This window comes from Nymphaea colorata, chromosome 3, assembly GCF_008831285.2.
Source record: "Nymphaea colorata isolate Beijing-Zhang1983 chromosome 3, ASM883128v2, whole genome shotgun sequence".
Classification (NCBI taxonomy): domain Eukaryota; kingdom Viridiplantae; phylum Streptophyta; class Magnoliopsida; order Nymphaeales; family Nymphaeaceae; genus Nymphaea; species Nymphaea colorata.
This window is the reverse complement of record NC_045140.1, coordinates 550,760-671,979: the sequence shown is the minus strand read 5'-3', so window position 1 is coordinate 671,979 and position 121,220 is coordinate 550,760. Positions and strand designations below refer to the sequence as shown.

Below are 121,220 nucleotides of genomic sequence, written 5' to 3'. Positions count from 1 at the left end.
TTCATACATCTTTTCTATCCTAGCCTTCCAGAACAAAGCCATCTCGTTGTCAAGCTTTTTGTAAGGTATATTCAGTAAATACTCATCAATGCCACCAGCCTTGTCAATGCAGCGAAGCGCATGTGTTGTGACCTTGACACGAATATGACGGTCATGGATGTAACTGAAAAGCCGTTTCTCTTGCACATTTGGTTTCCAGGTTCGCCTTGTCCTGTAATGAAGCAAAGCAGAGAAGCAATATTCACCATTACAAGAACCTAAATACTACCTACACATGATAATAACATTTTTCAATTTTGAAATAATGACCATGACTAGATTATGTTTGTCTTCAATTAATAAAAACAAGATATTTTAGGGCCACAACTAATGTGAAGGTTAACTTTATATGGACATTTCTACCAATATACTGATGAGGGATAAAAAAATGAATAAAATGTTTTCTTTTTAGGATCTACACAAAACACAGAACATTGTGGCTCACATGACATGATTTCAAACTATGTCACATAGGTGCCGGATGGGGGTGCTTGAGCATCACATTCTAAAAAATTTAGGTACAAAAGAGACAGAAATCGAGATTGCGACCTGTCGTAGACTTCTATCCACAAGCACAAAACTCTTACAACATAAGGGGAAAAAGAAACGAAACTAAAAGTGGGTATTACTTATTTCCACCATCTTCGCTGACTTGGTTACCGAATTGGATGTGGCGGCCAGCGTAGAGGCCCCTCTTGGCTCTACCCATCACGCATTTCTTGTCCGGTAGGCACTTCTTGAGCGACTCCTCGACGCCCGGCGCCAAATTATCCCGACCCACCTTCCTGATGAGCTTGTTGAACAACTCCCTCGATCTAAACGCCATCTCTCTCTTCCTCTCTTTCCCTCTTCCCACTCTCTTTTCCTTTGAAGAAGTTGGAAGTGAACGAAGACCAAAACCTATGAATGCCTCAGCCTGCTTCCAGGCACTCACCCTCAGCTCTGCGCGCAGAAGGTCCCTACGGCTCGGGTGGTGTAACCTTCGTCACAGGCGTAGTGCTGCAAACCGAGAGCAGAGAAGGCACGGTGGCGGCGGCGGAGGGCGTCAGTAGATCGGGAAGCCACAGCCAGACGAACAAGAAGAAGGGGGAGGAGCTCTCGCGCAAGGAGAGAGAAAACGCGGGCGAGAAATGAAGAAAGATCGGTGGTCCATATTATTAGCAAATTTCTCGGATTAGCTGTTATAATTTTTTAAAATCTATGCCGCAACGTTTTTGCTAAAAACTTTTTCAGAAAGAAGCTTGCGAAAGTTATTTTCAATAAAAACCGGAGATTTCATACCAAATTGCGAATAGTACCTCCTCAATTTCTCAAATTGTCAAAAAGGGGGTTTTCTTATACTTGTTTGCAATTTCGATTGAAAAACGTAATGTTTTGCATTATAGTTCAGTGGTACCCTTAGTTTTTTTTTTTAATTTCAAAATAATGGGTTCTGAAATCTCTTGTTTCTATATGATGATAATAATATTATTATTTAAGATTTTTGGACGTGATATACTTTGGTATTGTATTGATGCATGTCTATTCGACTTTGCTTTGTTGCCATTAAATTAAGTTAGAAAACGGTTTATTTCTTTTGTCTGGGAAACCAGCCTGAGGGTGGTTTCTGTGAGAGGTGATAGACTATGTCTAGTGATGATAAACCCTCACATTCGAATTTCGTAGGTGAAACGTAGACGGTGAATGCATTGTTATATGCGAGTACGAGCTTGTGTTTTAGCCTAGTGTTTGATTTCGTCCCAGGAGGTAGTGATGCGCGTGAGCTCACTGTCATCGCACACTCCTCTGTCTACACTGGAGGGTCCACAGGGTATTGGGCGGCACAAGGGCCTGGGAATGTGTTCTGTTTTTGTTGAAGAGCGAGGCGTCTCCTGGTCCCTCAACCCGAGTGCCTAGAGGGGCCGATCTACCACTTTGGGTAACACCAGTGGTTGGACCCTGCTATTGCAGCGGCGATATGGGATATCTCAGGAGGCTTCACTGTAGGTTACCCTCGATTGGTTGGATCGCCCGGTAAAGATATGTTTTGTTATGCATGTGAGTTGTGTCCATGGGGTTTTCTGTTGTTGCTCGGCACACTGACCATATCTACGAATATTTGGAGGTTGTGTACACCTTGTTTTTTATAATAAGACGTAACTCTAATATGTGTTCAGATTTGATGACTTACGGTTGTTGACCATAAAGTCTCATACATATTTGTTTGACGAGAGTAAATATTACTTTGTTGAGTCATGTTCCATTCATGGCTGGATTTTTTCATACTCAGAGGAATTCTGACCATTCCTTCTATCTCTACAGGTAGTTCTTGAGAATTTGTGGCTGCTAGATTGACATCCTCAGGCTTGTGATGGACGGGCATTGGCATTCTGGACACTGCGTCGGTTTTGAGCTTAGTGGTTATTTTAGTTGCTTGGGTCCAAGTATTTTATTGTTGAAATAAAAGAACCACAGCAAGATCAATCAAAATTAATGATAAAGGGAAAAGAAAATCTTTCCACAAAAATCAGATTTAGCTTCCCATGTTTATCATTGCCAAGATTATAGTGTTAACGATAAGGTTGAAAGGCAACCGTTCTAGAGAAATTCAAGAAAAGAATCCCGACAAGATCAATCAAAATTAATGATAAAGGGAAACAAAATCGAGATTGCGACCTGTCGTAGACTTCTATCCATAAGCACAAAACTCTTACAACATAAGGGGAAAATGAAACGAAACTAGAAGTGGGTATGACTTATTTCCACCATCTTCGCTGACTTGGTTGCCGAATTGGATGTGGAGGCCAGCGTAGAGGCCCCTCTTGGCTCTACCCATCATGCATTTCTCGTCCGGTAGGCACTTCTTGAGTGACTCCTCGACGCTCAATGCCAGAATATCCTGACCCACCTTCCTGATGAGCTTCTTGAACAACTCTCTCGATCTAAACGCCATCTCTCTCTTTCTCTCTTTCCCTCTTCCCACTCTCTTTTCCTTCGAAGAAGTTGGAAGTGAACGAAGACCAAAACCTGTGAATGCCTCCGCTTGCTTCTAGGCATTGACCCTCAGCTCTGCGCGCAGAAGGTCCCTACGACTGTCAGCGGGGAACCGTTTTGTTTTGGCCAGTGCTTCCCGGTTGGTGTCCGCGTTTGTAGGAAGTAGGAACTGTAGTCCGCACCCAGAAGGTTCGCCTGAGAAGTGTGAGGTGGAGCAATTCAATGGATATGGTTCCTAGTCCGACTAGAACTAGAACGAGGGTATACCCCAGATCCTATATGGGTCTGACCAGGGACGGAGGCCGGACAGTTGTCCACACAAGGGAAAAAAAGTATTTATTTCAATACTAGAATTTCATTGCAGTTTTTCTCATTAATATAAGTACTACTTAAAAATTTTAAATTTTATAACTAGTGCCTTTAAATCAAAATTTTCTAGCTCGACTTGAATTTGACTATTTTATTGGGTTTAACTGAAAACTCTTCATCCATCTAAATATAATGCCCACCATTTGAAATTGGACAGAGTTCTTTTGTAGTTGGAATTCTATTTCAAACTTTTATGTTTTCGACAGAGTTCTTTCACGGTCCAACTCCCTATGACTCAGGGCTAGCCAAGATTTGTTGGACTTTTTTTGAATGTTTTCATGTTTTTAATATTTTAAAAAAATGAATTCATGTTTTCTAGCACTACCTTGTGCAATATAATGTCAGCCTGAGCCTTACTGGTTACATGGTTACCTTACGCACTTCACAACATCGATCAAATTTCTGTCTTTTATTCCGCATCTTTTACCATCATCGTCTCTTCACAACAAGGTTAACATTCACACTAGTGTGCTAAAAATAGCCATCACACAAAACTCTGGCCATTTCAACTTCACCATTACAACCAATTCTTGCTTTGTCATTTACCTGATATTAAGGGCTCACTGGCCTTTCCCATCAATGGTGGCAAGCCTACGAATTCTCCTCCCAGTAGTTTTCAGATATGTTTGCTTTTCTGCTCCTCCACCTGTACTATGCTTTGAAACTGTGATCAGCTAACAAAACTATTGGAGTAAAACTCCAAAACTTAACTTCATGTTTTGTACATTACTATATGTCATGTTATGTATCTAATTAATTATCAGTCTAAGTCATATTGACTTCATGGACAGTTTATGCTTTACAACATTGATCAACCTTCAATCTTTTTTTCCCTTCTTCAGAAATCATTGTCTCTTCACAACAAAACCAACATTCACATTAGTGTACCAAAAATTGTCGTCACAGGGTGCTCTGGCCGTTTCAACCGCACCATTACAATCAACTCTTGCTTTGTCATTTACCTGACTTCAAGGGCGGGCCTTTCCCAATCAATGTTGGCAACCCCATTATCCTCAGCCCACCAATTCTCCTTCCAATAGTTTTCGGATATATTAACTTTTCTGCTCCCCCACCTGAGCTCTGCTTGGAAAATGCAATCAGCTAACTATATCTGAAACATGTTCATATCCATATCTAGAACTATAAGAATTGCAGTTCTTCGACATTGCAAGAAGAAGAGCCAGTTACTAAAATTGTAAGTCATCAAAGTCATGCATATACTAGACTTGACAATCGCAATAGAAGCAAAAACAAAAACCTGAAGTCCTGAAGTGCAACCAGAAGACAGTATCAGATATTAACTGAATGTGTTATTTGCACTTTCTTGAAATAAAACATATTAACTGTAACTCGACCATCACCCACATAACCAACTTCTTATACTCATCAGCAAATCCAGAAGCCATAAAGATACATTCTGCTATTAAAATGAAAGGTGAAGAAATCAATCAAGACATATGCAAAAGAACATGAACCACAAGCACCACCAAGTTATTTCCTAAGTTACCAACACATCAACGTATGCCCAACACGCAGAAATGTATGGTTTGTCTTAACACTTAGTATTCTCAAAACCTAGAATACATCCTATAACAACTCTCATTGTTTTTTGTAAACCAACCGCGTAATTACACAGTAACTCATATGCCGAGTTTGAAACACCACAATCTTACTCCAAATCTCATGCCATCTCAGTTAACTTAAACCCTAAAAATCTCCACCCGAAGACCAACCCCTTCCACTCAGTGAAAAAAAGGGTGAACAAGAATTAGCAAGAATCAGTTATCAGAGGGGAAACAGAACCAATGCGAACCTAGACTTTCTCTATGTAACAATTACAAAAGGGAAAACAAATACTAAAACGCATAGAACAAAAGAGACAAAAATCGAGATTGCGACCTGTCGTAGACTTCTATCCAGAAGCACAAAACTCTTACAACATAAGGGGAAAACGAAACGAAACGAGAAATGAATATTACTTATTTCCACCATTTTCGCTGACTTGGTTGCCGAATTGGATGTGACGGCCAGTGTGGAGGCCCCTCTTGGCTCTACCCATCACGCATTTATTGTCCAGTAGGCAGTTCTTGGGCGACTACTCCATGCCCGGTGCCAAATTATACCTACCCACCTTCCTGATGAGCTTGTTGAACAACTCCCTCGATCTAAACGCCATCTCTCTCTTTCTCTCTTTCCCTCTTCCCACACTTTTTTCCTGCGAAGAAATTGGAAGTGGACGAAGACCAAAACCTGTGAATGCCTCTGCCTGCTTCCAGGCACTCACCGTCAGCTCTGCGCGCAGAAGGTCCCTACGGCTGTCAGCGGGAAACCGTTTTGTTCTGGTCAGTGCTTCCCGGTGGGCGTCTGCGTCAGTAGGAACCGCAGTCCGCACCCAGAAGGTTCGCTTCCAAAAGTCTGAGGTGGAGCAATTCAATGGATACGGTTCCTGGTCCGACTCTGTTAGGACCACACCGGTTGCGGCTAGAAAGCGCGAACCAATTGTGAATCATAGTTCCCAAGACCTTCTTGAGGAAATCTAAAAACCCAAAAATCCTAAACAAATTAAATACAAATGGTCTACCCGGCCGGACAGGACCCCGACGCAAACTCAATAGGACTGGAGTACAAGTAGGGTATCCCAAAACCTATCTAAGTCAATCCTACTACAATTGAACTATGGGGTTGTGAGGCAAGTACAAACGTGAGCAATACAATGAAACACTCGCAACTCACTCAACAAACCACGACAAACCACAATCTAACGTCCAAACCACGCCCGATTCCCAAATAGAAAGGTCATGCCCCCTGTGGTCGTGTCTTTCACGTGTGCGCTTCCGAGGTACCACGAACAGGGACTAAGGCCGAAGCTGGGCTAAAGCAAGAACAAAAGCAAACTAACAGGGACCTAAAACAACCACCCGTGAGCTACAAAGGGGAATAGAGTGTATACCAGCAAAGGCTAGCTTGGTGCTCACGAGAGAAGACCACAGGGAGAAAACCTTATCTCCGGGTATCGCAGCTACGGTACAAGAAGGCCGACTGAGGAGTGCCTCCACGTAGCTTGCTGGAACAAGACTGCCGCCTGTAGTTGGGACCCACAGATAGGGGTGCACAACGAGTCGAGCTACTCGAGCTCAACTCGTTTAAGCTCGACTCGTAAGTTAAACGAGTCGAGCTCGAGTTGACGAGTCGAGCTCGATTAGTTAATCGAGCCGAGTTCGAGTTCACTTGAGTGAACTAGTTAAAGCTCGACTCGGCTCGATTAGTTAATGAACTGGTTTTGAAAAAACCGGTTCAGACTCACTTCTTCTCACTTCTTAGGCGGGAAAGAAGTTTAGGGTTTCTTTTCGTTCTCCCTTTCTTCGACTCCGACTCTCCCTCTCTCTGACTTCTCCTTCTCTTCTCTGCCTGTGTTATGTGCTCCTGCCGCCCTGCATGTGCTCTCCGCTTTTCCAGTGACATCCAACTCAAAGGCCTCACATCTTGCTCCGGCGGTGTCCCATTTCTCTGGCGTCAACCTGCTTCTGCGCCGTCCTTCTCCTCTTTCGACCAGTTCTAGGTGTGGCTCTGCCGTCCATCTCTCCCTCTCTCTCTCTCTCTGTCTCTGTCTCTCTCTCTTTCTTGGTTGCTCTATCTATTTCTAAAGACTCTAAACCCTCATTTGATGGGCCCTGGCTATAGCCACACCAAGCCAAGCACTTGCCCTATTGTCGGCGTCACACCGCTATCCTCTGCTCCTCGCTCATTTCTTCCAGTGATCATCCAACTAGGGACTCGACAAAAGGTACTGTCGTCTTGCTCTTACCGGTTGTCGCTAGAAGGGAACATCGCAGGGCACACCGCTCGCATTTTGCCCTCTGTATTTTTAGGTCACCAAAGAGGAGCACATCGCTCTCTATTGCCCTCTGTTTTTTAGGGCACCGAAGAGGAGCACTTCGCCTGCCCTCTTGTTTTTTTTCTGCTGCATTCACCTTCCGTGCAAGAATCATCTCTTGCTGGAGCGCTTGTTGTCTGTTGGATCACATTCATCAGGTGGGAGCATTCCTTCTTGCTGGGCTGGGTGTATTTAACCGTTAAAGCACCCTTTTCTCATTTATTCTGCTTTTACTCATGCCCTTATCATAGACTTGCTCATAGATGTAGAGTATAATAATGTTGAATGACAGGTGGGAGCGCTCTTTTTTTGCGAATGGAGGCTCCTTCCATGATTTTTTGGTCTGATGTCTAACTTTTTTTCGCTTCGTTGGAACCCAGATCTGATTTGGATCTATTTGGCTATTTTGTTTTGTATAAAGTTAATTTACATTTTCTCAGCAAGTGTTCGCTGCATAGTGATGCGTTTGTATAGTATTGCTACCATTTTTATGACGATTTAATTAGATATTAGTGCTTCTTTCTTTTTCGTGAATGGGGTGGGGAAAGAAGAGGAATTATTGCCTTGTATATTGTATCATGTTGATGGACTATGTAAATGGTGAATTGGAATTGCAATGTCCACATATCAGCAGAATTCTTACTTGCTTTTTGCTCTACAGTGTTTTTACTTTTTAGCATTCTCTCCATGGCCATTTTGCTGTTGATCCTTGTCCTGGCAACTCTTTAGATGAATTAGAGGCATTTGTAAAGTGAACTATGGCTTCCTATGGTCTTAAAGGCAATTTAAATAATTTACGCAGATTTCCTTTTCCCATATTTTCTCCTTTTTTCAGTGGGATCAGGACGATAATTCTTTACAGTGGATTGGTATCTTCATTGTAGTTTCGCGTTTTTCATAGTTCATATGCCAAATAACAGTAGGTGCTTATTCCATCACCTGGGCTTCATGGCTATTATCTTACCCACGTTTGAAGGTTAACTAGGGTACTATGTTTCTTCTTCTCAGGGAACCATGTGGTGTTTAACTGCTTTGTTTTCTGTTTGTTAGTTTTTCCTTGAGTAAATTTTGTGTTGATCTGTTAGTTTAGTGTTTTTTAAGCAGGGAAGATTCTTTTAAAGTTTTCTTGAAGGATTTTTTCTTATTTCATATGTTTGTGCTGTCACTTTCTGTTCTTCATATTATTTCTGCTGGGCTAACTAAATACGAAAGCATATGCTGCAGATTTTGAAGGACTTCTTGGTTTGGATAAAGCAAAACCTTGGTCGTTGGGGTCCACTTGTTTTGTAAGTACACACTACTTCTTCCCTATCTCTTCCTTTTTGCCTCTCTAGTGGACTTGCATGAGCGCAGAAAGATGTTCCAATGATAATTTATGTCCATCAAAATGTGCATTAATGGAAATCTCTTTTTTCTTTCATGTGAGTTGGGCCTACATAAGAAAATGGGAAAGAAAAAAAGATGTTTAGTTGCTAGCATGCCATGGCAGGGCCAGAAAATTTGGCATGAGCGGCACTAATAAAGACATGCTCATATCTCAAGGGCCATCCATATATATATATATAACAGCAAACTTTTGAAAGCACCGATGTAAAAATAGAAAAACTTTGATAGGCTGGTTTGGGCAACTGCCCTCACCTGCCTACAAGTGGCTCTGCTACTGCTAGCATGTGCATGCATTAGTTGATGTACCTACATTGTCCGTCCTTCTACATTTTTCTATTCAGCGTTTTGCATCAATTCATTTTTCACTTTAGCTCAATGTGCAGTTAGGTGTTAAATCCTTGTATTTATTTGGCACCAATCCCATCAATGAGTTTATAAATGTTCCATTGAAAAGTTCATCTTAATTCCTTTAACAAGTTTATCTCACTTAAAAACCACAAGTCTCTATAGCTATCTGCTACCAATATGAAACATCAATTCTTTTAATCATGCAGCATACTGTAAGCCTTCTAACTCTTGTTTTAAACAATATAGAACCGTTGCATACTCCAGCTTCAATACTTACTGTAAGTACTGATTTATTTTTCCTTTCCCAAGCTCCTTGTTTGAAAGTTTACTATCACAATTAATCAATGAGAGTGTTACTCCATTATGTGCCACAAGCAAGAGAGGCTTTTGTGTTTGTCCTGAAGCGTTCTATTTGCTTTTGGATAAATGCGTTCCCTTGTTTATTTGGATACACAAACCATAGTCAGTAAAAAAGTGTGGTTGCTTCCTGCTACAGAATCTCAATTTTCACATGATGCATGTATATAAGGTCAGAATACACACTATAATTCTAACCATGACATTAATGGAGGGCTTCCAATCAGAACCTTTTCCAAGTCTTAATAAAGGCAACATCTAGAAGAGGCTCAAATTTAGCTGGAATTTGGTTGTCAAAAGGATATGCTTGTGCTTACCAGACAACAATATCTTTTTCAGTTACATTGATGATGAAATCTTAGCTAAAAATTTGTCATATTTCAACGATGATCATTGCTGTCATGAAAGGAGTTTTACTTATAGTCTCTAGAATAGTTTCATCCTTTTTTTCCCCATGAAGGATGATCATCATCATTAATAGCTCAAGTATGAGTATGGGGAAGAATGTTGGTTAAACTGATAAACATACTCTGGACAGAACTTTAATATGTGTGTGCATTTGTACATACATGTTGTATCCTCAGAACTGAACCTGAGATTTACGTTGTATAACCATGTCAAGAAAATAAGTCTAGAATGCTCAAATTTGTTGTATTTGTGTGTGCTTAAATTTGTTGTATTTGTGTGTGCATGGTACAATATGCTTTGTTACACAATCTGATTAAAGAGTTGTTTTATATAAATTTGAATTCCTATTCTAGCTTTGATTACTACAAAGTCAATATGTGATTGGCCTTGCAGAAGCCAGCTATGATCTTTGATTGGCCTTTACACAATCTGATTAACGAATTTGATTTGTGCTACTTCTGTTTCTTATGTTCGTCATTATTTATCATGCTTTTGAGTAGGTGGCAGAGCAACTGATGACTTTGCATGAAGAGTGTCTTCAAGGAAATTTTGAATCCTTGTTGAGTTTGAGAAGCTCAAGCAGTACAACTGTTGTTGTCTTCTGCCGCAAGTAAACCTAAGGCTTGGTACATGTGGTGTCGAGATAAATCTTAACCTCTGAGATGCCCAGTTCAGCTCGTCTATATTTGCATCAGCATGAAATTGTTGTCAAAATATGTGTGTTGATAACCTTTTTCAAACAACTATCAGTTTGTGCACATGTTGTGAATAATTTACCATAGTCTCTATTATTGATATGTTCTGTTTACAATTTTAATTTCTTTCAGTAATACCATGAAGGATATACACATCAGCCTTTCAAATGTGTATCAATATGCATAGCTCAAGATACTTAAATGATAAAATGGTTGGAAATGAGGGCGTTGTTGAAGGGCATTTGATTTTGAAGGCCACAGATCATTTGAAGCCTTGAAGGGCATTTCTGAAAGTTAATCGAGCCTTAAACGAGCTCGATAAGGATGAGTAATATTAATCGAGCTCACGTATTCGAGCCTTAGTCAAGCTCACGTATTTGAGCCTTAGTCGAGCTCACGGTCGAGCTCGAGCTCAACAAGTATGGATGACAGTAAACGAGCTTATCGAGCTTAATCGAGTCGAGTTCGACAATTGACTATCGAGTCGAGTTCGTGCCAGGATAGTCGAGCTATATTCGAGCTCGAGCCGAGTCGAGCTCGTGTCTTACTTAGTCGAGCTGAGTTCGAGCTGACCGAGCTCGGGCTTGACTCGGCTCGTGTTCAGCCCTACTCACAGAGGAGGGCCGAGGGGTGCCGGAGTCTTGACCGAGAAGGGCCAAGGAGCATCGGTTCTTCGCAGCTGCCTGCTGCCGAGGTGTCGGGCGCGGATAGGGCAGCCGCCTACTGCCTAGCGCCGAGAGATCGCGGCCGGGTGCTTGCAGGCGTTTGTTGAGAAGAGGGCTGGGCTGTCGGGTGAGAAGGGCCGGCCTGTGGAAGAGCGACCACTTATCGCCGATGCCTGGACTGATGCCGAGGGGACTGCCGATAGGATGCAGCAGCACCTGCCTTTCGCCTGGGTGGCTCGGCCACGCGCGTCGGGTATGGCCGACGGAAGAGAAGGCCATGGCTGAGAGATGTCGGAAAGGCTCAGCGAGAAGCTAGTCTATCCGAGAGAGAACCTAATCCTAACTAAGGCTTGTGTGAGTTAGGTCGGGTAGGTCTCTATGATAGACTGGGTTTAGCTAAGGGAGGTTAAGGGCTCGGGTAGGATAAGGCAATTAAGGGTCTAGGCGAAAGATGGGGATAAGTTGGCTAAGGGGTAGGCTCGGGAGAGAGAGGCTTAGGGTGGACTAAGGGTTAAGGTGGACGAAGTTGAGTTAGAATTGAACCGGGTTTGACTAGGTTGGGTAGGTTCGGGTCAAGAGGGTCGAGCTCGGTCAAGCCTAGGGTTCAAGGTCAATGGGGCCCACTTGCTAGGCGAGTGGCATCTAGGGTTAGAGTTTAGCAAAGGAGGGCGGTGGCAAATGACTTTCCTAAGATGAAGGAAGTAGCCACGCAAGGTAGGAGTTGTCTAATTAGGACAAGGGAGGCTAACGGTGGGGAGTTGCCTAATCAGATAGGTGAGGTGGCGTGCGAGAATTGCCTATGCCTAGGTGGGAATGCGCTTAACAAGGTAACACGTGGCTAATGAAAGAGCCACTAAAGAGATGAGCTAGATCGAGGTCTAGCGATAAGGAAGGGAAATCAGATTCTTTCCTATTGTGTAGGAGGAAGAATCGGCGATGGATCTTGAAGATTATGGCATGGGCCACTTGAGATCTCTTCTCTTTCGGGATGATGACACTTGTAGGGAATGGAGGGTGGAGAGATAGGACGGTTTTGGCAAGGGAATCAAGTTAAGGATGACGTGGAAAAGAAATAGGAAAGGCTAAGGACGAGCCAAGAGGTTTCCAAAATTGTAGAAGGGGAAACCTCGTGGAGCTGAGGTGGATGCCGCGTGGCAACGCGTGGGACAAGGTTGGTTAAGTGGCTGATGAGGTGGCAGATGACATGGCAGGTGGAGCTGGTGAATGTTGACACGTGGTGTGATGGAGGGAGGAGGCGAGCTGTGGTTTAGGGTTGGCTAAGAGAAAAGAACACCAAAAAGGAAGGAGATCAGTGATAAGGAAGAGCTTCCAAAAATGTAGGAAGCGATCAGATCTTGGGGATTTGGCAGCTGGGACCAAGATTGCGGGTGAGGACAGGTGGCTGACACGAAGATGGAAAGGGGCTGGATGGAGGACACGTGGCAGATCAGACGGAGGAGATTGATCCGAGCTAGGGCAAGGAGAAGACTTACCGGATTTGCTGCCAGTGAGCTTGGATCTCCTCTTGTGCGCTGGCGGCTAGGGCTGACTTCAAATGTGAAATTGACCACGTTGCCCTTACTAATTCAAACTGGGACTTTGATGACGCTGAGGGTATGGATGTCTTCTTCTCCGAGGAGTACTCCAGTCGCCGGAGTTGCAGGATTCCAGCCAAGAGCCGAACTTGACTTGTAGTACTCCGATGAAGCCCGAATTTAGATATGTTATTCTTCTTGATACTGTGATTCTTTTAGGTTATTTTGCTGATTCAAAACACGCCCAGAGGTACGACTTTTCATGGTGTTTATGCTGCTGTACCGTGAATCCAAAGGGAAGAACCCGAGAGCCTTAAAATTGATTTTCAAGGGGTTCCACCGGTTGGAATCGCTTCAAACTTCTTAGGAGTTATTCCCAAGATAAGAAGATTTTAAACCGTGTAAGAGGGGGTTTTAAGTGGGTTTCACCGTGGGAACCAAGACCTATCACTTGGGTATACTGAGAGAGAGATCTAGTCCTTAAGCCGAAACTTTCAAAAGAACATCCTCAACACAACCTTTGCAATCTTTCTAGATATCTTGTAGACTAACCTTTTTGATTAGTCGATCTTGAAGAAGTCCGCCGAGACGAGTTCTCCAAGCTTCCCGGTGAGGATCCGGCTTCTCAACACCCGTGGGGTTTCGGATGAAAGCACCGGTATCTTCTTTGATATTCCGTGCAGATGAAGTCGTGGTCAAGGTGCTGCTAGTCGCCAGAGCGTCGAGGGAAGTCCTTGCCGTAGTTCCTTAGGCCGAGTTGGGGAAGGAAGAAGGTAGAATATGGGGGGAGGATAGAGGATTAAGTCTTCAGAATTTGGAGAAGATGAAGCCGCTTCCAAGGAGGATGCCGATCACCAAGAGGGAGATGCGGGGAAGGGAGTGCGAAGGGGAAAAGGGAAACATGCCTCGGGTAGGGGAGTGCGAGAGAAAGGAGAGAGCACAAGAAGAGAGAGTGAAACTCGAAAAATGAACTTCTATTACTCAAATTACATATTCTGTACATGGATCCAAAAGTATTTATACAAGCCTAATTGGACGCGGTTCACAAGCATCGAACCGGTTCCTCTACCCAAACCAATTACAATGGAGCACAAAGCCGCTCCTATTTCCAAGCTCAAACCCAAATCCGAAAGCAAAAGTAAAATGCGCTAAGTGTAAAATGGGGCCTAGTGCCCATCATAAAATGAACCGCCCTTGAGCCTTGTGAGCCCAAGGTGGGGACCTTGTGCGGGTACCCGCCCAAACTTCGGATTTTGGTGCATGACTAGACCTGAGTGGCCTAGCAATTTGCCTAGGATTAGTGGTCCTAGACTGCCTCAAGGGCCGCAGGGTTAGGACTCGCATTAGGTTCATCTTGGCCTAACACGGTGAGTCCTTCAACTAGCACAGACTGGCCTTGAGGGATATCTTTTTCTGGCTCACACTAGAACCTTGTTGCTCCACCCACTCCTCCCACTGCAACTTGTTCGAGTGACTCTAAAGAGATGGAGCCCACAAATCCGAGGCTTAGCGCCCTTGGTGACTAGGTTCGGCCTGCTCGGTCTCAGCTGGGTTCGGACCTAGAGATTGGTCCATAACAAACTCTCCTCTCGCGTCTTTTGGCCTAAATCTTTTGTTGTGATTCTGACTCAAAAGGCGTGCTAAAAGGCTCAAGCCTCCAAAGTTTTCAAAAGCCCTTTTTACTTCATAGATTTTCCCTTTGCCAATCCCGGTAGCTCTGCTTCGTGCAGAGCGTTGTGTTGAGAAATAGTATTGAGTCGGCCAGGGTACCCTGCCAGGTTCGGGACTCGGGCATGCAAGGTTCTAAGCTCCGACTGAAAAGCCGCAATTGTTCATGCAATTGGGTAAATCATTAGAACGGATATCCAACTGGACTGCACAAAAAGTAGGATATAGAGCAAATTTCGACATTCGATTAATAATTTGCATCAGATTCAAATATAAGACAAGACATCAGACTAGATTCTGTTTTAAGTAAACACTGTTTGGGTTTGGAATTGAATTTGGATCAAATATAGTTTTAAATAAATATATTATACTCAATATATAGTTTGGATTTTTTTGAAAAACAGATTCTGATTCGTTAATCTAAAAATCAGATTCAGGTTATAAACCCAAATTCAGATATGGCATAGATTTTTCTTCATCCGAATTCGAGTGTGAATAGAAATCCATATGTTGGGATTAGAATGAGTTTAGACATTAAGTATAAGTAAACATGATTGGGATTGTTTACCAGTTTTGCGCACGTATGGTAGTGTTGTTTCATGGTCCTTCTTTACTATGAGAATCTTCTTCATGATTTAATTGTGCTGGAAACGGGAACCGGTCGCATAAAGATCCGTAATACACTGTTGGAGGCATGTGTAGGCTGGTGTGTGCAATTATCTATAACAACCCACAAAAATTGTGTTGTTTCTACATTGAAACTTCCCGGATTTTTTTATTTGTTTTGATATGAGTAGCTTTAAAGATTAAAAGTTAAATGTGTTAGTCTCCACTAACCTGAAATTTTTGGCTCCACCAATGTTGTACCAGTTGTGCCTTCAAATTGTGTATGCTTGTTTGGCTGTTTTTGAGTTTTGCCTTCAAATCGTGTGTGATTGTTTGGCTGTTTTTGTAAGTTGCTGATTGTCTACATTCGTAGCCTTAATTATCAAACTAGAGCGATCTACCACCTACAGAAAACCACCATACATTATACTTTCAACTATTGTAAATCAATTGTTTGGCATAAGGAACATTGTCATTGTTTCATGAATCTTTTCCAAATATTAAGATATATTGATAGACTATTTGAACAAGGATTCCATGAATTTGTCTCAATATTTATGGTAGATTTATGAAACACTCACACATTGTTCTTCATATTAAAGAACAGTTTATTACTATACTCACTGTCAAACAGCCCCATAAGAGCTTGAATTAAGTCATTCTTCCAACTCAGTAACAAATAGGCTGGCTAGGACATGATATTTTGATTGTCAGTTTACCCTAACGTAAAAAAACATAGTGATAATGCGAAATTTACTTAATAGTTCATGAAGTTAACATTCTTAATTTCGCATCTGTGACTGGTACTGCCCCGGTCCATTACGTAAATAGTCCGGTCTAAGCCCGGGCTTAGAGTCGATTTTTTACCCGAGCCCAGCCGGAATGCCCAATTATATTTGCAAGGTAACCAAATAATAAAACAATAATATGTGAATACTATGATCACTCCCTAAATTTTTGTGTAATTATATGTTCAATTCAAGGATGACTAATCTGTCTGCTAATTAAGTACTCAGCAATGAACCAACATTTAATGAGAAATAAGATAGAGGGAGATGCCGAGTTCTGAATACAGTTTACTCTATGGATGCAATCTTAATTAACGTGGAAACCATTATTAACTTTTAAAACGGTGATGCTTTTATAGGAACATGTAAATAAGATTTTATAAGCTTTCAAGATGATCGATCTGATTATTATTATTTTTGTATCGCAAACTCACCTTATATGTCCAAAAGATATGACTTTTGTGTGAATTTTTTAGGTTTTTAAGCATGTGGTGTTATTTGGGTAACTACTTTTTTTTTAGAAAATTATTAAAAATATATTCATTTTTGTGTCTGATCTTTTGTTTGGACCTCGTCGTATCTGCAGATCTAAGAGATGGTGTTTCCTTTGAACATCGTGGTTTTTTGTGTTCTTACTGGCATAAGTAGACCATGAAAAATAATGTACTTTTTAGGCAAGACTTTTCAACCTTGGCGCTGATGTGACTGTTAATGTGAAGAAGTCTAGATTCACTCACCACTTTTGTTTGTGTTTATTGTTTGTCTTGTCATCTATAAGTTGTAACGAATTCGTATCTCTCCTCTTCTCTCGTTCTCTTTATCTGAAATCACATTACCATCTAACCAAGACTGTCCATATAAAGCACATGGATGATTTCAATTAGATAACAAAATTGTCCATAGTTTTTTTCTTTTTATTTTTTTCTTATTAGATCGGACGATGTATATTAGATGGTTGAGTGACTCTAAAAAGCTATAGTCACCATTTAATTTTCATAATATATATATAAAACAGATAAATGATTGAGAGAAAAAGAAGAAAAAAAATTAAACTAACATTAGATGACAAAAATTTTTTTCTTTTTCTTTTTCTCTTAACTGTCCATCATATTGGATGAGACGGTGTATATATATATATATATATATATATATATATATATATATATATGATTGAAAGAAAAAAAGAAAAGAAATGTAAACTAACATTAGATGATGAAAATGTCCATCGTCTATTTATTTTTATTTTTCTCTTAACTGTCTATCATATTGGATCAGTTATAAGGCAGCCTACATCCATCTTATAAATCTAATCTTGTCCAATCTTCTAATCAAACTGGCCATTAACATATAAAATAAAAGTTATTGATCTCATGTTTTATGATGTTTTAGTTTTAATATTTGTTATATTTTAATATTAAACGTATACTAGTTGATAATTTTTCAGATGTCGTCCAAAACCCTTAGCGCGTTTATTCTTGTCAAAATTTCACTTAAAATGAGGTTTTACAAAAATATCTCTTAAATGATTTTAAAACACTTTTTTTTTTTATTTCCTTAGTTCCAAAGGCAAGAAAGGCGATACGTGATAGGTTTTTTTGAAGTCAATAATAGGTTTTTGACATCGTGCTTTTGACAAAAGTGAAGCTTTGTACAATATAACCTTCCACTCTCAAAAAGGCTATTACCATACATAGTAAATTCAAATAAGAACTAAAAACTTTAAGTAAATTATACTCAAAGTAATGTAAACCCAAAACTGTTACATGAAAATGGCATATGCATTATTTTTTCCATGTCATAAAAGTATATTTCTATTAATTTTTTAATTTTTAATGGCAAATAAATATATTAAGAAAGCATCATAATCTTTAAAGGGGGTGTTTGGATAACACTCTCCTCTAACCAAATTTTGTAAAAACTTGGTTTTAGTTTCTGACATAAGTTTGAAACATTTTTTTTAGAAACAAAATTTTGTTAAATTTTGTTAAATTCGAACTGTCTTCAAACTTCATTTTAGAAACAAAATTATATTTTATTGCAAAAGTCTAAATTTAGAATGTCATCAAAACATTCTGAAAAACACTTTCATTCATAAAAAAATTGCAAGTAATAACAGTCACGGTCACCGGGACCAGCTGGATATGCCAAAAGGGTGGTTCGCCTTTTTCAAAACCTTTGGTCCACTGTTGCCTTTTGTTGAGGTTTAAGTGAGTAGCCACATAAAACATGTTTTTTTTGGTAAAAAAACAAAAAATGCTATAAATTAAATAGCCGTTTAAAACTTAAAAAAAACACTTTTTTTTCACGAAAAGAACATGTTTTTAATGCTTTTTTAATGAATTTTTTCACTTTTTTCAGTTTTTTAATGCTAAACGGTTTTTAATTTTATTTTTTTATTTGCTGCAAATCTACTTATCTTTTGATGTTTGTGTTATTAGTTTCCCACTTATTTTATTTTTTCTTTATTTTAGCTTTTTAAAATTTTTAAAAATTAATCATATTTTTCCTGTTTTTTTCAAGCTTGCGGTATTATACCCGAGAAAACCTTACCGTTTAAAACTTTGACACGTTATTTGTGACTATCCGTTTAACAAACAATAAAATTTTAGAAAAATGATCAAAATTCAGTTAATAATGAGCGAATAATAGACTAGTTATCTCTATGTTGATAAATACGCACTCAACATTTTTAAATAAATCGTCAAACATTAATCGCTTCTAAACAAACAACATTAAAGTAAAGCGGTTTATAAATTAACCTCTTTAAATATCAAATCAATGTTTCTTAAGAGAAATGAATAAAAGGGGAGTCATGCTAATTTTAATTTTCTTTGTATCGACCCAATTTTAACGGATGTATTCGACAACTTCTATTCTCATGAAGAGCGAGGGCTTTTTGTTTCAGAGAAGATAAAGATAAATTTGAGGTATAGCTTTGTAAATTGTCGCTTTCATTGACGGAGTCACATGATAGCTGCTGACCACATCAACATCACAAACTTTATTTATGTTTGCATTAATAATTTAACATATTTAATTGTTTATATATATATAAGTGCCCTTAAAAGCATTATAGTTATTGAATTAATGTTCCTTACGACCAAAATTTCTAACTCCGCAATTGTTATCTCTCTATTTTATTTTTTACTGTGTAGGTGATAACATCTGCAAGTTGGCATTACCTGATCTATTTACGAACACAATATTTTTCAGCATTTCAAATCTCAAGGTTAAGAAAATTATTTGAACCGGAAATGCGACCGGAATTATCTCGTTTATGCGATCAAATTCAACTGAAGGAGCCCAAGATAAAAAGATGCAATGACATTCACAATCTTTTACTGGATCCCAATATGAAAGCGTTGCCTCCGTTCACATTTCAAGCTACCATCTTCTTCTCTCGTAGACTTGGACCTTTGAATCACTTAAATTGGATTTTCTCTTCATTTTTGAGAGGACAGGAAGTTTACAACCCACGACCACCTGAAAAGCCGCCGGAGCGGAAGTCTTCCTTTGTTTCCAAGGTCTTGCTGCTCTTGCATGAATAAAATACGATGAAGCTATCAATTAAATTATCACAACCTCAGTATTTACAATTAGTCTAGAAAAAATAACACAATAAAATCGAATTAACTGCACGATTTCTACGTATACAGGTTGCTCAACCGGCTATGCTTGAGGTTACTTCTGGAAGCCAGCAAAAATGGCGTGTCGCCATTAATGAATGAGAGCATCAGTTCCATAGATTCTGTTCACACTCTAATGTCAGAGGCCAAGCAGGTACCTGCCCTTCGTCCACCGGCAACCACCCTTCCAGACGCCGCCCCTGAGGCTTTTCTTCCATGAACACGTCTCCTCCCCATGAAACCTCTGCCACAATTCCGTCGAATTTCATCAACCAAACCTACCTAATAGTTCACACCTTTCCTCCCCATAAAAGCTTCTTCGTGTTCGATCGCATTCATAACCACACACCAACCAATACGTAGAAAGACAACTTTGTTGGCATAATTAGAACAAGCCAGACCCATACAAAAGGAGGCATCAAAGAGAAATCCTATCCTCTGCGACCTTTCTTCCCCCCTTCTTGCCATCTGTAGATCGTGGTAAGCAACTCTCTCTCTCTCTGTCTTCCAAGTGTAATCTTCATAAGTGTTATCCTTCAGCATATTGTCTTGTTTTATCCTTGTTTTTTTTCTGTCACTTGTTCGCGTTGTTACTCTGTTTGATTTTTAAATGATTAGTCATTAGACCTTCTATGTGTACTCTTTTTTTATTGGGGAAACCCAAGAGGGATGCACTATATCTGGATTGCTGGTTTTGATCTTGTGGTATCCAAGCTCTCCTTTTGATCGAAAAACTGAAGTGGGTCTGTTAACTTATTTTGTTTTGTGACCTCAAACTGTTCTGTCTTATTACTGTTCAGACGTTGGGTTTGGATTCGGAGGTGCCATTTTTTTCAAAACCATTTTTTATATTATTCTTTTTCTCATTGGATAATGATAAGGGCGATAGTTTTTAACATAATCTTTTTCTTTTAACGCTTAATATCATACCGTCTTCGTTGATCTGTGCTGGAGGGGATATTATACCGTTTTCGTTGGTCTACTGGCTGCATATTAACTGCGGCTTCCCCTTCTGCTCCTGATATTTTACTGCCTTGCTGCTTTTGTCGCGTGAATCGATCTTTGTGTTTCTTCTAGATATGTTTGTGAATTGGGTTGCTCCTGTTCTCATCCTGGGTTTCGCCATTGTGCTAGCGTTATTCGTACTTCCACTGTCAGAGAAATCCCCAACGATGGCAGAAGACAGCTCTCAAGCCCCCAGCTCCGTTTATGATTTCACAGTGAAGGTATGGAACGGAATCACTTCTTCTTGCAAAGGTTGTCTTGGATTGAATTTCTCTGCGTAATTGTTGTCTATCGCCTCAAGAATTCTTCATTCCTCTTCTTTTCTGGAAATGGCGTTCGAGTTTGTGGAAGCTGGCATCCTTATGATTAAACCGATACCTGACTGGTTGATCAGGTTATGCTATTACCACATCCACATGAGGAAAATAAAGATGTGCATGTGGCAGTGGCCTCATTTATCCTTTTCCTTCCGATATGTGTGATTTCTAGTTGGACAAGATCTATACCACGGGATTAGGTGTTACTGGAAAACTGCAAATTTCTGAGTTCTTTTGTTTTTTTCTATTAAACAAAAAATGATGAGACTGCACTGAATGGGGAATTGGGTACTCCGTTCCTGATTTATGTTGACCGGGGGTGATGATTTATAGTGTCACCTGATCCCACCACAGATTCAATTTTCTCTATTATTCTGTTCAACATCTTTTGCTCAACTACCTCCACATAAATTAAACATATTTTGCTCGTTGTTCTTTCTATTCTTGGTCTCTCTGCTACAGTATTTCACTATTATTATCTTGTGTTGGTTTATGCTGAGCACAGGATATTAAAGGAAATGATGTGAGCCTGGCCACTTACAGAGGAAAAGTTCTTCTGATAGTCAATGTTGCTTCTATGTGGTAATTGACCTTAGGCGCTCATCCCTTTTATTATCTTTCTCCTTTCGCATCTCCGACACCTGAATTATTTTGCTTTGATTTTGGTGACAAATGGAATTGACTATTTATGAAATTGTTTTGATTTTGTTTGTACACACGCATGTATGTATGTGTATATATATTTCAAACTGTCAAGTTGGTCATCCATAAGCAGAATTGTATAGGTTCCTGTTGCTGCACCTGTGTGACACAGGCCTTATTCTTCCATTTTCCTTCATTACTCTCGTCACGTGATGGTGAGAGAGCCTCAGTGCTGTAGTTGGGGAAGATTAGTTGATACTTGGTCCTATTTTATGCTTTCTTCTGCAGCCATGGAGCTTAAGTTCAGCGGCACTAAATTGTCTAATGTTTCTATAACTTGATGAACACAGCAAGTGCATTGTCAATGTGTCAGATATTCACTCGTACCTGTTAAGAAAGATAATGGATTCTATCTTCATGATACAAATACATTCATGAGAGTCACCATTTATTGTGCCCTAAATTCTCATGAAATTCTAAGAGAGAGGCTCTGAGCAAATAGTTTCATCAAACAATTGCACATGGTAGTTCTTTCTCTATGAAATATTGTTGAAATATCTCTTACCATTGGAGTTCTTTTGTCAATGACTGGGTGCCCGTTTATTCTTGGCTTGCATGGTAATCTGATGCGAGGGTATTAAACTTGCTCTAAAAGTTTACACATTAGTGTAAGTGCATAATTCAGCAGAGTTAAAGTTTGACAATATTCACTGGCTGGTTATATTAGTATCTTTGAATCACAATGGGGAATTTATTTTTCATGGAAAGTTTAGGAATTCAAAAAATTAAAAGTTAACAGAAAATACAAAAAAGTAAATCTTCTGCTAATTTACATAAACTTTAAAAGTTCAAAATATTAAAAAGCATGTTAAAAGAAGCTTAAAGTATGTTAAAAATTTTAAATGTTCTAAAAATATTTTTTTATGGAAAAAGCACAAAGAAAAGATTGTGTTTTCGTTTAGTGCTTTTTCCAATGTATCATGATTCTTCCCTTTGTTTTCCTTTACTTTTCCTTCTCCCGTCTTTTAAAAAAAATGTTAGTTATTGCTTAGCTCTCTAAAAGTTAGTCTTCCTAGAATGATCTTGATATTTGATAAGGATCAATACCCTGCACACTTTGCATGTGGCTGTTGAAGGATTGCAGCCCATGCCAATGGCTGCAGGGTGTGGGCCCGAGACTTCTCAGGAAAACATAGATGCATCCATGTGACATAAATTGCTGCTAACCAAAACCATAACCCCTTTCAACAATGACACAAAAGATAATGTCTTAATGTTAAAACAGTAGTTTCTAAAGTTAGAAAAGTGGTATTTCAGGATCACTTATTCATATATTTATACTGAAAAGGCTGAAAATGTGAATGGATTATGTATATAAGAACTATGATCATTTTGCTCTGACTAAATACTTGAATTGAACCACTAGGTCTTTTACATTTTGAAAATGTGATTGGTTTTGCCTTTTTGAGGTCTCATAGTATCAATGGTATTACATGGCAACTTCTTTCAACCTGATTCAGACAAGATAATGATCAACTCCTAGTAATGTAATATGATATTTCCTCTCTGACTCTTGTAGTTATAATGATGTACTGGTTAATTAATGTCCTTTTTATGCATGCAGTGGACTGACAAACTCAAACTACAAGGAACTCAATGTTCTGTATGAGAAGTATAAAGGCCAAGGTGAGTTGGTGCCTTGTGCTGAGGACCTTTATCTGATTATTATTATTTATGTGGCATTTCATTTCATGGTTGTTAGGCCTTTGCAAAATATAGTGCATCATTTAATGTCATTGTCAATATGCTCTTTCTAGGATTTGAGATCTTGGCATTTCCCTGCAATCAGTTTGCTGGTCAAGAACCAGGCAGCAATGAAGAGATCGTTGAAGTTGCTTGTACTAGGTTCAAGGCTGAATTTCCCATCTTTGACAAGGTAATTAGGACTAGTAGCATTCTATTTCATGTCATCTCATCAACGGAGGCTGTAATTCTAGGAGCTACTTTTGGTGTGGCATTCATATAGTGAACCATTTGCTTGAAAAATTGAAATTTTAAAATCTCTCGTCCTTCTTCCACAATGAGTTCGTACGTGGTAACAAGGAGTTTGAAATTAAGGGGAACAATGTAACATGTTCATCATTTGACTTTAGACATTTATTAGCTAGAAAAACTTCGATTGAAATGCTGAAATCCACAGTCACCAATTTTTCTCCTGCCATATTAAACACCTACTGAGCTGTTATGGATGAAACAAAATGCATTCTCTTGAGAACCACCATAATTTTCATCTCCCTCCACATGTGCATTTTATTTTTGTGGACTATAATTGTTGCACCATATTGACCAATTTCTACCTCTAGTCAATTATGAATCCTGATATAGGTTCTTACTTTAAGGATCTGATAGATGATTGTATTGCACGGTTTTTTCTTGTTTCACATATCGACAGGTGGAAGTGAACGGCAAGAATGCAGCTCCAGTCTATAAGTTCCTTAAAACACAGAAAGGTGGGATATTCGGTGATGGCATCAAGTGGAATTTCACCAAGTTCTTGGTGAACAAAGATGGAAAGGTTGTCGAGAGATATGCACCAACCACATCTCCCATGAAGATCGAGGTTTGCATGCCATTTCATATTGTTGGTTCTTGTTTGGATCGCATACTTACCGCTACAGAGGGAGCTCATGATTTTCTTTTTTCTGTAATGTTACCATTTTTGCAGAAGGACATCCTGAATCTGCTGGGAGCTTCGTAACTTTCTTGTGATTGATGATATCCTGAGTCTGACTACTTTCCACTCTGGATAAATCCTTTTCTTTTCTCTTTGTTCTCTTCAGAAAATACTGTTGCCAGTCCTTGTAATGATGGGGCATCTTAAAGTGTGGACTTAGTTATTGCATTTTGCCTTTTCTGGCATATGCCTAAATACATAAAGTTTGCATAGACCATCTTCTATCTTCTCAAGCATACTTTCCTGTATTTGCACCCTCTAGCACGTGCATGCACCTGCAAGCTTACACATGAACAAGCATAGTTCAGGCTTGTTACTCAGATTTTTTTTGGGTGCCCAACTAACTTTGTTCTGTCTTAACCTGACATGATGGACAATTTCAATCTCCAGTTAAAGACAAGGAATTTTTAATGCAGGTCGATACTTCTCAGCTCTGTTTGGGACAAGAAATTAGGTGGAATGTTTAATAGGATAACCAAATCTGTCCTCTCTTGCTCGGTTTGTGCCTGACATCCTTGTTTTGGATGTATTGAGAAAACATAAAATTGGACATCTTTTGGAACAAGAACAGATCCTATCCTCCACATTGAAAGATGGATCTTTTTTCTCTTGGAGAGTCTCACCACATAAATACTCTTGGATGTGATCATTTTAACACGTAATTGGGATTTTATAAGGATTAGACAGTCTAATTTTTTTTATATTCTATAGTTAATAAAATATTATTTGTGTAAATCTGAAGAAACTTTTCCGGGAATGATCTATGAGTATGAGGTGGAGATGTACAGTTCTTTTATTAGTCATGCTTCTTATTACGGGTGGAGAAAGCTCTGTCTTTTTCCAGACTAAAGGCTTTCAATGTGTATTTTCGTAAGTTGAATGTACATTTTTGAATAGTAAAACTGGAAAAAGTTACCATTTGACGTAAGAATTTTTGTGTTATTGAAACCGCTAACTATCAATGTACCTTCTCTTTCTTCTGCTCAGTTTAACTGGAATAACGGGTGAATTGGTGCATTCGTTGATTCAAATTCGAGTGTTGTGGATCACCATAAAATGGCAAAAAATAAATTTCAGTAAGTGGGAAGATGAAGTGGGTCGGTTTAACGTTTCTGTGCAAACGGAAGCTTAACAGCAATTGACACAATTCTCTTCTTGAAAAAATTGGACAGGAAATGTCCAATAAACAGTAGTTGCAGAATTAAACCAACACAAATTACTCCTAAAAAATTGGATCTAATGGTAGTTGAATTCTTTAGGATGTAAGTAAGAGTGACGAGGAAAATAATGCATTAGGAAGAAGCGATGTGAATTACATGCAAAATTTTGTATGATTGGATCTTGATGGAACTGAGGAGGTTCTAATTGATTTATCTGTCTTACATTTTGACGGTTAAAAAATCGATCATTGATCATAAATGCTGGAGAAAGCCGGGAATGAACAGGATCCGACCCGTTTATGTCCACCGCCATAAACGGGCATACAGTGGGATTTCTGGGGAAGTTTCTTTTTGCAAACTCAAATTCAATCTCTCTCTCTCTCTCTCTCTCTCTCGCTCGTCTTTCTCCTAATTTTCCTGAAAATCTTGAATCAAACCATGAAGTCCATCTGTACAAACTTCCGATTATTCAATCAAACGAAGATGGACGAACTTGGGAGTTCGACGTCAGTTCCTTCCACCTTACTCACCATCGCGCGATTCGCCTCTGAAGGTACAATCTCATCAAGAATGGTTCCTTTTGAGATCCGTATGTTTCTTAAAATTGATCTCGCCAGCGGTTTCATGGGGCATCAGTGTCATGACGACGAGAGACAGAATCGATTCCGTGATCGCTCAGCCCATTCAACTCCATCGACCTGCTCTTCTCAATGATCCATCGCCAGAAATTTCATGTTATATTATGCAAGATTTGTTTATCATTTTTATTTAAAATAATAGTTTATGATATTTTAATATTTTTATGTAGGTTTTTTTTTGCTTTTTTCTATTTATCCATAACATTTGGATTTGCATATTTTTATGAACTTTAGATCATAAACTTTGTGCTATGTTTTATTAGTATTTTTACTTTTGTTTTTCACTTTTATTAAATACACATTTGAGAGTTCAAACACAATTTTTTCAAGCTATAAAAATTCAAAAAGATCGTAGGGATTTTGACTCTTAATTCGTTCTATATTTTGTGTTGATTTTCTTTTTATAGATGTTATCATTATTGGCATTTTTTATTTTTTGATTAAAATCTTATTTTTTAATCTTTTTGGCCATGATTTTTTGTGTGTAAGTCTTTTTGCAAGCTTTTGAGTATTTTTTTTGTTGGATATTTCTTTTTGTTTTCTGTAACTCATATAGATATTTTTTTTGTTTGCAAATTCGCATTAATTTATTTTTAAAGCTTGACAAAACATTTTGGACTTGAGTGTTCCTGAAATTTTAAAAAATTAATATTATGGTACATTATTTTATTTGTGTTTTTTTTTAAAACATGCTCTTTTCCATTTGTCAACCTTTTTTGAACCTTAATGAACTTTTAATTTTTTAAATAGTGAGTTGAGACCTTTCTATCAGTACCTTTATGGGATTATAATATCAGGCCAAAGATTATTGTTTACTTTTATATTTCAAGTTTCTCATATGCAGTAAGTTTCTTTAAAAAAAAGAAGAAGAAATTCTCAATTAGATCTAACATTTTAACTTCTAATCTCCAAGGGCTACTCATATGAAAACAATAAAATATATTAATATTGAAATAAACTAATTTTTTATGCTGAATTGCACACACCAGCCTACACGTCCCTATGCCACTACTAAGTAGGGGTGAACACAAGCCGAGTCGAGCTCGAGGTCAGCGAGCTCGAGCTCAGTTTAACTAATGAAACCTCTAGCTTGAGAATAGCTTGACAGAAGTAGCTCAAGCTCGACTCGATTAAGGCTCGAAAAACTTGTTTGAATACATGAATCATTATTTTGCCATAAATCGAGCTCGACTCGATGAAGGCTCGACAAAATTGTATGAGCTTTTGTAAAAACTTACATAATTAATTAATTTTAATATACTTATTTTTTAATAAAAAAATGAGTCAGATATTTAAAAAATCACTACATCATTTTTTAGCCAAGTAGAGCTTTAACGATTCTAGTTCAATTAACTCGAACTCGACTCAATTATTTGAACGAGTCGATTCATGAGTTCGAGCTGGAGTCTTTATGCAAATGACTTAGCTCAAACTTGTTCACGAGTCGAGCTCGAGTACTATGTTGTTCACCCCTACTATTAAGAGTTGGGAAAATTGGCTAAAAGAAATGAGGTTGAAGAAACTCAATGGCGACCATACGAGTCGTCCTTATCTATGGAATCTTGGCTTTCTTCGAGGATGAGCTTGTGAGACACCAAAATAGAGTAGACAAAATTTCTTCCACGCTTTCTTTTGACAGTGGGTAAGGGAGAGTAATAAAAACTTGAAGGTAAACTTATTTTGTCTCCTTTATGCTTTAACTTCTACGTCTAATTCATGCGTTTTGAATTTTATGGGTGAATTGGTTTTTAGAGTTGAACTTTTCAAATTACATAGGAGTTGGAGATGGATTTGGGTTGTTTGAAAGAAAGAATAATTGGGTTCAAATGTGATCTAAATCTGCGCCCCAATCGAACGTGATTAAGAACTTAAGATATCTTGATTCTGTTTCCGGTGGGATCTGAATTCGGTATGCAGTGCACATTCATAAACGAATTCAAATCCTTACAGAATATTCTGTCTCGATCATATGTTAGCCGAACTCGAATGTGAGTTTGAAAGAAAAATTTGAATCAGTGTTCGAACGTGAATTGAATTAGATAATATGTGATTAAGTTAAGTGCATTGAAGACCGGAATGGTCATGAATTCGAACCATTTACAGCATCCGCCATTAGAGCTGCAGCAGCACACTGTTAAAATTAAGACGTGAACATTCCAAAGGAGCCGATCGGGACTCGAAGAAATGAAAGAGGACCACGAGCACGAGGTGAAGGCCGTCACGTGAACATTCCGAAACAGCTGGACTTGAGGGTTTTTTTTTTTTTTTTGTAAAAAAGAAGCTACCACCTGTGACCTGGGCCGTCCACAAAAATGGGAATAAAGAAAGAGGAAAAAATCGCTCAACGTGGGACAAAGGAAGAGTGCCCATAAAAAATAAAGAAAGGGTCCCTGGAAGAAGAAGAGGAGGGGAGAAGCAAAGCTGTGAGGTTGGGAACTTGGGGTGTTGATCAGAAGAGGCCGGTGTTGTTTTTGACTGGAACGCGGAAAAGACAGGGAATCGGATTCATGGATATCGGATTTCTAGGACTTGGTATCATGGGGAAGGCCATGGCCATGAACCTCCTTCGCCATGGCTTCAGGGTGACCGTGTGGAACAGAACACTGTCGAGGGTCTGTCTCTCTCGCTCTATCTAAAAAAGAGTGCTAGTTACATATTCACTCCTTTAAGCTCTGTGTATTTTTCCTTTTTAATGTCGGCGACTGTTTCTCAATTTCGTCTGTTGGGTAGCTGGTTAGTGGATTATTAGTTTTTCAGAGGACCCTCTGGGTGGTGGTATGCGGCAGAAAGACACAACTTCCCATTGCAGTAGTAGTAGTACTAAAAAACGAGAGATGATGATCGACCGAAAAGCCCTTTGCGTAAGGTTTCTGTAATTCACTCATGGCTCATTTTTAGGTTATCTAGAAAGAATTGAAGCTTGCTTTCAAATATACTCTGATCTCTTCATTGGAGGCAAAGCCCAATCACATTGGCCCCGATTCCGCTTCCTGACATTTCATTTCTCCTCTCGTGACCTTCTTTCCGAGTTAGCACCTTGAAAGGGGATGCCAGAGACCGCGATATTTGCTCCAGACTCCTCCTCGTCCCCATTTGGGTCCTGACTGCACATTCACTCAACTCCTTAGGTCGCAAGTCTCACATGTATATCTGAAATAACTGGTGATCATCAGTGAGACCTTCTAATTTGCTATATATATATATATATATCACAACGAGATGGTTGATCTGTCTACTTTGAGTTTTGCATTTATAGTTTAAATCATATTCTCATAATTTCAAGCTTAATGGTGTAAGTGGCTGTGGAAAATGATGCATACCCAGTACCCTTAACGACAGTCCCCTGCGCGCCTAACAGCTACAGCATGTATAGGGGACAAGTGCGACGGAAATGATGTGGAGATGAGCAGTTGCTCTGTGAAGAGCTGGACGGTTGAGCTTGTTTGGGTGGAACGTGGGAACATGGCATTGTGCCATTGAGGTTCTATACCAAAGTGTTCGCAGCCGATTCATTTTTCAATATTATTACGAACAGCTTTCCTATGAATGTATGAGCCAAACTACTGCAGGATGATTCATGTTATTGGCAGCTTTCTTTTCTGTTGAAGCATGAGTTGTCAACATCTTCTTGTAGCCTCCAGATGTAGCATATCTTGATGCATGGTTATAAATATGTTTCTTTTTCATTGGCGTCTCATTTCTTTAATTCCAACTTCAATATTTTGATTGTTTGATATAAATTTCATTGGTTACGTCAGTGTTTCACTAAGAAAACTCATATGAATGATACTGCTACTTGGTCTTATTTTACGTGATGGTTTTGTTTATCCAGTTCATACAGTTTCTTAAATATGATACTTCATGGTTTCCTAAAAAATTGATAAGGTGCACCTTTCTATGATATTAAACAGAATATTGAAAAACATCCATCTTTCTGCTTATTTTACTTGTCATTTGGTATTCATGTCTGTTAAGTTTTTTTTTTTAATTATTTAAATTATTATAGCTTCCTTGAGTCTTTGACTGACAATGTTCTGTATTCCCTAGTGTGATGAACTCGTAGAGCATGGTGCTTCAGTTGGAGAAACCCCAGCAGCAGTGATTAAAAGGTGCAAATACACCATCGCAATGTTATCAGATCCTTCTGCCTCCCACTCGGTGAGCCCAAGGTACCTAGCGTTAATGCCCTTCAAGCATGAGGATGCTTTAACCGAGGAAGTTTTTCTGATGAATATGTAGGTAGTGTTTGACAAGCATGGTGTTCTTGAAGAAATATGCCAAGGGAAAGGATATATTGATATGTCAACTGTTGATGGGAATACATCATCCAATATTAGTGAGGTACCTGGTTATTTTAGTAGATTCATTTGATGGCTGCCCATGATGAATAATTTGCAATTGTGTTAAACCCCCTTACAGATCCCACATACTGGCCTGATTTAGATTAATCCTTCATGTGAATGCCCTTGCCACGTCCATCTGGTACGTGTAGGAAAACTAAATTCGTCCTCACATTGTTTGTTCATTTTTTTTTTTGTCTTTTAACACTATTCCAATGTGTAAGGAGGTGACTCAAGTCTGTTTGTGGTCAGACCTGAAACTGGATGGGCCAACATTAATTGAGATATCTAAGTTTATTTTGATTACCCCCAAACAGATTATAGTGTCTGTTAAGGCCCTTGTATGAGACAGAATTTACTAGGTAACACAGCAGCTCGTCAGCCACCAAATACAATTTTTTAGATCTAAATCATGGAACAAATAAGCCTTCCAGCTCAAACCTCAGCATGAAAATCAGCTCAGAGCCTCATACTTCTGGGCTTTGTCATATTGTCTGAAACAAAAATCCCTTAATTCTCGTACAGGATTAGCTCTTCTCTCTATACAGCTGACCTGAATGAAGGCCAATCTAGCTATCTAAGGTAGAGTAAACCAGGAAAAGGTAGTTTGGTCCATATAGCTCTAGCTGATGAAGGCGTCAGTTGGTCCATGCACCTCTAGCTGAGGAAAAACCCTACATGCACACAGCTCGGCAGGGGCACTGGAAAAGATGGAGAAGGAGGAGTTGATTCCATCTCTCTGTGTCTCTCTCTCAGGCTGGACAATGCTCAATAAGGTTGCAAAGAACCCTTTTTAAAATGCTGTGCAAAGATTTGCTGCATCCTTTATGGCATAGCAGGGAACTCCCTCTATCATGATTGAATAATGGTTTTGGCATAAATAATTCCAGATTATTGAAGGATTTTAAACTTGAAATGATATTTTCAAACCTGTGTCACAAATATTGCCATGTTTCAAATAAATGCAAAAAATGGGAAAAAAATGAAATGAAAAATTGTGATGTTTTGAGGGAATGACCAAAACGAAAATATCAAGTTTTTTCCCTTCTCAAGAAAAAGTTTTAATATCCTTTAAATTCTTGATGTTTCTTTTAATACGTTAATAGCTATTGTTTTTTGTGGTTTGGTGAATGGTTTTATAAAAAAATTTATAGAAAATTCAAACTTTCATAAATTTTCCATTATTTTGTTATAATTTTGATTTTTTTGAATTGCTGTTATTTTCCCAGGAAGAACAAGCTTCTTGATTAATACCTGAGAAGAACCTCACTAGGAAAAACTTGAGAACGACGACTGTGACAATGTTTCAAACCGTCAAACTGAATTCGATATGTTTACTGTAGCAGTTTGAAACATTGCCCTGATTTCGAAGCCTAAAGTATGTTTAACTTTCACGTGTTGGACACCAGGTCTGATTGTTGCACTTGGGTTTGGTACAAAACCTATAACACTCCCTTTTTGAGAGTACTTAAGAATAGTTCTATATTAGTATAGTTGAAAAATCCCCTTATGGGGTTTATAAACCTCATTATCCTGCTACCAGTTACACAAAGAACAATCACTCATTTTAGTTAAGCAATTTTTTAGTTTTAAAAGAAACTAATACTAATATGATCAAGTTTCATTCATCCTTCATAAGGGCAGTTACTATTGTTCTAGATCCATGATGTAACTTACTGTTTTTACACGTAATAAACAAAAAATATTTACTTTCTATGTATGATGAAAACTTGAATGAATAATGAAATCCGAAGCACTTATATTATCAAAAAGGACAATGCACCATTCATGGTGAAACCATAATTGAAATAGAATTTCATATGAATAGCTGATGTCAAGCGTTTTTGAGAATCAGTGAGGAGCTTGTGTATATGTTAGTAATTTCCATGTACTTTCTCCAAATGAGACCATTATTCAGATGGTTTCACTGTGTAGATATTTTCTTCCATTTGTAATTGTGGTTGTTCTCCCCTTCAAGGCAGAGTATGATTGGAAAACTTTTTCTTCTTTTTCCTTTCGAGTATACCATATGCTTGAATTTTGTCATTGGCTTTTGACTTCCTCTTTTTCTATTTCACATGCACAGGCAATTACTAAAAAAGGTGGGCTATTTCTTGAAGCTCCGGTCTCAGGTAGCAAGAAGCCAGCCGAAGATGGGCAGTTGATTATTCTTGCTGCTGGAGAGAAGGTCTATTACAGTTTCAGCAGACAGTTCTCCTGTCCATAGTGATTTACGTTATGCAATACATATGAAAAGCCTCCACATCATTTCTAGGAGCCCATGACAATTTTGGAACTCTTAGTTGGATTTAATGCAATTAATGGATACACTGATTTCTGTAAGGAATTCAGGAGTCCAAGGTGGCAAGCCTCTTGATCAATGTGAACCTTCTGGTAAATTTTGTTCTGCATGGAGGTTGAAAGCTAAACCCTATGCGAAAATGCACTACGCTATGCTTGCCTTTAGTTTGATTTGATGCAATGACATGAGCACTGAATTTCATTGAGCCATTCAAGAGTATGAGGCTGCAAGCGTCATAAATATATTAGAATCAACCTACACTGGTTCTTCAAACCTTTTTAGCATAACCCTTCTATTAAACCTTTTACTATGTGTACAATGAGAGCGTAATGTGGGAATCAGTTTCCCTGTTCTCGACTCTGTATTGTCCTAAAGACTAAACCACATCATTGATGACAAAAAGAGCAATGGATATTCAAAATAGGATGACTAAGTAGTCTTAGTGCATTCTATTACTGTTAAGAACTTTATGTTGCTTAAGATAATGTTCTTTTTATTTACTAATTTAGGTTTTTGTATACATCATGGTATGATATCTGCTTCACAGTTTCTTATGCAATACACTTCTGGTTTGCAGGCATTATATGATGAAATTTTTCCTGCTTTTGAAGTTATGGGGAAAAGGTCATTCTTCCTCGGTCAAGTTGGAAATGGTGCAAAAATGAAACTTGTTGTCAATATGATAATGGGAAGGTAGAATCTTGTACTCCTATGCACAATAGATAAAAGTAGTTGTTAGTGAGTAAGCTTTTGATCCAAACAGAGCCGAATTCCTGGTATGGTGGATTCTAACCTGCCAGTGGGCAATATCAGTCTGTATTATAGAAAGGCTACAAACCAGGACAGTTGTTAGTATAGTAAATCCCTGCAAATTTTTAGAAGTATTTATTGCAGGGCCATTTCCATGTCTAATGGAACCTTTGGGTGTTAAAATACACCCCCCTTGAGGAACATGCATCGTCACGTGTTGGACCTCAGGTCTGTACGTTGAAGTTGAGTACAACTGTAATGGCTTCGTCTGAAATGGACTGAGTTCCAAATCGTGGATACTGACTTCTGCTACAGTTAGCTTTGATTTGCATCTATAATGCCATCTAGGCTTGCAATTGGCTTGCTTACACTCCCAGTCTTGGATGGTCACCTAGGCTAGTCGCTCCTAGCTGACCTGCCACTTGGAAATGCTTAAAGCACTGCCTAGAACAAGTAGACCCACCTAGGAACTAAACAGGTTAGTTTTAATTAACAATGTACTTATTTGTTAACCTTTTCTTTCTTCGTCTTCTTTTTCTTCTCTTGAGAGATATTTTTCCTTCTATTTTGGTGCAAAAATTTTCACTTTTATGTGTTCTTGCATTAAGAAGTATATGTGTATGTGTGCTATGTAGACTTGTGGTTATAGTTACAGGTATGATTCGTCACTGTTGACTTTAAATATTATGTTATTTTAAGTTTTCAACTCACATATATATGTATGTATTATCTCCTCAGTACCTTTTTTTGTTTGTAAGATTTATAATGAAAGTCAATTTTATGGCAAGCAATGTTAACATGAACTAAGATTATATTGAGGATTTTTTATGTTCCTTTTTTTCTTTTTCCAAATTAGATTAATATTTTTTAGTGTTTTAGTAGAAAATAGAATTAGAGATTTAGCATTTCACGTTCAGGTAGTAGTAAGACCTGCATGCTCCATAACATTGAAAACATTGGTATTACTTGTAAGTTTCATTTTGTGCTATCTTGAGTTGTTTAACTTCATTAAAGTTGATATTTCAAACTTTTATCTATTTTAGTTGTTATATCATGAAATGTTTGCATTATCGTGTACTTTAATTGGTTTGTTGTTATAAGTTGAAGTTGTAGATTTTTCATTGAAAAATGCTTAACTTTCGTTGTTAATTCTAACAATTAACATGCATTTTATTATTATTATTATTATTATTATTTTTAGGGTGAAAGACTTAATGACTTAACTGTGCCTAATGCTTTTTGATTATATGGGGACTGGGCTTGTTGGGACCTGACATTCCTGTCCTTCCACCCCACTCCTTTTTCCTCCCTCATTTCTCTCTCTTCCTACCTTCTTGCCTGCCCTCTCTACCTTCCTTAAATGAGAGAATGGGGATGGTCACATGGATTGAGAAGAGAGGAAAAGAGAGCAATGAGAGAGGAGGAGAGAGTGAAAGAGGGAGAGAAGAGGGGTTGAAAAATCCAACCCAAATTGGGATTGGGTCATCCTAATCCCTCTCTTTCTCTCTCTCTCTCTCTCTCTCTCTCTATATATATATATATATATATATATATATATATATATATATATTTTACTTGGTGTTTTGTGTGCGTATTGTTTGAAATATTCTGACCAAGTATAAGTATGTGTGTGTATACTGTTAATATTTAGTGTTACATTTTATTAATTTATATATTTTCCTTTGCTCATACTACTTAAAGCACATAGTCCAGCGTAGGCAGATGTAGATGCTAGGCTCTACTCATCGCCTAGGCTTCACCTAACACTTTTAACAACATAGGTTCACACTTTTAAAAAATTAACAAATTAGGACTAGTTATGTGGTATGGTTTATAAGACTTTGAACATTTCTAAAAATCATCTCTAAGAATATTTCTGTACCTGCTTCACACATTTGTGGTGTTAAAGTTGGGCTACTCAATAAGTGTACAACCACTGAACAAACCTTGATTTTGCACCTTATGGCTACAGTTGTTTACCTTGGATCCAAGGTCAGAGAGTTCTGAGCTTTAACAAATACCGGATCTCAGATCCATGCTGTTCTATGTGTGTGTGTGTGTGCACAATCTATGTTATGAGTTTATCTTTGTATTTGTTGCGAAGCATGGTTCCTGAAATTTCTGCAACTTGCTGTAGGTACTGAGTAATGTTGAACTAGTTTGTCATTCTTTAGCATGTGGATATTTCTAGCGTTTTCATGATTCTTCACTTGCAAAGGCTAGGTCTTGACTAAAACAAAGAGGTACTCACTCGTGATATAATTATTTAAGATAGGGCAACTAAAGATAGCAACTGTTTTATGTTAACGGACATGGCTAAATAGCCACAGATGCCTGAGGACATGGCTGGACAGAGGTGGTAGCTTAGACTTGCTTAGGAAATGTTCAACACCATGTTAGGTGCAATCTGCCCACCGTGCCCTTTTCTGTCCAAACCTGGCTTGGCAGCTCTAGTTTGCCTCCTTTTGAGGGTTGAGTATAAATGGGCAGGGGACTGTTGAGGCTTTTTCATGTTTTGTCTTCTCTCAACTTCTCCTTTTGCTTCCCTAGGCCTCTGATGTTTTGTACTATCTTCAGTGGCAATCACCACCAACAACAAAATGTTGCTCGGTTGTCTCTCTCTCTCTCTCATCTCATGCACACACTCACATAGCAGTGATGTCAAGTTGCTTCAAGGACCCTTCTTTGTCATTGTCTCGGGCTATAATACATGTTCGATTTACGATTCATCCAAATCACTCATAAGGAGAGTGAGGCCCCATTAGAAAGGGGCTGCAATGCAATCAGGAAAAATCCAAAAAATAATGGGCAGCAGCTCTATTAAACATCCTTATACCATATTGCAATGATTAGGGTAAATACTCTTATATAATACATGTAAATTACAAACTGCCATTAGTGAGGCGCTAATTGATGTATAACATATTGGGTCAATTTCAATTAGATCCAGCTTGACCCAAGCATCACAATGACCTCTTCTTTTCAACTCTCCCTTTCTCTCACTCTCACATGTGTGCACACACATACACACAACAGAGGCAATGGGCCATTGCTAGTGATACTTATCTCTCCGCCTATGGTTTAAGGCACTTTGAAACCTGTAAATGACATTTTTGTTTTCGATCATGATTTCGATCTGATTTTTTTTCCCCCCAAATTCAATGTCTTTTTGTTGAATGAAAGCATTTGTAATGTTAGTTTCCTTGTTACTTTTGGAAAAACAGACCTGTAAAGCTACTAATGTTGGTTTTTTTAATTTTTTATTTCTGAAAAATTTGTAATGCTATTGAACATTGTGTATGGTGGTATAACTGTATTTGTGAGCCTTGCATCTGCATGCATTCAGAGCCAAAAGTTACCCTCTTTTTTTCTTTTCTTTTCTTGAATAATTTTACAGAAATCTTAGACATCAATTGGACTATATTAATTTGTATCATATACATAAATTCAGTAGCCAATATCTTGTATGACCAAAACATGGCATATTGGCCATGACTATACATATACAATGAATCAATTCAATAAGCACTTGAGGACCATGCATGAAAACTTCTTTTTCAGAGAAGGTTCCCTGGACCCAAAACACTTCGTCTAGGTGTTAGAGGTGCTAGTGTTTGTCTGCCCTGTAGTTACCTTGCCATCTTAAAGTTATCAGTTGTGGGGGCAGCCGCTTTGAGAATGGTGAAAAATAAAAACTCCACAAATAAAATTTCATAGAGCAAACCTAGGCAATTTATCCATCACAATGACAAATGGCCATAATGCTGTCCTTACACTAACAGGGCCACGCAAGCAGACATAGTATCCTACCATGGTAATATATTGCTTTTCATTGTGCTCTTGGCAAAGGTCAACTGCACATGTTTAGTCACAGCTAGATAAAACTCTGTGGGTACTGGGTACAGGACATGGGCACAGACTCTTCTTAGGACGTTCCATTTGATCTGGAGTGTTCCACAAAGATGATATATGGCTGATAAGCACAGACACCACTGCAACAGTCTAGTCCAACTACCCGCCCAACCTTTATGTGGAGGTGGGCATAATTCAAAAAAGGACCTTTTGGATAATCACTTCTAAACCTAATTCTTCTTTTCTACATACAGCTGTAAGTGTAAAATTTACACACATAACAAGCTTTATTGAACATTACAAACAACTTTTCAAGATAGTGGGTGATAACTAGTAGTTTGGATCTAGAAAGTCACCTCTAATGTGATTGCGTTAAAAGCCTTCAGTCAAATTGATCAGATGGCTCTTACTGACACAAACACACACAATCATCACAAATATTGTGGTCTTTTAATGCAAAAGAACACAACAATGAGGAAAAAAACATGAACGGATCTTGGTGTTTTGAAAACAAAAATACTGAAAATAAAAATATCAGAAGATTTTCCTTAATGTACTTCAAAATTTTCGAAGTTTCTTTAATATTTTGATAAATATTCCGAATTTTATGAATGCTTTTGTAAGAAAATTTGTGGAAAGCTCATACTTTCACAACTTTTTTCTATTTTTTAGATTATTGAGGAAAGTAAACTAAAATCTGAGAACAGTGTTTTTGACATTGATATGTGTCTGTGTGTGTGTATATGTATACATATACATATATACATATATATAAGAGAGAGAGAGAGGTACTAACTGTCTCAGCCTTGACTTTTTTCTATCCGGATTGGTGGTTGAGAAAAAAAGGAGAATAGGAGAGAGAGAGAGAGAGAGAGAGATGTACTAAACTCATAAGAAACCGTCTCAGCCGTGTTTTTTTTTCCAGATTGGTGGTTGAGAAAAAAAGGAGAAAAACAATATAGGCATTTTTCTCATTCTAGTATTAATTCACAACTTTTTCTCCTTTTCTCTCAGCCGCTAATCTAGAAAATATGAAATTTATCTTATAAATATAGACATTTTTGTGGCCCCATGACGTCTTGGCCAACATAAAACAATTATGATGTCTTTCTATCTTGAAATTCTTGATGTTCTACTGTCATGGCTTATTTGATTTGCCGTTTGCCAACATGTTGAGTTGTAACTATTTCAGCATAATCCAGTTCAAATGGATATACAAAATACATATTTATCTTTCTTCCTTGATGATGAACTTCTATGTCATTAGTCAATGAAGTGTCCATGGTTATTTTTTTGCAGTATGATGAGTGCATTTTCAGAAGGTTTGGTTCTTGCAGATAGAAGTGGACTTGACCAACAAACTTTGCTAGATGTTCTGGTGAGTGCCGGATATTTGAATGTGGATATAAACAAAATAATTTTTTCTCCATGATGTTCTGTATACCTTTTCCAAGAAGGATGTTTGCTGAAATGTATACAGCACATGGCACACTCAACTAGTTTTATTTTGGAAGCCTGAAGCATGTTTTGATATGCTTTCTTAAATTGTGGAAGTACCTTCAAGGCTGACAAGCTTGACAATTTAATGTTCTTTCAAATTTGTTGGAGGGTAAATTATGGTGCAGTCGAGATCAAGGATCTATTGTATCATTATAAATGCAATGCAGTTTGTCAAGATTAATGTGAGGTTGTTGAATCTACTAAACTTTGACGATAGCATTTTCTGTAAACTGAAAAGTTTATTCTGTATTTCAATTTTGATGAATTCATAAATGTGAATGATTGATTTCGTTCATTGGTTGGTTATCATTGATTTACCACATCTGTCCCAAAAAACTTTTAGGACATAAGTTCTTTTGATGGTTAGACCTGCTGGCACTTGCCTAGTAAGAATGAAAGTGGCAAAAAGTGCATCTGCAGCTAAAATTTTACGAATTCAAGTCAACTAGCTCTTGACTCCATGCTAATTTTGAATAAGAGCTTGTTGTCCGTCATTTTCCCTTGCTGGAACCTCTAACTTGTCTTTTGTTGTTCTTTCTGAATCTTTATATGTTCAAATGGACTCTATCTTATTCAGTTGGTTGTGTGCTGGTTCAACTACTGTAACTTTTGAATCTCTTATAAGGGCCAGTTAAGCTCGAGGGACAAAAAAGGTCCTCAAATCCTGCTCCACTGTAGCATTAGTATAGGGCATCGTAGTCCAGTTACCAGTTCTTTACTTCATGTGTGTGGTGTTACATGTGTCGATGATTATGGAATTAAGTCTCTCTTGGATTTAAATCCTACACATTCTGACGTTCTTCGTAGAGTTGCTTTTGTGGTATCAATGCAAACATCCAATTTTGACCTTCTAATGCACTTTTTTCCTTGAGAGATGACGCTGCATGAGAATATGCAGGATTTAGGTGGCATGGCAAATCCCATGTTCAAATTTAAGGGACCTGCAATGATCCAGAGAAGTTTCCCTCCAGCTTTCCCTCTGAAGCATCAGCAGAAGGATATGAGGTTGGCTGTTGCTCTTGGGGATGAACATGCAGTTTCAATGCCTGTAGCTGCAGCAGCTAACGAGGTCTCTCTCTCCCTCTCTGTCTGTCTATCTGTTTGTTTATGTGTTCTGCTGGACTTGCTGAGCAATGAAAGGAGGTTAAAGTTTTCAGTATTAGTTGAAAAGAAAAGTGTGTGTGACATCGACTTTTGCAGGTTTTTAAAAGGGCAAGAAGCATGGGACTGGGTGACAATGACTTTTCAGCTGTCTATGAGGCTGTTAAGAACCCAGATGGTGCAACCCAAATGTGAATACTTGTGTGATCTTACTCATCATGAAAGGGATGCAGTATTGCGAAGCTGTTTCTGCTCACTTCTGCTTGTGGGCATGCAGACGTGGACCTTTACTTGGCTCTCTTCCCCAACCCCCAGAACTCACTTTCTACTTGTATTCAAGATGTTCAGCACATGCATGGTTAAGTAAAGCAGTTGCTTTGTCCCGGTTCCACTGTATAGTTGCTGATTTTCAGTAAGTTTTTGTGTGAAATGATGCATCTATCTGGAGGATATGTCCATTTGGACGTTATGTTTGCTGTATAAGTGAACAGTACTTCCAGTTGATAATGTGAACGTGGACAAAACGCACTTATGACAAGACAATGAAAATTGGATGCATAATAATCCTCCTTTAGCTTGTGAGTTTTGCATGATGGGAGAGGCCATCCTGCCTTTTTAACTATTTCTAAACCCAACCATATGGATGGATATGAAATCTTGAAAGCTACAAGATTCTGACCTTAAGGTACCATGGTTGCACAACCCATATTTTTGTGGTGAGTTTAAGATTACTGATCTTATTTTTTTCATCGCAAAATCTTTTCTATTTTACTTCACCTCATCCATGCTAAAATTGGAGATGGCTACATGTTGGGTGGCCACTGAAATCGTCTGGTAATATTGAGTTCTGACCAATCAAGGCCCAATGTCTGAATTAGAAAACACATACCTTGAAAGGAAAGAAGACGAATAAGTGAGAGAGAGCGGCCAGATTCCCATGTATGTGGGAAGTAGGAATTCAGTATCTCTCTCACTTTTTATATATATATTTTTTATTGATCTTGTAAATTTGTCAAAAAGAGAAGAGGGAAGACGGGGATGACCACTTGAGCCATTTAACGCGATCCCTCAGCCGAAATCTCAGTGGCGTTAGAAGGGTAATGCCCATGGGTATTGAGTTAAGACACATTACCAACGCATCGCGCATCGCAGGCCCGACCAGCTACCTTCAAACCTTTTAGCGAGGGAGATAGGGAGTGAGAACCCAGCCGAGCCTCCTTTTGCTTCAGTTGTCTCAAATAAACAATCGAGGAATTTAAGAACTTGGAACTCATGGCAATCGAGTTACTGATAAATTTTCCACCGTAGCTGCAAATTTGATATTGGAATAGCCATTTCACATGGATCTGACCTCTGTAGTTTCTTGCAAGCCTGAACTAATTCACAGAGGAATACAGAATTAACCTATTTTTATTGTATGTGATGATAAAGTTATCTGCACCGAGAAACTTAATTTACTACGAACAAATGTTGAAGAAACATATGTGTGAAAGAGCACAAATATAGCACTGTTAGAAGGGAAAATGTTATTGATTGAAAAGATTCAATATGATTTGCATGCCTTAGTATTGGTTAAGTAAAACTGTACTCAACGAATTAACAAGTATGGCATTCCAGGTAGATTTTTTTGTTATGTAACAACGAAGTCTTATATTTGAGTTTGAATTGTCTTGTTCAGATCGGTATTTGGTTTTCAATCTGCGTTTAGTTAAGGACTTGATGTTCACAAATTTGGTATAATTAATTAAATTCAATATTTATTATATTTACTTCAATATTAAAAGGACCGAATCAAATTCATCCGAAGAATAACTCAGGTAAAGCGAATACCAAGCTTAGGGATCGTCACCTGTAACAGGCAAAACTAAGTTTCCACTCTCCTCAAAGCCAAATTTTAACAAAATATGCAGATGGAATTTGAGGGTTGGATTTACTGCTTAAAATTCGGATTAAAAGTTGGGCGATTCCGGAGGTCTGATTGCATCCGACCCGTTTATCCCACTCAGGTTCCTCGTTCAGGATGATGTCCCAATAGCCAACGGTCAAAGACTTGGGACTCGAAGAGTCTCTCTCTCCTCCCCTGCGTCCGATGGCTGCTCAGAGGCTTTCCATTCTTCTTTCCCATCTCACGCAGACCAATCCGATCTGTTCCTTCTCAGACCAACCTCCAGTTTCTCTCGAATTTCGACATCTTTCTGGCGATTCCAAACTTGGGTCTCGTGAACTGAAGGATGAGCTTCCACCCACTTTATATGGTGATGATGGGAACTCGGAATGTCGGACATCAAGGAAGGATGATGTTGAAAATAGTTGCGTTTTCTGTAGGATTGTTAGAGGCGAATCTCCTGCTTTTAAGGTGCATTCCGTTTTCGCAGATTAATTTCCTTGTTCGATATTGTCAAGCTGGTCCTTCGTTTTACTCAAACTGTTGTGGGAATTGGCTAACTAAATATTTTGATTACCTAAATCGTTATGTTTTGTAATCTATATTCACAAAAACATATATCAATGGAGCTTTTGTTTTTAAAAGAGTGTAGAATGAAAACACTGTTTGAGTTAAAGAAAGTCTGTTTTTAGTTTTTCGCGGCAGAGCTGTTTCTTGTTTGATAATTAGCAACGTTACCATTATGAGACCAATAGTTATGAGTATCTGCTGTCTATTGGGCTTCCAAAATATGAGCACCATATCTGTTGACCTCAGCCATCCGATATTGTTACATTAAATGGTCATAAAGGCTGTCAACACAAAGAAGAAGAGTTGACAGTTTTATTTTTTCGAGATTCGAAGCTGCTTATACAAAAAGTAGTTGTATCATTTTTTGAAAGTTTATTTCGTATTTCACAGTTCAAACATGTCCACATATGAGCCACCTGGTTATATTGATTGCACGACTCGAGGTGGCGCTCATATTTTAGGAACTATAGAGTGTTTGCGTGTGTAATTCCATTCATTTGTATGCTACACCTTCAGCAATTTAAACATGATTTGTTATTGTCTGAAAATCGTTGGCATCATAGTGTAGTGCCTCTAACATGCAATAAGCCTGTAAGTTATGTGTTAATGTTCCAGCCTGACAGCTTCAGTGACTTGTGAAATGGTTTTCTTTTCAAACTCTGGTAGTTTGCTAACTCTGTTGAATTTATCGGTTTTTCAACTACTTTTAACTATTTTTTACACTCTTTGAGTAATTAATTATTTTTATATTGACACTATAGATTTTCTGACTGCTGCTAAAATCTCACGAAAAATGTCTATAACAAGACTTATCCTTCTTCGTACATATTGCAAGGGTTTACAGTCTTTAGGATGTTTAGATTTTCATAGAAAATGAATATTGTCTTAATGGTTTCTTACTTTGGCATCCTTCGTTTTATGCAGCTTTATGAAGATGATGTAAGTTTATGCATTTTAGACACAAGCCCTTTATGCAGTGGGTGAGCAACCTCTTTCTTTATTTGGAAATTTATATTCTTAAATTTCTTTACTTCAAGGGCAAATCGATTTGCACTCCCTAGTCAGTTTTTTCTTCATGCTAGTAAACTATGTTGCTTTGTTGTGCTTATAACTTCTGCTGTGTCATAACTTCTCATTGGCAACGGATTACGTAATTGGTAAAATGAAGATAATGACCAGACACTTGTCTCCTTTATTGCAGTGGGAATATTGATTCCGATTAAATTCCATTGAAAGAGGGAGCTTGCTTCCCCTTCAAAGGAAGTGCACTTTCTTTGAATGGGAAGGCGCATCTCTAGTTGCAAAGGAAACCCTTTTTCTCTTTTTTTTTTTTGGCCCTTCAGATGAGTTTCGCATGGCACTTCCGAAGCGCCACTGCTTGGGTGCATCCCAAGCCCCGTTGGCGCTTTTGACAACCCTGGTATTTACACAAATACTCAATTCTACTCCGTTGAGGGTCTGAGGCACTACTTGAATGTTTTTTGTGTCATTGATCAAACTCCTTTCTCATAATCTTCCACTATTTCTATTCTTCTATCTCCATTGAGCTACCTTCTTCCTAAATTGAAGAGTACGCTCCCCTTCGGGTTCATCAAAATTTCCGCAGGCTTCTCTCTTGAATGCTATGTTTCATGGTTAAGGCTCTCATTGTGGGTATGTTTGTAAAGAACAATGGCATTATCTTTGTCTCCCATGCTGATATAAGAATGGAGAAGACTAATAGAGACCACAAGAGAGAAGAAACTGGCTTCTTGAACAAATTCCGAAGCAACATAGATCTTATCAAAACAGCCACAGCTTTGGTACCATTCAAGAATGGAACTCCTCTTGCATGTTGCAAATAAGAAAGTTTCTATTCATAACCACAAAACAACTTCTCGCCCATCATCTCTAAACAAAATAGGATAAAAGGATATAATCAACATACACACAAAAACTGTAACGGCATTTTATTATATCCCTAATTTTAAAATGACGACTATTCTAATTGTTGGGAGTGCCCAGCAGCTAGATATCTGGCTGTTGGACACTCCAACAGCTAGAACAACCGAAGACTAATGCTTTTTGGGCATTATACTTGTTACAATAATAAACCCCAAAAATACACAAAAAGGAACGACAATGTACACATGAAAAAGAATATATATATATATTTCAGTAATGGTAAGTGTAAGTTCATAACTTCATATATAGACAGCATTGCACTTAACAAATAAGCAAGAGTAATCATATCAGGTGTTTGCATTTTAGCTTATTATATGAATGATTAGCCAAATTTCCTGTGGCAAGGTGATAGCGTTACTATAAATGCATGGTATAAAGAAAGTGGAAACTCAAACATGTCGCCAAGTAGTAGCAGTGGGAACGACTTCACATTTTGGCCTTCTTTCATTATATGATTTAGAAAAACTTCTTTCGCACAGTGAACTAATCTTGGTATCATGTACAGGCATTCTCTCATTATCCCAAAAGCCCACTTTCCATCTTTAGAAGCAACTCCTCCTTCAGTAAGTGTTGGGTTTTAGTACGCACTACTTTAACATTGACTGCAAACAATTGGTATAATGGAGTATCCTTTACTTTCAATTTTGAATCATACGGTTTAATGATCATGTGCTATCTCCATTAACTGAGGTATTTTTAGATGTGAATTCTTCTTGATCTGATATTTACATAAGGGCAAAAGTTTCTAGAAGTTGTACCATATATCAAAACTCTATAAGCTATATGAAACTTATTGGATGTAAATACTAAAAAACCATTATTGACTGAAAATATGTTGTGTCAATATAATTTGATAGAAAACGTTCAAAATCTCTTTTCATAGGCACAAAAATTTTGTGATAATACCTTTTATGTGTGTACATGCATATATGCAGAAAATACTTCAAAATTTTGGACTATTTCTTGTCCTTATTAGCCTTCATCAATACTGATATTCAGAGTACTTTCAATGTCGGTATACTGGTGAATATGCTTCAAGAAACCAAAGTGTCCCACATGTATATTCAGTTAAAATTATGGCAATTCTATTGTTTTTGTTGAGCTTGTGCGGTGTGTATTTTCTTCAAGAAAGCAGTTTCCTTGCAATCATTGGCTTATTCTCTATAATCTACAGTTCAATATTTTGGAGAATAAGGGCAAGGAGACATGAAAAATAACACAAAGAATATCAAACATAAACTAGTTTTCTACTGCTCTTGAGAAGTGATTACCCGTCATCATGAAAAACTGTATTGTTCCTCAACTTCTTATAAGTTGCTTTCTCTCTTTTGAGCATGAGAAGCTGCTTCTGAAAATTTTGTGCTTTTCATTTATGGAGGCCTTGATTGGCTGCTCATCCAGTTTTGCTTGACTTTTATCTGCTTAATTCCTATATGTAGGTAGCTAGTTCATGGTGGTTCCAACTGCTGCATGGTTGTATAGAAGAGGCCATCTGATGGCAAGAAGTTTCTTGTAATGAAAAAATTCTTTCTAGACACAGCAGAGGAAATTTTCAAGAAGGAAACGTGGGACCCTCTTAGGACCGACTTTTTATTTCGACTTCCTTTTTCCTTCACAAAACTATCAACCTGTTTGATTTTAGAATGTAGGAAAGGATGAGATTTCCCCCATTAGCTACATCCTTATCAGGATTAGCAAGCAGTCCTTAAAGATCCAGACTCCAGTTGAATGCAAAAGTGGTACTTGGACTGCTGCTATCCATCTCTATTCTAATTGTTTGGCCATGCCCATTTCCTTTTGCTTTTCATTTCTACATAGAGGACTTGCCACAGGCAATGTTGTCAAAAATACACCATGCCTAGGAGGCTTGAATGGTTTACCACAAGCAAGAAACATGAAAGCTTTGATTATGTTGAAGACATATGTTCCCTCTTAAAAGAAAAATTGGTAATTAGGCATTTAAATTTGAAAAATTAGAGGTAGAGATATAAAAGTTGGTTATTAGGAAAGTCAAAGATTTTGCATGCTTTAAAACATCACAAAACAGTGATGTTAAATTGTAAACTTGCTGTTTACATGCCCCATAGCTTTTAAACTTTAATTGTTCAACTTTATTAAATTAGCTCTTCCAAGCTTCTAATCATTTTTCTTTTCATATGATAAATTTTTTAAATTTGAGGGTCGTCTTGTATTTTAATCATTTTGTTCTTATAAGTAGATAATTGTAGGTTTTTTCATTGAGAAATACTTCAGCCTTATTGTTTATTTTGGAACTTAATGTTGCATTTTATTTTTAAAAAATTAATATTTTCATTTTTTTCACTGCTTTTTTGGGTGGCTCCTGGTCTCACCTAGTAATGTTGGATGCCAGACTCAACTCACTGCCTACGCTGCACCTAGTGCTTTTGACAGCATAGGCTACAGGAAGCAACTGGTTAAACTTTACTCGTGATTGTGGGTTCAGTGATTGTCATGAAGATCTAGAGTTACATAGGGGTCTCAGTGATCTGAATCATTACTAATTCTAAACATAAGAGAATTCATTTGTTATTTTCATGCTTTCATATTTGGACTGGATGTCCTACAAACTTTAATTCAATATTGTAAGCATGTATTAGTAGTTGGTATGTGAAAAACTGGAAAATAGCATGTCATAGGACTTGGTAAAGTAATAGACTTTCCACTAGCTTAACTAAAAAAAATCTTAAAACAAAACCTATCTTTCTGATTGGATAACCCTGTTGCATAGATGTAGTAAGGATCACAAGGTATTCATCATGCAAGTACATTTTTTACCTAGTCCTCATGTTAAAAGTCCTGGATCCTTGGTGAAATGCTGTGCACCGTAAGTAGCAGGTTTAAAATGCTTACCTTTGTTACTTCAAAACGGTTTCACAGAGACTTTAAATGCTTACCTTCTAGCCTCCCTACTGGCTTTTGGGAAAACAAACATCCCCAGAATAGGTAAAATTTTCATGCAACCATTTCATGGTTTCCACCTGTAGTGTGAGGCTCATGCTAATGTTAATCTCATTTTGCTATTTCTATTAAGCAATTTGATGTACTCAAATTTGTTTGAATGTTGCAGTCTTTCATGGAGTTGCTGATCTATTTATTTGCTCTCTTTCTTTTTTCTCCTCCCTTCTTATTAGCATTGATACTTTTGCTGTTTCTGCAATGTTTTCTAATAAAAACTTCTTAAGTGTCATTCAATAGCTTATCTTTGGCGATTTTTTGTTACATTGGTTTTTTCCTTCAATTCCCTCATGCAGGTAGTTGCAGCTATGTGTTCACTGGTTCCTGCCCTCAGCAGTGCACTTATGAAAGCTACTCACTGTGGTAGGGGTTGTGAATGGCCACTTGTATCTGGAATTACTATTGGTCTCACAGATTTCTTCTCTGTGTAAGGCATTGCAAATTCATGACCTGCCTGTAGAATTTTCTTTTCCCCTCAATTTTTTCTGCCACATGCATGACTTTGATTAAGAAACTGGGGAACAATGACTGTTGCTGGTTTTGTTCTTTGTCCAGTTAAATCAGGATCTGATTAGTGATTTTGACTGATTAATCTGCAAGAATCCTATCCTTAACCACAAATATTTTTTTTTTCTAGACTGATTTTTGCATATGTTGACTTTCATAAGGACATTGATTAGTTATTATACTCTTATATAATTTTACAAAGTAGACATCCATATTTGTCATCAAGTAGGGTTTATGATCTTGTGTCTCATCTCTCTTCTTCCTCTTTACTATTAATTTTCTCCATCAAAGGCACCCAAAATCATTGGGTGTACTGTCTTATGGGTTTTCTGTACCACATGCACATGGTGGATTGGTAATTTTAGTTGGTTAGCAAAGTCGGGCCTATAATTAGCCTGGGGTCCTTGTTGAAGCACTTCTAAATGGGTAAGGCACAAGATAAATCACGAGATATATGGGTTTTTTCAGGAGAAAAAGGAATGCTGATGACATAACACAACAGGTTTAATAAGTCTCACCCATGCCCCAGAAGGGATGTCTGTGCAAGTAGTCAGCTATTTGACTTACGTACACCTAGTATCTAAAAATCCTAGGCATACTATAGATAACTGTGTTCAGTTGAGTTTTGAAACTTAATGCAACAAAACTATCAAGTAATATTGCCAACAGAATTACTACAATTATCTTGTTAACAAGACATTTGGATTCTTAAAACTTACTGTAATCTTATAGTTGAAATTTTTATATGTAGCAAATAGAAGTTACAGCACTATAGTGTTCCTCTGACCTACTTTTTTAAATCATGAGTTTGGCCAAACACATGATTTTGCGGAATTGCTGGAGCCTGGGACCTATTTGCCGAATCCTTGTTCTAAGTTAGGTCGTCATCCTTGAATCTTCTGTGTGATCAAGATGATTTGGTTAGTTTATATGTGTAAATGTGTTTTCTTCTTGTACAAGCACTTCTACTGTCTTCTTAACTGCTCAAGTTGATGCAAAATCATTCTTCACGTCATCTCTCATATTTGCTTTTCACTTGCGACGTCTCCTGCAGAAAACTAACTGTGGTCTCTTCTGGATAATTTCAGTTATTTTATCACGGGATACTATCTCTCGAGTCTAGTTGTTTTATAATCTATGGATTTTGGCATTTGCTATACATGGTATACATGTTTCTCTTATGTTTTTAGATTTGAATTTGATTCGACACCCTGAACGAAAGAAGAAAAAAGTTCAGACAAGCAATGTAGGACCTGCATTACCAAGGAAAACAGTTGAAATAAAGGTTACCTGTCTGTGGCCTTCTGCTATCTGTGTTATTCAGAATTGGAAAAAATGAGTGTTACAAGGACCCACTTGTGATAGAAGGGTAACCATAGAAACAGAACTTTCTAGGCTTTAGGACATATATGGTGACTATTGCTTCATGCTTTCGATCACATTTGTCCATTTTGCTACAACCAAAAACCAGTCAATCCTATTCGGTGATGAGGTTTACATAGTCAATGTATGAATAATATAGTCTAATTAATGTCACCTCTGCATTGATTACTGGCATATTTGATGCTACTTTCAATTACTATGCTGTAACAAGATTTATGTGATATTGCAGATTCCTTCAACTTGGTGGCTAACAGTGGAGCTGCTGCTGGACAAGTTATATTTCATGTGGGTTTTCTATTAGATTTGTTTTTTTCCTGTTAGATAGGCCTCTAAAGTGCCATATAGTTAGCTTAATTTATAATTGATATCTATCTCTTGGTGCTATGTTCACGTGTCTGAGTAGTGAGTGAACATAGCCCTGCTACTCCTTTGTTAATACCTGACCACTGCCTATGTTATAGATCTCCTCGATACTTTGTTTATGTATTAAGATCTCTTGTTCTGTCATAATAATCTAATGACCAACCGTTGGAGCTTGCAGACTCACCTTCATGTAATTCCTCGCAAACCTCGTGATCATTTGTGGACATCTGAGGTAAAATATAGATATATTTTTTGCGTGGAATTGTTTTTGGATTCTCTGAACTAATTTTATTAATCACTTTTGCAGAGTTTTATGAGGCGAAGGTTAAGCTTGAACAAGGGTACCGCTCTTCTTGCAAATGATATTCGTACGGCGCTCTCACAATCACAAAATACGTGTAGTGAAGAGTCCAAGCCGAGCTCTCCAACCAAGTGATGCTTACATGTCTGTGGCAAGTGGCAAGCCCTTGAAAATATAGCATTTCATGTTCGATTAAGTGTTTATGTAAAGAACTTGTGTACCACTGGTTTTGTGCATTTCATGCTCGTGTAGGGGCATGCACATAATAATGTATAAAGTACTTTGTTTTTCTAAAAGTACAAGCTGGCTACCTCTCTAGAGAATACTTATATTAGAGACTGAAAATAATTCAAAGCACAAAAGTGTCCTACCAAAAATGGGTCCTCATATTGCTTTATGTATACAGGGTCTCTAGATTATGTCTCCTATGAGGTTCTCTGTCTTTTAGCGGCCATTTGCTGGCCAGCCAAGGGTCGGATATGTTAGGAGATCTGATGTTCTAACAAACGGTGGATACAAACAAACGGCTGATCTGAGTTCTGCAGATTTTAAATCTGCGAGAACTGTGAAATCCACATAGCTAAGATCTGAGCATGGTTCAAACTTCACTTGTGGAGAGGTCTCCCCACATGTTGATGCCTTCAGCCGAGGGTTTGGCCATGGCAAAACTAGAGAGAGAGAGAGAGAGAGAGAGAGAGAGAGAGAGAGAGAGAGAGAGAGTTATGTTGGGCAGCTCTATATCCACCCTGCGGGTATGTTGGGCATATCAAACCAAGTCATCTGAACTGGAATTGGTGTCTGCGCTGCTTCACGAGCTACCCCTGAGGCCCCTCAGATTAGTCAAAATCACCAACATAGTATGAACGGTAGGATTTGAATGGATCTCCAGCACGACTAGAACTAGATTTATACTGGATTCGACCACTAGAATATGGACTAGAACTGGCTTTCACCTTGCACTACGCACATTTGATCACATAAAATAAAATTGAAAAAGGAAAGGAATTTGATATCCAATTAAGAATTTGGATCGGATTCAGATATAAGAAGTGACAACCGATCATATTCGGATTTGGGTTTGGATTTAAGTTAATATTGGCCTCGAATTCAGATATGATATAGATTTTTCCTCATTCAAATTTGAATATGAATTCAAATTCGAGTATGTAGATATCCAAAAAAGTGGATGTGGTAAAATATGCATCTGATTCAAATCCGATCTCTCGACATCCCTAACTGCAACCTATGTTTTGCGGTGTCCTTTGATATCCTCCTCTACATTGTGCAAAGTTTATAAACAGTGTTGAGGACTTAGAATGCAATAATTATGACTTGCCTGAAGCTTGATGGGTCCTTCAAAGGTGAACTCTAAGAAGAAATATAAATTGAGGTCCTTCGTCCTCAACTTCAAACGACTTAAGAGTGCTTTAAAGTTTAAAGTAGCTAGGTTCATTTAAAACCACTTCCAACATTGCACCCGAGGCTGAGTTCTGCCCATTTCAAGAGTTTTTTTAATTCTGCTCACCCTTTCAAATATATCTCTAAGCAATAGAGGAAGAATGATAAAAAAAAAATATTACCATTACAATAAAAGTGGTTTAAAGGCTACAAATTTAAACATATCCTACAAAATTTCTAGTGAAAATCAATGAGGATGAAGACGATGAATCCTCATATAAAGAGACCTCTGAAGAAGAAGAGGAGACAACACCACCGAAAGAAGTTGGAGAAGTAGAGGTGACCAATCACACCTTAGCAAGAACATATTAGTACCCTAAATTCCATGAAAAATAAGGGAAAGATAGGCTTCTAATAAGTAGATCTCTTGGTAGACACTAGTTCTACCCACAATATCATGAAAGAGGATGCCACCAAAAGCATTTACTATGTTTTCAAAGAGCACCCTTGCTACTTTCTAGGTTTGCATTAGCTTAACAGTTTCTGTTTGGTTGCATGGTTGTTAGGCTTCATCTCTCTCGACCAATATGCAAAAAATTTAGAGTCAACCAATATGTAAATGTGAAAATTTTTTGAAATTATGTAGGCAATTGCCCATACATGCCCACATTTGTCTCTGCCCCTGCACATTCCATCAGTACTGCCTCGGCAATGATGGTTGGCAAGTAGACCAACTGCAGCAGTGATGCTATCAGTGGAAGCTAGCGAGTTTGGTCTGACCCTGCCAAAGGAGATCAGTCTAGGTAGGTCCTTCAATTATAAGATTAAGAAAAATTTTGGAGCTGGTGTAGGCAACTTCTCACACTCTATACTATTGACATCCCCGATCTTGTCAGCAACCTCAGCCCCTGCTACCGAGCGCTGCTGGAGCACAGGGCCCTTGGCCCATATGTGTCTCTCGTGCTTGGTAATCGCCTCCGGCTTGATAACTTCTCCACCGAACCAGAGCCATATATGGCACCGATATCTATACCTGTGCATGAGCATGGCTGCTTGTCAGGCCAGAGCATCACCCACCACCCGGTTCTTCTGTGACCGCCGGTGACATCCTTATATTGATGGGTAGAATCTAGGACACGCAGAATGATCTGCCAAGGATGACATGAGGAGAGCTTGGCGCGCCGATAACCCGATCTTAGGGCAAATTGAAGGGCCAGATGAAGAAAAATGCTAATAAGAGGCAGCCATGTCAAACGATGGAGGTTGAGATCACGGGTACATGTCCTCAGTCGGTCATTGCCTTTCATGAGCACAAGCCAAAATGACGACAGTAAGGACCCCTTATCTCTGCTTCACTTTGTCTTTCTTTTCTATATCCCTGCATTCATTGCACGAGGTGTATATATAGTGTAAGAAATTTTAGTTTCAGTAGGTGAATTTATGGTCCTTTATGGTGCATTAACCCTTAATTTAAACCCTTGATGTGAACCATGAAGGCCGCTCCATGGTTGGGGACAACTGAAATCCCAACACCTTCTGGTTTAACTGTGAAGGCTCGCATTTATGCAATTATGCAGGCTCTTCAAGAAACTGAGTTACAAAACCCGAAGTCTGGAGTTTCAGAAGGAAAAAAGAAAAGAAAAGAAATAGTGACATAAATGTGAAACTAATATGGGGCAGGAAAATTGCAGCAATTACTCTACGCTGCTGTTATTTCAACTTAGATCTTATAAATCATTTACATACCGTAATGTATTAAATAATTTCATGTTGGCGGGTGGCCATGGAGGAATTAATTGTACACATGAGAGAACTGCAGTGAATCCCACGTGGGCGCCCCTCCATATATGGCAAGCTTAAATGTGCCAGCCATCTAATGCCTGAGACAAGACTATCTGTGCATCTAACTTGGTTGGCAAGCTTCAAGGAACCACTGCCAAAATTAAATAAAACAAATAAACGGAGCATTGAATGCGAATAGCCATTCCCAAACTTGTCCCCTGCGCAATGATTCTGAACCTCACTGCTTTGAAGGGGGAGAGAGGTGAAATAACACCCACTTAATTCTATGTACCCCAAGAGGGAGTAAGTAAATGTGCATTTAAAGGACGCAAACAGTTTTAGTAAGATGGTGAAGAAGGAGATGGTGGAAGGAGTAGGCAGGCTTCGAAGATATTGAATGTGGCAGAGAGAGAGAGAGGGGAGGTTCTGTATTTAAGAAGGAGCTGCAGCTCAAAAGGACAGTAGGTTGGCTCTTGATTGCACTGCACATTTTTCATGGGAAGTACTTAAAGACTTGATGGGATTCATGAGACTCCAAACGGCCGTTGCACCTTCTATTTCTTCTTTGCAATTTATTGATGCTGTCTACCGGACGGTTTGAAGAGCCCTCTGCCTTAGATCACGCGTACTCCCCACCACCGTCTTTCTGTTTCTTGACTAATTTGTTTCATTCTTAACATCATGCCCTCTTCTTGCCTTTCATTTTGCTTACTGGCTCTTGCATGAAACCGTGATAGTTGATACCCTTGTTGACATTACTTGCCTAGGCCCTAGAGAGTTTGTTGAGTTCCTTCCTTATTCCGTCTACGGTTGGCCGCTTTTTTTTCAATTCTCTGCAGATTATTTCCTTTTTCAGGCTTAACTTGCGTACTTTGCTTTTTCCTTCTTTTCTTAGCAACTCTTCGTATCCGAACCAAGTCTTCTTGCATATTCTCATGATGAGAGAAACCAGCGAGTTTTTCTGGATATGTTAGAATTTACTAAATTGGGAGGTACAAGTTTACCTTTCCTCTTTATAGAAGTCTTCCTATTGTATTACCTTGCACCACCACCTCAGTTATCGAAGTCTTTACCTCCTTGGACTTGAAGGTCTTAAACAAGACTCACCTACCCAGGGCAAGATTCATAATTTGACGCGGTCCTTCCAGTTAGGCGATATGTGTGTGACTGTCTGTGTTTGGTTGCAGGTATTATAGTTATAATGAACTGTGAGAGAGTTATTATTGCCGAATTGCGAGCAATTTATCAGAGGCCATAGTGAACAGCCAATTGCTGCAGGCTGCACTTACCTGCCAAAATGTTTGGCAGTAAAGGAAAGAGAAAGGGAAGATATCCCATAGAGCATTTCCATTTGCCCTTGTTTTATTTAATCCCTGTGAGGAAGAAACAAAAGTGCAGGTGGATATTTAAAGATGGATTTTTATATTTGAGGAAGAAATGAATCATTAAATGGACTCATGTCCAAGAAGCATGTCATGCAATCACAATTTATTGCTGGGGTTGGCATCGGCGGAGAAGCCTAGGCGCCTTCCCATTAATATCTGTCTATGCTTACTCAAATTTTCTGCATATGAAGCGAGGTTTAGTTTTCTACTGAGATCTTAAAGTCCTAAATCATGATATTCCTCATCCTGAAGAAAAAAGAAGTTGGGGCTTAGTCACCATCATGAATTCATGCCCACAAGAGGAAGTTCCTGGTTTTATAGCAATCAATGGAGCAGCTAGAGTGCGTCAATGTTGGCCACTTGGTAGTTTGCAGCTTCGAGAGAGAATTTAAAAGGCCATGGCATCATCTTGAATGCTTAAATTTGTAGGATTTTAGATATTTAAAGCCGCTCCACTTGCCACTTTTAATGCTGTGCCTGCTCACCTTTAAGAGATTGAATATCATTAAAGAACCCTCTTTAAAACGCATGCCTTCATGCATGACTCATACAATCAGAAAATGAAGGAATGAGATCCTCAACTTTGAACGCCTTCATTTAAATAGCAGCTCTAGGTGGTTGGCTCTACTTGCGTCTCATCTTGCCTTTCAAATTCCTTAGTTGGGGATTCCTTTCCTTCTTGCAATTTAAAACAGTAACGATCTGGTTATTGTTCCTTTGAGTTGCGCTTTCTTCCGCTCCACTGCTTCAGGTATTACCTTTTCCTGGTTGGTTTTCTCCTCTAGATGTCGGTGGGTGGATGAGGCAATTGGTTCGGCTTTTCTGTTACTCCCCAAGTCAAGTTGGAAGTTCTGTCGGTGCCGACTTCGTGCCTTTCCTGCCGAGCGATAAGCTTCTTCAGTATAGTGGAACGATGATATCCCAACTTCTAGAGAAACAGAAGAAGAAGGTTTGGCTCATTGATGACCAACCTGACCTTTCCTTAGGACCCCCGCAGTTCCAAAATGGGAGCTCCAATTCTTTGTCCTCAGAATCGGAAGCAAATTCAAGCAGGAAGAGGAAGAACTGCTGGGAAGCAGTCCAGAATAGCGTTGAGCTTCATCTTACAGATCCCTTACCAGTTGATTGGGAGCAGTGCCTAGACCTTGAGGTAATAGTTTCTCTCTCTTTTACTTTTATGTTACTTTTTACAACATTCGCACACAGTAATCGCGGTCATCATCATCTTCACCACGACCATATACACGGCACCGCGTTTAAGAAACGGATAAAAGCAGTGATGCTATCCTTCTCATTGAGAATATGTGTAGTTTCATTCTAAAATTAGCTGAAGGTACTCATACCCTGTGCTTCTTTTGTTCTCTTGTGCAGTCAGGGAGGATGTACTACATAAACAGGAATACCCTAAAGAAGAGCTGGAGCTGTCCCAAAAACCAGAAACTAGACCTGGAGCTAAACATGTCACCACTTTGTGATAGTGGTGAGAGCTATCAAATGCACATGGACTCGAACCTGGCAGCAGGTTCTAACAGCAACAGCAACATGGTGGCGATAGCATGCTCAAGATGCCACCTTCTGGTCATGCTCTCAAAGTCCTCCCCTGCTTGCCCCAACTGCAAGTATGTGCATTCATTGGCGACGAGCCCACCTTCCAAAGTTGAAGCCACCAAGACCCCGGAAACGTTGAGCCTCCTGAGGTAGATTCAAAGCTTTTAGGCACCCTGGAGAGCATCAAATTAACCCTATAATGGCTGTTCATATTTCACCTGGTCTAGGCTTCAATGAAAGGAATGTGGGTTTTATTCGTCTTCAATTTGCAATATATGTACACAATATGTACTAAAATAGTAAAATCCAACCCCGTTGTCCTCAGATTTTGCGTGTGTGTGTGTTGCAATGGTAGAGTTGCTATAAAGTGAAAGCTTTGTGCAGCAAACAGAGCATGCCATTCCACTAGCCTCCTATCATATAATTTGACCGTCCTCTTCTCTCCGTTATGTATGTCAAGATTAGACTTGCATACTCGCAAAGTTAGGATAGCTGGCCACGTATATGCCGTATTTCACCACTGCCATTTCATGGAATGAACACGGCAAGTGGTCTGGTTCACAGCAGGTGTCTCATTATTAAGAAAAGAAGAAGATGAAAAAATTACTGCTAAATTCCTGCACTTCATTGCGTCTTTATTTCGTGCGGGTTATAGTTGATATGTCCCATTTCTTCAATAAAGGCGAACCACATGTTCTGCTGGCTCTACTTGTCATGCCATTAAGCGGAGCGTATACCTTATCTGAAAAAAGAAAAGCCACCATCAAAATTTTCTTTTTATTTAACATGTGGTCACTTTTACAGCTAGGACGTTTAATGAGATTAATGTAGAGAATGAACAACCTCAGTTTCAGCAAGGACATCAATTCTCCCCATAGTAGCTTCCACCATTATGTATATTGCCTTGAGGCGTCATTAATGGCAGAAGACTGCAGTAAGAGCTTCATTCCCAAGTCCAGCGATACGGAAGAAGAGTTCGACTCTAAAAGAGAGAGGTTCTCTCTCTCTCTCTCTCTCTCTCTCTATATATATATATATATATATATATATATATATATATATATATATGTGCGTGTTGGGAAATGAGATCATCGCTCTTGCCATCAGGAGAAAAAGCACATCAATTTTTTATTTTTTTGTGTTGGAGGTGCGGACATAAGCAACCACTTTCCATGAGGACCATTGCTCGTTAAGCTGTCACGATGTTCTTAAAGCAAGTCGAGTTACGTGCCGGGCTTGGAACCAAGAATTTTGAATTATAATTCTTAGCCTCTTCCTTGGCACATCGGTTTCAAAAGTTTGACAAGGCCGAGGTGAGAGGGAGGGTAGGGGGACCAAGCCCCGCGGGCTCCTCCTTGGCTCCGCTCCTGTGTATGGTATACTTTCTCTATGAAAAAGAAAAGCAAAATTCAATAGAATGTTTTGTTTTTGTATAAACCCGGGTCTTAGCTGTTAGGAACGATACCCTCTCTCTTTCTCGCGCTCTCTCTCTCCACCAAGAGAAGAAGCCGAAGAAGAATTAGGAAGAAGAAGACACAAAAATTTTACAGAGACAAAGTTTTCCTAAGTCCACGGCTGCATACAGGTTTAATTTCAGTGTTATTGAAACATAGAACAATACAAGGAAACTGCCTCCGTCATCAATGGGGGGATTAGGGTAAACTTGTAAAACGTAAGATTACATGAATGCCCTAAAAAAAGTTAAGGAAACCTTTTTAAGCAAGGATCAGGCTCCACACTTCAACACTAACTTCGTTGTTCAGTTTATTGGGCAGCCGTAAAAATGCAGTACTACTCACTTCAGCATATGCAGGAGCTAATTTTCCAGTTACAGAAAATATAATCCACTGTTATTAGATGACATCTTGAATCAACAGTAACTCAGGTTAAAGCTGAAGTCATTCCCTGCCATTCCCGAAGAGCAAAGTAAGAAGTGGAAGAATTAATTTGAAGATGTGAATGGAAAGATAAATACGGTAAAGGTTTGGTTAGAACTAGGCGTCAACGTCATACAACCACAGATGACAACGCCCTCCCACCAAATCCGACCCTACAACCTTAGCGCATCTGTTTATGGTCGGCTAGCCTACACTACCCAACTACGAATAGTTGAGGCACGCTCCTTGTGACTCAACGAGTCATCAACCTCACTGTCTTCCATCAAAGATCCTTTCCTCCCCCTGCACACGACTGAACCGTCACCCTTCTGCCGCTCCTTGCTATTTGAGTGGCCATATGAAATGACTACGTAGCAATGTCCTACTATTCTTGATCATCCGCCACTTTGAATGATTGAATCATATCAATGTCTTGTAAATTCCTTCCAGCTAGCTAACCTAGACGTTTCAGTACTTTCATCTTCTGATCTGTTCCCCACCCTCAATAGATCTATGTTGAATTGCTCAATCTGGCCTCTTGAACTCGAACCTGTTATACCTTCCAACCCCTTGATTGTGTCCACCTCTCTTTCTCCTCTCCCTTCTGTTTTCTGAGTTTTTCATCCAGCTCGTTGGATTCTGGTACTGGGCTTCTTGTTCAGCAAGGACTCCTGATCACCTTCCTTGTCAATGGCTTGAACATCAATGCTGCACAATCTATTTAACTGTGAGAAGTTGGCATTTGTCAAGAATATACTTCACATGCCTCTTATCTTCAACAATGAACTTACCTCTTCACTCTAACTAACGACCCAATAATCCATCATGATCTTTCGTAACTTACATACTTCCACATTAAACCACACACTAGGTAGCAAGTATATCATCTTCCCACTACATAATCCACTACATGAATGCAGAATCATATGGTTTTTTAATGTGCGAGCGGCCAAATCTCCTACCAACCTAGTCCCATGCGCCAACAGCCACCTTATAACTTATTACAGTTGACGGTTATGTTCCTGATTCTCTCTACAAATTTTGGACTTCTATCATGGGTAGAGAGTCTTCCTATTGAATCCACATGCAGAAACCAGTTAGCACATGCAGGGCCCTGGTTATTTCCAGTATCCCTCTTCCAGCTACTCTTAATGGCCTTCATACACCCTACACGGCTACACCTTTAGATGGTTAACTTCATGGCCGGTCAAGATCATCGCTTCTTGGTTGTCCTCAACACTATATTGCACAGCTGAATCAATTGTGCCCAGGCCAAAGTGAGCCTGCTCTCCATATTTCTCACATGCCCTTGCATAAGTCAGCCCTAGGCCTTGAAAAAATTCCCCGAATCTAAGTTCCAGTAAGCTGCTTCTCAAGAATATTGTCTGGCTATTTGTCCCTCCAATAAAGATGTTCTCCTGCCATTTCCTGTAATGCATCTGAATTTGTCAGCAATTTGACTGCACCCACCACCTAAGCTTCTCCAGCCCCAATATCTCTTTCATGGCTTCTTAGCTATCCATAAACTTTTGTTCCTCTTCAAGTATCTTTTCTCTAGCCAAATACCCAGTTTGTGTTGTTATTGTTATAATATAATCTACACATCCTGCTTGCAAGAAGAGCAAGATTCCCTTCATAAGCTTAATTCCTACCCTACCCTGTTCCATTAGCTTACGAATGCATTCCCAGCTAAGCAGGTGATGCTTTTGCTTATGATCCTAAAGACCTACCAGCAAGGACCCTGCCACATGCAAGTTTCCAACTGATTTATGATAGATAAAAAAGCAGAGAACTTGCATCTAATGCGCCAGAAATGAGGCAAATTGTGCTTAATGAGAAAAGAGGCATCTGCTAAGATGACAACAACTGCAATTCCCATCCTGCCAATTTCCTTTCAAATCTCACCATAATCTGGCTACAAAGAACTTCAGAAATCTTACTCATAAATAAAGAAAATCCCTAAACGTTTCAAGTGTCATTCAAACAAACAAAACTTCGAAACCCTTGTTGGGGTGACCAAAGGATAGATGCAAACAAAACAGAGCTTTCATGGCATAAGAAGACTATATACCTAAACTGGGACCACCGTGGTATCGGTGGTTGTCACACCGGCAGCAGTAACAGGGTTTCTCCCCTCAACCATCACCAGTAAGATGAGGATATACAGACAACTCGTGACGATGGCTGAAAGGGAACCGTCTTACCCAAGGAGGTGAAATCCTTAGCATGGCCCTTTCATCACGGGACACAGCGATTGAGTCGGTTTAATCGTGTACCTTTGCATTGATAGAGGAGTATTCTGATGGGTCACAACCCAACAGTCTCTCACTAGTCCTAATCAATACGAGTGTGGGTAAAATTTTATGAATGGATTGACCTTAAATCCATCCCACGGTCATTTAAGTTATTGTTTTACATTTGAAATAAAGAAAGACTTTAAAACAAACAATCAAACTCTATAAGAATCAACAAACTATATGTGATCACTATATTATATATATGGTATATTTACATCGAATCGAACAGACCCATCTTCGGTGTATTTACATCGAACCAAACAGACCCATCTTCGTTACATGTTTAGAACATGGTCCAGACACTAGCGCTTTAGTAAGAAGATCTGCTACCATATCTTTAGTGCGATGTACTAAGTCCACACCAGATGATTCTCTATCATCTCTTTAACAACAAAGTACTAAAATTCTATATGCTTACATGAAGTTGTATTTTTATTATTTTTAAAGAAAGACACCGCAACTTTTATTATCACAGTAAACTTTAAGTGGTAAGCTGTGAAATAAAGCTCTTCATCTATATTGTCTGCTAAGATATAATGCAATAAACTCCACTTTTATCATATGAGGAAGAGTAACATTTTGTTTCTTGCAAGCTGGCAACTTTTGATGCATATGAAATGTTATTCATTGCCATTCTGGTATACCAGGCATATTGTATTGAGGTATAATGTCATATTCTTTATTCATATTGCTTGCTAAGTAGCCTTATATAATGCAATAAACTTCATTTTTATCATATGAAAAAGAGTAACATTTTGTTTCTTGCAAGCTGGTAACTTTTGATGCATATGAAATGTTATTCATTTATGTCATTCTGGTAGGCACTACCAGACATAGTGTATTGAGGTATAATGCCATATTCTGTTAGAAATCATGTTAATGGCCCTTTCATTTTTCCTACCTCAGTAAATTTACCATAATATTTACCACTTCTATCTCATTTGACTCTCTTGATTACTTCATTGGTTTGTTTCTTTATTTCTTTCTTAAACTCTTTGAAAACCTAACATATGTCTGATTTTACAAAAATTAAGTAGAAATATATACACCATGAATAGTTGTCAATAAAGGTGACAAAATACCTTTTACTAGTATAACAGAGAGTGAATGATTTACAAACATCTCTATTGATTATTTCTAATCTCTTATCACTTCTTTTAGCACATTTTTTATATGTGTTGGTTTGGTTTGTCTTTATGCAATCAACATATGGACCATTCACTTACAAGTTCCTTTATTCTCTTTTTAGATATATGACCTAGTTTGCGATGCCAAAGCATATAAGAGTTATCATTTATGATGTTACATTTATTTTCAATCAATGTAAATTTAGAAACCAACATTTCTTGAGCCTCTACATTTAATTCATATAAACCATCACACAAAAAAGTAAAACCAATTTCAGTAAAATATTTAAATATATGCATTTTGATATTTACAACTTTCATACAAAATTCAATTATATCTAACCTTGTTACAAATACAAGATTTTTACTATATGAGGGTGCAAAAAACACATCATGAAGCTTCAAAATGAAACCAGTATCAAGTAGTTTGACTTGGCAGGTCCCAACAACCTTTACACATGAATGCATCTTGTTTCCTGAAAATATATTTCTTTCATGCATTGTGGTACCATTTTGTTTAGAAAGTCCTGCAAAGTATAACAATATGTATCATAGCATCAAAGTAAATCCACCAGTTATTCACAAGAATATGTAATAAATTACATTCATGAGAAATGAATGACAAATTACCTTTCTTCTCCTCTTGTATTTCATGCAATCCATCTTCCTATGTCCATTCTTCTTACAAATGAAGCACTTTATGAGAGCCAGACCAGATTGCTTGGTTTGAAAAGTATGTTCATCTGATGATTTTTTTTTGGCACTTCTTTTCATTTGGGTCCAACTTGGCTAGAGTCTTGGTGAGAAGCCATATGTGTATTATGCACATTCTCACTCCTCTTGCTTAACACACTTAGACAATAGTTCATTAACTGTCCATTGAGCATCAGGAGATTTTAAATGGTACATATTCTCGCGGTAGAGATGCCAAAATGAAGTGCTTATAAAGTTTGCCAATATTTGATATACGGCAGAATACATTACAAGTTGGGCCAGAATCAAACAAGAAATAGCCGAAAATCTTACCAAGAAAAGTCCCATATTATATGCTATCTCACTGCAACCTTATTTAATTTCCAACTTTTTCGTTACAAGCAGTAAAACCTGCAATAATTTTCATATTAAAAGGGTATGAAATAAAAAGCCGCTTGCCCATGAAATGATTTTGCTATTAGCCATCAATTCCCCACCAATGGGACAGTTTTTCTTGGGACTTGAAATCCGTAGCCTATTTTGATAGTGTTGGCCGCATGTGGACGAGAGAGAGAGAGAGAAAGTGGAGATATCCAAGATGTGAAATTGTTGGAAACCTTGCCTGTCTATCAAGATGTGAACTAGCGACCTTTTTTTTTTTCTTAAAAACCTTGCCTGTCTATCACGAGTCTAAGACTTAGACTTGTCCTCACAAGGCTGGAAGACTGGATTTCATTGTCACTCACTAAATGAACTTGCACCAGTGCAGACTCATCTATGTTTGTCAGGCACAACTATGTCGCTTTTATTGTTGTACTGGACCCAATTCCTAATATGATTGTTTAGAATTCAGTATTGTAAGACACATTTTTGAGGGGTTGGTACAACCCACGTGGCAAGATAGACAGCCAGTTTATGTTTTAAATTTTCCGGACATCAACTTCTTGTGTTGTAAAAAAGAGGACAACGATATACAAATTGAAACATTGCATGGACGTCGCCCTAAGAAATCACAAGTAAGTTTAGTGTCCTGAAGGATGAAGGAAATGGTGAGGGCTTCTGCCTTCTAGTTGAACAGTAGAATGAACTACTCATCTTTGTTTACTCAACAGGGTTCTATATGTCACATTCTTAAAACCCATCAGGTAAGTTACGTGATGGTCATTAGGGACCTGAAATATACATGATTCCACGGGATCCATAGAGATATGAAATTCTAAATATACAAAAAATTTGAAATCAGATCCAATCTCAAATTAGCTTCCCATGGCCTTAACAGTACAAGCTTTAAAAAGGAAAGAAAGTGATCCGTCGATAAGAAATCTAAGAAGCGTAGCACGTTTGGCGTGATATTGCTGCTTAAAATTCCTATTCACATTTCGGATCAGTCATTAGTATCCAGACCCGCTGTGCCTTTTTGGATCCTGCCATGCACGTGCATATCACGTGCCGCCGGCCAAGCGATTCCTAGAACCTGGAATCCATTTCCGCAGGTGAGAGGGTGGGTCCCAATCATGAAATCTCCGGTAGATCCAATCTTTTAATTGGAGGATCCATTACGTGTTGCGTCCAGATTATGTGGGTCATGCATGTAGCGGGCTCACTTTCCCTCCAACCCAGACTGCCTTTTGGATCCATTCGTCTTGGATCAGGTCCACCGATGGACCTGAAGTGGATAAAAACTCCGTTTGATACGAGTCGTCGGCAACCACTTTTCTTTCGGGTCACATATTTGATTCTGAGCTTAGGCACTGAGCCGTTCTGCCGCCAATAGTACCCGGTACTTGGCCCGACTCAAGCCTAGAAACAAGAAATTATTAGGTCAGTCCGACAAGTGAGGTGCCGACTTGGCGACCCAGCAAGTATAGGCAGCAGATCACTAATTCGAGTTGTGTGGGCATCCCTTTTGTGTCAACATGATCAATCAACATACTAACTAACATGCATTTGGGGCGCTTTTGATGGTTTGAAATTTTGATTCAAGAATGAAAATTCTAGAATCATGATTCATCTTTAAACTGAAACGGAATCAAAATTCTATGTTAAAGTTTCATAATTTTGGAAACAAAATACTTTGTTTGTCTAATAATTACATTTAATTGAACATTGTGATTCTAAAATTGGTATATCAAACGCCCCCTCAGTAACCATGGAATATGTGGTTTAAGGAGAGGTGTAATGGAGAAAAAACTTTGTAGGCAAGTTTATGTATTATTTTTTATTGGGCAACTTGTTTCTTAAAAATACAACTTGGTTTTTATTTTTTTTCAATTATATCTACCATTCAATCTCTTGAAATCAATGACCCATGTGATTCCTATCTAGTTTGGGTAAATAAGGGTTTGAGAAAAAGATGATATATATTTTTATCATAATATCTTTTTCTCGTTGGTTTTTTTAGATATATATATATATATATATATATATATATATATATATATATATATATATATATATATATATATATATATATATATATATATATATATATATATATAGTGAGAGAGAGAGAGAGACTCATGGCAAAACGAAACCATAACCTTTTTCGATATATTGTGAAATTATCGTTTAAGGCGGCTTTTCGAAATTGTAGTATTGAACCGTATGCCGAGATCCGGAGGGGAACCGAATATCCGACTCTCTTTAGGTCCTCCGTTTACGGTGTTCCCGGCGCGCGACATTTTCTCGCAGTTTTTTTTTTCCCCCCTCTCTCTCTCTCAATTACCGATTCATTGTGATCGTGGTCTTGCACCGCGGCTGGCCTCTGCACAAATTTTGCGCCCTCATCGTTTTCTCTTGGTGATTGAGAGGAGATCACGTTATATAGAAGGCAAATTGAAGCGATACCCAGTTGAGCAAAAAGTGGGTGGGGTAATGATGCTGTTCTTGAAAGATTCTTTTTTGTTCTCTTCCACCCTTCTGAAAATTGGCTTTTCCTCCTTATTGATTGGTTCATAGCCAGATAGCGTTTTAAATTGGTGGCTAGAGAAAACATCAACTTGTTTTCGTAATCTACTCATCGTTCTGCCTTTGCGATCATATCTTGGACTTTTGATCGTCGAGGTTTTCGGCATTCTCATGGTGGCTTTCCAAGTTTCTTGAAGGCCCATCTTCCATAATTTTGCTAAGGAACAAAAAGTCTTATTTCTTTAGCGGGTTTTTGCACTCCCCTCATTTTCTTCTTTTCTTGCTTTTACACTCTTCTGTCTGAACATGTTTGAAGTTTCTTGGTAGTCAATTCTTTTGCTTTTTTATTGTACTTTAGGTGGAAGTAGCTCCAATTACTGCTCTCACACGATAAATGCTGTCCAATGGCGGCTAGATCGGTAAGTGCTTGGATCAGAAGTCCTTGCGAAAGCCAGAGAAACATTATTGGAAACAACAGAAGGATTTATGACCACTGTAGCTTAAGGTACATAGTTAGTTGTGTTGGTCGTTATCTTTCCATGGTGACATTTTGACCGTGGCACTTGCTTTTCGGAGTGTGGTTCTAAGCACCCGTCGCATTCCCTTCAATGTTTCGATTTAATAACTGGTTTTTGACGATCTTACGGGCTTTGTCTGAATTTTTCTACATGATGAAGTGTAGTCGGTACGTTGTGAGACCCTGCTTTTGCAGATTTGTTTGACTGAAGGCTCCAGAGAGTAACACATGTGGATTGTACTAGAGCTTAGAATCATTCTTTTAAGCAGTCATTTTTCAACAAGTAAGTTAGGGACGTTGTGAATAAACCGTGATAATCACGGATAGGTTTAACTAGTTACTTTTTAATTTCTTACATTACTCAGATCAGTTTTTCAAGCTGATTATAGTTCTGGGTCCTGTCTATCTTGGAAACTAGAAATGGCCTTTTGTCTTGTCTAAGTTTTTTAACAACTCTGTCCTTAAAACTAATTAAGTACTTAAAATTGATGGCTAGAGATTGAAAAATTGGAGGTTTACCTTCCTTCTTTTCTCATTTACACCTTCCCTTTCAAAGCATTCAGTTGAAACTCTCATTAGGGTTTTTTCATAATGCATTCAGTCAAGAAACTTATGGGATGAGGTTGTCTGGTAAATTTTATGTTCTCTTTTCATAACCAGATGCTGCATTCCGCCAACAAAATACTGCTTATTTTAGATAGCTTATATGTGTTAACCAAAGATTTTTTCTTATGCAGCTTCAGATGCAAAAATCCATTATATGGTGGATCCTTCTCTTTCATCTCGTCAATAGAACATGATGTTTGTCTTTCAAAAGTATGGGTTGCTGCAGATTATTCAGATTCCATACCTGATTCCTCCAACTGTGGGGGAAATATGGGCTACCACCCACTTGAAGACGTGAAAGAGCGCAAGAGAAAGGACAAGATGCTCACAGATGCTGAAATAGCTAGGACTGTTGCTGAGGTCAATATGCAAACTCGATTCCAGATGTTTAGATTTAGTTTTCATACTACAAGCTAGTAAAATCTCATTCTATGTAATCATTCACGTATGATTGTAAATATATTGCAGGCCAATAACAGGGCTTTGTTGGTATTCCCAGGCATAGTACACCGTGAGCCACATGGTCATGCCTCATGGTTTGAATATCAGTATGCCATTGATGCTTATGGAGGTCTGGTACAAAATATGCATGAATACATTCACGTTGAAATAGCTACATGCATACCTCTGTGCACATGCACTCAAATAGAAGTGTTACTAGCAACTCTTCTTTTTGTTTGCAGATATGTATTTTGAAATTTATGATTATGAAAACATCATGCAAGATCGTGAAGCTAGCAATCCTGTGGTAAGGAGCTCATCTGTTTTCGGGAGCTGCTATTTACTGTCCAAGGAAACATAATATGCTTATGTTCTTTATGTGTGTTTGATCAGAACGTTTTAATTGGATTGGACATTCCAATTTATAAAGCTAACAAGGGATTGAATGATGATGCTTACGAATCACCAGACATTGGCAGTGGTGATGAAATATATTTCGAGGATGATGATCATGAGGAGGTCTGCAAGCTGCTTTTTTCTCTTTACACTGCAGGATCTTAATTGATTTTAAGAAGTCTTACTTATCTGCCTGTTCTCCTTACAGAGTGATGAGGTAAATACGCCAGCATCTTCAACTGATTGGGGATATCCAGATTCTATGCACTGGGTTCATCCAATGTATTTTGCAAGACATGTAACAAAGGTGTGTCTTGGTACTTGACCATGACAATGATAGAGAGCTCGCTGCTATTTCTCTCTCCTCTCTCTCTCTAGAATGGCCATCGTAAGGATTAGGCCATTGTATCTTCATTTCTATTTGCTTGTTTTTTCTTACCCATTTCTTATGAAATATCAAAGAGCTTGACAAGTATCAAACTATTCCAGAGGTTCATATTCATCCAGGTGGTTCATTGTTTATACTTTATCGAATATGTCAAAGCGTTGATGTGCTCAGCCTGTGTTACCCTAAGATGCTGGGCATGGGTTCTGACTTTTATTGCCAAAAAATGTGTTTTTGTGTGGGTTGGGGGGAGGGTGGTGGGGGTGTAAATGCATGATGGCATGGTAAGATCATGCCATGCCATAGGTCGGGAGAAGATGTTCAAGTAGTCTATATGGGCATTGCTGATTCTTAGTTCTAAGAATGCTGGAGAAAGAAGCCTATCCAAACAATAATGTGCACATCCTTTGAAGCATAGGAAATGAACTCATGGAGGATTCTAGCTTTTCTTTAACCATTTGTTCATTCATCATATAGGAGCCCTCATGTCCAAAAGTTGGTGATAACTTGATGAGACATTCGTAGTGGCAGAACATCAAAAGGAATCATGATCTAAGGTTAAATTCAAAAGGAAAATCTTTCATTAAATTGGGGATGAAATCTGAGAGGAGTTTCAAGGGGAAATCTACATGAAATCAAAGGTAGAATCCTCCAACCTCAAAATAGCTGAAAATGAGATCATAAAAGTCATCAAATACATCATCTTGAGACACCTAACTGTTATATGATGGATTCTTGCATTGATGTTTGAAACTTTGAACTTGGTGCTGGGGTTATATTTGTTCCATTGTCACAGAAAATCTGTCTTTTTTGAAAAAACTTGGTTAAAACATTAAAATAATCAAAACAAAAAAAAAACTTGTTTTTCCCTTTTTTATAAAAAACTCTAAAATGATTTTTTCATGTTTGATCTTTTTTTCTCGTTATTTTTGTTTCTTTTCTCAAGTTTAAAACTTAAGTTAAATTATTTGTCTTCATTTCTATCATTACTAAAACATCATTTTTATGATTTTATCAAGATGTGTTTTTTTTTGTTAGTTCTTCATTTATTTTATTTTTTTCCTAATTTTTAGGTCTTTTCTTTTTTAAGAGACTTGCTGAATTTTTCCTGAGATTTTCAAGTTTGCCAAAAAAATACCTGAGAAAAATGTTACTGTTTAAAACCCGTTAATGATATTTTTGTGTGTGTGTGTGTGTGTACATTTATAAATGTATTTGTATAGATGTGTATATCTATGTCTCTTTGTTTTTGAAGATGTACGATTAGGTGTATAATGTGTTTTATTTCCTTTTTCTTATAATTTGTTTTTGTCTGAAAGGGCATAATCATTATAAAACATCTAACTGCTGGGAGTGTCCAAGTGTCAATTGTACTAGTCTATTGGCATTTATTGGGTTGCTTCTTCATTTTTGTGTACAAGTGTAAGTTGTCAAAATTGGAGATCGGTCACATGTTGGTCAAGATTCTTAAAAGAACTAGGTTAGAACTATTCAATCCGAGCCTAAGTCAGTTGGATAAAATGAGACTAACTGTCATATATGAAAACACAACCATTTATTATATATTCTGCATAAACAAAACCACAAATGCATATGTATATGCAAGTAGACATATATACTGTGATTGTATTACATGTTAGAGATAGAGAGAGAGAGAGAGAGAGCATTTATGTGAAAGGACTTGAGAATAATCCGATATTAATGATTTTGAAAGTTCTTCAGAGGTTTATATGCCCAGTTTTCTACTATTAGTTGTCCTAGTTTGTAGCTTTTTTGGGTGCAGACCAAATCTGACTATGAAGCGGTTGCAATTCATTACACTAAGCAGTCAGGTCAGTTTCGGACAGGGATGTTACAGTTATCAGAGCCAAGTTTAGGACTAAAATATAAAATGTGAGACACTATGGGATGTGTTCCTGAAAAGATGTTTGTTTTCTTTCCTGAAATTTCAGGAATGGCACATCCTTTTCCTAGCATTCTAAGGACAGGGTTGCATCTTTAGAACTCTTCTTGGTCTCTGTTTATATGTAGCTGAATAACTATGGAGAATACATTCTGCCTGCTCCTCATTCGGGAAAAAACAAATTGCTTATTTTTTCATACTATTCACTCTTTATGTTCCAAACCCGACTTTCCGAACTTCCTGTTAATGTATAAGCCAAATGGAGTTTGTTAAAGGAACTAAAATTCACCAAAAAATTTGCTTGCACTGTAGTCAATTCCTGACTATGAAATAGTTTCCAAAATATGCAAGGTGAAAGATCAAACTTGGTGCGTTTTGGACAATATATATTTTCAAAATTCTGCTGAAATTTTGCTGAAATCACATATAAACATATAGTGTGATACTTTACTTAGTGTGATCCTTTACTTTTGAAGATGGTTTGATGTTTTACTTTTGAAGATGGCTATTCATTTTGTAGGCCGTTGATAGCAAGTATAGGGATATGATGGACCATCCATCAAATGGGATTTCAATTCTTGGTCTTCTAAGACCTGCCTTATTAGATGAAGAATATTATTTAAGGAGGTACTTCTATGGTGAAGAAGGTGATGATCATTCATCAGATTGGAAAGGTAGCTTATGGACCTTAATAGTTTGAAGTCTTTGACCTAATTAATCAAGTTGCTGGTTGTCAAATATTGATTTATCAGAAAATTAAAGATGTGGATGGATGTTTTACGGTGTAATTATTGCACTCAGATGAATCAGATAAGGAACTGGAGCAAGTGACTTCAACTTCTGATTTAATAGGTGAATGTTTCTGTCTACATCCTAAAGAAATTGGCTCTGTGAGGTACTTTAGCTGATCCATTGATTGTTTAATGCAGATGGTGATTTCTTGAGGCTGAATATGAAAGACAGTGGATCTCAGTTTAGCTCCACACTTTACAAGCTGGAGATTGTCAACATTCAGCTTTTTAATGTCTATGGCAATCAGGTAACTACCTCTACTTCATTTACAGGAAAGGAATATAAATGTAAAATCTTGATAAGTTTTCCTGTTCATGACTATGGGAAATGCCAGACAGAGGTGAAACCTATGCATTTTGATCCTTGTTTGGCTTGTGATGTCAAATGATGCCACTTTTCTATGGAAAGCCCTGCATATTTGTGTAGATAGATGGTTGTATGTTTTACATTTAGTTTGTTGACCCTCTATAATTTGGTGGCAGCGTGGGGTTAGCTTGCAAGATTTTCAAGAAGCTGAACCTGACATCCTTGTACATTCTGCTTCAGCAATCATAGATCACTTTAGTGAGTATGGAATGAATTGTACTGCTGCTCTGAGGACTCTCTGCCGGAAAAAGAAAGGCTTGAAAGTAGAGGTATGAAATGCATTTTGGAGCATGATTTAGCTTCAGCATCAATTTTCAGCAATTCTTCTTTGTCAAGAAAAGTTGCTTAGTTGTAGGTCTTAGTCTAAATATTCATATTTCCAGCATGATTTGTCCAAATGATTGGTTATCCGTTGTTCACAACTTAATCATTTCCCTTTATCGTTAAATAATTTTCAGGATCTTTCTATTTCCTGCTATAGCATGTATGCCTCTTATAATTATTGTAATATAGTAAAAAATATTACCTTTTGTTAGAGCTTGATGTGGTATTATGTCTGCAAATAGATAGTTTTCCTTTATCCTGTCTTCAGGATCTTTTTATTTCCTGCTGTAGCATGTAAGCCTCTTGTACTTCTTCTAATCCAGCAAAACATATACCTTTATTAGAGCTTGGGGTGGCATTAATTTTCACACGTCAATAATTTGGCTTTATCCTTCAAATAATCTTCAGGATTTTTTATTTCCTGGTGTAGCATGTGACCCTCTTATAATTCATGTAGTCCAGTAGAACATATTACCTCTGTTAGAGCCTGAGTTGGTATTCTTTTGAAGCTTCTTATGTAATATCATCAGTCAGCCTATGAGTGATAGCCCTGTAGCTCAGATAGCAGGGAGCTATTTTCAAATTCGTTGGGTCTTAGATACACTGATCTGAGAACATAGAAGATCTGCTCTTATATCCAAGCAACTCCTGCATAAAAATAGGACCTGAACTCCTTACTTTTAATGATACCAAATCCTCTCTTTGACGAGGCATGAATTTGGGCATGGGGTCTATGCATTGCCACGTCATCTTTCCCATGCCACATCAGATAGGATCTGAGAGTCTGAACCCTCAAAAGATAAGTAGCAGTAGTTAAAGAAAGAGGAAAAAGCATGGGAATATGATAGTTGAACAAAAATCAGTTTCTGGAGTTCATGCTTGGATTAGATATTACAAGCACATCATTAGGATGTTACAAATGTTATGTATTGTAAGACTGTTTTTTCCAGTCTGATCTAGTGCTTATACTGGTAGCTCAATGTTTAGGAGATTGCTGCTTTCTTTTAGGAAGGAATTTCTGATTGCGACTTCCCTTTCTTTCTTTCTTTCTTTTCTTTTTTTTTTTTTAATGATGTTGGGAACCCACTGAGTTTTTTTGGACAAGTTGGAAATATTGACCTAGAATGCGTGTTTACCTTGCACTTCTTCCTTGTACACCAGAAAGTGTCTACTTATTTGGGCTTATGTTAAAGGACATATGCACCATTCTTCAACGTGAAGGCCTTTAAGCCAACTCAGTATTTGCCTACTCAGTTGCTGGAGTCTGCAGGGAGAAAAAAAATTCTTGTATGTGATAGTTGTTTGTACTGTACACGAATCAACTTGTTGTGTTACTCTGCATAGTTCATAATACCAACATTTATCATAAAGTAATCTTTCCATTTATTTGATGTAGGGAGCTAATATAATTGGTGTCGATAGTCTTGGACTGGATGTACGAGTGTATTCTGGAGTTGAAACCAAGACACTTCGTTTTCCATTTAATACTCCAGTAAGTCTTAGTTGAGAGGAGATACTTTCAGTAATCTTTCTAGTTTTAGTATTTTAATTAGGCCTGATGTGTTTCATTATCAAACATGACAAGCATTTTCTTTAGTTGTCTTCTCTTACTTTGTAATGCAATAGTTCACACAGAAATCCAAAATTTCATTTCCATTAACGTTGCACAACTGCTGTCTTGCTATATCTCTGGCTTGTTTCATTGCAGGCCACATCTGAAAGTTCTGCAGAGAAGAAAATCCAGCGAATGCTATTTCCAAGGCATCATCGAAAGAACTCAAAACCACCAAATGATGCATATGAGGATGCGGATTCTTTCTGAAAGATGGAGTTGTATCTACAATAACCGTGTAAATGATTCATTCGAGCAGTCCCTTGAAGGTTTTTTGAGATGTTATCTAAAGCACCTGCAAGAATATGAGAAAGAGGTCCATGGAGCATACTGTCTTGACTTGAGGGGCATGTTCTAGTGAATCTTCTTTTGGCACTTGTGAGGCCAAAATCCATAAACAATTAGGCTAATTGATTCTACCATTTTTGCCTCATTGGATATCTCATTCTTAAACTAACGGTTCATGAGAGGAATTTATGATAGATTAGGTGGTGGCTCTTTCTTAATTGAAAAGCAAACCAGTACAAAAGTTGTCCAACTCTAAGGCAACCAATTGGGAGGGGATCAATAACTATAATGTAACAATTTCAAATTTAGCTTTCAATTATTTACCTTGTGGTTCTGCAACTTTTTTTCTTTGGCAGTTTCCACCAACATTAGTTGAAGCATTCAGTGATTAGGGCTGAAGCCATTTTGAACGTCCTTTCATATTTTGAATGACCGTGTAGAGTTAATTCCTTTGGTAAAAGATGAAGCATAATTGGCCCTCTTGCTCACTTAGCCATTTCTTCCGAATAACATTTGTTCAGCAAGATGCAAATTGTGTTTGGTTCTGTGTTAAAATTCATGCAGGTAGACTGATGGATGCTTTGGCGGTATGGTGATGTGTACCTTTGGCCTATGGGTGGCTCTTACCCGCAGAATGGTGCCAGTTGCGGCAATGCCAACAGTATTTTGTGTCATGCAACATACATCTGTTTGTGTTTACTCTATTGTGGATGTATTTTTAGATTTATTGCTATAATTGGTCCCTTTTAGCTGCAAACTCTGGTGCCAAATGGAGGATCTGAAGTTTGTCGTTTAGTTAGGGAGTGTTTGGCCTTATGGCATTTGTTTTGCAAGTATGTGTGATAGAAGTCAGCATACTAGACAATTTTGTATAAACACTTCGTTTATATTGTCAATGAAAATTTGTGTATTTTATATAAGCTTTTACGAAACCTTTACTAAAGAACAGACATATATTGTTAGTTGTGACTGGTTTTTGTGTTGGAGATCAAATTCCACCTTGAGTCAGAGTCTTAGCCTCTGCCAAGCTGTGCTTGCCAAGTGCTACTTGCCTTATCTTTTGCACTATAGTTGAGTTGGGACCTAAATGTTCCGGTAGACTCTAAAGCTAACCATGAAAGAAAATCGACTCCCATGTGGTGCAACTGCATCTAAACTCGAGGAAACAACTTATGTCTCGGCCACAAAATGGAATTGAGAAGCTTGTCTTCATACCCAAGATACACCACTAAAGGAACTCAGCCACGCGTTCCATTGGCGGCACCTGTGTGTGTGGCTTAGTTCGCTTAGAGGATGAAGTATTTAAAAAGGCCCAAATGGTTTCCAACCCAAACAAAATTTCTTTGCTTTCACCAAAGGGTGTCTTTCCTCCATAAACAGTGGTTTGACAGGATGTGCCTTTGTAAAAGTGAATTGTGATTGGTTACTTGATTAAGTTCATGCAGGTAAACTATTGGATGCTTTGATCAATGTGGTGGTGTATACTTTTGGCCCTTGCTTAGCTCTTGCCTTCAGAATGCTGCTAGTTGCAACAGTTGCCAACAGCATGTTATGTGATGCAACATACATCTATTTGTGTTTATGTCATTGTGGATCTATTGTTAGGTTGTTTGCCATACTCAGCAGGGTAACTTTTCTGGTGCCAAATGAGGGCGATAATTTGGAGAAAAGTCTACAGATCTTCATTAGCGAGGGATTGCTCGTCCGGTGGGTCGTTGTCTTGATCGGTTCTAATTGATTTAATGGGCATTCCTAACACTGGTCTTTCTGTAAGTATGTATAGCCAGGAGTAGCATCCTACTTAATTTTTCGTACAAATACTTCGTTTACAATGGAACTAGAAATTTCTATGTTCTATATATGTTTTCCCCTACCAACAAAAGGAAAAAAGATGTCTATTTTGAGTTGTGACAACTGTTTTCATATCAGATCTCAAGCTCCACCTTAAGTGAGAATCTAGCCTCTCATGCCTTGCTTGTCAAGTGTTGCTTGTAATTTACTGCATAATTATGACCTAGACCCTCTTGTAGATTCTAAAGCTGACCATGAAAACAGATTCACTCTGTATCTGGTGTAAGTGTACCTAAAGTTGATGGAGCAATTGGTGTATCAGCACATGAAATTGGGAACATTTATCTTTGGACCTAAGATACACCACCAATGGGAACCAGCGACTTGTGCCATAAGCAACTATTTATCTAGCTCAATTCCACGTCGAAGATGAATCCATTCTGCCCCATGCGGTTTTCAACCAAAAAATTTTCAATTCAGAAGAGGAGAGGGAACTTTAAATGGCAGCAAAGTCAGATACAAATCTCATCCTGTGCCAACTGTGTTCTCTAGCTGATTTCTGACGAGCATATTTTCTACCATTAATGCAAGCAACCCAATAAATCTTGGTCAGAAATGCAGAAAAAGTACTCCAGGTTCCGTTGGTTTTCCGGCACTGAAAGCGGAGCCACGTGTGGGCAGTTTGTTCACACAGTCTCACAAGATTCTTTTATTTGTATATATTTGTTTATATTTGCATTTGGTGTTCCTCAATCATTTTGCAATATATTCAAAAGGTCCAAGATTTTTTGAATTACCGCCCCTCAACTGAATTTCTGCGTCCACCACTGCCTGCACAAAAAAAAAAGTGTTCAATGGGTAGATCATTTTGATTATCCCAAACCCACGTCTTAGTATTGGGAAAATCCTTGCATTATATATATATATATATATATATATATATATATATATGCCGCTATACACTGTACATGGACGAATCTTCCCTGTATCGTCTTCTTCCAAATCTGGTCAGGTATTCTCTAGTTCACGGAAAACAATAAGAATCCTAAAGATACAAACCCCGTGGTTCATGCTTACCGTACAGTATTTGCAACCAACCCCGTTTGATTAGATATTCTGAACTATGACAATCAATCTCCCTAGAAAGTGGACTGAACTTGCAGAATCTTAAATTCTTAATGCTATTGCCTTTCATATATTTCTAAAGCCATTGCTGTTCTCTACAAATTAATATTATAAAAAATAAAGAAAAATGAATCCGGACGTGCAATCATTTAGAGAGGATTGCATGGTAAAAATGTCATGATCTTCATTTTTTTGATATGTTGGCCGCGCTTTGTGGGACACGCGCCTCTGCATTTTGAAAAGCATCTTCCTCGTCTCTTAAACTGCATTGGAGGTTGTTTTGGCCGTCGTCTGATCCTATTCTATCATTGTTTCTAGAAGCCCTGTAAGGAACATTCACTCATCACAAAGTTACCTCAACGCTATAATGCTTAAGAGAAAAAGATATTTGAAATGGACAATAACATACCAGGAATATAATATGAGTCCAACAGCAACCATAAAGAAAGCAAGAAAGTACAACCAGTCAACCTGCAAATTGCAACTCCGAAAGTTACAGCGAGGCAACTGACAGCTAAATGCCGTATGTGCTTATATGAAGAAAAGATGCAGAATCCAACCTGCTCCTTATAAGCAAATATGCGAATTAGAACAGCCCACATATCTGATGTCAGCAAAGAAAGGTTGAGCATCGTAGACCCGCTTATCTGCATGAAAAAAAAAGAAAAGAGAAGCATTCTAATTTTGGGCTATATTGTCGAAAAATCTATCCATCGAAGACAAAGATGCATTGTCACCGATTGGCCAGCATGACATACAAAATTTAGTACTTTTCACAAGCACACTGCAGAGACACCTGAATCTAATTGGAAACGTAACTCTTTTCATGATATTATTAAAATAAGTCCCCTTTTTTGTTTATCTCAGCTTTATCGAGAAATATATCAATAGGTATGAAGAGCATGCTTAAACATTCTTGCTGCCATCTTATGGTTGAAGAAATCCCCTCTTGCTTCTTGCCTTCTCCTTCTTTCAGAACAAATCTGGACATCAAGGTCTAACATGTTCACGTTCAAACTGTTTGAAAGGCCATATTGAGCTACCTCATGTGTCTGCAGAGTGCAGAGTATCAAGTTGCAGATTTTTCCATTCAGTCGTTTCCCTAACTACATTGTAGTTTTCTTACAAGAGAAGTTGCAAACTGTTGGCTTTTACCCGGAAAAGTTTGAGGGAGAGGGTTAAACAATGTGTCATATATATATATATGTGTGTGTGTGTGTGTGTGTGTGTCTTATCCATCCAGAATACAAACAAAGAGCAAAAAGCAGAAAAGCTTGTTCTGCTGATGCATCATAAAACATTTATCACATTGCAAAATATATACTGGAATTTTCACCGTGATGACACAACAGGATACCAGAAAATGTGCCATCTACTGCATCAGATATTGACACCAGGCAACCAATTTCAAATGAGTAATGTTCCAAGTGCTAACATATGATTTTTAACTCAAGTGAGGTTGTCCCTTTAAAATTTTGAAGACAAGATTGTAAAAGCTCATAATATACTGCTAGATGTAAATTGAAACTCTTCAACATGATGATAGAAGAATATATAAAAGCTAAATTTCCTGCATTAGTGCTTGTATCAGAAACTGAAGCACAAGCCATGGTTCACCTTGTTCCAACAGGAGTGCCTGTTCCAATATATGTTTTTAACACAAGCATAGACTATTTAACAAGTTGAATATCAAACACAGCTGACAGACTTTAGACACTGGAACATACCTTAAGCAAGACGGGAACCAAAGTGTAAAATAAGAACATCGCCAAAGAAAATCCAACAAAGGGAAGTACCTGCAATAAAACAGTGGTTAAGAAACAGAAAAAGCTAAGTTAAAAGAAATCAGTCCAGTTATTGACGCAGAGCTATTAGTGCTCTTCATTTGTGATTTTTCTATTGCAAGTTTGGATCTTGGAACTCGATACAGGATCCAAACCCGTTATGTTAGACTGCAGCCATATTTACCATACTCAAATGAAAAACACATCGTGGATTAGTCAAAGCCTAATTGAACTACCTTGTCCAGAACTACTAGGTGGTCTTATTAGGCTGAGTCACCAACCGTGTGACAAGGCACGAGTGCTAAGCCCTGCTTTTGACTATATACATAATAACACTTCCAGTTGCAGACAAATATCAAGTTTCAGAGAGTGCCAAAAAGGCCAAAGAGATTTCTTCATCATCGTTGCTTAGCCTTTCAACTATCCAAGGGTGGGTTTATAGCTAATGATCCTCCATTCCTTCCTATTTTTAGAGCTACAAGTTTGGTTGCTCTGCAAATCTTGTCTTATTGTCTACTTTCAAGTCTTCGATTGTCCTAAAAATGGCTTCACTTCCATCATGTGCTGCTGTTTGTCCAACATGCGCAAATTAAGTAGAACATCATTCACTGACCTTTTCTTTTATTAATTTTTTTATTGCATTGATTCCTAACTTTTCTTAAATAATAGACATCCCCAGGAGAGGACTTTCTACTTTATTGCTTCTTATAGCTATTAGTAATTTCTCTTTATTTTTCTGTATAGAAAAGTTATCATTCTCACACAGAAAGTAGAGTGGTAACTACTTTTAAGATATCTGGTAAAAGTCATGCATTCACCTACACAATTTGATAGGACTGAGTGAAAAATTGATGGGTCAGGCTCTATCAGACTCCATCCATTTGTCTACAGGGCTGGGTCTAGGCCTCGGGATTGGGTCATGCCCGAGCTCGGTAGATATCCCATGGGCAGAATATGTGCCAAGCTCTTCAAAAAAGTTTTATGTACAAGCCTTCTTTCAAAGAGCTGGCAGCATGTTTGTGGTTATTCATGATTAAAAACTACAAAAATGACCTTCAAATTGAGATTTTTTTTATGCAAATTTGATTTATAAAGATTTGAATTTTGAAATTAATGATAGATTGAAGTTTCCAAATTTTTAGTACTTTCATATCATAAAAACATGTATTAAAAATTTTTAATACTTTCACGTATGCAAAAGTTCATTTGATTCTGTTCTTTGAAATTCCCATCTGTTCATCTGGTTCCTTTTGCTAAAGAATGCCAAAACATATGATCTTAAAAAGGGGTTGGAAGGTGAACTAGAAGTTGAAGAGAATGATAATCTCTTTTCATCCACATGAATATTAGTGTCCATATAGAACACACATATCTAAATACTAAATAGTAGTCCCCACATCACATATTTCCATAATAGTCCCCACATTTTTAGCCATTTTACAAGTCCGTCCTTTTTTAAGTTTCCAAAACAATCATCTTCTTTTTGAATGTTTAAAAATATGTCCCTTCTACTGCCCACCACTGTCCAAAAGATATATTAGACAAAAGTGACCTTGGGTTGGCTATAACAGGACTTAACATTTGTACCCTTATCCAGACCCCATAAAAAGATGAAAGTTCTTCATGCATTCAAGTACTTTTTTCATGACAACAGCATGAATGTGATCTTCATGCCAAACAAAAATAGGAATTCACATAAGAACCACCTTTTTTCTGTATGAGTGGATGGTGTTTATAAGCTAGAAAAAAGCTTGGAACCTCATTGACTTTTAAATCCTCGTAAATCCTTACCTACATACTGAAAATCACAACTCACTTGTTGATTCTGATGTTCCTCAAAATGAACATTGGATATGTGCAGTAAATTTGTGAAAAAGCACTCATGCATTTGTGTTCCTAGTCACTTTGTAAAATCACTGCTATCATACTAAAATTGCCCTTCATTAAAGGACAAGATTACTGTTGACTAAATTTGAAAATTTTCCATAACCATATGAAGGACCTATAACCTCAAAAGATGGATTTCTGGTACTATTCGTAACAGCTTAACTGAAAACTTATGCAAGCTCCTGGCCTAACGAATACTAACCCACTCAATCCTCTGCTTCAGTTTAGCACCCAAAGAAACACAAACCAGGAGACATGATAGTAGAAAACCCAGGCAAACATAGGCACCACTCACTACAATTCTAGTATACATGAGACTATTTTCAAGTCATTTTCACGAAAGAGATGCCAGACAACTGATATGTTTTATGGTGTGTATACAGGTTATACGCAAATAAGAGATCTTTGTCACAATAAGTCAAAGCCCACATAAGCAGATTAAGCAGGAACCAGAAAGCTAAGGGAGATGGACACTTTGCTTGGGATGCCACAGCTGCATCGACGTGACGTGGGTGCAGCTCTGACATGTACCCTTCACTCCTGCCTCTTTTTCTCTCATTTTTCTTTTTTCTCTCTTTTTTTCTCTTCTTTCTCTCCCTTTCTTTCTTTTTTGTTTTTTCCTCTCTTTCTTTTTATTTCCCTCCTATTTTTCTTCCTCCTCTCTCTTTCTCTTTCTCTCTCTCCCTCCCCCCTCCCCCCTCTTCCATTTAAAAGGACAGCATCAGGTTGTCATAAAGGATGACCAGACTGCCAATATTCTAAGAAGATTTCATATATATTATTTTTCAAATACTACAATAACCTTTGTATACAATTTAATTTTCAGCAAGCAAAAATATATAAGCATATAACCTTATATACATATATACATATAGCACCTCCCCCACACTCAAGTTTTTTAAGATGTGCCGCACTGGCACCTGCATCAGCACGCACACCCCGCACCCATCTGACATAGGCAGAAAAAAAAGGGTAAACTGAAATAGAGTTCAACTTTATTTCAAATAAAAACAAATCATGGAGATCCTACATCAAAGGATTAGTAAAGAAACAAAAATTTGGGTGATCAACGATTTTGGAGGAATGCTATCTCCATAACTACGGGAACAATTAGCCTGGAGCACAGGAAAGAGAAACTTACAGCACCAGCCGTCCAATGAATTGACTGTAGTTCATGGCGCTCTAGAATGATTCTATTTGAGAGGTCAAGGATCTCAAATTTTATATTAGTCACACTCATCCAAGGAATCTAGCTAGTGACTACCAGCATACTGAAGCTTAATGCAATGCACGTGGATGTCTTATATCCCCAGCAAACTGGACAATGAGTAAAACCCCATAGGAACTGGTGAAAGTCATCTACGGACAAACCATTTCGTGCTCGTGTTAAAACACATAACTACAGGGTTCATTGTAAATTTGTCACAGAAAGCAGATCAACCAAATCTTAATCACATTTTTTGGATATGAACTATAAGAATCCAATTAAGGTGTGTTCGTTTCATCACGGATCTGAGATCTGAGATCACTAGGATCTCAGATCGATGGATTTAAGGTCGGAATACCCCCCCCCCCCCCCCCCCCTTCCCGCTGCCCCGCCCCCCCAAAAATAAGAAACCCAACCTGATCTTAAATCCATGGTTTTTATGTAATGTGGACTTAAGCTCCACGTTACTTAGATCCTCAATTTGTTTGAACTGAGGATATCTGTCTGTTGTTTGCTGGTATCATAATCATCTTGCTTCAAAATTTTCACTTTTTATAACTAAGGCATGTTATTGTGATTTTTCCAGCGCATTTAAAGTTTTCTTTTTGATGCATCTTTCTCTAAGACGAGAGTGTTTGGCCTGGTTGTTCTGATGATACTGATGGTTTTAGGGCAGGATGGAACAGATCCAGATGTCAAAAGCAAGTTAAATCATGATCAAATATAATATATGCAGGTCCACTTGTGCACTTAATTTAATTTCTGATGTAAATATGTTGAAATACAAACCATAAACTGGTTTATTCTTCTCATTTCTTAACACAATACATCTTTAAGGATTCTGCAACTTCCAAAATGCCAATTTTCATGTAATTTCTACATTTATAGTTTTATACTATTCATGATCCAGTAGCATATAGCACACACATCTAAGAGGAATTGCAAATCCATAAAAGCAGTTAGCTTTAAGTGTAACAGAAGCTCTTAAAATCGTTTGAAGATGTATCAGGCCAACATGGATTGGGGGGTGACGTGTGTTTGAGTTTGTGATTAGGACATAAAGAACCATTCATGTGCAAAATGTGATTTCCAAGACTGACAGTAAATATCATTAGAAGTCATCAAAAGAGCTTAAAATCCAAGGATACATTTGGCATGCACCGATTATAGCTCCAAATGTGCCTAACATCGCCATAAGCTCGACTCTATCTGCATTCTTCACTAGAAACTCCTGCACAAGAGTAGGTAAAATAAATGTCTACAAGTGCATAACAAAGATCAGAAGTTCCATACCAATACATTGCAAGTCTTCTATACGTTTAATGGGGCATGTAACAATCAGCAAAAGATGTTTAAGGCAATGGAAGAGAGTCACCAGAAAATGACTATTAGCCACAACTTAATATCTATCACATAGAGAATAAGGAAAAAGAAAAGCAAATTATCTGTGGATAAAATAAGTACAAGGAAGAAAGATATGAAGATAAAGGAAACTTAGGAGACAAGTTTGATGAAGGGATAAAACATGAACAACAACAATTTCAGTGCCACAGATAGCTGTCACTCCAAAAGGATCCTGAACTAGGAACATAACAGTGAGAAACTTCATTTGGAAGAAATTCGACATCATAGTGGAAGTATCAGTATGTCACAGTAGCACGACTTACAACACTAATTGGCTTTCCATGGTAAAGGGACCATAGGTAAAGGTTGAAAATGAAAATGGATATGAGTGATTTTGTGAAGGGACTCAACTCTGGCTTGGATATTCAATATTTCAGTGTAAAACATGTGGAGTTATTGATAAAGATTCAAAATGAGGATGGGGACTCATCTCCACCAAAAGTGCACATACATTTCAGACTATGTCACATGGACGTGGGTAATGTTGTAGCTTGGTGTGGCAAAACAACTATGGCTGGCAAGGAGAAGCAGGTGGAGCAAGAACATACCTGGCAGTGGTGACAGCAGCACCCCAGCAGTCAGCAGACCAGAGACAGTAGAAGGAGAGAAGGTATTGGACTATTAGTGTTTTTGTTATTCTAGATTTTTCAAGTTCAACCTTAATCTTTTTTTTTGTCATTTTTACAGAAAAAGCCTTCTTTTATAGTTTACGGCAACCAGTTTTTTGACTTACAATAAAGCTTTTTTAAACACACATGCACACACCCACACACACACATGACACTAGCTGTAGTCAGTACACATCCGTACAGCTCTGGCTGTGAAACTTTAATAACTAACATGAAAACAGTCAAAGAGTTTGGAGACCAAACTCTTTTAAATTGAGAATTCCTTGAATGAAAAAGCTTCTTTTTTCTGAAGGTTCATAAAGACAAGTAGACAACCCTGATAAGATTTTATAAATTGCCTACCCAGATGCTATCTCCAGAACAAGAAAAAGGGTACAAAGAGGTCTTTTCCCTTCAGACATTATTTTAATTCAACTAATAATATTGCAGACATTTCTTCATCCCATATTCTATTTTGATACCACAGTTGTGAAGGCTGGACTTTTTCTCTTTTTCCTTTCGAGAATTAGGAAAAACTAGATGCTAGAAAAGGTTGGTTGGTGTACATGTAGCTGAGTGATAATAACACCAAATATGTTTAACCATTTTTTTAGTTCATTAATTATTCTTTAGATAATGAATAGAAAGAGAAATCGAGCAAGGTCAATATGTACTTTCAGGTTCAACTTTCAATATAAATATTATGTGCAACTCATGGACCAAGATGCATTCAGTTCAAGCAGTCTGTTTCCAGGAAGAAATGGGTCTGCAAACTTAAGGATCTATGTAATACGGACACCCCGTTTCGGGGGAGTACCAATGTCGACACGAGTGCTGGTACTGTATCATGTCGGACATGGCCCGAACAGAGTGCTGACCATGTGAGGTGCAGTCAACACACCCAGGGCCATGTCCATCCTTTTCTGGATTCGATCAAAATTGACAAAGCATAATTTTGTTTCTTAAAAGTTGTTTTGCTTATATTTTCTTTGAATTCCTAGATAATATGAGTTTATAACAAGGTTCAGCATACATGACTGCCATTGCAGTCACGACTCATGTATGCTGAACCTTCTATGTTAGAAGAACTGAGCTTATTTCCCAATCATCATTCTAGGATTCTAGTTCATACTTCGTTCATTAGTTTCTGCTTCATAATTTACAGGTTTTGAATCATGAATGTATTGTTCTGTTTATTTAAAATCTTATTTTTTGTTTTATATAAATAAATAAATAATATATATATATATATTAATATATATATATATATATATATATATATATATATATATATATATATGGGCCCGTACCCATGTCTTTTGGAAATTATCTGCACCCCGACCAGCACCCATACACGTACCTATGTGACAGTTAAGGATTCAGCATATACAAAACATATAGAGGAATGCATGCACACAAGCAGGACAAAGAAAGAAACTTTTCACATATAAAGTTAAAATTTGTATTCTAGCATTTAGAGTATCAAAATAGAAGAATTATTATACGCATAAAGACCTAAGAACAACAAAAGTGCAAGGAAAAGGAAACAAAGCCATACCTCACTGACATTGCTAATTCCATATAGCATGGAGCCACCTACAACAAGCAGATCTCCTTTGATTGGATTGCTTCCTCCTAGATCATAAACAGGACATTATTGAGACAGAAAAAAAAAAGTTATTATGTATAACCATGAACAATGTAAACACAAAAACCAGAACTGGAAGAAAGACAATTCAGCGATAATATAAGAAGAAAACAAACATAGATACCATAGCAGCTACCGACTAATTTCAAGATATGGTAGCTTATAAGGCACAAGCCTCTGTTAATTGTATTTCTCCCTACGAGAGATGAGATATAATAAGAACTTTGAGCATATAAAGGACATAAATGTAGGCATTTATACAATAATCCACTATCTCAGAGAGTGCTCAGCCGAACATCAGGATAGGACTGCTAGGTGCGGTTTGAAAGCAGAACAGTTAGACATTCAAAGACCTGGTTCTGTACACTTTGTGCTTGAAGATGGTAATGAAGTGGAGTCTTGGACAGTTTGTTCTTCTATCCACTGTTTGATTTGAACGGACAATAACAAAATCTCTTGCATTTCATTGTGTTATTTGGACAAGTAGAATAAAATCTGTTTTAAACTGTCACCTATTAATTTTATAATGAGTTTACCCAACTTAATCTATATAACTTTAAAAATTTAGCACTATCCATGAATTGTGAACCTACCATACAGATACCTAAGCATAAAATAGCATATATGCATCACTGACTTGTCATATCTAATATGAGCATACATATATGTGTACAGAAGTATCATATGTGCAATCAGGACCTGCAGTAAGTGCATTATTAACTTGTCATACACATACATGCAAGTGTGACAAGAAACATATTTGAATAATATAATACATCTTTAACACTTCCCTCCAACTCGCGAAATAATAACGGCAAGTTTGTTAAGAAGAAATCAAGAAAAGAGACTTGTGGCGATGACAATTAAATATGTAAGTTTGCTATTTCTTTTCTTTTACTGCATTTTCTTTATTTATGTATTTTGTTGTAATCCAGTTCTGGTCATTTTTTACCTTTGACAAGGACTGAGCATTGGCTAGCTCCAAAACCATTGTTAGCCATCGGAGCTGGGCCAACAGCCAGCTCAAGCTGCCTTTGAGCTGTATATATTTTGAGAATTTTCTCCTTCTTGGGTATGATTCTCTATCCATTTGGCTCCTATAAAGACTTCCTTTCTTTTCATATGTGGCATGTTAATGCACGTGTGATTGATTTATTATTGTGTGTTAATTATGAAGTTCTTCTTTTCATAATAGCACCCATCAGCTATTAAAGGATGAAGGATACTCGATCATGTTTCCTCATTCAGTGAATTTGACAAAATCTCCACCCAAGTTCATTGCTATATCATTCTTGCCTTCATATTTCTCTTCATATTTGCCTATTTAAGAATTTTTCTTTTTCTACTTCTGAGGCTTGTGGCATTTTATATCGCCAGCTTGCCCAGCCTCCACAATTAGCAATTTACATGTGAAAATATTTAGAATCATAAATCTGCAAACTGTTGTAAGTTAATTGAACAAGCAATACTTATCAACAGCCGTCAAACATAGAAGAATATATCCATAAAAAATTACTTACTTCCTCGATCACTTGCATGGGCATCAGAAAACACAACCATAACAAGTCCACTGATACAAATAGCCACACCAGTAAATTTCAATACGCCATAATGAGTCTTTAAGAACATCCAGGTCAAGAATATGACACATGGAATTGTCCAGCAATCCAGCAGCATGACACTTGTTAGGGATGTATACTGGTATGCCTTGACCACTAGGTTGGAAAGAAAAAAGGCATCAAAAAATGAAGTTTGGGAAGGTGTTAAACAAGGAAAGAAGATAAGTAAATTTTGACTGCTTATGCTCCAAAGAAAGAATTCTTGAATTGCACAAGAAAATTAAATAACTCACCAAGATAATTAGCTTCAACATCAACAAATGCAAGCATTACATAGTAATACCACTTGGCCTGCATAAAATGGAAGATGCAAAAATAATTGTCAAATAACACCAGAAATCAAGAGAAGTACAACCTTAAGACTAATAAACAGCCAAAGGAACTCAATCTACAAGCTATCCTGTCAAAAGCACTAGCTGAAGCCTAGGTGCACAATCAGGAGTAAAGCCTAGGCCGTACAAAGCACATGAAGCATCCTTTCAACATTAATTGTTAAAATTCACAACAAAATAAAAAACATTTTTCAATGAGAACCTATAACTATCAACTTGCAACAGCAAAATAACTTAAAAGGCAGAACATCACTAACACAATCATCCCAGAGCAAAAAAAGTTGAAAATCAAATGTAATGAAAAACAAATAAAATTTGTAGCACAAAGAGTGCAAGTTTACAACTTAATATCAATGCTTGTCAATGTTATAGTTATGCACATTCCTAAATAAAAACCACTAAATGTCTCATGTTAATATCTAAAGCCTAAATTAAAAACCAAAAAATACTAATCTAATTAGGAAAAAAGAAAAAAATGGAACACAAATCCTTAACATAACCATGGATTCCAGATTGTTCAAAAAAATATATACAGTGCCCATATTAACTCATACAACACACAGACACAGATTGTCAAAAGCTTTAGCAAGATCTTATATAGTTAGATAAGCCTACAACCTAGGCAGGACTAAGTGCATTAGGCAGTGCCCCTTACAAAGAGGGAAAGCCACATCTTTCACGATAATATCGCTTGCCATAATACTGTTTTCTGTTATAATTCTAATAAAGAAGAAAAAGGTAATAAGAAGACAATAAATTTATATGCACAGTGAAGTTCAGAACCTAAAATAGCAAACTAATATTCAAAGTATATGTGAATTGTAATTGTAACTATAAGTGTGCATGCATGCACTCACACATATACATGCACATATACTTTTAAAGCAAAATTGCAAGCAGTAACAAAAAAGTGGGGAAAAAATGCACAAAACAGAAGAAGAAAAATATATATAAAAAAAAACTCAAAAGAAGAAAAAATAATAATAAAGAAATAAGAAGTCCTAGGGTATTGAGTGCATCCTAGGCAATGTTCTAGCCTTCTAGGCATTAGCAAGTGGCAAGTTGCTTAAGAACAGTTAGCTTAGCCATCAGCCAAGCCTGAGGGCCTAGGCAAGCCTTTGATAACATAGGGACTATGAAGCTTAGGAATTATTCAGCTTACACGATCCATAAGCAAATTTTTCCTTATGTTCCTTTCAGGATCACAACCCAGAACAGCCAACTATCTTATTTCAACATGACTTTCCGTTACATTTTGCTCTGAAAATCTTGAAATGAGTAAAAAAATTGCCAGAAAACACTACCATGTGAAAATCACAAAAAGTTAAATTTACACAAATTAAACCAACATTGTTGGATACTTTTGCAAAAAGGAGACAAAATCTTGTTAGACCTGCATGGATGAGAAAGGCTTCAAGGTGTACAGGAAAGGCTCCGGTAGCATCTTATTGTTATAAGTGAAGATGATGAATGCAATGGACTCATAATAATGCGGAAGAAGCGGATGGATTCAAAGAGGAAGCTTAGAACACATTGTTAGCTTGTTACTGCTATTCTATGTTTTCTTAAGAAAGGAGTTCAACCCGCAATTCATGATGAGTATGCATATAGCAAGAGACCAGCGGGATAGAACTGCATGCATCTAGATGTGACCCGTATACCGGTATTCATTTATTTTATTTTATAATGGTACAGAGTCTAAAACAATAATGAATTGAGTCGTTCCCCTTAAGATACCAACAAAAATTCAGCATGACCAACCAACTTCCCATCTCAAATCTGGCAATGCCCCCGTAAAATTTAGTAACAGTACTCAGAACGTCCTATTATAACACCACCAACGGCATGCATGAACAATCAGCATATCGAACTCAATTAGAAAAGATAAGGAGGGAGGAAAGAAAGAAGGAAGCAGAAGGAGGAGGATAAGGGGAAGCTTTTTACATGAAGTCTTTTCCTTCGATGTAGAACAATGCCTCCGTATATGACTGCCAGAAGCACGTAGTTGAAAAACGACTGTGACGTCGGCGCACTAATCCCTTGTATTATTAACACCCCACATGGAGGAAAGGGGAAAAAATAATCAATTTAAAGCCATATAAATATGGGTGGGGAAGAGAAAGCGCGCGCGCGAGAGAGAGAGGGTTACCTTTTCTTGCAAGTTCCGAAGACGCGAAACCCGTGGAGGTGATGAGCAGGGAAACAATCTGTCCCAGAATCAGAGCTACCAACGTCAACCTTGATCTGAACCAATACACTTTCTCCTTCATCCACTCCGAACAATCCATCTCTCTCTCTCTCTCTCTCTCTCTCTCTCTCTCTCAATAAATAAGCATCAAGAAGTCAAATGCGAAAGGACATAAGCTCTATAGATCAGAAGGAACAAGCAAAAATTCCTTATGAGCTTATATTCTCTACGTTAATCGGAATGGACAACTTCTGAAGGTGGACGAAAACCGAAAACTCCTTATAGAGTGAGGAAGGAGGGAATAATCCTGGAGGGACAGTCTTGAAAGACAAGTTCCATCTCCAATAACAAAAAGCCAACGGTTTAGAACGCAAGGTTGGTCTCCCGACTCCCAAGGCAACAAACTATTACTCCTCACCGTCCGATGACAATGTAGAGAGAGAGAGAGAGAGAGAGAGAGAGAGAGTATTTATGAGGAAAGACAGACTGTTCGCAGAAAGACGATCCTTCTAATGGCCGAGGAAATTGGATACTTTAAACCATGCTTTCTGCTTCCATGGAAAGTTCTCTTGTTCATGCAAGAAAAAAGGAAAAGCAGTCAACATAGGTTCTCCTTTTAACAATTACTGGGGCAAGAAAAAGGAAAAGCAGTCGACTAAAGAAGGCTGCAAAATTTTTCGACTATCAGAGGTGTGCAACCACAACCACCCACCACTAAATTCTTATGTTGCTTCCGCTTCGTCTGCCACTTTGCTTTCTCACTATGCAGTATACGCCACCAAAGCATCTCTTTCTCCAACCCACGCCTTTCATTTCTGTACCAACCGATATAATATCATGCAATCATACGCACGATAAATCTTGTTTCCTGTGATGAATATCGTAAGCTAATGTCATGCAGACGTAATCCATGTGACTTCTTTGATACCAACTTTGTTACTGATCCTCCCTCCTCAGTCATATTATGCGGTCATACGATCTCTCTCATCATAAAAATATTTCTAAAATCTTCAAGGGTGGAGAATATAAACTGTCCGGTTAGACCAATTGATAGCAGCAAGGTGAAATTTTATTTGAGAATATGGTTTGATAGATAAAAATCCTTTTGAGAACAGATTTGATAGATGACCACAAAGAAGTGGTCATATCCGACGAGTAGTTCTGCATCCAAATCCAAATGCTCACGTCGTACACCAAATGTGATCAGCTCATTTTTAGCCAGCAATCACAGACAAGAACAGAGAATAATTAAATCATCATGCAAGTCCGCATTCAGATTGAGCTGAGGATTGATATTTTATGGTGTACCTAATCTTTGAGGAAGTTGGTTAACAACTTCTTTAATGTCAATTTTCTATGTTGCAAAAGGAATGACATCGATATGCAAGTTGAAATATAGTGGCGACACCAATCTGATACACCAAAAGCAGCTCTAAACTTCCAAGGATGATAAGAATAGGGGAACATCTTCCAAGGATGATAAGAATAGGGGAGGCTTAGGCCTCCACTCAGATAGTGGGATTAGCCTCCCACTGACCTATAAATCGCATGGTGTTTGGACCTTGCTTTTTGTTTGATTTGATTTCAAAGGAAATAATTGGCTGCTTGGAATATGAGTAGTTCTAAGTATCTGGTACGCCTTCTTTCTGTCATTCACCTTGTCGGTACGTGTCACTGTCAAGCTGGATAAGGAAAGAATCTCTCTGTCCCCTGCAAGTTGCAGGGCATCGTTGCCAATGGATTAGCCATTGGCCGACCTGAGAAAGTATGGAGATCCAGGTTCAAATCTCACATGTTTGCTGTGCTCATGGATGCCCATTTGAAAATTGACATCCATCTCCATTTTTTGCTATTGCTGGGATTGAAAAGATGAGCCAAGTCAACAAAAGCAACCAAACCAAAGGTTATTTTATTGAAAATTTGTTGTTTACGTCTCAAGATGAGAGTCATCATCATAAAAGAACAAAACAGTCACTCTCAAGATATTTGTTTCTTCTACCTCACTTAGTCGAAATGTTGAAATCTTACAAAAAATGAAGAAAAATCCAAAATTCATGAAGGGAAAAAATACACAACATATAATGTGATTTGTGCAAAGTGGAGTGACTTTTTGAGAGACTTATTAGGAGAGAAATGAGTAAACGCTGTTCAGTTGCTCTACCATCCACACGCACATAAAAAAAAGAGGGGACATTTTCATTAGTATTTTTTCTGTCGTTCTATAATTAAGTGGATGAATAAGTGGGAACCAATCAAGAAGTTCAAATTGCTTCCAGCATTCTAAAATAATAAAATAAAACAGAGAGAAGAAGATAGTTCTCTATTAATGACAATGACACGTTGGACTGTTAGGGAAGCTTACAAAAAATGTCTTAATCCTCCCTCCAGACTCAATAAAATGGTCATTGATGAGCTTAAATAAACAATTTGCTTATCTTTTGTAACTTAGAGAGATCAAAGGCAGGTGTTCCTACCTAAGAATTGTGCCCGCATTTTGAAAAAGTTATATAGTCTTGCACCCTTTCTTTAAGAGATCCCTTGAATCAGCATTGACCTTTTATGAGTTTTAATATGGAAAAAATAGATAATGCGTATATGCTTTCGAAGACAGTATATGCATGATTACAAGAATGGTAATGTGTGTGAGATGGAAGAAAGAGATGCGCATAGGATCTAGAACACAGATAAATATGACGACATGGGTGATGTGGAAACTAAGATGGACAAATAAATAAAGATTAATATCAAACCAGAACCCATGATTGCCCACAAAGTAAAAAATAAGTATTGCTTTCAGCAGTGTTCGTATAATATTGCTTCAAATTTTCTTGTGGTCATGCAGCATTACACTTGATATTATTGTGATCTTCAACAAGTTATTGTTAGGGCAAACAACAAATATGGGTGAGCAAGGGAGACCCACCAATCCAACCTCTTGTTCCTCTAGGATATAGGGTCTGCTTTTGGTACCTTAAAGTGCCGCCCCTGCTGTGTTTCAAAGAAAAATTGGCTGTTTACTAGTTCTAGTTCTGTCCATTGCACCAACCTTGGAGACTAGTATTGTTATTTGCTGTAGAAAGTTAAGCCATCAAAATTTAAATAAGATAAAGTACTTATTAAATTAAGATCGTTGTAAATTTTATTCGAACCATCATGTGGGAACTGCCAACCTTGCATATATAGTAAATTGTCTATAAAATCATTTCCACAAATCTTAAAGTCATGTCTAAATTATTATAATCTTATAATCATATATAAAATAACCAATGTCACATTTTGTTCTTCGTTACTTTTCTTGATGACTTTTAAACTGGACGTATATACTTTATTTCCAAGAAACTGAAAGCCCTTGATAAATTCAAAAGAACATCGCTAAGAAGTTGAAAGAAATAATTTGATAAAAATGTCAAGATTTGACTGAGGAAGACAATATACAGTTTTAGATTATTTTTATGCTTATGGTCGAAACAAACTTCACCGCAGGGTAAGGCGGCTCAATGCAAAATTAATTCCAAATCTGATATTTGTCTTCCCAGATCCAATTTGAAAAGAAAAATTACCAAGAAGCAATTGGGATTTTCTCCTTCTCAATCCAACACCAAATCTGGATGAGATTGCTATATTAATCCCCGCCTGAACTAACTTTATAGACGACTTTATTTTACTATTCATGTCTCTTTTCAAACTTCCTCGGATTGCAAATGCAGTGATCTCCGCATCTTTACAATCATAAGCACAACAATAGAGGTCCTTGATAATCTCACCATTCCAATAATCTCACCCATGTTGAAAGGAAAGTTAAACTTGCATGGGACTCTAAAGAAGCTCGGCTGATGAAGGCAGACAACATTTTAGAAGCTTTGCATTGGGAGATGGATATATAACATATGGAACTGTAATGTACTAGCAAGAGCCTGCTGGTTTGTCTAATTGGCTTGTGAAAGCAAGCTACCAACTCAGGACCATCTTAAAAGAATGGGTATAAGCGTGGCCCGTTGTGTTCTATGTAATCAAGCAGACAAGAACAATGCCCGTGTCTTCATTAAATGCAAAGTGGCAGTCAACGTCTCGAACACCTCGAGTAGCAAGTTTGGAGGAAGGCGCACACTGTGGCAGGGGCTGAGGGAGGAATTTCAGGTTTGGAATCAAGTCAATTTCAAACAGAAATGGCTAAATAGATGTTGGAAAGTGGTATTTCACATTGTTATAGGAACATTACGGGGAGTCATGAACAAGCTGTTTCATGATAATGACTAGAGAATAGATAGAAAAGCTATCCCATGGTCCTTATGGCAGAATTGTAGAGAAATCTTTAATTCGATGAGGTGGAATAAAGTGGAAAAACGGCTTCTGGAAGTGTTAATCAAGACAGGCCTTGTCTGCAGAGAAAAACCTGTTGGTAGATGATATGGAGAATACAATCTTCATCGCGACTGGTAAAGTCACGGGAAGAAGATTAGTGGATCCAGTTGTGTTTCAGGGAGAGACAGGGAGATTCGTGTTCATTGAAGTGAAACTACTTTGGGTGCAGACGATGCAAACTGAGTCATCTTCCTTGGGAACTTTTATGCAGAAAGAAGGGAGCTGAAAGTGCTGTCTAATAATAAAGTCTGGTTGAGGAGGTTAAAAGGGGCAGTAGAAGGACGAAGGAAGTGGCCTGCAAAATGGGCAGAGTTGGATCGATGGAGATCCCTTATAAGAATTCATTATGAATCCTTCCCACCTGAGAATGGAAGAATTCGAAAGCAATACAGAGGGACAGTTAATAGGCACGAATTTGGATAACTGCAAAGGAAGAGGCAGTAAGTTTCTGCTAAAAGTTTTCAGTAATTGCAGGGGGCGCAGTGTTTTATCCGTGCTTCCAGGTTCTAACTGGTTTCTGAACGCTTCGCGCCTCCCTTTTTTGTACATTCTCCCCTCTTTTGTTAATTTCTGTTTCTTTGCTGTATATATATATATATATATATATATAACCCCAGCTCCTTGCTATTGGCACAACGGACAATAGCAATTAAAGAAGCCCAAATATTTAAAGCTGCAATTTCCCATTAATGAATAGTTTTAAGACGTTTGAATATAATGGACAGAGAAACCCGCAAAAAGAAGGAAACTTATTCCAAGAGAACCTGAATTCTGTCACCCATTTGATCAATAAAATCTAGCAATTTCACCCCCCTCTCTAAATCACCATTTGTTGTCTCAACTGCTTTATCTAACATGGCCTTCAGATTAACACCCCCCAGTCCTGCAGCGATAGAAAAACAGATCAAATTAACAGATTACCTGTGAGGAAAATTAACAAAGTCGTTAACCCATTGTGACAGTGTGCTGCCAAAACAAGAGATACCTGGTATTATGTTCGCAATTCCGTCCAAGAACCCAGCCTGCATGATAAAAGAAAATAGGATTCAGCTCAAAAAACGGATATTCTAGTTATAACAGCCACTCTAGAATAAGAGGATCATGGATCTTTTTTTTTTTTTTATGTTTGCTTCTTACAAGAGGAAATCACACCCAGGATGGGAGACCTTGTTCTTCCAGTAAACTCGGTGGCCCATTCCCCTGCCCCAAGGGTTGAGGTTTGCTCAGCTTAGAACAGGGAGCTGAGATCCATGGAGTATGAATCTACCATAGCAGTCGCAGCCTGCTCTATCCCAACAAACCAAGAGGGATTGGAAAGTGGATCTTATATGAACGTAAGTGTAGCCTTGGTGCAGGAAGATAATATACTTACTGGGATCCTGACATCAAGCTTCTCAAGACCATCACGTCCTGTGATCTTGATCCTCAAGGAACGGGACCAAATACCAGAGAATTGACCCCCAGTATTATCACCTTCAGAGTCATTGTAGACCTCTGGGGTTACCACTTCAACAATAGCTTCTTGAAACGCTTCAGCTCCTCCTTCCTGCAGGTTGAGCTGAGACGAACTGTCAATTCTTGGCTGAGACCCTGCAGTATAGCAGCCAGGGTAAAAGTAAAATCAAAATTAAGTTAAAAAAATGGGACAGAAATGTTGCAACAACTTCACCTTTTTCAGAATACTGACTATCATTAGTGGAATACTGTCTTTCTTCTTCGTAATAGGCATTAAATCCTAATGTATCCTTGATTTCTTCAAATGTTGGCAAACAACTAGGGGGTGGTAGACGACCACTCTTTATTGCCCCAAGAGCTTCCTGCAAAAATTTCAATTGTTAGATAGCAGCATATAAATAATAGCGACATATTGATAATTTGAGACAAAAGAAGCAAGAATCTAATGCAAGGATACTCTAGTGAAAGGAGAGCAAATTTAAGATGAACCCAAAGGATGCAAGATGAACAATGCGTTCAAGCTATCTACTTGAAAGAAAGTGCAGCATTTCCTTCCTTTCGTTCAGCATGAAAAAAATAATATTTTAGGACTAATAGAGTAAAAGATGAAGACAGATAATCATATGCATTGTCGGAGATATTGTTCTCAAGCTTTTATGGACAGTTTTCTTGGAAGTTCTTCTAAAACTGTATTTTCTTGAGAGATCATGGGAATTTAAAAAATAAAAAATATATCAAAAAACAATGGAAAATTTTCATGATACTGAGACTTCTTTACTAATACTGAGACTTCTTTACTAACTTCCTTACCAAAAAAAAATATTAAAAAAGATTCATAGTTTCCTTTTAAACTTTTAAATTTCAGAAGACAGAGAGAGAGAGAGAGCAAGAGAGGGAGAAAGGAGGGTTCACACATTTAAATTTTAAAGATTCAGCTTTGAAAGAAGGGCAAATATCCTGATAATATCACAATAAATATATTTTTGGCAATAAAATTAAAAACATAGCAGATTTTTGTTTTTGTTTTTTTTCTTTAGTGATCCTGAGATGATCATGGTATTTTGGAGCAAAAAAATGGTAATCTTTAAACTGTGAGAGTTGCTTGAGAATGTAGTCTTACATTAAAAGTATTAAGAACTTTGATGGCCATATATACCTGAGCCACTTACAAGCTTGTCTTGATTTAAGTATCCTCTTGGACATTAGACCAAAGATGGTTACAGAGCTAGGTGAAATTTGCCAGACCACACACTTGTTCAGCACTTGGTCAAACTTGTTGCAGTGATGACAATTGACAACAGGACTTCCACTGTTACCCCTTGGATATTGACCCGACAATGGTTATGTATAGCTGGGTAGAATTCACCATACCAGTTACTTGGGTCAGCTCTAGGTCAAGATGTCATGCTAATGACATGAGAACCTGCATTTTGCGTGGTAGATCGTGTTGTTCTTGTGAAATACATATCAAGCTAAAACATCCTAAAGCATAGTATTTGGATGAGATAATGGCAGCTTAGTTATCGAGAAATCTAACTGTAACTAAAAGGGTCATGTATAACACGATTCCCTGGTTACCTGTTGTGTGATGAATACTAGGAACACAACAATGAAGAGCACTGCAATTGAGGTGCTCCACCAATTGCTTCAGATCTTGTAACTTTTCTGTAAGGTCAATCCTACTAAGTTTGCTTCCATTTGGTAGAGAAACAAAAGAACAGATTTGGCATTATTCACGATCAATCGATCATTTGATTACTAAAATGTGAATCATTAAGCAAGTTCGATCACATCCTTTAAAAGCATATAACAGAAAAACCAATCAAGTCACCTCTTATGACAGTGGCAGACATTCTTGATTACCAGAGCACAAATACAAAATACCTCACAATTTACAAATATCCAATATGTAATAGATTCTGTATGATATAAACATCTTTCTCATGCTTCTGTTTTGATCAGTTAAGAAAAAGGCCCCAGAATAGAAATAGAAACACAAAGAACTGATCAACTCACACCTGCATTGCCCGAATCGATACCCCAATCAAGGAAAGTGGATAGCTCACAAGTTTGAATCCAATCTCATCAAGTTCGACAGGAGTAAATATTGGTGTTTTGCCTCCACCTTCAAGCATGTTTGCCTACACAATTGTACTAAAGATATCATGCATGGAAACACAAAACTTAGAGCATCTATACTGCTTTTGAAAAATACTCAAATATAGTAGCTGCACATCTCTGTCACACAGGTACTCCTCCTAAGGAGTACCCGCACGGTACGGGTACAACACGGGTATGGCAGGGTACTGCGTTGACCGTACCGGGTGCGGTCAACCCACCTAAGGTCATTTTTGACATTTTTCAGACTCGGTCAAAGTTGACTAAGTTCAAATTTGTCCGATTTTAATGTTAACGATTTTTACATTTTAACTTCTTAAACCATTTTAACGTTAAAATTTTCGAAACCCTCATTTTAAAGTCCCACATCCCTCTTTTTTCTTCATTTTAACTTCTATATATGTATGTGCATGTGTGTGTACGGCCGTACCCCTGCACCCAAGTTTTTTAAAAATGGTCCATACCCATACCCGTACCTATGTGACATAGTTGCACATTGTATGCTTGTCTTCTCAAGCTTAAGTTGGCATAGATGATTGATAAATGATCTGTTTACAGGATTGAAAACAACAAATCCCATTGGCAAATAATTTTAAGGAGAAAAAAATGATCACGGGTTTCATGACAACAAATATGAGATTAGGAATTCTATGCAAACATAACTTACCATTCTTGTGCTATGTAACTAGTTGAAACATAAAAAGCATGAAACAAAAAGAATGAGTTGAGGCACACATTTGCCAATTTTTTTGCGAATTGTCACATGGATATGGATGTGGAAAGGGCATGTGATGTAAACACACTTGGCAAGGTGTAGTAGTCCATAGATATTACGATCTAGGAACATGACAGTACACTTAAGCAATGAGGAGCTCCAGGCCAATCACCAAATGACTCAAATAATGTGCTGTAAGGCACAGAAAAATGACAAGAAATAATTGTATTTCATGAAAAATACTTAGGAAGCATTGGGGTTACAAGAGGGAGTAGTCCCTCCATTATACAAGAGCAAGAGGGCAGAACTAGCAGTTGGCTAGATTCCATGGGCTCCAATTAGAGTTAGTTCACAGTTGGTCAAACTCCAAATTTGACTAAACAGAAAAACACAAAAAACAACAAGAAAGAAAAGAGAGAAACAGAAATAGAAAGAAAAATAAATAGAAAGAAAAATAAATGTTCTTTACATATTAATCACACTACATGCCATTCTAGTATATATACAAAATAACATTTGCATGAATGCACAGGGTATAGGTACGTATATAATTAGCATAAGCATACAAAAAATGTTACACAGATATTTATATAAATTCTAACTCCCTGCATCTACATCTGGATACATGTGGCATGTTCTCAAAATGGGGGTCCATAGTGCTGCGTCAACAGACACCCAAATATATTCAAGATAGCACTAGAGATATTGCCATCTAGTTCTTGAGCTAAAAACAATTTGGCATTTATTCAATATAAACCTGAGTAAAATACCTTATAATGTAATGAATACCTACCATTTTTGGAAGTAAAGGATAGACCTCACAGAAAGATATCATTTCTTCTTTGGAAGCAAGTGCATCAATAAAGAGAACATCTGCTCCAGCATCACCAAAGGCTTTTGCCCTCCAGAGAGACTCTTCTAAGGAGATTGCTTGCCGAGAGTCGGTCCTTGCCACTATAACTATATCCAATCCGCTTTCATTGCGGGCATCCACAGCTGCTTTTATGCGCATAACAGCCTCCTCTCTTGAAACCACTTTTCTCCCTTGTGTATGACCACATGCTTTTGGAGAGACCTTAAAGGAGAGAGACAGGAAAAAGCTTATGAAACATATGCCACGGAATAAAAATGGCTGAGAAACATGAACATCTTGTGCACCAAAGTTCCCAACCAAAATTACTGGAAGTGATTCATATACCAAGCACATAATCAATAACATACCCAGTTTCTCAGTTACACCATGATGACAACTGAGTAGATAAAAGTAATCAACAAGGCAATGAATGTTGTCAATCCAAATCCAAAAAACAATAAACAATCAAACAGAATCCTTACTTGCTCACTGTGAACTATTACTTATTCCATATGAACAGAAGTATAGGTGCATCTGCAAACCTTAGTGAATGGACCTGGGAAGAGGAACATATAACACGGGATACTGCAATAACTTTATTTAAGCATGCTGCAGTATGTTTATGCTAGTTGCAACTGAGGATAAGTTCCACACAACCGAGTTTCTGCTATGCCAAGTGTTTCATGAAATGGAACAAAAGCAAAACTCATGAACCTTTGACAAATAATCCAAACATAAATCCAGCTAATCATCTCCCTCTATACTTTCTGTTACTTCCAAGCTGGTCAACTGACTGAATAGTCTTCACTTTCTTCACAGTAGCCTAAGAAAGAAAGCATAAAGGTCATGAAGCAAATCGAGTTCTAAATCTCCGATAAAAACTGACCAAAAGAAAATAAGCCTTTGGTTCCAGTTCTCAGATATCCCAATTAATGTAGAACTGACTGACATATGAAAGCAGCATTTTCAACATACGCAACAACAAATGTCCTGATCTAGCTTGCCTGGCCAAGGAACCAAAAGAAGGTTCCAGGATATTACACATCAAACACCATTGAGTTACAATATATGTTTCTCAGAGACATTTCTTCTAGCAAGCAAACCAAACTATTTATCTGCCAAAAGCAAATGATAAACACATTTGTTATTGATTGAAAAGAAATTCCAACATCTTGTCTAACAATTATAAGGGCCTCTTTGATTGTAGATTTAGAAATTCATATTCCACAACTTCGCATTTTTAAGGCTCCAATAATTCTAGTTTTTCATGCTCTTGAGATGTGTTGTGTATTTAGTGAGAAAACAAGAGAAAAGAGAAGATTTTAATCTTTCTCCTGTTTGTATGTTTCTCAGGAATTAATGATAACACCGAGTCTCTTATTTGCTTTGACCAAATTAACAAATTAGGGAAAACTCATAAATTTGAATAATTCAAGCATGATATGGGCGAAAGTAGCCATAATATATTTGTGTTCAAGTCCACACCAACTATGTGAGAACAAAAATATTTGTATTTACTATGATTATAACCAAACATCAGAATAACACATAACCAGGTCCAGCATCAAAAAATATGCTGGATATTTGTCTGACCAACAGGCCCTAACCACCATTTATCGGTAGAAAATTCCTGTACAAAAGCTGAACCAACAAACAGAGGATGGCTCACAAATTCACATAAGATTAGAGCAAATACAAAAACACAAAAAAAATGAAATAGCAGACTACCTGGTCTTCAAGTATAATCCCCGCAAATCCAGCTTTGATGAATCCTTTGACTGTTCTCTTGACACTCATATGGTTTCCATATCCATTGTCTCCATCTCCTATGACGGGGATAGATACAGCATTTGTTATTTGACATCCTTGATCAACCATTTCTCCATACGAGATGAGGCCAACATCAGGCAATGCCAACCTAGCAGCTGAAACAGAAAATCCTGTACGGATATATAATATCCATTCGCTAGTTTAGATTATCAAGATCATTACATCTAAAGGAAATTAACTCTGGAAGACTTGTAGCAACATTTCACAACATCTATGTAACTATGACTTAAAAATAGTTGTCTTCCTCAAAATCATGAAGTAAATTAATCTCCAATGTAACGGAAAATTTATAAGAAACAAGTAACTCATTTTTCTTCGCAACTCAGTGGCAAGCATTGCCACCACCACTTCATATTTACATCTACCATGATTCAGCAGTATCCTGAGACTGGTCCGATGAATATTGTTTCTGTTATTAGTTCCTGTTAACTTCCACCCGTGATAAAAATCAAACAAATCTCATATGAACCATTAAGCAATCATAATTACGAAATACATATCGCAGAGCAGTTTGACGATATCTGTTAAAAAAGTGCTTCATTTTCGAGCTGCTTGAACAGTTCTCTCTTTTTCATTCTTCCTATCTCTCTCTCTTGTTCTATCTTCCACCAAAGCCTTCTCCTACTGTCTCCTTGGCAAAGGGAGAAAAAGAGAAAGAAAGAAAGGATATGCTGAACGTGAGCTGGATATGGGCCTGGAATGAGCTCAACATGCGCCAAACAGAGACCAGTGTTTGCTGATCGGAACAGGAAGAAATAATGTTCAGAAAGAGGAGAATCAGAGCATACCACTCATGAAACAGTAATCGAATCCCGCCATCTCTACAAGCTTCGCACTAAGGGCGTCGAAGCAAGCCGGTCCCTGATGTACACCAGGAGAACTAAGAAGCCTTCGAAGAGCTTCCACCGGAGAGACCTTCGCACTCGGCGTGGAGGCTTCAGTACCCTTCCCGACAGCATTGACCCAGCTCTTGGCAGGGTAACTCCGGCGCGAAGATGATGGGCAAGAAGCGGCGGATTCAATGAGAGGAGTGAAAAGTAGCCGTTGAGGGCAGAGAGGTGCGAAAACAGGTTGCCCACTTCTCAGAATTGAGGTTGGTAGTGAAGGCACAAGTGAGCGAACAGGAGGCAGTGCCACTGGGATATTGGGGAGAAGCGAGACTGCAGGATCAAGCGTGGTGCAGGGAAAGACAGGCATCTCTCTCTCTCGATGAGCTCTGCCCCAGCAAGAATCAGGAAGGTGGGAGCGAGATCTCCGTGACAAGCTTCGACGTGCCCCTTGAGTACGGAAACGTGAAGAGAGTGAAGCGATGTCGAGAGACCGTATTTGCGTGCACCACAGACAACGTTTGGTAACCGGAACATATGTTCCCGTTCCAAAAATATGTGTTCCGTGTCAAAGTTGGTCTAAAAGGACAAGTTGCGCTGGTGTCCGATGTGTTCAGTTTGTGTTTCATTTTAATCAATTTGTGTTTCGCTTTTCACTCAGGTGCCGAAGAAAGGTCCGGGGATGAGGGAGGAAACCGTTTCGATGAAATGAATCGCCAATTTGTTAAATTAGATCGGATGACTCAAATTATTTCATTCATGCATGGGATGAAACTAACTGGCGAATACCAATTTGAGAGAGACAGATGTATATGATTATTAACAATAACATGAAACTTGATTCCCTTGGCAAATAATGGTGGAAGATTACGTTCTTTGCCAGCAACTTCAACATTTCTCCAGTAGTACCTTGGACTTCTAATTCTCTTATACAAAGCTTAGTATAAATGAAAGAAAAAAAATTGCACAGATAGGATGACCCTGTGTCTTTAGAAGGAACGCTAGGAAATGACTTCAAACCTTTTGTCGAATCCATGAAATTTAACTTGGAATGAATAAGAAAAGACTGTCAAAACGGACGTGAGAAAAGTCATGTTGAAAATAGCTAGAATGAGAAAATGAATGCCACAAGGTAATAGGTATTGTGAAAGGGTATGAGACACCTCTTACGACTCACCCTTCAAGCCAGAGTATCTCTGTTCATGCATTTTTTTTTTAATAGAAGGTGGCGAAGAATCAACTTCGACTGTATTAAAAACAAAATCTGTACAAAAGCATGATAAACGAGCAAATAAAGACCTGTACAGGAAGTAAGATTCTCACACAAAATCGAGTACTTAAAATATTAGGAGCATAACACTTCCAAGGAGACGAACAATTGAATCATGTGGATTACTGTCCAAAATGACTAGATTCAGTCTAATGCGCAGCAGGATCTGCAAAAATGAGAGAAGAGGCAGATGAAAGATTACTGACCTGCCTTCACCAACAAACATAATACACAGAAAAATCTGTGGGCAGTGTCCCGATAGACCATCCAGCAGAGAAAGAACTTCAACAGCGTTCATGGAGAGCCATTCAAGGGTGTCATATCACACTTGGTTGGTAGGGAAAGTTTTCAAAGCTGTTGCAATCTTTAACGTGCAGGAAAAGCAGATCACTGCTAACTGAATGATAGCAAACCAGAAACACAAACACAGAGGGTGATTGTTAAAAGCGACTCGAAGGCCAACCTCCTTCGTGAAAGGTCTCTCGTCCACGCCTTCACCAAGCACACGCTGTGAACATCTCTCCACAGATTTCTGCAACATGGAGCCAACAACAACCAAATTACACAAATAAGCAAAGGGAAATTAAAGCAACACCCATATCTTAGACAACACCCAAACCCTTTCAAAAGCAAAGGTCATCCATTCCTTCATAGCTTCTCTAAATAGGAGAGGCAGAGTCAGCTTTTCATTAAATCTTGTGCCAACGAACACCCATGGCTTCCTTGCAGTTCTGCAACTAATAGATAGATCTCCAAGGTTTTGAAGGCCAAATACAAAAGCCACAGAGCACTGGCTGTTGCATCTTTATTGTTTTCCAAACCAGACCAAACAATCACTTCCCTCTTCAAGGATAATAGCATAGGAAACATGGCCCATGCATGAAAATTCTAGCTTCAAACCATTGTGGTCCTTCCTTTCTCTTCCCCTCTTTACCTCTCCTCTGACAGCTTCCTCCGCCTTTCTCTTTCCCGTAGAGGTTAGGAATGCGAATCCCTACGCATCCCTCTTAACGTAGAAAATAAAGAACCAAATTAGAAAGGGCAACATCAATGGTGGTTCATGGGGGTTTTGACAGTCAACTTATTAATGGAGATCGACTCAACGATGACTCCATTAACAGGTCTCTCTCCCTCTCTCGTTCTCGCTCTCCCTTTTGCACCCTTTGCATCCATGAAAATCAGTTCAGTACATCGAGTTTATCCCTTACTAAAAACCATGGATACGAGGTGTCAATCCAAACCCATCCGATTGAGCGCTTGACTTGTAAGATTCAAGGCTCACCGATGCAGTTGAAAGTGCCCACCATCTTCATAAAAACTTCATGTGGTAATACATTGGTTTATAAAACCATGCATTATATACAAATTACTTTATCAAATCTCAAGTCATTATCACATTTATTTAGCACATAGTTTTCGTGCGCTTCTATTCTACTTTCTTACAAAGTTTTAGGCAAAATAAAGCCACGCACCTCGCATTATTCGCGCAGATTTTCTGAAGTTAACATCTTTGAAAAACAACCATCGACTCATGGCTATAATCCAACATATGTATCTGATAAAATATCAGATGAACTTGCCACTTCTTGTAGATTGTAATTCATTTACTCTACAATAATTTTGTTCTTTAGTTCTGCACTTTTGTATGTTAGGATGTGAACATTTTCTTTGGAGACGTTCATGCATGCATTATGATCTTACACAAGCCCTTTCGACATGCTTTCTAGCCCAAAACCTTAGCAGCTAAAATTGTTAGTTAAATACTTGCTGGTTAATGAAATGCAGACCAAAACCTTAACATCTAAAGTCGTTTTTGCAAACTAAGAAAATGCTATCTGCTAACTCAACTTCTATATGATCCCATAATTATATGATGCACATCTGCCAAATTGGATAAAACGTGCAATCCTGTGCAGTTGGTGTGACTAATTTGTTTTATTATTCAAATAATTTCTTAATTTCTTGATCATTGGGAAAGATGAAAGCCTGAATAATCGATAAAGTGAGAAATTATTCAATACTTTCTTAACCCATCAGAAACACCCCTCAAGTTTCAAGGCCTGTCAAAAGAAAAACAAAAGAAAAGTTTTAAAACACTTGAGCTACACAATGATCTATAACGAATGTGATCATAATCTCGCTCCAGTTCCCTGACCATCAACGAACTTGAATGAACTGAAAACACCATACTAAACTATTTACTCCTTCCAAAATACGCCGTAAGAACAAGTCTCAAGATCGAATAAAGCAAGTAATTTTGAGAGAAACCATGAAAGTTGCAGTTCCATGGCCTCTTTAGATTGTGCAAATCGGGATAATCTCATGCATATACCTTAACTCATCGGGTTTACTGCATAACTAGCAAAAAGAGAATCAGCAGATAACAGTAGAGAACACTTCACCCTTCCAATTGGTTCTAAAAGATTGCCGCTCAATGCTTCCTTGAAGATCCAATGAAGGCCTTTATAGGTTAAGATCTCGTGCGTGGAGAGAGACACAAAGATGAAAGACAGAATTTAATTAATTGAAGCCAATGTACAAAGATACCACCAGCTGAGGAACAACAAAGATTGAAACAGAAATTAAGTAGAAACAGTAGAAAGCGGTAACAAATTCATCAAATCCTAACTGTGGTTAACTCATACGATGAGATAAATCTCAGTCCAAACCATGCATGCAAGAGCTAAATGATTGTATACTGCACTCGTAAAAAAAAATATTTATTCTAGACATCCAAATCCACCACCAAAAATCTGCCAAAGGGAGGAGAGAGAAAGAGAGGAGAGAGAAAAAAAGAAAGACAAGAACCGATCCATATATAAACATACTAAAAACCTCTTTTATGACATCTTCGAATGGTTGGTTGGCGAGAGACTAATTTCCATTTTATGTTTTGGAGACTATAACTTTTTGTATTGTACAAAAAAGTTAAAATGGATAGGTATTAATATGCAAGTTGAAACATAACAGAGACATCATCCTAAGACATGAAAGACTTCGGCCTTGAGATCCGGAGTGGATTCTCTTGTCACTCACATGAAAATGTACAAGGAGAAAACAAAATGGATAACTTTTTGAGGACAACCTTTTACTCATCTTGTCCTCATTTGGTGACAGGTGAGTGGGGTCCGGGTCAAACAAGAACACGTCAACACACTAAAAGGATAACTTTTGAGGACAACCTTTTTCTCTTCTTGTCCTCAATCATATGGACATCTGAGTGGGGTCGAACGAACAAGACTGTTCCATCGTACTCCTTTGCAAAATAGTGACTGTTCGAAGGTGGATGAACCTAGCATAAAAATTTCATTTCAACGGGAACCGCTATTCAACACACACACCTTTCTTTACATGCCCACTTTGATGGTGAGGTGAAGTGCGGACCATTTCCATGGTATTTCACATTTCTTTGAATCTATTAATTTTGATTTTTGAAAAATATTTCTCATATCTTAAAAAAGTAGAACAAATGAACAATAGTGGAGTTAGAAATTTTTTGTTGCAATTAAAATTTTAATAAAAGCCAAAATATAAATTTTTTAAAAATTTACATGTAAAATTTTAAATTTCGAAAAATTTGAGGGGGTGAGGGGGGTGTGGTGGCCCCTGCCGGGCCCCTTGCCTATGTTCCTGACCACAACCATCAAATAATATCAACATACATTTACAGTCTGGTTAATTACATCACAAAAAACTACTTGAATCTGGCCAAAAGGTGAGATGTGCTGGATAACTACACAGATATATTGCAATCCATTACCTGAAGAGAAGCCTGAAGGCCGCGCCCTTCCTCTTCTCTTTTTCGTTTTGCCTCGGAGTCCTACCCTATGTCAGGGTTTGGGCGGGCAATGGATCGCCTTCAACTCGATGAAGTATGTTTCATCTTTTGCGGTCCAAGAAAAAGTAACACCCATGAGAATCGAAACACAATTATGCTACGCTCGTTGAGGTATATGCTTTTTCGCTAACAGACTTCATCGAGACATGTGCTTTTGAGATTTAAACAAGCGACTGGCCTCCTACCAGCCGCTGGCCAACCAGATGAACGATGCAACGAGAGAAAGAGAGAGTTATATATTCATAACATGAGATGTATATATATTCCCTTAAGAGAGAGTTACATATTCATAACACGAGATGTATATATATTCCCTTGGCAACTGAATTTCACATAAAGCAGGAAGATTACCTTCTTTTCGTGAGCAACTTGGACGTAATTCTATAAGCAGGAGTGCCGTCAGGCTCAAACTTCGACATCTCTCACAGAAATTGAAGCTTAGCACTAATAACAAAAAATGAATAGACAGAGAGACCCCCTGGCTCTGCGAAGAATGGCAGGAGATGTCTTAGACCCATTGCATGCATGCTGAATCCATGTTCATCAATGCAACTAATGAGCCTCAGACACCTCATATCACCTCCCCTCAAGCCAGAGCATCTCTCTCTACGCATTTTTCTTATTCATACTAAAGTAGAAGGGCCTCTCTTCGATAAGGAGAACCAACTTTGAGCACTCGGAACGAAGATGGTAGCGGCGGTGCCTTCCGTCAAGCCGTAGATGGCTCCATATATAGACGCAGCTTATCCTGTGGAAGGTTCTAGATTCATCATTTTTTTTTTTATATATTTCAGGCGTAGGTTTTTGAGATTGTCATAAGCCTGGTGGGACAAAGACAAAGATGAAACCAATTACTTGGCAGGGCTGTTGTGGGCAATGGCCCACACCAATCCGCAAAGTTTGTCTGGTTTGCATTATATATATATATATATATTAGTGCTCCTTAGGGTTTAAAATTTAAAATAATAGTACCCTTTACCCCGAAGCAGGAGTGGAGCCACTGGGGGGTTCCAGAGGCCATGGCTTCCCCACAAAATTAAAAACAAAAAACAAAAATGTATAAGAAAGTTTACAATTATTTAGCTTTTATATATAAATTTTGAAAAACTATATCTCAGTGCATGTTAAAATTTTGAAACTATAGTTCAACTCCCTAACAAAACCTCCCTGGTCCGAAGTTCCTGGTTTCACCATCGGCTCCAACACTCGCTCCTCAAAGTTTCAAGGAGCATGAATGAGTAATGATCTCAAGGCGATGAAAGGAAGTAAGAAGAATAAAAAAGAAAAGGGGTTGCTCGTTGAGAAAGTGAAGAGTGAGGAGGGGGGTAATGAAAGGTTACTCTTTAGTTCTGAAGATATATTGGAGAGGCAGACGCTAAACGTTAAAACATTTAGCAACTAACGCTGTGGTTGGTTGGCGAGAAGATATTGTCAAGTAAAATTGATATTTCCGTTTTTCTATTACCAACGGTGTGCATTTGACATATCCAGTGGCGTCCGATCGACGTTGCTATGCTGCAGTGGCGGAGCCAGATTTTTTTTTTTAAAGGAAACTCATCCATTGATTTTCATATCCGAAGGGGCACTCAGATATATAACATAGTAAATAGTTTGAAGATATAACAACCTGACTCACTCCTGGACTCAGCCTCCTGGTTTCGACGGATCCCAATCCGCCCCCTAGCAGTTTCGGTTTCAATCCTAAAAAGGTTAGGAACCAGGACAATCATCTCATTAAGGCCTCTCTTTATAAGCCATTGAAGATCCCTTACAACATTTGATATGAGACTAAACTTCTGAGGTGTTACAATCCACCCCCCTTAAGGCACAAGCGTCCGCTCGTGTGGGACCCCAGGTCCAAGTGTTGAACCGACTCTGATACCACTATAACAACCCAACCCACTCCTGGGCTCGGGCTCCTGGTTCGACGGATCCCAACCCACCCCCTAGCAGTTTCGGTTTTAACCCCAAAAAAACTAGGAACCAGGACAATCATATCATTAAAGTCTCCCTTTATAAGCCTGAAGATCCCTCACAACCTTTGATACGGGACTAAACTTCTGAGGTGTTATAAAAGATGTTGATGTAAAAAAAAAAAAACACCCAAGAACTGCCTACACCAGTCCATATCTAGCTCTGCCACAGGTGTGCTGACCAATGTTCGAGTTTGAAGAGTAAATGCTTCAATTTGTCTACTTTCTCAATGTTGCTGTGATGGAAAGAATGTCCGGCTATGGGTCTCCCCAGCGTACGGTGGGGTGGTGCCAGATAGATAAGTTTATACAAGTTCGGGACCATTCTAACAAGCAATTGCCCGCACCAGCCTACATAATCTGCCATATTTATATACAGATAGCCCTCTTAACTTTTTCATATTTATATATAAGTGATTCTTAAAATTTGAAATTTCAACTATAGTGCCCCTTAAACTAAAATTGAGTATGATTTTTTTACCATTGTGGCTTAGTTAAACTTCATAGATGTTCAGCCTTTTCTAACGCTACCATGGAGGCTTCATAGATGACCACTCTTTTATGCATCAAAGAAAGTCGGATTTTTACTAACACACTACACCGCATATGCCAGTGAATGTACATTTATTGGTGCTATTTTTGCTTTGTCATTGAAAGTTTTGTATATGAATGCACTTTCGCTGGCTCATCTAGCTAATGTCAAGAAAAGGATCTATTCATATTGTGCCATCTCTGACATACTTTATTGAACGTCAGTAATGAGACTCACTTCAGCTGCAACATGCAGGCACTTTTCACAGATAATTTAATCAGTCAGAGAAGCTAAACTTCCTTTGTTGCTTAGGATTGTGTGCCAGTGAATGTACTTCCTTGTTCTCATTATCTTGGTAGAGAAGGAAGCGTCAGTAATATTTTTTCCCTAGTGACATCCATTTACACGTCACTAAAACTCAAGGATCAACATCAACAGCAGTTTTCTCCGACTTATTTTCACTAACGCTCTGACCACATCATAAGAGATGATATCAGCTGACACCCTAATTACCAGTTTTCAATGACATTTTTCTTCAATACTTCTAACATCGTCACCATGTCGGTAAAGTTTTTCTTCACTAATGTTGCACAGTACGTCGCTAAAGGCATCAGTAACAACATTTGGACTGATGCTTTTCTTCATGTGATTACGTCAGTAAGGCTTTTACTGACACCTGGCTGGTTTCTACTGACGCTTTTGCATCAGTAAAAGTATACAATTTTGTAGTGTACTAGTTCACACCCGCACATCTTGTACCCTAGCTTAAATAAGCTGGGAAAACAGAACAAAACTGAACTGAACGCTGAATGTCAAAACTAGAAAATATAACTATTGCATGACCAAGAACAGACCTAAAACATCATCACTGAAACCATGTCCACAAATCTTCTGTAGACCAACATCAAGCTTTAAGGAACAATAGAAGTGATGAATGGTACACAAACAAATCGAACAATCTATTCAAAGACTTAAGTTTGAAAGGTTGGTTTCCCTTCCCCTGACAATTAGATCCCGGAACAGTCCCTTCAGACTTTCCAGTGAGATTTCCGATGCACCGCTCCAACCACATTGCTGGGTGGCAGCGGTAACAGTAGTTGCGGCCAGTGGTCACTTCGGGGTCATTTGGAAAATGAAATACTTTTTATGAGTGTTTGATTAATCTGTTTCAAAGATTGGGATAGATTTGGAGCAAATTCACGTACACTTAGTTCTAATGTCTTATGAACATGCTCTCGTCTTTGGGGGATAGTTATGAAACAGTTACATAGTGTTCCAACTTCCAAATGATCCTTCTCAGTCTTTCAACCAAAGATTGGGATAGATTTTCGCCAAATAATTCTTGGACACCTAATTCTAGTGTTGCATGAATGTTCTCTAATATTTGGCGCATATTATGAAAAAAATTGTAGAGTGTTTTGACTATCAAACGACTCATAGATCCTTCTTGAAAATGTATTATTCTTCTTAGAACTAAAACCTTCGCTAGATCAAATTGAAACTGAAATTTTGGTGAAAATACATATAATGGAAATCGAAGAATATGCAGCACTATTTTGAGTCATTAATTTTGCCCTTGAACCTCTTGAATATGCTGTAATTTCTACTCTAAATCCACACAATTTTAGACTCCGACTTTCATGAAACTTGGAGTAAAAGTTCCTTACAATTGCCAATTCATTATTAACACGAGCATTAAAGTACTTAATATATGAATTTAAAAAATAATTTGATGTAATGCATTTCATGCAGCATCAATATTATTGAATAAAAAAAAAACAACAGAGTCTCGAAGTAATTCTGTCCTTCAGTGAGAATCTGAGATGCGTGACAATATGAGGATTCGGCAGTACCGAACTGTCCTAGCGGTCGCAAGCCGCCCAGGAAAAACGTCGAGGCACGGTACATCGACAGAGCGGAGGACGAAGCTCGGGTCTTTTGTCTGTTTGCAAGACGGAAATACTGCCTGTCCCGGAGTCCACATGGTCTGCACGTGAAGCGGTTGGCCCGTGTGACGCGAGATGGTTATCACGGCAGGTCGAGAGGCGCAGCTGAGTCGTTCCAGACTTGACTTGGTTCTTACTTCTTTTGGCCGAGGACGTTGCCTGTCCGATGCAGTTCACATGGGTCGGCACGTGATGGCGTTTGCCTGCGTCACGGTGAGACGACGGAAGGCGTGGCACGCTCGGAGCCGAGTTCCGGACAAACAATTGGTTCTTTTTTAGGGTCGTCAATTAAGTACGTGTTCTTAAATACTGAAGTTTGTCGTATTTTAAATTGTCAAATATCACAAAACGTACTAAGTATATATAGATAAATATTCATATCACATGTTGTTTATAAAAAAGGTGATCTATATAAAATTTATAATCGAACCAAAACGAGTCACCGAGTCGAGTCGACTTTTTTACCAGGTGAGCCAACCTGTAGCCGATCCGCCTGTTTGGTGCAGTGCAGCCCACATGGGTCTGCACGTGAAGCGGGTTGATAACCTGACGTGCATCTCCATCACTGAGACGATGGAAAACTACACAACGTGCATTCCAGCGAGCTGAGATCCAAATTGACTTGGTTCCTTTCCCCGGGGAAAATGATGGACGCTGCCTGTTCCGTGCACTCCACATGGTCTCCACGTGAAGTGGGACGAAGCGAAATCTGTAAGAACCATGCATTTTTTTAGTGGCCACATATATATCTTACATATATCGTAGATAAAACCTTAAAACGAGTTAAATAGGAACAATAACAAACTTTTCATCTGTCACAAACCACCTCAACAAGCTGAAAAGACAAAGCTAGTCGTAGTCGTGGTCCAAATGACACAGACTTGACAAGCAACGAGTGAACGTGACTTTCAATGGGCCTATCTCTCATCTCCACGTGACGAAACGTGGATATATATATATATATATATATATATATATATATATATATATATATATATATAAATATAAGAGAGATAGAGAGAGAAAGTAGAAAAAGAGAACTTAATTTGATCCTTCAAATTTGATGAATTAACGTAAATAGTAAGCTTCTCACACTTTGTCACTGACCGACTCTTTCCAATTTATTTGGCTTGCCTGGCGCCAAGTCTATCGGCCAGCGGCAATGGAAGCATTTTTATATCTTTCTGATCATTGATTAGACGAGGACCGTCAGACACTCACCAAACCATCACTCATGATTATCTCACATTAGACCATCGGCAAGGTATGACTATGAAGCATTATCAAGCACTATCATTCATCATTTGAAGAAAGACTTTTTTTTAAAGAAAATCTAAGTCGAAATCAGTTGTTGATTAGATGTCTTTAAGCAAGGTGGCCGATCATTGTCTACTCGATGACGAGCTTTCACTTGCTCATCTTGTGCCACTATACGCGATTGTGGACACAACATAAACATCCATCGAAAGAATTAATCCTAACACACGCATACTACCATGCATAGCCTAATGCTACGCATGGGAACTTACTGACAAAACTACATCTTTCAAACGAATTGATGTCATTGACAAGCTTAGTCTTTGAACCACCACACACTGCACATTTTAAGTACATTGCTTTTACTTGACTCATTTTGGTCTCACTTACTTCCCACAAACTCGTAATGCATTTAAAGGTAAGTCTTATGGAGTATGCCTCCATTTAATCATAAATGTAAGGAAGTAATTTCTTGACGAAGGACATGCATCAAATCAAATGCCGATCGATCCCTTGTATCCCTCAATACCGCTGTGGGTTTTTTTTTTTCCCTTTTCCATGCCGGCAGCAAAGCCAATCATCAACACATTTTGATACGAGGGGCGCAGCAAAAATTTTTTAACCAAGGGACATTCGTTCATAAAATATATTAGATGTAAGAAAATGATGAAGGCACACTAAGCAAATAATTGAGCGGCACGTAATATATGAATAAACAAATTGTTGATGAGAACCAATTTAAAAATAAACAAAAATTGTGGGACTATGTGGGCAGCTGCCCACCCATGCCCGCACGTCTACCTTCCCCTGGATGATGATTTCAGAAACCATGGTATTACAAATTAGAAGAATGAGAAATATAATATTTTGGCTCGCTGATACTGAAGCTTAATCTCCTCCCTATGTACCTTTTAGGGTTTGGGTGGACAAGATGGTTATGGTCTTTTTATGCGTTCGCTATTAACGAGAGGGAGAGAACTTACTTGCGGATGTCACCTTTTTTGAGTCTACCTCTTATTTCTTGAAACTTATGCAAAAGATGGAGCTTACTTGCATATGTCACCTTTTTTTAGTCTACCCTTTATATCTCGGAACTTATGCGTTGGTTATTAATGAGATGAAGGAAAAGCTTACTTATAGCGAGTGGCCCTTCAAAAAGGGATAGTGTGGGCAGTTGCCCACACCAGCGCTCAATGTTTCTTTATTTTCACATTAACATCTTAAAATATTTGTTCTGTTACGTGTATATATATAAGTGTCTCGAAAATCTGTGAATGAGTGGCCCTTCAAAAAAAATTTCTAGCTCCCTCGTTGTATGTTGGGCCATTTGGTGGTCATGAATCGAATGTTGCTCTTTACGGTAATCTAACTTATCAGATGTTCAGGTACTTGGATTCATATTTGGATCTTAGTGTAAATGAAGAAAAGTCCATACCACATTTGAATCTGAATCTTAAATTCACTGAATCCAATCGGAATTCGGCTTTCAAATTTACAACTGAATCAGAGTCTGACTTTTAAATGCACAATTGAATCCAAACTGGATTATTATATAAAAAACGACTTTCAAAATGTTGGATATCAAATGTAGGATATTAATTTAAAATTAAATCCAACTTTGAATCCGGATCAGAATCTAATTGTACATTTATTTAAAATTGAATCCCAATAAGAATCTGATCAAATATTATTTCTTAAATCCAGATCGGATCTGGTTTCTTGATCAAACACGTTTTTTTTTTCCCATATCCAATTGATTAAGCAATTTAATTGGATAAGCAATCCAAATCCAATCCTTTGACATTGGAAACAAGAGAGTTTTAAGATTGAAGAGGAATGAGATTTATAACTTGATTAGCATTATGAAGAAGTTTTGAGCAAAATGGATGCGGAGACTTTGGCGTTTAATATTTCCAACGAATATCTGGAAACTGTGGAATTAAGCTCAGGATGAAATCGGATTATTATTATGATAAAATCGTAAACAAACCTAAGTTTGCTTTTGGTAAATTATTTTTTAACATTAACAATTTTTTTTTAAAAAAAAAGCATCACACTGGTTTGGATGTTTATAAAAGAAACTACCCAATTTGGAAGTAGTAAATTTAATATCATCAATATAATTGAGGAGGCTAATAGACATAAAATTTGTTTGTATTGAAGATATGAAGTTTATTTTTATCCTATCAAAACCCCAGCTTTCTAAATTAATGATAACCAAGGCTTGATGAACAAAAAGGTTATTTCTTAACACTGCAAGGAATAGTTTTTTTTTTTTTCATAACATTGAGAAATTAGGTATCCTTTTAGTTATCACCAAATATCCTTTTTAGTGTATTTTTGAAAAAAATAATTTCCAACAAAAGACAATAAAATCAATATGAAAAGATAAATTTTACAAAACCAATCTATGACAATTTTAGACATGGCTGCCCTCGTTTCACCAGAATCGGATGTCAATGCTATTTGGAATGCGAGCGGTCATCATTTCAATTTCGGTTTGAGATCATCAACAAGCAGAACCGCATAGTGGGCTCGGTGTGGGCAATTGCCCACACCGTCCCATAAAATTTCAAATATAGATATATAAGGCGCCTGTCAAGCATTTACTTATCTATATATGATATATGTGACGAATCAGTACTCCACAATAAAAAAACTTCTGGCACCCCCACCATTTCAAACATATATATGACATTCTTACTCCTTACTTCTCACATCCACTTGCTTTTCAGCTTAACTCTACCTCGTGTGCTTCTGATGCAGTGGAGGAGATGACTTTTCCTCTAATTAGCAATATTTTTTTTTAAAAAAAAAAGAAAACAAAAAAAATGGAACTGGATCTCCTATGCTTCACTCCTATGTCGGCTTCTAGGCATGGGTAGAGCTAGAAATTTGTTTTGAATGGAGCATTAAGTATATGGTTAACAAATTTTCAAATGACTTATGGGGGTGATGAATCTCGTGGGACTATCTATATAACTGGACCCAAATTCACGTGAGTTTCTAACACCAAATTAAGATTTCAATGAGTAGGCTCTGTGGGGTGCCTAGGGATGTCAACGAATCCGATTTGGATCGCATATATCCTTAATCATGTCCGGCTTTTTCAGATATTCACAAATTCGAAATCGATTTTGGATTCGAATTCAAATAAAAAAAAAGTCATATCCGAATCTGATTTTTATATTTATATCCGAATCCAAATTTTGAACCGGATTTTGCCAATTTTCAAAATTTAATAGCATTAGATACATGATATTTGTTTAAAAATGAATCTGATACAAATCCTGTTGCAAGAGAAAAGTGGTATGCTATCTAGCAAGGGAGGAGAGATTATTAATGCTAAATACGACACATGAATTGGACATCTAGTTAAGGAGGTCATTTGGCAGTAGGGACACTTTGTGAGTATCCCATGAATCTGTTTTAAAAACTTGAACTTGAGAAGATTCATAAAACACTATAACTAATGTTTAAAATGAATCTAAAGTAATCCTTGTGACGATTCATGGAACACTCATAGAGTGTCCCAGAATTTGGACATCGAAATGAACCAATGTCGGCACTTTCATTGGCGTTTTCCGTGACATGGTTTCTTCCCCGCCAAAAACCTTTAGTGGCTCATTCTAAACAACACTAAAGGTCATATATCTTGTAGTCGAACAGGTTAGGAGAGAACTTGCAAGAATGAAATTCCCACTGCTACGGGGATATGTGGAAGAGAGAAGCATCGCTGAAGCTAGAGCTGGATAAAGTACAAATGCATAGAGAAAAAAAGTATATAACGCCGAGTATGAACTAGTGGCAAGAAAAGAGCCAAGACGCCATTGAAGGAAGAGGAAATTAAGCTACCAGAGACAAAAATCCAGAGCCATGTGGCTGCTAGATGGTGACAAAAATATAGCATATTTGCATGCCAAAGCGAAGAATCATAAGAAAAAAGATGTATTTTAGCAGTTGAGGTGAATGGGCCTATATAGGTACGACGCCACATTTAGCCAGGGCTCTCCTCCTAGATAGAGCCATACAAAATCACCTGGTGTGTTTCCTTGCATCCATGGCTGGGGTGATGAATTGATGGAAAAGGGGGACACTTAGGTGAGTAGGAATGTTCTGGCTCGACTCAAACTCAGCTCCATTAAGTTTGACTCGAGCTCGACTCATAGGGATGTCAACAAATTGGATTCGGATCGGATTTATCCTTAATCATATCTGCTTTTTCATATATTTACATATTCGAATTCGAATAAAGAAAATTCATATCCGTATCCGAATCTGAAATCCGATTTTACAATCTGAATCTTATTTTAATCCGATTTTTATATTTATATCTGAATCCGAATCTGAATTTTGAACCAGATTTTGCCAATTTTCAACGTTTAGTAGCATTCGTTACGGGATATTTGTCTAAACATGAATCCGATCAAAATCCAATCGGATATTTATGTGTATCTGAACTCGAATCCAAATTTGATCGGATGTCATTTATTAAATCCGAATCTGATCCGATTTCTTAATCGGATATTTTTTTTTTTTCACATCCGATCTTTTCGGATAAGATCGGTTGGATATCCGATTCAAATTAGATATATTGACATCCCTATCGACTCGTAAGTTAAACGAGCAGAGTTCAAGCTTAACTGATAACTCAAGTTTGTAAACGAGTCGAGTTTGAGTTGGATGAACTCGACTCAATTAGACTCTTTTAACACTAATACCTATTTTTTGTAATTTCAAAAACTCAAAATGGCTTAAATAAAAAAGTAAAAAATTTAAGCATAAAATATATATTAAAGGACATGAGCTAAAACGCATCGAGCTCGGCTCTCTTGTTGAACATCCCTAGGGATACTCAACTAGGTGAGCCGTTTTTGCCGTTAATATTCAAATTAGTGGTCGAGATGTTGTGCAGATGGTTGAAGTGAGTGAGAAACCCAACTTGCCAAGTTTATATTGCCAAGCTTTGGGCTTGTTAATTTGATTTCTCTTAGGATGTATTTTGTTGATGACATTATAGTTGATAGCATGGTTAAAAAAAGAGTTTTGTTTCCGAGAAAAAACACATAAAATGCAAGAAATAAGTCAGTCATTCAGAACTTTAAGAGAACCCCATTTTAAAAAAATGCCAAAACTAAAAAATACCACAAAACACATTTCCTGCCTTTTTTTTCATTTTAGGCATTTTTTCACACTTTTTAATGCCAAACTGTTTCCATTTTTCAGTTTCACATTTCTTTTTTTTTTCAATGTCACCATATTATATTATACTCAAGAAAACCTCGCTATTTAAAAAGTGAAAACGTTTTTTTTATGACTACGGTTGATAGTAAAGCATATACAATTTTTTTGGGAATTGAGAAATTAGTGCAACTAATTTGTGGGGATGAAAGTAAACCTGAGCATCAGGTCGGCCCGACATCCAAAAACCGAGCAGGCCCAGTGTGACTCGAAAAACTGAGTTTGGCCCGATTAAATTTTAAAATATATTTTTAAATATAAAATAATATATAAATATAATTAATTATAATAAAATATTATATTTATTAATAAAAAATAAATTATCTGGCCCGAATTAAGCTTATCGAGCCCACAGACCGGCCCGATAATGAGTCGGGCAGACCCAAGTCCCTTTGAGCCTGGGCTCGAGTCGGGCCGGGTACCGGTGGCAGCCGGCCTGTGCCTAGCCTGAGATGAAAATGAAAGGAGGCCAAATTACCAAAATCATACCTGGGACTGCCATTATTCACGGGCAGGTTGCGTGTAGCAGTGTAGAACACTATGATGTACTGAAAGAGAGGATTTCTAGACGACTGGCATTATGGAAGAGTATATATACTTCTCTCTTGTGTTTGATTGAACATGAACTCCTTGCTGCATCTTTGAACCTTTACAACTGATTTCTTCCTTTATAGAAATAGAATGCAGTAGGTTTTAAGGGGAGGATCGGTGGGAGCTGTCATCTTATTAGCTGGTCTTCGTTATGTAGACCGTGTGAGGCAGTTGGATTAGTATTAGTGAATTTAAACAAACAATATGCGGCATTTAAAACCTTTTATATGAGTGTTCCTTGGTTTAGATTGGTGAAGCCAAGGCATCGATTATAGTTGGATAATTGGGGATGGGGCATAGTTGGTAAAAACGTGACTTGGATAAGGATCGAGGACTGGGTCACTGGATCAGCGAGTTGATTTGTTGACTTAGTCGAGTATTTAATAACCATAATGTAAATCACTGAATCTGCTGAGTCAGGGCGAGTCAAGCCAAACTTTGACTCGTGTCTGGTCATGTTGGGGATCCGAACTGGCGATTCCTGAGTCAGCCCAATGAGTTTGCCAACTATGAGATGGGAACTGTGTGTTTTATGGTGAAGCATGGTGGTTTGATGTAACCTAAAAAAATTGTGGATAACATGTGGAAGAGCGCTCTGATGTCATAATCTTAGTCACAAAAAATGTTTTTGGGTTTTAAATAGGACGGTTTTTCTTAGGCTTAATACTGCAAGCTTGAAAAATACAGGAAAATATAGTTAAATTTAATTTTTTTTAAAAAATCCTAAAAATCAGAGAAATATAAAGAGTAAGTGAGAAACTAATAATACAAATATAAAAAATAAATAGATAAACAACAAAAAAAAAATTAGAAAATGAAGACAAGTAGTTTGACATTAAAAAATGAAAAAAAAAACCTGAATATTTTTTTCATTTTGGTATTTGAAAAGACAACGTTTTTGTAAGGTTCAAATGGTGACATATTTCTCACGTTTGTTGTGACAAAAATGATTACAAACAGAGAGCACAAATTCACACGTGTAGTTGAATGGTCATTAGTGAGTAGTGAACCATATACTTTGATATGGAATGGAAAGGATGTAAGATATTTTAGTCAAAATAGATATCTACATACCAAGAAATAAAGTTGAGAAAGGCAGTTGTGTTGAAGCACAAATTCATATGGAAGGGGGATAGATACCTTGAAGAGGCCGAAGCTCCTTCCTTTTTCCCTTTGCTTCTGATGTTATGAGCTGCTTGGGATCTAGATGGACAGTGGGACACTCGTCAGCTAAGTATCGTGCATCTACCGTTTGCAGTTCAAAAGAGTAGCATTCACAGACATTGAACTGATGACCGAACAATCACCATAGCTTGGCCACTTACACTACGTCCCTAGTAAAATGATGGTGTTGCAAGAGAAAAGCGGTATGCTATCTAGCAAGGGAGGAGAGATTATTAATGCCAAATGCGACACATGAATTGGACATCTAGTTAAGGAGGTCATTTGGCAATAGGGACACTTTGTGAGTATCCCATGTTTTAAAAACTTGAGAAGATTCATAAAACACTATAACTAATGTTTAAAATGAATCTAAAGTAATCCTTGTGACGATTCATGGAACACTCATAGAGTGTCCATGCTACCAAACAATTCAGTGGTTGTTGGCTTTAGAACAAGAAAGCAAAATCTTGGACTGCCAAACAACCCAGTGGTTGTTGGCTTTAGAACAAGAAAGCAAAATCAATTTCCTGTCTATTTGTAAGTTGTAATGTTGTGTCCATTGCTTGGAGACGCCCACCAATATAGAATCTTAGAAGACAACCTTCCCTTTAGGAACTGCAACCTGCACTTGCTTTGTTAGTTGGGATTTTTTCCTAGATAGCTGGAAACCACTGGCTTATGTTGGTGGCTTAATTAGTTCATGGACTTGTTTGTTTCATTTTGTCCTTTCTTGATTGATTGTTTGGCATGTTTCCTTTTGCAATAAAATGGAGGGGACTCTTGACCCACAACATGGTTGCATTTGCATTGAAACTGGTTCGATTCTATGGCCGACTCAGGAATACCACACCAGGGAGGGCCTAACATTCAGGAGCAAGAGAAAGGAAGATGGCTCGAAGGATTGTACGAAACGCTTTAGCCAATCGGACATCGGGAGTCAGAGGATCGTGGTCAAACAATCGATAGATAGGTCTCGTCGACTTCAGAGAGTCCACCTTGACCAACACTCCCAAGACCGAATGCAGGCCACCATGACAGGAGAACTCCAAAAGAGGCTAGCAGCTGCGATCAGTGAGCTTGAGATAGCTAGAGCAGATCTCCAGATCACCAGAGGAGAGCGAGTTGCAGCTAGAGACCACTAGTAGTGAGTCAGGAGCAAGTTGGACACTGCTAGAGGGAGATCAAGACTCGAGATCAGGTGATCAGAGACAGAGATCTCTAGGTTCATCCTAACACTAGAGACATCTCAGTGGGAGACTGAGAGACTACAGAGAGAGCTAGCAGAGGCTAGAGAGATTGAGTAGCGGGCTATAGCAGAGCCAGAGAATAGCACTACACTAGCCAGAGCTCAAGAGAGGATAGCGAAATATGAGGTAGACCATGAGAGAGTAGGCTTGAGGCGAGATGCAGTCTTTTCGTCGGCAGTTATTGGGAACGGAACTTCGTATTTCCCTGGTGTACCTTGCGATGGGCATGGAAGGGAGGGTGCTGCTTCTTCCTTTCTTCCCGGGGTGATGATCAAGTCCAGTTTTCGACTAATTGCGCGAGTGTTAACATATAGTAAATGCACAAGGCCCGACGGTGTAGTAATACAAAAGGGTAATGAAGGTGAGCACTAGCCAAGCCATAAATTTCTTTTGGTGGGGGCACTCATTCAATACCTTTATTGATGATATTGAAGGTCACTGATTTAGGAAATCATTTAAAGTGCTTCCAATGAATACCATTTTGTCCTACTCATCACTTTTCATAAGCACACCCGCTTCGTTTTGGATTCATGAACAACTTTGATGAAATGCAAAGCAAAGTCGTGTATGCCGACCTTGACTTTGAAAATTACCCGTTCGTTTGAGAAAAGCACTCACCACTTTAAATTGCTGAAAGTCACGTCACGTCAGAACAAAACCCTCTTTTTAATTGCACAAAGCACTCGCAACTTTGAATGGCATGAATTTCAGACAAAACGAGATTTACTCTTTTGTAATGGTCAGCGGCATACAATTCCAATGATCATTTACTTTCCATCAATTGGTAAGGGTCAAACACTAATGACATACAATTGTAATTTTCTATCAAACCTTGATGTCCTGGTTGAGTATTCTCACTTCTAGTTACCACACAACGAAACAACCAAAAGCTTTTCATAAGCACATCCTTCAAATGTGTGCTCGCCTTTACCTTTCAATTGCACAAAGCACGCATTTGCAACTTCAAATTGCTGTTTCTAAATGAAATTGCTGAAGCTTATGAAGTGATTCAGGTAGGAGCAAAACCCTCTTGTGAAGAGTGCTTTGTGGGCTTTGCTCGTGAAAATGACGTTATGTGACGTCCAGTGACTGAGAGAAAGGAAGCTGAAAGTGGTGCTATGGACATCAAAGTAGTTAGTGTGCCAACATGGAAGAATTGGTAGAGGGGGTAACACTTAGTGTACCAAAGCTAGACATTGCTAGAGACCCAGGCTATCGGGCCGGGCCCAGGCACCGGCCCGACGGGCCGAATCGGGCCGGCTCGATGCCCACCCTTAGGCAGACTTCCTGCTGGCCATCTGGGCTTAGCTTTTGGTTCGCTCATTAAGCAAGGTCCTGCATGTTTTGACAAGGTTTATTCACCGCGAAACAAAAAGAAACAAGAAAACAGACAGCCATGTTGGACTCAGACGACGGTGCAAAGCCGCAACGCGGAGTTGACGAAGCGAAGGACATCTATCGAAGCAGAAATCCACCGAGACATCGACTGCCATAACAATAGAAAAGGGAATACCGATACCTTGCTGACCCACCTTCCTAGAACGGAAGGAAATAACTCGCTTGACCTTAACTCACAACTCTTTTCATTCCCCCGGTGAATCGCGACGGAAGGAATCCAAAATGAGAAAGGAAACCACGTCAAATCAATCAAGTGAGAGAGGCACCGAGTTCCGTCGTTAGTCTACTTGAAAGAATTTCTATTTCATTAGTAGATCCGATCCAACTCTTGCTTGAAACAGAGTGATTCACTGTCGGGTATTAATCTTCTCACTCACGGGGCCATTATCACTCACATCCCTCTCCGGGGAAAGCTGAGAAAAACTGGGGAGAGCGTGAAAACTAGTTTGCCCCCTACCATTTTCTTTAGGCAAAAAACATCCATAGGTGCCGATTAGGTGCCTATGGAAGAGAAGCATGTCCATAGTATCTCTGTTGGTCTGGGCCCAGGCACTGTAATGAAATGGTCAAAACCATAGAAGAGGCACTAGTTTCACAAGTTTCAGGAACAACTTTTACTTTCACGACATCAAGGTTTGATGGACAATTAGAATGGTATGTCATTCTTGTTTTCAAAAAAAGTGCATACCATTTTTATATTAGCTTGTCATTTTGATGGACAATTGAAATTGTATGTCATTCTTGCTTTCAAAAAAAAAG

The 121,220-nt window shown here is 38.0% G+C and overlaps 8 protein-coding genes across 14 annotated transcripts in view; 5 read left to right on the top strand and 3 right to left on the bottom strand.

The window, feature by feature from the left end:
* LOC116251455 (uncharacterized) overlaps nt 1-1,134 on the bottom strand; it is a 1,687-nt gene extending 553 nt beyond the window's left edge. Inside the window, exons 1-2 of the mRNA XM_031625743.2 lie at nt 669-1,134; nt 1-211 (exon numbers count right to left, since the gene is read on the bottom strand). The exon at nt 1-211 is cut by the window's left edge and continues 553 nt beyond it. Coding sequence (XP_031481603.1) covers nt 1-211; nt 669-865 — 408 coding nt within the window. The 5' untranslated portion in view covers nt 866-1,134. The remainder of the gene's footprint in view (nt 212-668) is intronic.
* An 18,262-nt stretch (nt 1,135-19,396) lies between these two features.
* On the top strand, nt 19,397-24,252 carry LOC116251448 (probable phospholipid hydroperoxide glutathione peroxidase). The gene is made up of 7 exons (XM_031625733.2): nt 19,397-19,817; nt 20,472-20,563; nt 21,165-21,241; nt 22,926-22,987; nt 23,119-23,237; nt 23,754-23,921; nt 24,027-24,252. Exons 2-7 carry the CDS (start codon nt 20,510-20,512, stop codon nt 24,057-24,059), a joined length of 513 nt encoding a protein of 170 aa, XP_031481593.1. The 5' UTR covers nt 19,397-19,817; nt 20,472-20,509; the 3' UTR covers nt 24,060-24,252.
* A 3,914-nt stretch (nt 24,253-28,166) lies between these two features.
* LOC116250291 (glyoxylate/succinic semialdehyde reductase 1) lies at nt 28,167-40,252 on the top strand. Its single transcript, XM_031623916.2, has 8 exons — nt 28,167-28,445; nt 29,881-29,991; nt 30,073-30,174; nt 32,260-32,361; nt 33,053-33,168; nt 38,377-38,455; nt 39,476-39,646; nt 39,778-40,252. Exons 1-8 carry the CDS (start codon nt 28,341-28,343, stop codon nt 39,871-39,873), a joined length of 882 nt encoding a protein of 293 aa, XP_031479776.1. The 5' UTR covers nt 28,167-28,340; the 3' UTR covers nt 39,874-40,252.
* Nucleotides 40,253-41,692: 1,440 nt separating this feature from the next.
* On the top strand, nt 41,693-49,936 carry LOC116249772 (adenylylsulfatase HINT3). Its single transcript, XM_031623032.2, has 7 exons — nt 41,693-42,034; nt 43,058-43,113; nt 44,583-44,640; nt 47,350-47,416; nt 49,173-49,228; nt 49,485-49,538; nt 49,614-49,936. The coding sequence occupies exons 1-7, from the start codon at nt 41,768-41,770 to the stop codon at nt 49,740-49,742; spliced, it is 687 nt and encodes a 228-aa protein (XP_031478892.1). The 5' UTR covers nt 41,693-41,767; the 3' UTR covers nt 49,743-49,936.
* Nucleotides 49,937-51,824: 1,888 nt separating this feature from the next.
* On the top strand, nt 51,825-56,044 carry LOC116251064 (uncharacterized). Its single transcript, XM_031625131.2, has 3 exons — nt 51,825-52,335; nt 54,958-55,322; nt 55,544-56,044. The coding sequence occupies exons 1-3, from the start codon at nt 52,233-52,235 to the stop codon at nt 55,871-55,873; spliced, it is 798 nt and encodes a 265-aa protein (XP_031480991.1). The 5' UTR covers nt 51,825-52,232; the 3' UTR covers nt 55,874-56,044.
* Nucleotides 56,045-64,358: 8,314 nt separating this feature from the next.
* On the top strand, nt 64,359-73,137 carry LOC116250746 (uncharacterized protein At3g49140-like). 7 transcript variants are annotated; one of them, XM_031624656.2, is made up of 14 exons: nt 64,361-64,585; nt 64,980-65,126; nt 65,876-66,104; nt 66,213-66,315; nt 66,428-66,492; nt 66,579-66,704; nt 66,790-66,888; nt 69,390-69,543; nt 69,671-69,721; nt 69,799-69,908; nt 70,144-70,296; nt 71,748-71,843; nt 72,060-72,201; nt 72,816-73,137. In XM_031624656.2, exons 2-13 carry the CDS (start codon nt 65,026-65,028, stop codon nt 72,171-72,173), a joined length of 1,401 nt encoding a protein of 466 aa, XP_031480516.1. In that variant the 5' UTR covers nt 64,361-64,585; nt 64,980-65,025; the 3' UTR covers nt 72,174-72,201; nt 72,816-73,137. The 7 variants fall into 7 exon arrangements, with proteins under 7 accessions (XP_031480517.1, XP_031480516.1, XP_031480515.1 ...); XM_031624655.1 differs by lacking the exon at nt 72,816-73,137 and having other exon boundaries at nt 64,361-64,576; nt 72,060-72,574; XM_031624652.2 differs by lacking the exon at nt 72,816-73,137 and having other exon boundaries at nt 64,362-64,585; nt 72,060-72,574.
* A 2,062-nt stretch (nt 73,138-75,199) lies between these two features.
* On the bottom strand, nt 75,200-88,660 carry LOC116250103 (uncharacterized). Its single transcript, XM_031623496.2, has 12 exons — nt 88,557-88,660; nt 87,806-88,412; nt 87,601-87,695; nt 85,558-85,615; nt 85,226-85,420; nt 83,616-83,692; nt 81,194-81,276; nt 79,980-80,031; nt 76,895-76,963; nt 75,728-75,814; nt 75,577-75,638; nt 75,200-75,490 (listed from the first exon to the last, which is right to left on the bottom strand). Exons 2-12 carry the CDS (start codon nt 87,942-87,944, stop codon nt 75,352-75,354), a joined length of 1,056 nt encoding a protein of 351 aa, XP_031479356.1. The 5' UTR covers nt 87,945-88,412; nt 88,557-88,660; the 3' UTR covers nt 75,200-75,351.
* A 4,210-nt stretch (nt 88,661-92,870) lies between these two features.
* Nucleotides 92,871-100,756, bottom strand: LOC116250487 (uncharacterized). Its single transcript, XM_031624126.2, has 8 exons — nt 99,966-100,756; nt 99,076-99,287; nt 97,288-97,569; nt 95,680-95,802; nt 93,876-94,023; nt 93,579-93,796; nt 93,192-93,228; nt 92,871-93,089 (listed from the first exon to the last, which is right to left on the bottom strand). Exons 1-8 carry the CDS (start codon nt 100,372-100,374, stop codon nt 92,956-92,958), a joined length of 1,563 nt encoding a protein of 520 aa, XP_031479986.1. The 5' UTR covers nt 100,375-100,756; the 3' UTR covers nt 92,871-92,955.
* Between the last annotated feature and the right edge of the window lie 20,464 nt (nt 100,757-121,220).

Bases quoted from the DNA above. Each gene is read 5' to 3' on its own strand.
- LOC116250291 (XM_031623916.2), top strand. From the start codon at position 28,341: ATGGATATCGGATTTCTAGGACTTGGTATCATGGGGAAGGCCATGGCC. The intron at 30,175-32,259 runs GTACCTGGTTAT...TCACATGCACAG, and splicing joins CATCATCCAATATTAGTGAG to GCAATTACTAAAAAAGGTGG. The intron at 33,169-38,376 runs GTAGAATCTTGT...ATTTTTTTGCAG, and splicing joins GTCAATATGATAATGGGAAG to TATGATGAGTGCATTTTCAG.
- LOC116250487 (XM_031624126.2), bottom strand. From the start codon at position 100,374: ATGCCTGTCTTTCCCTGCACCACGCTTGATCCTGCAGTCTCGCTTCTC. The intron at 99,288-99,965 runs GTATGCTCTGAT...ATATCCGTACAG, and splicing joins CGATTACTGTTTCATGAGTG to GATTTTCTGTTTCAGCTGCT. The intron at 97,570-99,075 runs GTAGTCTGCTAT...CTCTCCTTTAAG, and splicing joins GGATTATACTTGAAGACCAG to GTCTCTCCAAAAGCATGTGG.
- LOC116250746 (XM_031624656.2), top strand. From the start codon at position 65,026: ATGGCGGCTAGATCGGTAAGTGCTTGGATCAGAAGTCCTTGCGAAAGC. The intron at 66,705-66,789 runs GTCTGCAAGCTG...TTCTCCTTACAG, and splicing joins AGGATGATGATCATGAGGAG to AGTGATGAGGTAAATACGCC. The intron at 71,844-72,059 runs GTAAGTCTTAGT...GTTTCATTGCAG, and splicing joins GTTTTCCATTTAATACTCCA to GCCACATCTGAAAGTTCTGC.
- LOC116251448 (XM_031625733.2), top strand. From the start codon at position 20,510: ATGGCAGAAGACAGCTCTCAAGCCCCCAGCTCCGTTTATGATTTCACA. The intron at 20,564-21,164 runs GTATGGAACGGA...TGCTGAGCACAG, and splicing joins TTTATGATTTCACAGTGAAG to GATATTAAAGGAAATGATGT. The intron at 21,242-22,925 runs GTAATTGACCTT...TTATGCATGCAG, and splicing joins GTCAATGTTGCTTCTATGTG to TGGACTGACAAACTCAAACT.
- LOC116251064 (XM_031625131.2), top strand. From the start codon at position 52,233: ATGCTAATAAGAGGCAGCCATGTCAAACGATGGAGGTTGAGATCACGG. The intron at 52,336-54,957 runs GTAAGGACCCCT...TTTCTCCTCTAG, and splicing joins CACAAGCCAAAATGACGACA to ATGTCGGTGGGTGGATGAGG. The intron at 55,323-55,543 runs GTAATAGTTTCT...TCTCTTGTGCAG, and splicing joins AGCAGTGCCTAGACCTTGAG to TCAGGGAGGATGTACTACAT.
- LOC116249772 (XM_031623032.2), top strand. From the start codon at position 41,768: ATGGCTGCTCAGAGGCTTTCCATTCTTCTTTCCCATCTCACGCAGACC. The intron at 42,035-43,057 runs GTGCATTCCGTT...CGTTTTATGCAG, and splicing joins GCGAATCTCCTGCTTTTAAG to CTTTATGAAGATGATGTAAG. The intron at 43,114-44,582 runs GTGAGCAACCTC...TATCATGTACAG, and splicing joins ACAAGCCCTTTATGCAGTGG to GCATTCTCTCATTATCCCAA.
- LOC116250103 (XM_031623496.2), bottom strand. From the start codon at position 87,944: ATGGATTGTTCGGAGTGGATGAAGGAGAAAGTGTATTGGTTCAGATCA. The intron at 87,696-87,805 runs GTAACCCTCTCT...TAATAATACAAG, and splicing joins TTCGGAACTTGCAAGAAAAG to GGATTAGTGCGCCGACGTCA. The intron at 75,639-75,727 runs GTTGGATTCTGC...TGCAATTTGCAG, and splicing joins TATTTGCTTATAAGGAGCAG to GTTGACTGGTTGTACTTTCT.